Below are 129,975 nucleotides of genomic sequence, written 5' to 3' on the forward strand. Positions count from 1 at the left end.
GGTTATAAGACATCGAACGGTGACCATACGAGCTACAGGAGCAAAAGTTTCTTCATAGTCAATACCATATTCTTGACTATATCCTTTTGCAACCAAGCGAGCTTTGTACCTTTCAAGGGACCCATCACTTTTAGTTTTTACTTTAAAAACCCATCGGCACCCTATTGTTTTCTTGCCTTCAGGAAGTTTTTGAAATTCTCAGGTTTTGGCTCTTCTTAGGGCCTCAAGTTCATTGTCCATGGCATTAATCCATTCAGGGGACTTTCGTGCTTCTTCAAAATTTCTCGGTTCGGTATAAGAGTGGATGGCACTAAGGCAGGCTCTATATCTTGGTGAAAAAGAGTCATAGGAAATGAACCTAGAAGGAGGCCTTCTACTTCTCTCAGTTCTACGAGGGATCACTTCATTCTGAGAGGTACTGGAACTGGCATCATTATATCTGTCAAGAGCACTCCTAAAGTTGTTTTGATCTCTATGAGAGTAGGTGATAGGGTCTCTAGGTAATTCAATAGGTTGATGTGACGAAGGTGGTAAGGAGATGTTTTCCTCGGTTTCAAGTTCATTTGTGTTACTTTGATCTGACTCATTATCACTAGTGTCATCGTCCTTGTTTAGTAAATCAAATAAAAAAGAATAATCCATATTTTCATTATGGGGGTCACAACGTTCAAATCCACTAATATTTTCCAAGAAACTTACGTTTCTGGAAACATACAATTTATCACTTTTGATATCATAACAACGAAACCCTTTTTGGGTTTCAGAATAGCCAAGAAAGGCACAAGGAATGGCTTTAGGAGAAAGTTTGTCATTCTTATCAGTGAGAACAAAACATTTACACCCAAAAACCCTTAACCTGCTATAATCAGGTTCCTTATCATACAGTTTTTCAAAAGGGGAAATTTTGTTTAAATTTTTCGGTGGGAGTCGGTTTATGAGATAGACAGAAGTAAGGGCTGCCTCAGCCCAAAGATTTTTTGGAATGTTTTGAGAAATGAGCAAAGTCCTAGTTGTTTCAATGATGTGCCTGTGCTTTCGTTCGGCTAACCCATTTTGTTGAGGGGTTTTCGGACAAGATTTTTGGTGAAGAATACCAAAATTTTCAAGATAACTTTTAAATTCATTTGAGAGGTATTCTCCTCCAGAGTCAGACCTAAAGATTTTCAAACATCCATTGAATTGATTTGAAATCATCATGTGAAAATTTTTAAAGGTTGAAAAAACTTCATGTTTATGTTTAAGGAAATAGATCCAACAAAACCTAGTATAGTCATCCACAAAGATCACATAATATGAAAATCCTCCTTTTGACATTACCGGAGCCGGTCCCCATACATCGGAATGGACAATTTCAAATGGTTTTGTCGTAAACATGGATCTTTGAGGAAAAGGCAAACATTTCATTTTCCCAAGAATGCATTCGATTACACAAAAAATCACTTTTACAAAGATGTTTAACAAAAGGCAAATAGGAGATTTTAACTATATTGGGATGACCCAATCTCTTATGCCATACATGAATATCTTTGTTTTGAACGACGTTGCAAAATTGACTCTTGGGAACTTGAAGAAAATCAACGTAGTAGAGGTCTCCTCTTCTAGAGCCTTCCCCAATCAATCTCCCGGACTGGCGATCCTGTATCCAACACTTATTAGAAGAAAATTTTATATCACAACCATGGTCCGAGAGTTGGGAAACGGAAAGAAGATTTAGGTTAAGGTTTGGAATAAAACGAATTTTTGGAACAAAGAAGTCTTGTTTTTCAAAATTCCCTATTCCTTTAATCTCAAGAGATGTTCCGTCCGCGGTTGATACAAAGGATGGAAAAGAGTTTTTAGAAAAATTTGAAAGAGAGCAATAGCTAGGGGTCATGTGAAAGGATGCCCCGGAATCTAGAAGCCAAGATGTCTTACCAGGGGAAGGAGATGACATAGCGGCTCCGGAAGTGCCTCCCTTGAGAAGAGGTTGTAGAGCTTCTACGATTTGTTGAAGAGAAAAAGACTCACTTGATGAGGAAGGGCGTTCTTCAATTTGAGATGCCATAGCCGTTGCAATCAATTTCTTCCATTTAGGACACAAAGGTTTGATATGTTCGGGTTCTTTACAATGATAGCAAGTCACTTTGCTATAGTCCCTTTTACCATACCGATCATTTCCTCCTTGACCTTGATTCTTGAAATGAGGAGGTCTATAGGTCCTCATGTTATTTCCCGGTCTTGACACGACATTAGCCATTTCACCATCTTTTTGAGTAGAGGAAGTAACAAGAATGCTAGAATTATTTTTGCCAATCCCCATACGGGTTTCTTCACCACTTAGCTTGGTGATAACATCTTCAAGAGAGGGGGATGTGAAGGCGGAGAGAAGAGAGGACCGAACTTGTTCAAATTCGGGTCTAAGGCCATTCAAAAAATTAAAGAACCGATCTTCTTCAAGTTGTTTGTGCCTTAATTCGATTGCCTCACCACTCCATTTAGGTTCCAGGATGGCAAGCTCGTCCCAAATGGAGGATAATTCGGCAAAGTACTCCCGAATGGTCATGTCATTTTGTTGGAGAGTCAAAGCCCTCTTTTGGAGAAAGTACTTGTGGGATAGATCTCTTGAGGTGTACATTTTCTCAAGATATACCCAAGCTTCGGAGGCCCTTTTAAATTTGATGATATTGGCGTTTATCTTGGTCTCAACGGATGAAAATATCCAAGATAAGATCTTGAAGTTCTTCATTTCCCAATCATCATGTTTCTTAGAATACTCTTCAAGAGCCTTTTGTCTTTCATCCCCTTCAAGGATCTTAATATCCGCTCCTTCAATAATGGTAATTTTGGGTTCCGGTTCCGGTATGGATCCATGAACGTAACCCCAAAGCCCCTTTCCTTTAATATGAGCTTCCATATTACCGGCCCAAACATGATAGTTTGAGCCATTAAGCTTAAACCCAAGGGAGAAATGAGAGTCTTTTTCGCCCATTAGAGAGGAAAGAATGCAAGGGATAGTACGTACCTTAATTACTTTTCGCGTCTTTCTTGACAAGAGAGGAGTCTAAAATATTGCTCGAAGAAGGTGATCCCCTTTGATTTCAAAAAACTTGAAGGCACGCTTTTCGAGGAATGCAAGAGGAGGCGAATCGTAATTCTTCTTCTTCAACGAAGCTCTGATACCATGTGAAAGTATCTTCAACAAGATACTTTAGTCGATAACGCAACAACCTCAAGAATAAATGTGTGAACATACACACCCAAGAACACTTGTGCACAACAAGCACAACACACCGAATCACAAATGTGCACTTGCACCCATAAGTTTCATAAACACTAAAGAGGTTGGGCTATAATCCCAAATCCTTTGAGAAAATACAAGAGGAGCTGCCCATATATATAGGGCTTGGAGGAGGCCTTGGGAGGGGCTCCACATAGTCGTTGGAGCCCCTCCAACGGTCACAAATGTGACCGTTGGAGGGGTCCAACGACTAGTGGGTTGGGCCCCTCCCAATGCTAGTACAAGCATTAAATGCGAAAAATAAAAAAGAATAAAGAAAAAGAAAAAAAAATAATTACAAAAACATATTCTTGAAAAAGAATATGTGTAAAATTCCTAAACTACCCTTACTAGGAATATATATATATTTTATATATATAATTGGTAAATACATATACATATATTATATATATGTATATGTATTACCTTATATATATAAAATATATATGCGAAATTACAAGTTTGATTACATAATTTAACACTCCAGTCTGGGAAGCTGATTGGGCAAGGCCATAGAAGAGGAGATTTCTATGTAATTGACAGTTTTGAGTTACAATCTTTTTGTAATTTTGTGAAAAAGAAAGATATAGAAAATTGGCACAAAAGACTAGGACATCCTAGTGTGACCAAATTATATTTGTTTCCATTTCTTACTAGTTATAAAGAAAAGAAATTGGTTTGTGAAGATTGCATTCTTGGCAAAATGAAATCTTTGCCTTTTGAATAAAGACATTTTATACCAAAAAATCCTTTTGATTTAGTAAATTCGGATGTGTGGGGACCAACTCATGTTATATCCAAAGGTGGGGTATCATACTATGTTGTGTTTGTAGACTACTATAGTAGACATTCTTGGATCTTTTTTCTTAAGCAAAAATCAGAAGTATTTGAATGCTTTAAATTTTTTTATTTTTACGTAAAGACTCAATTCAAAACCAACATTCAATTTTTAGGTTTGAAATGGGGGGGGGTTGTATCAAAAGAATTCAAAAAATTTCTTGACCTACATGAGATTATTCATAAAAAATCTTGCCCATACACTCTTCAACAAAATTGTTTAGATGAAAGAAATCATATACATGTTATTGAAACCACTAGAACACTTCTTATAACAAGAAATGTTCCAAAAATGTTTTGGGCCGAAGCCGCTATTATGTCAGTTTATTTAATAAATAGAATGCCTTCAAAAACTATTGAAAATATATCTCTTATTGAAAAATTGTTTAAAATCTTCTCCGATTATAAAAGGTTGAGAGTCTTTGGATGTAAATGTTTTGTTCTTACCCATAGAAATGACAAACTTTCCTTAAAAACAATTCTTTGTGTCTTTCTAGGCTATGCTGAAAATCAAAAGGGATATAGATGCTATGACATGGAAAGAAACAAGTTATATGTTTCACGAAATGTTACATTTCTGGAAAATGAAGACAATTTTAGCAAAAAAAAATCCAAGAGAACTATGATTATTAATTTCTTTTTTATCTTATCAATGACCATGATCGGTGTGAAAACATTCATAATAAGCATGAGAGTGAAGATGATATTGACCCCCTTCATACTACTATACAAACATACACTCGGCGGACCGAAGATCACCCACCATGTGCTCTAGAAAGATAGTCACAAAATCAAGATACAGACTCTGCTAGTATTAAAAAATCAATAAGAATTTTCAAGGCCCCTAGTAGATTTGTATCATATAATTCCTTTGAACCAAGATACTGAGCATGTTTAATGGCTATACATTCATATACTGAACCATCATCCTATTATGAAGCCAAAAATCATCAGGAATGGATTAAAGCAATGAATAATGAATTAAAAGCTTTATAAAAGACAAAAACTTCAGAAATTCAAACATTACCCAAAGGACAAAAAACTATAGGATATAGATGGGTTTACAAAATTAAAACTAAATGGGATGGGACATTAGAAAGATATAAAGCTCGATTAGTAGCTAAGGGGTATAGTCAAGAATATGGAATTGAGTATGATGAGACCTTTGCCCCAGTTGCTCGAATGACGACTCTCAGAACCCTTATATCTATAGCATCAATTCAAAAATGGCCTATCTTTCAAATGGATGTAAAAAAATGCCTTTTTGAATGGTAATTTAGATGAAGAGGTTTACATGGATCCCCCACCAGGTTTGAATTTAGCATATAGAAAAACTCTTAGGTTACGAAAAGCCTTGTATGGATTAAAGCAAGCTCACAAAACTTGGTATGATATATTTAGTAATCTAATGGCTTAACTTCATTTTAAATCTTATTTTACTGACACTGCATTGTTTGTTAAGTCTTCCAATGCAAGGATGGTTATACTACTACTCTACGTGGATGATATGATAATCACAGGAGGTGATAAGCAGAGAGTGAATCATATCAAAGATGTGCTTAAAAGCAACTTTGATATGACAAATCTTGTTTTTTTAAGATATTTTCTTAGTATTGAAGTGACTTACTCACCTCGTGTTTATTTTTTGTCACAGACTAAGTATGCAACAAAGATTACTGAGAGATCAAGACTCTCATATGAGAAACGGGTTGACACTTCAGAGGTCATAAATGCAAAAATGAAGAAGGATGATGGAGAACCTCTGCAAGATCCAACCCATATAGACAAATGATTGAAGCTTTGTCTTACCTTTCTATTACTCGTCTTGATATTTCTCATGCTATTCATTCTGCTAGTTAATTTCAGCATGCTCCCACTACAGTACATATGAGTGCTGTAATGGGAAGGAGGCTCGTCTGAAGAAGAAGAAGACAACGAGGAAAGAGAGAGGCAAGAGGGAGCTCACCTGAAAGGGGGCCGGAGGTTGCATCGCTGGCACAGAAAGGACCGACGTCGGGTGGCCGGAAATCCAAGGTCCGCCGGACGTGGGGCTTGCCGGCATCAGGTGGTCGGAAAACGAATGGGAGAGAGGGAGCCTACGGCGGGGGGAGAAGGCGAGCGAGGAGAGAGAGTGAGCAGCATATGTTTTATCGGGTTTGGATTCGGGTTGGATTTGAATCCCTACCCTGCGTGCTTATTTAAAGCACACAATGTATGTTTTATCGAGTTTGGATTCGGGTCGGATTTGAATCCAACCCGGGTCCTTTTTTTTTAGCCGCACTTCCGCACCCATGTTTTTTTAAAGTGCCGCATCCCCGCACCTGCACCCGCACCCGCACCCATGTGTCATAGCTTATAGAACCTTTGACATGTTTATTAGATGCTATTTTAGGGTGCTAGAACTTACATTGTGAATTGTATGCACTTGTGCTTTGGATCATCAAAACCTTGTTTTCACGTGTTCCTTTTCCTAAAAGAGTGGAAAAAGGAACATGTGGGTAAGTTGGTGGCTTCCTAAGCGTGCTCTCCATGCCTATGCCTGAGCCTTGCCTATCAGATTTTATTATTTTTTCTATTGTGGGCTTAAAGTGAAGAAATCTCTTATTTCTTTTAAAAAACTCGGTGCTTTGCCAATAAAAAATAGAAAATTTTCTCTAACAAAAGAGATTTGAGATATCAAGGTGACTATTCTATGGAATAAACGTGTAAACTATATTGAGGTTGCTTTATTGTCAAACAGGATCCTCAAAATATCTTTTTGTAAAATGATTTAAACCAGAGCTATTTTGGAGGGGCTGACAGGGCCCTTGGGTGATGATTAATGTGTTATGTAATTGTAGAAGAGTTTGTTTTCTCAAGCACTTTTTTTTCCGATGTTATATGGTGTATTTTTCGCAGATATGTCAGATATAGAGAAGCTATTTACATCAACCGAGCATTCAAAAGGTGTCAATGTGCTTTTCAAGGCCATTCATGAAATGGAGATCTTTTGATGGAAGCACTTAGGGCTTGGGTTATAATGAATGATCAGTGAGAAATTAAGATCTTCGTCAGCCAAAACAATGTTCGTGATGTTCAAATTTATTGGCACGTTCTATCAGCTCTCTCCAGAGAAAGCGCGAAGCATTGTAGAGGGTCATGGTGAAAAGCTTTCTGGCTTACCATCAGCAAGCAGGACAGTGATTAGACCTTGTTACCCATCTGGTTTCAGGTAACAATAGCTTCAAAGTATTGGCCAAAATTTTCAAAATGAACTGGTTTTATTTTCTCATTCTTCATCGTCCACGCCTGCCTTGCACCCCTTGTCTACCTCCACACTGTTTATTTCTCTTTTTTTCTGAATCTATGTCAACGTGAGCTCGCTTTCTGTGCTTTTCCTTTACTGGCACGTATGTTCAGGTGGGGTGGTAATTTGGCCTTATGTATGTCGAACTTCCTCTGTTGTTCTTTGAGTGGTGTTGTAAAGAAACGGTTGAGGTTCATCTCTTTGTTGCTTTATACTGTTTATAGAGATGCAGTTCTTGTCATGTACAAGGCAAAATATGGAAGTAGGCTGTTGAGGTTCATCTCTTTTTACCTTTAAAGCATGTGTATGAGTCCAGAGCATATGCTGTCAAATCTATGTTGATTCTTTTGGAAGTAATCTTGTGATCTTTTAAACTTTTTTAAAAGATATTATTTTTAAGCTTGATAGGCCCGTCTTCCAGGGTTTTATTTCCCCATTTCTAAAATATCCACAGGTAAGGTGAGGAATTTTTTCTACTTTATGACTTCTGAGATTTTTTATGATCTACTGTCCATCTGAATTTGTGGTTGCTGAGACATGCCTGACTGTTTCGGTGGGGATAGAAATACAAAAACTTTCGACTTTTGTGAACTATATTAGTTCCTTGTTTATCTGGTCGTTAGACCACTGAGTTGGCTCCTGTATTATTCGCAAATGGCAGAGCATTTAATCTAAGGAGTTTAAAGTTGCATTGTGTCAATATCCCTGATATTTACAGGATTGAAAGGAAAAAGAAACGAATATGCCCTAACAGAATACTTGCCATTATCAGCAGCATGGATAGTTTGCTATATGTGTGGATTTGATAGTGGTTGGTCAGTTTTTTTTAAGTCTCGAGGTAAATTTTTGTTAGGGTGACAATAGAGCATGAAACAGAGGAAGCAGGTTGGTGGATTGCGGGTATTGTAGTAGTTTGCTCTGGTGGTGGTTTTGGTGCTATTGCCTTGGATTTTTCAGTGGAAAGCCTTTGTGCTTGCTTTCTCCTTGAATAAATAACATTGACCATGTGTTGTACATGAGTTCTAGTTTTGGACGATGCCTCATGTATGTTGGTCTGTAGATTCAGCCTTTTTGCTTTCAAAATATGCGGCCTTGCTTAGAGCGGGAACAGTTGGACTGGATCAAGCATCGCATTGTTTAGTCCCTGTTTGTATGCATGGTAAAGGCTGATTCCGCTTTTCTAGAGAGAATCAAGAATGCTCCTTGTTTCCATCTCTTGAAGCATGATTGGGGTCCTGGATCTAGGCCACTTATCAAACGAAATTGGTGGTGCTTGCAAGGTTTTGGTTGGTGACTAGTAGATATAGGTCTGCCCTTTCGGAGGTGACTCAAAGAGGCAAGGCGGTATCCAATAAAACAGGATGCATTTGAGTTCTCATGAGGTTGTCCGATTCATATCCAGCTCTTCTTATGGGTCATGGCGCCATCTGGTTTTCCATGAGTTGAGTGGAGATCTCATCGGTTTCAATCCGTCTTTTCTGATGTCAGGTATACAGTAACTTGTAGATTTGCCTTTGGTATTCAATGAATTGGAGGCTGCAGAACAAATGATGGATGCCCTTGGCCATAAAATTAAGTTTGGAAATATAGATTTTTTTTGAAAGTCCAGCTGGGGTTAGACTTACCCTTACCAGTTATACAACGTTACCATTGGGATTTGAACTTGCAACGTCCCAACACAAGGTAACGTGCACTAGCTGCTCTCTCCGACCAGACATGGGGAGCCCCCGGTGATGGAAATGTAGACTGTGATGTGTTTTAAGGTATATTTAAAAGATTATGAAAGTTTACCTGGAGACTCATTTGGTAATTGGTGCTTAGCTTCTTATGTGTTTCAGTCAGTGTGACAAATATAGGTGATATTTTGAAAATATCACAAAAATGTGATATATTATCTTGCCATTGTGAATTTTAAAATCTCATGATATTTTCAAAATATCTTAATATTTTTTACAAAACCTAAATATTGTGCTTTTATCACAATATTTATGTTTTTATTGTGAGATTAAAAAAAAAGATACCCTTGCCTTAAACTCAATTAAAATGCATTGAACAACATTATTTTCAAGTGAATAAATTATCATTAAACTATCTTTTAATATATATATATATCATTTAATAGTAATAAAACTTCCTCTCACCCACCAAAAACATAAAACTAGTTTCTCAACAAGGCAGCTTTGGAAGGTGTTGATAATAGAAAACGGTTTCCTAAAAGCTATCTTAAAAATGTTTTTAGAGGAAATCTATCTTGAAAATTAAAAGCTTTAAATGCTTTGAGAATATGAAAGGTCTCCTAAAGTCCGTGTAAATTAAGCCCATATTTTGAAGTTTTAAATTATTTTATTTAGAAGTTTCAATCTTGGACAAGACCTTAAACCCATATCATTTTATAAAATTTTTATTTTGCCTCATATTTATTAAATATTAATTAATTTATTTTTAGCCGATATTTTATCAATAAAACTTGAGATAAATAAAAAAAATTAAATCTCACAAGAAAAATTCTGTCGCGTTTTAAACTTTTGTCACTATGGTTTCAATTGCTTCTTTGTGGGTTCACAAAAGTATTTTTGGGATCTGTTTTGGAGTTAAATGTCGAAATGATGGGAGGGAGTGGAAGTTTTTTTTAGAATCAAGACAGTTTCAAAGTTGCTTTTGGTGGTTTCTCTAGAAAGAATTGGAGGAACCCAAAAAAGTTGTGGAATCCGTGCTTGCCTAAGCCCTTTTCTTTTATAATGAAAGGTTTTAAAAAACTTTCAGCCAGATATTTGTATGAGTTTTACTGTACCAGTTCATGCCTTGAAATGTAAGGTAAAAAATTCCTTTTCAAAACTTTGAAATTCTATAAACTGTTTTTAGCTATTTGATTTTATGTAATCTTATATGTTGTAACTGGGGTTTCTGCCTATCCACCAGCGGGCCTGCTTGAAGGTGCTGATCCCTTCGTCCCAAGTTTGATTCTCGTGCTGACCCCTTTGTCACAAGTTTGATTCTCACCGGGTGGATAGGTGTTTTTTAACTGGTGAGCTCTGTAATGATTTGGGTGTCGGTGTCCTCACCTGGAGTTTTCCTTGCAAGTCCATTAGCTGTCCCGGTTCTCGTCCAGGGTTTCTGATCATCAAAAGAATTGGTCGTCTGGCTGAAATCTGTAAAATGGTCATAACGGTTTGGTTGATACATGACTTCGGAGATTCATAGCCGGCAACTGCATGATTTGAGAAAAATGAACGCCTGACTTTTTTTTCCATTACTGGGGTGCGTATGGGTACCCATAGTTTCCATGAGATTTGGTATTACTAGCATCTCTGGGTGTGATGCCACATAGGTTTGCACTGCCTATCAACGGGGTCGCTTGTCTGGTAGGAGCAGCTAGTGCACCTTACCTTATGTTGGGATGTTGCAGGTTCAAAACCGAACGGTATGATTGTATAACTGGTAGGGTCTGCCTAACCCCAGCTTGCCTTTCAATATATATATGGGTCCGTGCTAAACCAATTTGGTGCTAAACTGCATGCTAAATGGTTTTTTCGGGTTTTTTTTTCATTTTATTTTTAAATTCCAAAGTTCGAAAAACCAACGGTCCAAAAGCTTTGTAAATTTTTGAGGCTCCAAACATCATTTTTTTCATTGAAAACACATGATCCAAGTTTGAATTCTTAGTAAATCGACCATGCCCAACACATTTATGGGGCTGGAACTACATAAAAAGCACCGGAGAAGCCCGAAAAAACCATTTAGCACGCTGTTTAGCACCAAATTGGCTTTGCATGGAACCATCTCTCTCTCTCTCTTTATATATATATATATATATATATATATATATATATATATATATATATATAGACACATTAACATTAGCATGAGGAACCTCTAACGAATAGTTTGAAAGGGAAAATTTTAGACCTTTTTACCCCCATTTTCTTCGAGTAAAACCAGAATTTTCCTAGATCCAAACTAGTTTTACCTAGCTTTAGAATCTGGCTTTGCTCACCCAGGCTAGGGATGATCATGACCTGGATTTGGTTGACCCTGAAAAGGTTTGTGCCGTGATCTGAATCTTCTGGCTGGCCTACTAGCTTTCGTAAATGCCAATTTTGGTTAGTTGGGTTCGTCATGTTGGAACTAGTAAGAGTGGTACAAGTTTCAGGAATCAAACACAAATACTTGAATACATACCCATCAACGGGAACAATCCTGAATACAATGAGACTGATCCATCACAAATATGAGACATGGATTTGCTTTTTTTTTCCTTTTTCTTTTTTGAAAACTAAGACCTGAAGACACGTACATACAGTGGGGTGTTTGTGCAAACTTTAGGTCATGTTTGGTAACCTTTCATGAGATTCTGACTCAATGCGAATGAGAGAAAATCTCTTGGCATGGCTAAACAACCATAAAAAACATTCTGCGAGAAAACAGCTCATTTGCCTTAGCAGATGAGGGTCGTTTTCTCTTTTATATGAGAATCAGAATCTCAAGGGCCCTCTTTCAATTCTGATTTATAACTTCAAATCAAATTTGATCCACGGATGGCCCAGCTAACCAAACTTACCATGTTTCTTACGATCTGCATCCACACACACACACACACACACACACACACACACACACACACACATATATATATATATATATATATATATATATATATATATATATATATATATATATATATATATATATATTGAAATCTGGCTATGCAGTGTGATCTACATGCATTGTTTTATAAAAACCAGCTCTTGGATTGCCCGATTATGAGATGTGAGCAAGTTTTTTTTAAGCTTCAAAAATTAATGCACTATAATTATCATAAAATTTAAGACTCAAAAATCATACTTATTCATTGAGAAAATGTGATCCAATTGACTATTCCTAGCAAATGGACCATGCAGAATTCATCCGTGATGTCAGATTTATCAAAAAAGTTCTGAAAATGGTAGTTTTCTGTGCAGGTTATACGAAACTTGGTTATGCTGGGAGAGGGAGGGATTTATCCTCCTAATGATCCTAATTGTTTCAGAAAAACATAATTTCAGGTATCCTCTTTTTGTTTAATTGAAACTTGATGATATTTTATAGCTTGTTTAGCAAAAACATACATTAGATTAGGAGTTTTTTGTGCTTAGATGGGTGTTTAGAAAGAAACAAAAAATCAATAGCAAATATTACACCAAAACTCTGTTAAAGAAAAAAATCTTTGTTGAATAAATTTCATCCAAGGCATTTTTTTTCTTTACTAAACATGCCATGATCAGTGCATCCCCAGTTTTTTTTTTTGGATAGTCAAACTGGGGTTAGGAGGACCCCTTCCAGTTCATTGAGTTTAATGTAAGATATACAGAATCACTCATTCATAAGTGGGTGTCAGTGGGATGATCTTTCCATGTCTTGTTAATTCCCCCCTAGCTAATCTAGCTAGATTAGTAACCAAAAGATCAGATTTACAACGTTTAAAGCTAATTGTAACTCATAATTATACAAAATATCCAACAGAGGGATGGGGATGACCAAGGTGGGACCCTTACATTTCAAAGTCTGGCGTAAGACGCCGGCCAGGTCAGCCCGACCCATCTCAATCATCACCTTTCCAGCTATATTAGATTCTTTCATTATTTTTTTTTCATGCCGCCCTTCCCTGCCTTCCAAGCTTCCTCTCTTGGTAAAGCACCCCGCCTCAATGATTCCTCCCTCATGATTCCCCATATCCAGGTTTAGATTAAGCAAAAAGTGCCTGCAACTACCAAGTTTTGAACCGGTTAGAAAGGTTAGTATGAAACCAAACTGTTTTGGCCCCTACCCTGCAGGCTGAATCTGGGAAACTTCACACCTTGTAGAGGGAAGCAGATCAGGTCATGCTGAACATGAGTGTTTTTGCTCATGCTGACATCGTGGCCGTCCGATTTGCATTTTAAAAAGCTCAAAAGTCAACAAAACCACGTGGCATTCATCCAAAATGCAAACAGACGGCCGCGATGCCGGCATGAGCAAAAACGCTCATGTTCAGCATGACCTGATCTGCTTCCCTTGTAGAGACGGATTGAGTAAAAAATATCTTACTGCAATGTTGAAAAATATTGAGCAAATGTTTTCTTAAAAATATTGCCATATATTTTCAACCATATATAACGTTCAAGATGTCACAAATTTATGAAAAAATTGTGATATTTTTTCCTTGTAAAATTTCATGATCACATTGCAATGTTTACATTTTTATCCGTCTTGTCTAGGTTTTTCTTAAATTTTTAATTCGTTTTAACCATATAAATTTATGAAAAATTGGTGATGCTTCTGTTTTCTTGATATCATGATTTATTGCCGTATTTGTAAGCCACACAGCAATCCCACGAGGAAAAAAAAAACAAATGGCAGTCATAAAAAGCACTTTATAAATTACAACACAAACAAATAAAAATTTTCTGAAATTAAGGTCTGGTGGGGGCGCGCCAGGCCCTTGCAGTTGTGCAACGCATGGGCGACGCTCGAGGGAACCCAGTAGCAAGCTACCGTGGTGGCCCCCTCTCCCACAAGAAATTAATTTAATATCGTGTGGTCGCATGGACCACGTATCAGATATTAAACTGATAAGAACAGATACTACACTTGATGAAAGGTATGATTTTAAAGTCGCCTCCCTTCTACTTTTATAGCCCTCTCATCCCCCCACCACTTCGCTCTTCTCTTCGATATGGGACTAAATATTTAAAAAGCCAATAGTTTATCTTACAAGTTACAACCCATCTGGCCTCTCCACCGTCTGAGGGTTATAAAATCTTGGACTCGGGTCGGGTATAGTGGGACTTAGATGAGTTGTCATCGGAGTTGGACTCCGTAATGGCTCAGATCCAGCACCATTGGTAGCTTGACGTTGCTAGTCCAGGCAATGAAATACAGACCAGATCATGGTTGATCTAATTCTTAATATGAATTGCTAACGATAGCCCCTAATTTAGATCAAGATCTATCAAGTTTGGATAAATTACAGTTGTATCTGGATCCGAGTTTTATATGGTGATATTGGATTTAGAAAAAAAAATAGACAAGCTTGGAAACAAGTTTTTACTTGTGAAAAGTTGGATCCGAGTTCATTTGTATCAGAACACGATGTAAACAGAATTTTTTTATCTGAATCTGAATCTTAAAAGGAAAAGGTCTGATTGGATGGATCTGAATCCTACCCTAACTAGACATTCGGATCTTATAAGATCCATACAAGAGAGCTGAGCAGTTGGATTCAGATCAAAGATCAGACTCGGTCCATTTGCACCCTTGTCAAGTAGATTCTTATTTGTCACTCAAATTCTCTTGCCAAACAAAAGAATGTGCATGCATGTGATTTAGCGCTATAGGTCAGCCAGGCAAACATGTGAAAATTGAGCCTGGAAAAAGTGAATCATATGAATCACTTTCTCATAGCACAAGATTCTGGTTTTTCAAACATGCCCCTCTCGTGGATATTTGAGTGTACCAAACAAAGATCCACGTCTATGTCCTGGCCTAGGTAGGACAGCATTGCCCAGGTCCATTTTAGATAGGTTTGACCGGCCATCCTATTAATGGGCCAGGCCTAAACTCAGTCCAAGGTCCGAAATACTGGCCTTCTATTGGCGTCACCCCACTGCCCGTCAATGGCTGGTAAGCCATCCGGGTCCAGACAATGTCAATGCCCAACTTTAGTCTCACACTATTTATGTTGCCCAATCCAATTTATATGAATCAAGCATGAGATGTTTTGGATCCGAACCGAAGCCATCTACTTGCACCATTTTGAAGATGTCACTTTATGGTTAATCGATTGTTAGCATCCATTGGTGCCATGCGGCAAGGATATTAGTTTTTGAGAGCTCATCAAAGGTCAGAGGCAGAGCTGCCTTCGATGACGTCCATCCATGTGGTGAACGGCAGCCAAAACACCATCACATTTGTTTTGTTTTAGCTGTTTGTTCCAAGTCAGACGAAAACAGTTAAAAAATCGAAACCAGATCCGACTAGCTTAAAATCCGATATTTACACTTAATCGGGTTTGGGTTTTAGTCAGATTCAGAATTTGGGTTGGTTTCAATACAAAACTCAATACCGAACCCGAATCTGATTCCGATATGGCTATTGAATCTGATTGATCGGATTCATATTCGGGTTGGATGTCGGGTTACATCCGACCCGACATCCCTACTGTAGATGTCGTTCATCTAACACTTGAATGGCCCTCAAAAAAATTGTACAATCATCTAAGAAACAACCTATCATCAACATAGTTACTTTCTACTAACAGCACAAACTTTAGGCCTTGTTTGTTTCATGTAACTTTCATGGGAAACTGCTGAGCTGGCAATATGTAATCCTTTGTCACCATAAATGAAGCAAACATCATATCATTGTGGTGGGAAAGTGCCATGCGCCTCAAAATTTTCAGTGTAAACCCTTTCATACATTCCCCTTATGAAAGCGTTATCGTGGGAAAGTTGAGCTGGCATGATTTTTTAAAATTTGTGCCCATTCCCATGAAAGTCTTTCCTTTTACATGGGAATGAAACAGACAAAACCTTAGGGATGTTTGCATGTCGCATAAACCTCAGGGTTTCCGCGGAAATGGATGGGAACCCACACATTTTCATGGGCTTCCTTTCCTCGCAAAAAGGGAGCGCTGTTTTCAATGGGGACTATCCCCTTTCCACATAACTCTTTCTCGTGTTTGTGGGGGTGGGGTGGGGGGTCCGAATCTGTTTCAGCCTAAGAGGTGCCCTTAGTATAGAAAAAATGGAGGTGTTTCTTTGGTAAGTACAATATAAAGTAACTTATTTTCTAGTCTCATACCAAGCAGGGAATCAAGATTTACAGTGGCAAATTGGGAGCTCACGTCATGGAAGGGAAATCCCTCGTTAGAGTGAACTTCGGATTTGACATGGGCCCCATGTTAGATCCAACCTTGAACCACACGTTTAGGGATGTCAGTGGACCGGGGCGGAGGCCCAGGACAAGGTCTCCACCCCTGTCTCGTCTCAAAATTCTGCCCTCCATCCCTGTCTTCATGTCCTCCATTCCCAGTCCAATGCCATCCCTAAATGTATTTTAGTTATTTTACTAACGGGGATTTGAGATGGGGCAGGGCTGAGGAAAGCGTAAGTCCATCCCCACCTCCATTCCCGCATGGGTTTTGATTTTAACATCCATCCCCGGTCCAAACAAGGCAGGGCGGGGGCCATTTCCCCCCGGTCCACTACCATCCCTACACATGTTCAAGGCATTCAAACATGCCTTTAGGGCACCAACAAGGGATCCACCTGTCTGCCAGGAGCAGTCAGTGCACGTCACCTTGTGTTGGGACGTTGTAAGTTCAAATCCCAATGGTATGGTTGTATAACTGGTAGGCATATGCCTAACCCCAACTTTCTCTATCGAAAAAAAATCAAGCCTTTAGGGCACTTTTGAAAAAAATTGCTAGGAAAATTGCAAGTAGAAAAGAGGAATTCACAGTTTTTTCATCCATACTAAATAATGGAAAAAAAATGAAAAGATTTTTTTTTTCTATTTTGTCATCATTTTGATAGGAAAATTTTTCCATGTCAAGAGACTAAAACAAGAGTTTTTAGTTTTTAGACATTCACCCTAATCAAAACTTTCTAACAATTTAAACTTAGTTTCTCATGTCACACAAACATGGAGAAAAATTTTACATAAGAAAAGCCCTCATATCAAAATTTATCATAGGAAAATTTTTATTTTCTTGGGGGATTTTTTCATGCTTCCAGACGTATGATTAACGAGAGAAAATATGGCATGTTTTTTCGAAAAAATATAAGTAAAATATTGGCATATATAAGGGTGGGGGCGTCGGCGGCGGCGGGGGTTGAATCCCCGTTTGCGGGACACTCTAAGCATGGGCCTCACGTGCGTTTACGCACCTACACAAACGCGGGATCGTGGATGCAATATTAGTGTGTCCTGTGGATGCTTATTTGGCATATGCCGCTGCTATGCGCCCCCCCCCCCTACGGAATAGTGGCGGACAGACAAGAAGGAAAAAAAAAATGTGCTTGGACAAAGTATGACAACACATTTTGTCTTGTCCTTAAACGCGATCGGGCAGGATGCGTTATTCTGTTCTTCATTGTCTGTGATTCAAATGTTCTCTAAGGATTGTTTGGTAGCCCATCTGCCGCGTGATTTGGGACTGTGCGACCACAAATCACGCGATCGCCACCAAACGTTGGACGTGGCAGACACACGTTGTTATGCCGAGAATAGGAATGGAGGGCCGGGAGCATATATATATATATATATATATATATATATATGATAAAAAAATACTTTTCGTGGATGAATAATCGTTTTCACAGAGGTGTATAAATAAAAGAAAAATATCGCATGTGGCGGCTCTGTAGCGATTGTCCGAACCTACTGTATTGACAAGGCTGATAATGCATAAGATGCCATAAGAATGAATAAAATGGTCCCTGAAAAGGGTACAAGGATTGTTATAAAAAATCACATAAAATGAGGATTACAGTGTTAAACTTTAACTTTGGCTGCAGATGTTAATTTACTTGAATTTGAATTGTTATGTTAATCTTTTGCAAGCATAAACAGTCACCTTCCCATTTCCTATGCTGATGCAACACTTGGATGCAGTGGTTCTTGTTTTAGGTGCTATCTTTAATAAGAGTTATACAGAGCTCAATTGATTTTGGCAACTGAACCCAATGATTTTGACAATTATTTCTGTAGGTTGCAGCTATGGGTTTGGACCCTACTAAGCACTTAGGCCAAGATCTTGCACACATGCAACATTGTCTGCATGCATTAAACAAGTATGCTGTAGTGGTCCTATTGCAAATTTCAGTCCTTTCATGACAGTTCATTCCCTGGTTTCACCTGACTGCTGGCATGATGTAACCGTCTGCAGGTTGTATGGAATAAATGTGTGTGGTGAAGGGGGAGAATATGAAACATTAACTCGACTGTCAGCTTTTTAAGGTGAGATCATAGTGGACCATAATATATTTCTTTACTTTAAACTTTTCCTCAGCCTTTGACTTCAGCTTTTTGTTGTCAAAATATTTGTTATATGAGGCAAGCTTCTTCAGCCGTGTATGATTTATGGATCAAGTTTCACTTAGTCTGCTAAGCATGAGTTGGTTCTTTTTGTATCCTAACTTTTCTTTTCAATACTCATTCCTTGTTAAGTGGTTGATGGTAGTGATACATAGAAGCTCAAAATCTCTCATATGCTTGAAAATATTGCACCTGGTTTAGGTGTCATATTTTACATAAGACGATTGAACATGCATTCTTCATTTCAAAGGTGAGTTTGATAAGCTTAGTTGGTGACCTTTGGAGTTAATCATCTCTCCTGTTAGAACTTCTTAGGGAAGAACTTGAATTCCTGATATATATATCCAGAAAAAAGCAAAAGGTGGCCTGTAATAAAGATGAAATATGTGCAACATCTTGATTCACTCCTGGTTTTTATAACAGAATAAGGTACACAAACCTTTCATCAATTGATTTAAGGAAAATGAGATGCTAAGCAGGTTCTGTTTGGTGCGGCTAGTATCATGTAACTTTTCAACATTTTCCAAACATAACTGCAAATTTATTTGTTTTTGGAATTTGAATAATACTTTTGTGAGTTTTTTGGTGTCTGAATTGCTTGGCTACTTGCTGGTTCCATGTATTTCGTAAAGTTGATGCTATGAATCCCCCCATAAATGTTGAGACGTTCCAGTTGATGACTTTATAATCCTCAAAGGCATATTTTGTTAACATGTTTCAAATTGCAAAATAGTAAAGGTCTAATGTGCCAAGAGGTATCCGTTAGGTCTGTCTCACCTTTTTGAGGTTCATGGCTTGGTGCATTTGAAACATGCTGAGTTTTTGGTGTTTCACCATGCCTGTCCTGCTGAACTCCCTATGCATCTTTAGGTGAAAAGGAAGAGGGTGTGACAAGGGACACCTGAAGATACATAATATTGCTATTGATATACAGGCTTGGGATTGTACGATGCAGATAGATATACCAGCATATTTGGGAAGCAACTTAAAACTTTCTTTCCTTAATGTTTTGCAAACTTAATAAACATCAGTCTTCATATGCATTGAATATCAACTCTATCAGACTAGTTTTACTGGCCCCATGGGCCAGAAAAGTGTAAAAAATAGTATCAAGTGTGGAGATGGTGGATCATTTTGGCTTGGTGGCTGACATGGTGTAAGATGAACAGTAGTATCTTTAGGGAAGAAAATATGGATGTTTTGGCTATATGCAGCAGCATTCATAGTTAGATCCTACTCTATGCGCAACGAAAATAGGCAGGTTCGGACATTAGTTGGATGGGCATCAGCAGAATTGAACCAAGAACATTACTCTTGATGTGTTTGGATTGGCTGATTGCTGGACTTTTTTACTGTTTAAAATCTGCATCAACATATCATTACTCTTGTATTAGGGTAATTACTAACTACTTGTCACCTTTTATTTATAATTCTATTGAAAGTTATTTCTTATCCTCAAAAAATAAAACAAAAAACTTGTGCTTTGATCATGTTAAGGGCTGGTGTACCTTAACCCCTTATATAATTTTGCTTCATCTCCATAATATCTTTGAATCTTTGGATTTTCAGAACTCAAGGATTGTCCTTGACAAATTCCAAGTTGTAATGCATTCCTCATATTCCATAGCTCCTGTAGGGATACTACATCCAACGGCTTTCCATTTGGAGCCAAAAACTGAATCACATTCTTTCAGCGACACAACTGAACTGAATGCTGCCTGTTTAAAGAAACTGGATTTTGTTCAAGAGGTGAACGGGAACCTCATAGATTGCACAAATCAAGTCAAGCCTCAGTGCATTGAACCAAATGCTCAGAGTGTTAATGGGGTGAGCCTAAACATTTCAAGAACCAGAGGAAGTGCATTTTCAATTGGATGTTGGATCCAAAAGTCATCTGGAACTTCAGAAGGTTGTTTATATTCTTTTCTTTCTTATTCTATATTTTCTTCTTTTTTCAATTGTGTAGTAGTTTCTATAAGCTTGCTGTTTTTAAATTTTCGTATTTGCAGATATGCAGGATGATCTGGTGGCTGTCCTAAAAGCAATTGAGTCACAACTTCATGAAGATGGTTTTAGCTGGATGGATGTTCTTTATATTCACCTCTATCTTGCCGACATGAAACAGTTTGCTGCTGCAAATAAAACGTACACCTCATTCATAACAGAAGAAGGTTGCCCTTTGGGTGTTCCATCTCGTAGCACAATTGAGCTCCCTTTGTTGCAGGTTGGTCTAGGTCATGTGTATGTTGAAGTATTAGTGAAAAGAGATCAGGGTAAGCGAGTTCTTCATGTTCAGAGTATATCCTGCTGGGCACCAAGTTGCATTGGACCATACAGCCAGGTGAGGTCTCAGTTCACTTTTCCTTTCTTGGTTTCTGATTAATCCACTGCATGCAGCAGACACTACTTATTTGACAGAAGTTGCAATCACGTGGTACAGCTTGAGCACCTTAGTTGGTCACTATCTTGATTCTCTTCTGCATTTTCTTTTCGTACCACGTAGAGGTCGTGGTCATTTGGCTCATTACTTGGACACTGTTAAGGACATTATTTGAAAATTTCAAGTAATTCTCCCCAGTTATAATGTGCCATCTTATTTAACTTTTTTGTCATATTCAGGCAACAGATTCTCTGCTCGTCTTTTTGCTTATTAATCATTCTGGTCATGGGCAAACTTACTCAGTTTATTTAGACTAGCCATTTTCTTGCATTCTGAACTATACGTACTATTTACTACAATCGTGCCTTTAACATTTGGTTTCTTTTATAGGCTACTTTGCATAAACACTTACTCCATATGGCTGGGCAGTTGGGACTGGATCCACCTACAATGATGCTTTGTCCCCGGGGTGCCAGCGTAGAGCTGAAACAAGCATTAAGAAACTGTGAAGCAGTGGCAGACAGCTTTAATTGTGACATAGTTTCATTTGGAATTCTTATTGTGATTTACTGTTCTGAATCTATGACATCCTCTGAGAAAATCAATATTCAGAAAGAAGAAGAAATATTATTTAAGAGAACAGAAAGTTCTAACCTGCGGAAGAAGGGGAATTATCAAGCTTCCAGCCCTATCTTTCTTTATGTCCTTGTGCCCGATCTTCCAAAAGGGTACCACAACTTCTCTGACTTCTGTAGGTTTTCTTTCTAGTTTACTTAGTTGAGTTCCATATCAATTGAGTAATGAGCTGCACAATTTAAGGTGCAGTTTAGCATCTCATCAACTTCTCTTCAGGACTCCATGACAGAATCTTGCATGATTATCTGCGGTGTGCTTATAATTAGGGGTTCTGGTCTTTCTGCCTGCTTATACAGAACATGTTTGACTGAATATCTAACATTGGGACTTCTATGAAGCAGCTTTTATATTTAGGGTGAAGTCTTTTTTTTTTGGATAATCTAGGATGAATTGTCTGAAAAAGGTGAAAAAGGATCCGACCCGGGATCCGACCCGAGTCGGCCCGATCCATGTAAAGATTGTGTACAGAGTATACGTTTACCTTTAATCAGGTCTGGATACACCAGACCCGGATCCATATCATGTAAAGTAAAGTTATAAATGCATTGTTTTAGGTCACGATTTCATACAGAAATCGTGACAGCCGCAGACCCCTTCTTGCTTTCGCCTCTTCGTCTCTCTCTCTCTCTCTTTTTCAATGCAGGTACGGGTGGATTTCTAACATTGTCTTAGTCAATGTTGCTGTTTGAATATGTTTGACTTTTGCTCTCTTTGAAACTTCCCACACACTGGACAACCACTACTGTTGGTCAAAATATCCCATGCTACTGAAATTGCTTCCTTTGGTTTCTCTCTATCTTTTATGCATGCAATGTTGTATAACCTTTTGTTGTAAGTTGTAACCTATTAATATTTTTCTTTTCTCTCTCTCTCTCTCCCTTTGTTGGGGTGTGGGGGGGGGGGGGGGCTCAATGGTTATTTTTACCTTACAAGTAATTGTGTGTCGGTTATATAACTGTAGGCCACTTGTGGAAGTAAAGCTTCTCCTTTATGTTCCAGAAGATGGAGAGATCTCATCACCAACTGATATTCTGAGACAATATGATGCAAGATTGTTGGACTTTTGGGGCTTTGGACATATGAAGTGGCATGATTCCTGCTGCCATAAGTACATTATTTGTGAAAGGATTTGTATGTGCGTTGTATCTGTTACTGATGAATATGTAGCAAAGTTATGTTCAGAAACAGATGGGAGTCTCTCCAATTCCCCTCATCATTTTAGATCAGAAAAGTGCTTGAAAAGAATAACAAGGTTCTGCCTTTATCTTCTCGATAAAATATTGCTTGAGTATGACTTCTCTTGGGAAGAAATGAAAGTAAGTTTGCCATCCTAATACCATTTCTTTTCATAATTTTTATGATGGCCAATTTCTTTGACGATTATAAGCTGCTTTTGATTTTCTTATGAAATGTATTTACAAAATTGTTGCAGCTGTCATCAGAAGGTGATGTGAATTTGAGCTGCTTTGACCAATTAAACTTACCCCACCAGTCACTCTGGGTTATGTATAGGGTTTCTGTTGCATGGCACCTGCTGTAGTCGGTCATGCCACTTTATTTCTGTTAACCTGAGGTTCAGGATAGGGTGTATTATGTTGTCACATATGATTGGTTGCAAGTCTTCAACCTTTGGGTTTTCAGTCAGTTCGATCAATTTGTTTTATGACTTAATCCCTCATGTCTCTGGCAGTGTTGTGAGAGGCGTACGCCTCAGTACTTGAAGTGTACGCCTCACAGGCGAGGCGCACGCTCAAGGTACTGAGGCGCACACTCAGTACTTGAAGCGCTGCCTCCTCAATGGGGATTTTGAGATTTTCTTTTTTTAACAGTCATGGTCAGGTAAAAAATGATGAAGATATCAAGCATTAAATTCAATCCATTAACATCCCTATAAAAATGCCACATATTTTTATGATATTTTAGATATACCACGGATACTTGAGAGTCTCACGAGGCGCACGCCTCAGAGGCGAAGCGCAGGCTCAACGCCTCGCTTCGCCTCATCGCATTTAACAACCTTGGTCTCTGGCACAGTTTTGGAGCTAGCATGCATCAAGTCATGTTGCTCAACTCAACAAATATGAGACCCAACTGATTCATGCCATGGTCCTGTCTTAAGATTTTGGCTAGCTCCTTTTCTTAAATTTTGGGGGACTTGGAGTTCCATGATTAAATACATTTCAATTGGATTGCTCATGATATTTCTTGAAATCACAAGCTCACTGATGCTTAACCAGCTAGTAACTTTGCTCGAGGTTTGCTGTTCTTTTGAACCCGTGACATCAAAGTTACTATTTTGTCTGGCACTAAACATGTTCAATAACCCATTTGATTCAGTCATTTAGTTCTCCTGTAAGAGATATTCTTTCTGAACTAAAAAGAAAGATCTTGTCCCATCAAGCAAGTCACAAGAATTGAAGAGCCCAAGACTGAATTTGAGAAACTGCCTTCGGATGAATTTCCAAGTAAAGCAATATTACAGGAGGCTCAAAGGCCATTTGTTGTTGATGACAAATCAATGGGAGAACCTGAGCAATCGTCAAACAGTAATTCTTCTAGTGAAGTAATACCCGGTTCTGATTTATGTGACCCAAATTTAAGCAGCCATGCTTCATTGGAGCATAATGTTTCTCAGCTAGAAATTTCTTCTAGCTCAAAGGATCAGAGATTATTTCCAAAGTCTGAAGACCATGAACTTTCATTGTTAGATAATATTCTAAGTGCAAAAACTGTTTCCCAAGCACAAGGAGTATTCAGCACCAATTCCAGTTTTAGATTTAGACAATCACTAAATCCAAACCACCAGGGAAGTAAAAGGATGGCACTACTTCAGCAAATCAAGGATTATATAGACCAGGGCAAAACTAACATAAATCCGAAAGTATAAGTCCAACAGAAAAAGTTGAACTTAACGATGTTGAGCTTCACAAAGGAGTGCAAGAAACGGCCATACCTGAGCAAGTCAAGGGTCTTGGGAACCGCATCAATTCTGATGGGCATAAATTTAAATATGTATATCCAATAGAAAAGAATGAAGCTATCAGTTCTAGTGAGCTTCCAAGTCCAGATGATGATGAAGATAGGACTGCTGATGCAGGGGCAGACAATCAGATCAAGGAAACACAATGGAAAGAGGAGCATGGAAAGCCTCAGGGTGCAAGTGTGTTCAACTTGATATTTGGCTGCTGAGAAAGATGGAAGGGCAAATTCATCCACTTCTGAAAAGCTTCTCTTCACCAACGAGAGAATATGAAAGTGGTGACGATTCTGATTATGCTGCTATTGATTATGTAGACTCTGACCATGGGGAACCTGTTCCTGTTCCCCAGAAAGAGTCGAGACAGGAAAAGTTATCCACAGAAGACACAAGAAAGCATCGAAATTTTATCTTGGTGACATTTTTGCCAAAAACGGCAACCGAACAGGACGTAATCACTGCATTTCATAAGTTTGGGCCAATCTTGAAAATTGACTTTGGTCCGTTAAGGAAAGAAAGCAAGTTCAATTTTGCATTTGTTCATTTCAAGGTAATTCTTTGTTCTTTTTTATCGCAATTGGCATTTCTTATCAACTGATAAGTTTGCAAATTTTCAACAGACAGCAGATTCAGCAGTAGCAGCACTACAGGGAAGCAATGCAGTCGCTGATGCACCTGTTGTGGTAGTTGGAGCTTCTTCCATGTTAAAGAAACGGAAAACTTCATTGACTTCTACAGAGAACGTAGATTATATACCTGTGCCGCTGAAACATCGGAACAGCCGAACAGGGCTATTGCAATCAAAGGTGTTCCCCACAACATGGGATTTGAGCATCTTAGGCATTTGTTTTCCTTTTGTGGATCGATCACCAACATTATTTTGGGTTGCTCAAGCGCCACTACTTGCATTATCTTTGAGGTCATGTTTCCACCCATCTTAAATCTGAATATGTTTCTGATTTCCGGTTTTGTGCCATCTGATTGTTTCATATTGCTTATACACTTGAGTTCCACCAAATTCTACAGACAGAAGCAGCCAAAGAAAGGGCTGTAGCTGCTAGAACAATTCCATTATCAGGATTCCAGATTGAGATATTGAGAGTAGATGTGCTACAAACTACGGTTGTGAGGATTTCCAACATTAATATAAAAACTGAAAATAGGACTGTCTTTACTATTTGTAAAGCTTGTGGCAAAGTGAGAAGATTAGCCCGTAGGGCCAGCAACATTATAGATGTGCATTTCGAAGCAAGCGAGTCGATGAATATGGTGAAAATCGATCCTCAACAGGTGATTAAGATTCAACTTTGTTCATTTTCAATTTTCACTTTCAGTTGGCTCTTGTTGCTTATTTCCACTCTCTTTGTTAGTTTACATAGCGGAGTGCTTTGTTAGTTTACATAGCGGAGTGGTCGATCGACATCAGTGGCAGGTGCAGCCGGCAACAATCATAGCACATGATATCCTTCAAACCCTTTGGACCACAGATGCAGGCAGGCATTACATACACACGCTATTCATGAAACTTTGCCGAATGATCAGTGAGAGCTCAATCGATGCAGCTAAAATAGCAGAGCTTGCAGACGAATATCATGGAACAGCTATGCATGGATCAACCGTTTTATGAGGCCATTGCATTTTATTATCAGTGTTCTGCCATCAGCTTAGGGACAAGGAGGCTGTTTGGAAAAAATGGTGCTTGTGGCATTTGTAAGGGAGAAAAGAAGACTCGTTGAATTCTCATTAGGTCTAATCTCTCTTAAACAGAGAGACAGTAACTGTTTCTCAACACTCCCTCTCAAGCTAGAGCATACATATCAATAATTCTCAACACTCCTTGTCACAATAATTTAAAAAATTTGAACTAGCTAAGGGTTGGTTCTCTGAAGGTATGTGCTTGATACAAATATACTCAATCTGGACCGGGTCACGTACATAGTGATAATCCATCTCAATATGTTTTGTACGTTCATGAAACACTGGGTTATTAGCAATGTAAGTAGTGACTCTATTATCATATATCATCTTCATAGGTAATGAGACTTTCACTTGGAGATCAGTCAACATAGATTTAATCTACATCATCTCTTCAGCAGTTTGAGCCATAACCCGATACTTTGACTCAGCGCTCGACTTGGCAACAACACTTTGTTTCTTACTTCTCCAAGTAACCATATTTCCTCTACCAAACACACAAAATTCAGTTGTCGACTTTCTATCAACAACCGATCCAACATAATCTGCATCTGAATATGCAGTAACATCCAAAGAAGGATTTTGTTTAAACCATAGTCCTTTTCCAGGAGACAACTTTAGATATTTGAGAATCATCATTGCAGCCTTCCAGTGGGCCTTTGTAAGTTTGTCCATAAACTGACTTATCTTGCTCACATCTAAAGATATGTCAGGTCTGGTCACAGTCACATGTAATAACTTGCCAACCAAGAAGCGATAACTGCTATTGTTCACATACTCTGATTTTTCATCAAACAGATGAGCCTTAGGATCCATAGGAATCCTTACAGGTTTAGCACCTAACATTCTTGTCTCCTTCAACAGGTCCAAGACATATTTTCGTTGTGATAGCACCAAACCTTCTTTACTCCTTGCAACTTCTATACCTAAGAAATATCTGAGTGGTCCCAAATTCTTAGTCACAAAGTATTTCTGAAGATGGGATTTTGTCTCAAAGATGTCTTTTTCACTACTGCCTGTGACTATAATGTCATTAACATAGACTATCATAACCATAATCCCTATGCAAGGTTTCTTAATAAAAAGAGAGTGGTAAGAGGCAGATCGAGCAAACCCAAACATTGACATGACCTCAACCAACTTGGAGAACCACGCACGAGAACTCTGTTTGAGACCGTAGATTGCTTTGTTCAACTTGCATACCTTCTGACACTCCCCCTGAACTTTGAACCCCAGAGGTTGCTGCATGTAAACTGTCTCCTCTAAGTCTCCATATAGAAAGACATTTTTCACATCAAGCTGACATAGAGACCAACCATGGTGTACTGTGACTGACAAAACCAGACGAATAGTCCTAAGATGAGCAACAAGAGAGAATGTTTCAGAGAAGTTCATACCATAAGTTTGAGTATAGCCTTTGGCTACCAGGCGAGCTTTGAATTTTTTAATCGATCCATCTGAGTTATACTTAATAGTATAAACCCATTTACAACCAACAATATCAGCCTCATGCGGAGGATCAACTAAGTCCCATGTTCTTCGAGAAAGCAGTGCATCCATTTCATCTTGCATGGCCTTTGCCCATTTGGGATCCAGAAGCGCTTGGTGATGATTGAGAGGAACTCATGCCGCAGATGATGCTAATACAAAATTTTTCATATTTATACCAAGTCTTGACTCAGAAACAAACTGAGAAATGGGATGAAGTGTACACTGCCTTCTTCCTTTTCGAAAAGCAATAGGTAAATCACCATCAACAATAGGTTCGTCAGTAGGGTCAGGAACACTCACATATGAAGAAGTTGATGGCAAAGGCATAGAGTTGGGTGGAGCTCGATGTGTGTACACCACAGGAGGATTTTTGTAACGAGACGGAGTCTGATTTGAAACAAGTGGCTCAAGACAGATAGACTCTAATGGAAAAGGAGGAACAGGAAGAGGAAATGAATCACCTTGACTAGCATGTAACCGTGGAGAAGTACTAAAAAAATATGGGATAGACTCAAAAAATAAAACATTCGCACTGACATACTCTATTTGGGATATGAGATCATAACAATGATATCCTTTTTGGTGCTTGGGATAATCAACAAAAACACATTTTATAGATTGGGGTGACAATTTATCTTGATTGGGACCAAGTTTATGAACAAAGCACACGCAACCAAACACCTTTGGAGAGATAGGGAAAAGAGGAGCTTCAGGACTAAGAATTTGAATAGGAATACGATCTCCCACAGAAGTTGAAGGCATATGGTTGATTAGGTATCCCGCAGTTAGAACCGCATCTCTCCAGTAAGACGCAGACATATTAGACCAGATCATGAGGCAATGAGCAACGTTTAGGATGTGTCTATGATTGCGCTTCGCGACTCCATTCTGTTGTGAGGTATGAAGACAAGAGGTCTGAGGTTGAATTCCCAGATTTTTATAAAATTGTAATAATTCAGAGAATTTGAATTCGAGAGCATTGTCAGTACGAACAACTTTGACGCAAGAATTAAACTAAGTTTTTATTTTAATAATCAAGGATTTAAGAATAATGGGGGCCTCAACCCTAGTTTTTAACAAGAATACCCAAGATAATCTTAAAAAAGCATCTACAATGACTAAATAATAACGACACTTAGAACGACTAGGAATTCTACTTAGACCCCAAATATCAACATGAAGAAGATCAAACAAATTTTGACTTAAAGGACTCTGACTAGACGAAAATAAACTTCTATGATGCTTCCCAAGCTGACATGATTCACACAACAGAGTAGTGGATGGCGAGAGATGAGGAATAACTCGACGCAATTTAAGCAATGAGAGATGACCAAGATGATGATGCCAAAGCAGTGGACTAGATGGGGATTCAACTGCCGAATGAATTGATCCAACTGGTTGATGTAGATAATAGATTCCACTTTCCTCATAACCTCCAATCAACTTCCTCGTCAGCAAGTCCTGAAAAGTGTAACAGGCAGGATCAAATATTACTCTACAATTCAATTCTTTTGCAACACGACTAACAGATAACAAATTTTGAGAGAATGAGGGGCATGAAAAATATTTGATAACTGAAGAGTAAGGGAGATGAAGATATTTTCCTAGCCAACAATTAGAGAGGAACTTTCATCGTCAAGAAATACCTTTTTATGGTTAGCAACGCTATTCAAAAAGAAAAAATCATATTTATTTCCACATAAATGTCTAGATGCCCCTGAATCAATAATCCATCTACTACCTTGGCAAGATAATCCATCACCTGCAAAACATGCAACATCAGCCACGGGGGAACTAGACGGATGATGTGCCAACAAATCATCATACTCAGCACGGGTAAGTGTAACAGAATCATTAGGAGGAACAGCGGGAGACTCGAGTTTGGCAACTTGAGCCGTAGGAACAACTTTAGTTGAAGGTGCGGGAGGTCGTCCATTCTTGTCAAAGCATATATCTTCTAAATGCCCAAATCTCCCGCAGTAGGTACACTGTAGCTTGCCTCGTCCTCCTGTGCCTTGACCACATTCACGACCTTGTGTATTAGGAAGAAAACCTCGGCCTCAACCATAGGAGACAGACAAAGTAGAGGTCTGTGATTCCGATTGGGATGAAGGAAGGGACATGAAAAGCCTACTTAGACAATTATATGCATCATCAGCAAGAGTGCGAACATCTGAGCCTGTCAACATCTGAACTTTCGCAACTGAGAATTCAGCTCACAAGCCAGTAAAGAACCGTGCAACCATTGTGTGCTCCTGGTGTAGTTTCTGTTTGTCACAACACCATGGTCTATGTGCATTTAGTCTCTCAAAAGTTGTCTTCACAGAGGTATAGTACTGGGCTAGAGTTTGCTCTCCTTGCTGCAATTGATAGATCTCTTGCTCTACTTGAAGAATACGACTTACATTAGTTTCTTGAGAGTTGGTATCTTGCAAATTATCCCACATTTGTTTTGCGGTGGTGTAATAAATAAGTTTGTCGGCTATGTGAGGTTGCACACTATTCATAATCCAAAACATGACAATGTCATTGTCCTCTTCCTATGTAGCATACTTTCCAATTTTGTCTTTAGGCTCATTTTCTAACAAAATATGTTTTCTATGATGCCTTGAGACAGACATCATGAACGTACGAGACCATCTAGCATAGTTAGTCTCATCCAGCTTTACCGAAGATCCATATGAAAAGGGTTTTGTTAAGGCTTTATAATCAGCCACTGTTTCGGTCTTCATGTCTGACTTCTACCTTTCAATCATGGGATAAGATAATGGGATTGATTCAACACGCAGGTACGACCACAGTCAAGTGTCACCTACTGAAAAACCCGAATCTGATGTGCACACCAACTACCAACTTATGAAATCGACTATACTAGATTTTAGTCACACAAAAAAAAGCTGATATACACGACCCACGACTCTTACACGATGTTTAGATCCAAAACTTGCATACCTAACTCGTATTGAACCTTACCTGACCATCCACAACAACCGCGACAAGCTGCATACCATGACCAATTTCATATCTGAATAATACAGATCAGATTTGATCTACTCCACGGTTGCTACCTTAGACGGTGCCAAGATCATGACGCAACTGGTTTATGACGCAACTTGTTTTGATCATTGCAAATTTTTTCCTCTTGATTCTCTCTTTTCCTTCTCTTCACCTTTCTAGCCTCTATTCCCTTTTTGAAGGGGAATAAAAGATAGAAAAGAAGAAGAGAAGAGAAAAGAAAAGAAAGAAGAGAGGAACTCTTTTGCAAAGGTCTCACTTAATCTTAATTTTGAAAATGTTTTGAAATTACTCGCCTCCGTTTTTGAAATATTATAGAAAAATGGAGAGACAGGATTCGCTCGTCGGTACGAGGTTCGATCGTTCCTGGCGCCTTTACCAAGGGTAATCGAACCAAGTATCGAACTTATACCTTTTGCTTTGCCTAAATATTGTCTAAGAATTTATTCTAAGTCTAAAAATGCACAAAGAATCATGCTTGTGCAATGCAAATGCAGAAATATATGCTTTTGAGAAAATAGTTTAGAAATTCTGGGATTTTTCAAGTGATTCTGAAATAAATTTGAAGATACTCGGAGAAATGATTCAAAGGGTTCGAAATAGGTTCAAAAAAGTTAGATTTTGAATCTAACTTAGAACTTTGGACAATGGATCTCGAAGAAGAGACATTGAAATTCTAAGTCTCGAAATAATCAGAATTTGGAAAATAAATCTTGGATGAAGAGAAAAAAGGATTTTGGAATTTGAGATAGAATTTTTGAAGAAAATGAAGTCTCAAAGTCAAAATGGACTTTGAATTTGAATGGATCGATTCTAAAAAAGAATTTCTTAATTTCAGAACCTGAAAGAGGAATTGAATTTTGATTTAGACTTAGGAAATAGATTTGAAAATGGTTTTGGAAATAGGAATTGAAAATGGAATTGGATTTGAAATCTGGAATCTTAGATGGAATTTGATCCAAAATCTGGAATCCAAGATGGAATTGAATCCAAAATCTGGAATCCTAAACGGAATAGGATCCAAAGTCTGGAATCCGAGATGGAATCGGTTTTTAAATCTGGAGTCCAAGATGGAATTGGTTTTTGAAAATCCAAATGGGACTTTGAAGATGGATCTGGATTTTGGAAATCCAGATTGAATTTAAAAGTGGGCTTAAATTTAAGGAAAATCAAATTCTGAGATTCAGAATCAATCTCAAAACCTTGATTTTGGATAAATGAATTGAATTGAGAATCAAGACTCAATCTTTAGATAAAACTTTAGAGATTTTGAAAAATAAAGAATAAACTTGATTTTAAACTTGAATTTTGATGTCAGGTGATGAATATGGGATTTCAAAGTTGAATTGAATTTTGAAATTCAATGTTGAATTGATTTTGAAATTGAATCCTAAAAATGAATTTGGAATTTCATAGTTGAATTGAACTTTGAAATTTGATTTGAATTGAAAATTGAATTTTGAATTTAGAAATGAATTCAGAATTTCAAAGTCAAATTGGACTTTGAAATTGAAGTTTGAATTTTGAAATGATATAGAATTGAGAATAGAAAGATGAATTTGAATATATAAATAAAAATTGAAGATTGATCTGGGAAATTAGAAGATGTTTGAAGAATCATCTCAAAAATCACTTGGATTTTTAAAGAAAATTTTGAAATAATTTGAAGAATATGATGTAATTTTATCCTAAATGATGAATGAATAAAAGAATTTTGAAAATTGGATATTGAAAAGCATATTTCATTCTTTAAGCGATTTAAAATAAGATTAATATTATAATACGTCCCTGACTATGGTCATGAAACGTATTATAAAATAATCTGTTTTTTAATTCAGATAAAGAATGGAATATATTTTGGTGCCTTTATAGAGTTTAAAATGAAATTAACTCTCAATATATCTTGACTATGGCCATTGATATATATATTTTCAGTTAATTTCAAGTTAAACCCTGATAAAGGAATAAAATATTTAAAAAATATGATGATTTTTGAAAAGAGATCCAGTGTGGATCCAATGTTATTCCATAAAAGATGAAAACCCTAAGTCTTGTTTGCATTTTGATTATGGCCATAAATGCAAATCGTCAACTTAGGATTTAATCACCTTTTATTAGAACGGTGTGCGTGCCATTCGTGTTCCCATTTGTGAATTTTTGAATTAAAAGAGAAAATTGATATGAAACAAGCATTTCTAGAAGATAGGCATGCTCATACATTCTAATCTAGTACTGAAAAGAAGATTTTCTCATTAATACCTAGCTATTACAACTTGAATTGTATTTGAAATTGCAATTTCTATGCTAAGAAGGATAAATAACATTTTCTACCTAATTCCTGCAAAATAGAGTTAGTCATAAAACAACATATCCAACATAACAAAAAATTGCTAAATTGGAAATAAAATGGGTATGCTGATGAAGGGGGGGTGGCTATGAGGGTACACGAATGATGTTCATGCTGAATATCAGCTAAAAATGCATTAAAATGAAAGATGGAAGACTTATGCGTATGTTGGGGAATGGTGGCAGCAACACTATTATGAAATGGAGATGGTATGTTGTGAATGGTTACAGCAGGGGTGTTGGTGAAAGTGGTGTTATGTGGCAGTTAGAGAGTGTATAGCAGTGTTTGTGCAATGAGGAGGGCAACAATAAGAGATGGAAACTAAGTGCAATGGTGTGTGTACAGAGGGTGTAAACAGTGAGAGTTGTAGGTGAACATACCATGTTGTAGGATGCACAGGTTTATAGTGAAGGTAATAGGTATAATGCTGCTGCAATGAGCAATGTTGTGAGGTGCATGTATGTTGCGAGTAACTGCATTAAGTTGGAGGATGTCCTGGACATAATTGACAGATTGCAGGTGGTTTTTTTTTTTTTTTTTTTGGGGGGGGGGGGGGGGCAGGTAACAAGGTGGATGCTTGAAGCCACAACAACTATAAGTTGTTGTATCATACGGATATGAAAGGCTATAACAGCCCTCAAAGCGGCTGTAAATTCCTATGGTTGTCATGGATTCCAAAAGGAGCCACAAATTTCATCATACTATTATTAGAGTCACTTGGGATAAGAGCATTAAGCCTCTTTCATGATCATCACCTGTAAATCAATAAACATGTTAAATAACAGGTTTTTAACAAAGATACACTTTCCCATAACTTCCCAAATAACTTGATGACAACACAGACTCGACTATGGACTACTTGCTCTAGATAACCCATTTCAACTGTATTATTTGCAGGAATGTCCCCAATATCTCTGCATCATAAGAGCTACTGGTTTTCATGTTTCACAACTGCGAATGGTGAGCCTGATTTCTTAGATGATATACCAAAATCATGCATGTTGTGAATGGTATGTAGATGCCCAGTGTGAAGGCAAGTGGGAACTTGCCGTGAACAGTGACATGGTGCAATATGGTGGAGGCTGTTGTGCTTGCAGTAAATGGGGGATACTAAATGAAGGAAAGCAGAGACTGTGCTGGAAAAATGATGTTGCCAGCACAGTGAGTGTGTGAATGTGTTGGGCAACAATCATAACAGGTGATATGTTGTAGGCATATGGGGTAATGGAGTTGTAGCTTTGGTGAGGTCGGGCTGTAATGTATAGCACGTAGGTGGGTGAGAGTGAAGATTGTGAAGTGTGCAATGGAAGATGTAAATGAGGTATGATGGATGCTGAAGGTAATTTAGGATATGCAAATGGCATGCCCACCGATAACCAACGCATTAGAATGATGAAAGGCAGGTGAGTTTAGCGATGAAAAGGATAGATGATGCAACAATATATGTAAATTGATGCATGTAATACCGTTGATGCATGTAAATTACTATATGTGATGTGGCTAATATGCAAAAAACTAACCTGTATGATGCATTTAACATGCAAAGCAAATATATGTAATATATCTATTATGTATAGACAAACAGACGCAATATACCCATAATGTATAAACTAGTATATATAGTGTAATGAATCAGGATGGGCGAATCAAGGTGATTTTACCACAGTAACCTCAACTGGTCCCTCAAAACTCTCCCAGTCGACGTAAGATACCAATCCAGTTGGCCATGTCAAAAAAAATAAATTTGATTCCGTAGCCTAAACTTTGAGGCAGATTTTGGATCCTTTACATCCTTTTTGACAGGGTTATTTCCCCTTTGATGTAAGACAATTTCAACCTCACCAACATGTCCTTGAAGAGCAGGAAGAACTGCCTTTTTTGCAACAATGTTGTAGGTATGCCTCTTGGTCCACCAGAGAAGGAAATCCTTCTTGCAATTGATTTTCTTCTATAGCTGCAGAACACCATAAAGCAGAGCCTCCGGGTTGGAAATGAGATAACGCTCCTTGTCCAGAAACCGACATTTCAAGATCTTTCACATTTGTTCAAACCATGGATAACATAGATATTAACCACAATTTTCATTCATGTCATACTTACCCCTTTTGCTTGACAGTTTATCCAGAAAAGGCCACAAGAATTTGGCAGGGAGATGGCGATCTCTGCTTCATAGCATTTACGAGGACATCGATCCCATTTTCTGATTGGTTGCTCTTAGAAGAAAGAAGAGAGTAGAAATAATTTCACACTATTTTCTTCGACAGGCTTTTAGCATCCAACTGCGATAGTAGGGAAGTTAACAATGTCTGGTGATCTATGGCCATCAGATTACCAAACCTATGAAGAACATTACATAATATATCGAGGCACTTGCATTTAATCTCTGTGTTCATTCTGAGACTTATAATTCATTTTATTAGTTGAGGAAACTGTGTCACAATAACACGTTAGATGACACCCCTATTGTTGGCTTCAACCACAATTATTTTCAGTACATTATTGGCAACATCACGATGCTGATCTTTCCTATGCAACCATCGGGTATATAATTTGTATATCATTTTCAGAACTCTCTCATTGCTTACCTTCTTCGTCAATGGTGCCAGGCATTTCACTACTAATCCAGAAAACATCGTCGGCAGCATCATCAAGCTGTTGAAGCATAGTATTGGACAACTTGATCTCCATGTCACTTTCAACTTTAAATCATTTGTTACTTGGCTCATTTAGCAGATCAGATGTCGCCAAATATCTATAATCCCAGATTTGGATCGAATGATAGAGCAAACGAGCGGAATTGACAGGCAATTAATAGAGAAAACAGGAAAAATAAAAGGGACCCTCAAAAGAAGGAATGAAATCGACAAGTAATCAAAGATCAAAAGGCGAATAGGTTATTCATGGTATAAACATGAGACCAGGATCATCGAAATTCATGCAAACATGGTGCCAAGATAATAGTTATTCACCAATGACGGGAACAAAACTTCAAAGATTTTGCAAAATGTAAGAAAAATGGAATAGAGATATTACTTTCAACAGGAACGCAGTAAAATGAAAACCATAAATTCGGCCTTATCAAAGTAAGAATCCAAATGCATATGAATAATCACGATTAATAAAAATAAAAAATAAAACATAGAATCGAGAATCAAGAATCGAGATCCTAGCCGATTCATTGCGACTGGATAAGGATTCCGATGTAAACAAGGAATTGATGTAATGAAAAGAAATTGGAAATGAAATCAACCATAAATGGGAGCATAACAAAAACGTGAAATGTAGAAGAAAATGAAAAGGAAGATGTTGAAATAGGCGATTCCATTGATGTCGCACAGGGGTGGACTGAAATTGCTATGAGCAATTTAGCACCACCGAGCGTGCTTTTAATAAGGTATGAAACAAACAAAATTCAGAAAATGAAGAAAACTTTCGATGGATGAGGGGAGGTATTTGCAGAGAATAAAAAATGGAAGAGGAATTCTTACCTGTTTTTTGCAGGGATTCTGAAATGAGAGAGGGAAGCAAGAGCAGAGTTACTCACCTCGGCGGAGCTTCTATTGCAGGATCAACCTCCCTCAGTTGATGGGGATAAAAGTCAAAAGAACGTATAGAGGAGAGAAGAATCAGCAGAGGAAGAGGAAAGGAGAAGCTTTAAGAGAGAAGTGTCGAGAAGAGCACATAGAGGGGTGATAACGGATGAAGGGAAGAGACCCCTGCGCCTCATGTTTTATAACAGGAAGTCGTTAGGCTCTCTTTCAATAAGGTCCTTCTCTTTTTTGAAAAATTTCAAAACAATGACTTTCTATGTTTTTGAAATTTTCAAAAGGGGCTCTTTTACAAGTTCTTTTCAAAAAAGGGTGGTTTAAAGCCATTTTTCGAGTTTTTCTTTTTCTATTTTTTTTCTTTTCTTTTGTAATTTCTATTTTATTTTTTATTTTTTGGTGTTTTTGACATAAAAACTTTGAAAACTAAAGGGTTTTAAACTAATTTTGCGAAATTTTAAAGATATTTACAAAAGAAGTGTTTTCTGAAAATTCGGGTTTCAATTTTGAAAATTTCTTCACAAAATGGGTTTGGGTCTGAATTTTGAGGAAATTTTTGAGTTTTGGACCTTGAATCAAGAAATATAGGATAGTGGATTCAAAAGGATACCGGATGGACTGTCTGAGTCTTTCAGAAATTATTTTTGGTATTTTTGCGAATTTAATTTGAAAATTAGACAATGAGGCTCATATTTGAATTTTTAAACTGGATCCGAAATTGAGTCAGATATATAAAATGAATTTGGATTCCAGTGAATCCGAGAAATAACTAGAATTTAGATTGAAAATGACTCAATTTACTCAGAAAATGGAGGCCAAGGGCAAAAAGAGAATATTTATAAAATTTTGAAATTTTTGGAGTGTTCACACTTGCAAACTTATTCGACATTCACACTACCACCATCGACACGATATGACGTCAGATCCAAAGAAGTTGGGTCACCATAAGAAAGATGTGATCCAGATTGCAGTTTGGGTCTGACATTAGATTTTAAAACAGGCGTCTTCCTGCTCCTACACGAAGGGCGATCTCAGCTGCAGACAATATCAACGATCTCTATAGACGCGCGTCGATCTCTGCTGTAGACGCTGTCAATAATCGTTGTAGACAGGAGGAAGATGGAACGATCAGATCAGACGCCCAGCTACATCCTTCATACCATGTTGACACCGGCTAGGGTTTTAAGAAAACCAGAAAAAAAGAAAAAAGAAAAAGATAGAGAAGGAGAAAAGAAGACTCGGTGAATTCTCATTAGGTCTAATCTCTCTTAAATAGAGAGATTAAACAGTAATAACTAATTTACAATAATGCACCCGACCTATTAAATGATTACCATACTACCCTTAAGTACATATGCCTATATACGGGGACTTGTTTCTCAACAGTGCCTATAATCATAGACGGTTGAGAAAGAAGGGCCAATTTTAAGGCAATTTTGGTATTATTCGTTCAGGGCAATTCAGTCTCCTGAAGTAGCAGCTGGGACAATGATATGCATCACTTTAAAATGTTGGTTGTGCAAATTATGTGTTTATCAATCATAGTTATCAGTCTGAAATTTAACAAAGCCATGGAGTCTGCAGAAGAGCCATGGCCTCTTTTGACCATCTCAGGATCTTCCTTCCTTGACAGGGTCGAAACAGCCAGAGGTTACACAATGTGACTTCGGACTACACTGTCAAGATCCAGAGATGAACAAAATAGGCCAATAGAAATAACTGTCCAGTCCTACTTTATGTTACTGCAATAGAAAAGCAGCGATTGTTGGTCATAAGGCCAGTGTTGTGATGATGGTAGTTGCACAAGGCAAGAACCATCTCGGCACAAGCTGAATGAAGTTGATATAACAGGGAAAACACAATTCTTAACCAACCTCAGGGCCACATCTAGACTCATGATATTCAGGTTAGGTGTAAAGTCACCTTGTTGCAGGCCAAGCCACTTTGATCTGCAACACATTATGACAGCCAGAATCTCAAATCTACCCGACACCCTCTTTTTTAAGCCAATTAAATTGTTGAATCCAACAGAAGCTTATCATAATAATGAAGATCATCTATCACCCATGATGCTGATGAGGCGCCGGGCTGACATGGTATTATACTAATTTGGGACACAAATCACAAGGACATCAATTTTGGTATGCCCAGATGAAATAAAGACAGTTTAATGGATGACACAATAATATCATCTATTAGTGATCATATGCATACAGTTTTTTTTTTGGATAGTCCAAGGAAATAAATAATAAGGAATGCTACAAAGACAGATGGAAGACAAGTTATGCAAGGTCGTATGTTGCAAATCATCCTGTGAAATTTCGTCTCGTATCAAACCGTCTCTGGTATATGTTGAGATTTAATTAATAAGGGAATTACTGGACATGGTCCCTTGTTACATTTCAACCATCCTGATGAAAAAACTGTGCATACCTGAAGAATGAATTGAATTAAAAGGTGCTGCAGATTTATAAATCACTGAAAGAGCATTTAACAATGAAAAAGTTTTCTAAAATTGAACAAAGGCATATTGAAATACAAAATGGTAGTCCTTCCCAGGGAAAAAAGAGGATAACCCCTTTTGTTTTAAATCCAAAACACAGCTAATAACAAAGTGATTACGAAGTTGAACTCTTCTTAACAGTTCCCTATGAACTAAGAAAGAGCCCATAAATCCAAAATTGAATTCAGCCCTTCTCACGCCCCACTCTCCTTTTGCAGCTTTGAGAGCTCCTGCCTGATCAAGCTAGCTCTCTGCACACAGGGGAACCAAACAAAGAGAAAAACTGATGATCAGAATAAGCAATGTGTATTGGTGGTGGCAATAGCTGAATGGTGATATCCAGAATGAGTTGGGTTCTAAGAAATGCAGCCACAAACCTTGATCTTTGCCAACATAACCTTGAACCTGTCAAAATCATTGAGTGCAGCTCTCTTTTTCTGCACAATCAGTTTCCTGCCCCAAGAGCTGCTTTCCCACTTGTTTTTCACATCTGCGATCAATAGGCAACATTTGATAGGTCAACTTAATATCATTAATCAGACAACACTCGCAGCTAGGGTGACAAGCACCACAGTGAATGCAAGATTCCCTGAAGCCACACTAATGCAAAGAAACCACATCGAGACAAGGGCATCTCAAGCCAAGGCCATAGTTTAGTAACGTGAACACAACATTTAACCTCATACCTGCAGCCTCCATTGCTGCAATCAAGGACTTCTTTTTAGGAATCCTCGGAATGTCGATCTTGATATCAGTTAGTGCAAGTCTCTTAAAATTCATCTGACTTCTCACCATATCAGGTGCATCAACAAGAGCCTGTTTGGCAATTGAAAACAAAAGGATGAACAACTTGTTGAAGGGAAAAGAAGCCAAGTTACACGAGATGAGATGCCCAAGATGACAATCAAATTTCCATTATTCCATGGATGCTAGAAGATTGCACTAATTTACTAGCAGTTCTTATTTATACCTGTCTATTTATGCCAAACTATGGTTGCTCTTGAATCTATCCTTTATCATTCCAATTTATTAGTTTCTCATTATTAATAATGATACACTTCATTTTTTGGAAAATCCTATCGATTGTGCCACCTATCATGGTTTCCATGCATTCTAATGCAAAAATTTAGACAAACTATGAATGTCAGGTTGATTTCAATCCTAAATAAACCAGCCGAAAGATTAAGATTTAGCCAAGTCATCCACCAATTGTGAAACTTCCAAAGACCATTATAAAGCAACAGATATCTATAGTACAAGGTATCCAAATAAAATTAATCTAATAATTACAAAGAATGCCGAGCCTGTCAAGTTTGCAAAACTTTGCCATGAATAGATAGAAAAAGGACAAAAAATATCCACTCCTCAAGATCCAAATGTGGCATGGACAAGCATGACACTGAAATAAAAAATATCAGTATCCATCTTTCATAGCTGACAACAAATTTGAAGATATAAAAATTTTCAAATAAAAGAGAAGAAAAAAAAAAGAAAGTGGAAGTTTGTAATCTTTATATCATACAGATATCATATGTTGTGCTTCCAGCATGAACAAAAAATCGCATTTGCTGTTTGATATGTTTATGAAGCGAGAAGTGTTCAACAGAGCATAAACATCAATAAAAGAACAGCTGGGAGATCACAGCAGCACGATGCCAGGCATCAGTCATGTCTCATAAAACAGTGATTTCGCAGGAAGGATAATCAAATCAAATACCAAAGATCATGCATTGCAACAACAGAGAAAAAGTAATATGTGCCACGATATCTCACATGCATCGGATCGATGAATCGGGATGCAAACATGGTCGTCATGCTGTTGCCAAAAGATAGTGTGGCGTCTGGGGTTGAAGTTGCCAAAAACATCCTCATCTAAATGGTCTTTAAATCTGGTGTTGGGGTTGTCAATTCTATCCGCATCACAGTGCTTTGGCAACAACATTGCTCCCAAACAAAAGAGGGTGTCGGGGAAATTTCAATGCACTTCTTCAAAACAGCAGGATGTGTTGGGAAACTGCAACACACCTTCAATTCAAGGCTCCCAAACATAGCCCTACTGTCTATCTTTTTGTTACTCTCATCTCAAAATCTGATAGGATGCCATCTCGAGCTCTCAAACAATCAATAAGGATTATGCATTCCACACCCTAAAACTAAAACATGATTACAATGAAAACTGCACGCAATCACCATGAAAACATTCACAGTATACAAACATAACTCATTGAGGGAGCACCCTTCTGACAGTAAAAGAGTTATATCTATACGTTTCTAAGTGTGATTCTTTCACCCGATAACCAATCAAACTTTTTCAATTTACGGGTTCTACAGATGTAACAAGATACGACCAAAGCAATCAACAATCAACGGAAGTAGACCTTAACTGCCGAAAGTTAACACAGTTTCGAAGTTTTATGGAACTACCGAGAAACGACGGAAGATCAAAAGGAAAAAATAACGAAAAGTCTCAACAAACACAGATTAATAACAAAAAATAAAGAGAAAAATGCTAGAAAAATAAGAAAAAGAGGACGCATCTAGCAGCAAGAAACTTACTCGGTTCTGGTCGATGACATCGACGATCACGACAAGCCTGCCGTATTCCTTCCCGTAGTTGATCATCGCCACCCTACCGATCTCTACATACCTTTTGAACGGCTAAAAAAATATAATAAAATAAAAATTAATACGAGAAAATTAGTATCCGCGGATCTACTCTTCAACAAGGAAACGCGAGAGGAACAGCCGAAAGAGTAAATCGAAAAAAGAAAAGAAAAATAAAACACTAGGGTTTTAAGATAGGACTCACCATGGTTGAGGGTTTGTTGTTCAACCAGAGAGAGATGCAACGAGGAGGAAGCGTGAAAATAAAGAGGGGGCAGCAAGGAGGTAAGATGTGAGAGCATTATGAGAAGGATGTAAAAATGATTTCAGCCGTCCGATCTAGGGTGAGCTGGTGGTTCAGATCTATGACATGAAATTACGAAAAGGGGCTTCTCTTGTTTCAACATGGCTAGAGTGTCCCTTGCTTCACTCTAGAAAATGAAATGGATCGAGACCAGGTTGCACCGGTATCGGGTTGGACTTGGCGGGACCCGATCGTAGTGGTACTCTCTGAAACTGAATCCATGTCTATGTTTGGTTGCATTCAAATGTGATTTGGAATCTTACACAAATGAGAGAATGAATCTCATTTGCACAGCTAACCAAACATGTGATTTGGAATAACGTCAAACATGTGATTTGGAGTCTCATGGAAACGAAAAGGGAATGCGAGTTTGAAATCATGTTTGAAGTGAATCTCATGTGATTCCAAATCACATGGTAAAATATGTGATTTAAAATCATGTGACTTGAAATCACATTTGGGGTACGTTTGTAAGCGTTTTTTTCAAAAGTGAAAGTAAAAAACACATGAGATTTGAAATCTCATGAGGTTCAAAATCATTTGATTTAGAATCTCATGCAATTCAAATCTCATGTTTGTTTAACGTAAGGAAAGGAATCTCATTTGCACGAGAATCCAATGTTTTTGTTTGGTTCAAGAAGCTGCTCATAACCCCTGACTGGAATGGTGATTCTCGGTTCATCATTGGAGATGCTCACGCCGGTGGCTATTATCCGATCTTGAACTACTGCTGGTTGCGACCCTACGATACTCGTCCAGGATTTAATTCCTGCCAATCGGGAGTCAGACGATGGATCAAGCTGAGTCGAGCCCAACGGTAAGCTGCTCGTTTCGATTTCTCATCCCTAATAAAAACCCCAGGTCCCATTGTTCACAAGGGAGTACACGCAGCTTTGGCCTCGTGTGACAAGGGATGCACACCATAAGTTTTGAACTCGTGATGTTCATTCAGTTTGGTGACGTTTAACAAGTTGCCCCTGCCAAATGGGTGGAGCCCTCATGGGCATCGCATCTTTAGATAAACTGCTGATTATGGTTTATATCAATATTATTCATCTCAAGCGTACTCGAAAATTGAGCTACATTCCACGTCATTCATCTCAAGATGGACGGCCGCTTAAGGGGGTGTCACCATAATGACAAATATCACGAGATTTATGAAAAATCTACCTGAAAGTTAAAAACGGCAATTTCTCACGATATTCTCAAAATATTGCAATTTTAAATGTGTTTTTTACGTTTTTAATGGCTATTTATCGTGAAAACCCATGTGGTTTTTATTTTAAAATATTTTATTGCTGATATTTTGCTGAAAAATACGTGAGATTTAAAAAAAAAAATCAAATTCTTGCGAGTTTTTGACTGCCAATATTTTGCGGTTTTTAACTTGTCACTATGGGTGTTACATACTTTGATGCTCCACAGAGAAATCTTTCTGCAGATGTCATTGTTGGAATATTTAGCAGTAATTAAAGTTGCAAATGGCATGTGAGATAACATTCCCTGCATAGTTTATAGGCTACTGAAAGGCCAAAGTGGATAGTCAAAAACTTGGATTCTGTGGACACAGGATAGGAATCATATATAAATATAGACCAGAAACAACAGCTTAAGGTAAGAAATTCGCTGAGATGACGAAGTGCATTCCCAGTAAAAGGTTGAACTGCAATATCATGAGGGCTTATTTAGATTTCACCAACTTAATCAGTTGCAGGATAAATATTGGTATATGTTCAGAGAAGTTGGTAGGTGTGCCCTCATATGCACCAGGGTCAATAACATTTCTCCCACTCAATCTACCCCTATATGTTAAGCATAGTTTGTTTGCTACAAATCATAACTTAGACCATACATTTTTTTAAATTATGATTTTTAAAGTAAAAAATTTGGCAGAATACAAGCCATTAATTTCTGACACCAATGAAAATCCTTCGTGAACATTGCAATGATATGATCCAAAACTTGCCTTTTACTAATCAATGTAAATCATAACTCTAAGGGGGTTGTTTGTTTCATTCTCTCTTACAAAAAGATGCTCTCTTTCACAAAAAATAGGGCCTCTTTCCTAAGAAAAAGTGAAACAAACATGTCCATCAAAAATATGTAGTGAGACCTATTCAATAAATGCAAAAAACCAACTTTTCTAACAAAATGGGTTCATACCTCTTCTCATGGAGAAACTTTTCCTCCAAATTGACCCTTTCAAAGAAAACAGGCCTTCCTTGAGGGGGAGTGTAACAAACACCCTAAAGAATTTTTGGGCCATTCGAGCATTTGATTGGATGGTCTAGCGTGCAAGTGCCGTAGAAGAACTTGGGGGCGCATCTACCAAATTTACTATAGCCCTGTTTGGAATCTTGGAGGTGGTAGCTGTCAAATCCATTTTTTAGTATAAATACAAAGGAGAAAGGGCCTCACTTTCCATCCCAAATACATAAACGCCCATCCCAACTGCCAGATTCCAAACGAGACCACCAAAGTACTTTGACCAAGATTTTACGTCCAGTACACCAAATGCATAAACTCCCATCCCAGCTACCTCTAATTTTCCTGCTTTTCCCAGCTACCTCTAATTTTCCTGCTTTTTATGTGTAAGCAAACACCCAAATCCCAATCCAATATCACCACTTGTCCTACTTTACTTTTCGTGATAATGGTTCATCCAAACACGCAAGTGGTATCAGTTTCATCACTACCAAACTCCATATAGGTTACGCTTTAAAGTAGGTAGGGAATCACCAAACTTACAAATTGTAATGTGTCACACTATGATACAACCGTTTCTTAAAATGAAAATAATGCATCAAATAGCACATGACACGTTCATATACATCCGAGTTGAACTCTGCATGGTTTAGTCATATGTCAAGGTTTCTATGGCTGTTCCATTACATGCCATGCTGATCATGTAAAGAGTTTTTTAAATGCAAAATAGTTCCTGCATTATGCAAATCAGCTTCTGTTCATTAACCCTTGTAAATCAGTTATTGAGGTTAACAGCTGTTAGCTTTCCTGGCAAGAGCAGTCAACGGATCTGGTCAGGATCGACTTGGACCTGCAAATAAAATTAATGATCAGGCTCGGGTTTCACCTGAAATCTTAAACCTGGAACAGCATAACTTCAAAAATTTATTTTTTACTGAAAATACATACAAAATACTCGGGTTGAATCGGCTCTCATAAAAAACCATAACCCAAACCCGACCTGCATTTGCTTGGCTCTACCAGAATATTATTCAGGACAGCACTTTTTATGCTTATACCCAAAAAATTGGGTTCGGGTTGGTCGGGTACCCAAACAGCCCTACCTGATAGTAACAGGTAAAGGTAGACAAATTGATGGTTCTGCCCCTACAGAAAGACCAATGTAAATAAGGTAGGGACTAATTTGCAAAAAGCTAATACACTAACAACTATTTAATGAAGGGCATTTTGGTGGCCAGTTAACCATGTAACAACTGCTGAATAAAGATTAAAGCACTAGTTTGTAATAAGGTAGAAAAGGCCAATACTGCTTTGCAAAATGGCATAAGGCAGTGGCGGAGCCAGGGGTGGGCGGTCGCCCACCCCATAATTAGAAACTGAGTCGGCCCGGGACTCGGCTGAGTCAACTCTACTCGGTGCCCATCGAGTCAGTAGTCGGGACCTTTCAAAAAATTAGGGATTGTTCACTGTTTCATTTGTGTTGCTGCTTCATCCATGCCAACCCCTGGCTCCACCACTGGTGCCGACGTGAAGCACTGCCGTCCGCCGTCATGCCGGAACGCCAGTTGAAGGCTTAAAACAGGTCGGTATCTCTCTCTCTTCCCCTTCTTCTTCTTTTTCTTTCTTCAGTTCTCTTTCATGTGTTATCTTGCTATTTCATATGAACATCTTGCAAACACCCAAATGTGGTAACGGGAGGGGAGGAGGAGGTCTTGGTGATGGAACCCTTGCAGTTTTTGCCAATACCCATATCCTAAAATCTTCCTGGGGTTTGAATGGGGGAATTGAATTTTTGGAGTGTGGGTGTACTTCTCTTCCTCGTGGGTGATTTCTTGGTGTTTTGGTTTTCTAGGGTTTTGATGGGTGGTGGTGAAACGGGAGAAACAGAGGAGGCCTATGGGTGGGTTCAGGTAAATTGGGGAGGAGGGGGACATAATGGATGGAATATTATAAAAACGATAAAGGAATGATTTTCCTTTTTTTAGAGAGAGAGAAAGAATTAAAACAGAGAGAGATAAAAGGTAGGTGTAGGTGTTTATAGAGGAGTTGAGATCAAAGGAGGGGTCAGACTCTCTCTTTCTCTCTTAAAGGATAAACCAACTTTAAACGGATTAGTGCTATAACTAAACCTAGATGAGCAAAGCTACATATTAACCAAACTGACTGCTTAATTGGTAGGATCTGGCTTTCAGCTTTATGGTTTCTGTCCTGATATTCCTCTACTTTGGAAGATGGTCCTTTGTCTTTCTGTTTTCTTTGTTGCTTGATTTTTTAGTTTCGCGCTTATATTCTTTAGTCTTTAGGGTAAGCATAAGAATTGGAGCATGTCTTTCTCTGAAAAAGGAGGATTTGGAGCATCTGCAGGTAATTCGTGGTAAGGGGATGGATATGAGAGAGAGAGAGAGTGGAGTCATAATAATGTGAAGAAAAATCGACTTTTTTATATCCGTGTGTGTGTTGTGTGTCTCAATTTAGTATGACATATCCACGATGGTTGATTGTTAGCTGACACCGTCTAGTCGGGACTCGGGAATTGAGGCATCATGATGATCCACCACAGTCAACAGTTTTGCGGATTTGTTGCCATTGAGTTCGATTTGGTCTCTATTAAGGTATTTCCAACCTCTAAAAAAGATGATCAGATTAGAAATATGACCTCTCTCTTTCTCTGCAGTGCTATTTTAATTGTAACAATAGTGTTTATAATGGCCATCTTAAATTAATGAGCTAAGCATGTAGGAATTATACGTGTGCTCTATGGTGTTCCCTAAATGTCATAATATTTTACCAAAAGTTTGAAATATCATGATATTTTCAAAATTTCATGATATTATCATTTTAGTAGCAATATAATGGTTTTGACCATAGTTGCCTCAACTCTATTGTATTTGAGTTGGGTTCCCACACATCTGACTACAAATCTGAGAGTTTGAGGTCTAAATTTTTTCACATTGAGATTTTAAAAACTTTGTTATTTTCAATCTAAGGTAATCAAACACCACCAGTTTCCAAATACCCTTTGATTTTTCTATTACTTTCAATGTCTTTCATGTTTGTTCTTTTCTGAAAACTAACAGATTTTACTTGGACATTATTTGAAAAAGGGGATATATTGAGTTTTCTATAAGGTATAGGATGAAATTTAATTGATTCAGTAATCAATTTCACCAAGATAATTCATCAGATGTATTTTTTTGTCATGCACATGCTTCTGGTGTGGTTTAAGAACTGCTAACATGATCTGGTTTGTAGGTCTGAGATGTATGATGTGCACTTTGTGTTGTCTTGGATATATGATGTGATTTATGGTAGGACCTAATTGAGCTCCTTGTTTGAACCACTTTTCTATAGGTTTAATCATCTTTTTAATTCATCTCAAGTTACACCTTTCTACCACTAATATCCAACAGTCAAGCAAAAAATTTACAAAGTTTTGGGCACGATTTAATTTTAGTTTGTCAAATAAATATCTATGCTTTTTTTCATTCAACACACAGGTCACTCATATCAGGTTTTCAAAATTACTAAATGAAAAATATCATATATAGTATTCACTTTAAGAATCTTGCTAAAAATTTGATTCTTGAGGCCTTCTGGGTCATATTTCCCATAAGCCTCCATAAAATTTGGAGATTATATATGGTTTTCAAGTTTAAAATCTGTAGCAGAGTTAGTAGAGATGATGGTAGCAACTCAAAAGCACATTGTATTTTCTCATGTGTATCTATTGATTAAGTTGGCATTAACTTTGATAGTTGCAACAAGTGTTGAAAGAGCATTTTCAGCTATGAACAATATCAAAAGTCGACTATGTAATAGAATGGGAGATGAATGGATCAATGATGCTTTGGTTACTTACATTGAAAAGAAGACATTTGATACCACCAGTGATGATGCAATTATGAATTGTTTTCAAAATATGAAAAATAGAAGATGTCAATTGTAAAATTTTCATGAATTTAGTTGTTTGTATTTCTTAGGTGAACAATCTTTATTTTAGTTTAAAAGTACAATTTAAGGTTTTATCTTGTTATGTTCATAAATTTAGTTGTTTGTGTTTATAACAATTGTTATTTTAATTCAAAGGCTTATTTAAGTTTTATCTCTCCACAAACATTGTTCCTCTACCAAAATTTTTTTTGGCTCTGCCACTGATCTTAATAAATGGATCGTCCTTCAAGACCATAACATTGTCCTCGAGACCCGAAGTCTACCCACCCAACGAAAAACTTCTGGCTCCGCCACTGGTATAAGGCATGGACTATTTTGTAAATCAGTTACAAGGTGGAACCAATTTGCAAAAACCCTAATGTAAATGCAAAGCCTTTTTCTTTTTCTTATGAAAGTGGCAGCATTTTCTATGGAAAAAAAATGAAAAAAGCAAAAGCGATGAACTTGAAAAGGAAAATCAATGTGAGACAATATGCAATAAGATATTTTTACTCGTTGAGTTGGTCATTTTCCACGGTATATGATATGGGACAATACACAATAAGATATTAGGATTTGGTGTATACTTTCATTTTCTTTTTTCTAGATAATCTTCCATGACAGTCATAGTAAAACACCTGTATAAAGTCATAAGGATTCCTTCTCACAAGACGCACAGAACGAGAATGGGAGGAGGAAAGGAGGTAAAAGAGGAGGCGAATAAAGAACTGGTGAATGTTGGTCTGAACGAGCTTCGAAGCAAGCTTGCAGAGTTTGCAAGAGCAAGAAACTGGGACCAATTTCACAACCAAGGAACCTACTTCTTGCTACCTCCCATGTATACTTCTATGAATTCTTTCGTATGAGAATTCAATGTGTTTGGATTCGTGGAATTGGATTTCGATTATATGGATTTCATATGAGGACCTTTGATGGTTTCTTCTTTCTCTTTTCGTTTTTTTGAGGGGACAGAACTTTGGTGGGCTTTTTATTTTCTTTCAATGATGAGAAAATCTTAACCGAGGACCAGGTTGTTTCATGGGCCCACCCTTCTGTGAGGTAAAAATCCAAATAAGGACATGACCACCCTGCCTTACGTGGCCCATCCACGACAAATGTGCAGACACAATCGTGTGCCAGCAGGGTTCGATCCGACATCTTCACGTCAATGCCTTCACACATTACCTATTGGGTGATAACTTTGATGGAATTGAACTCCAATTCCACCCTATTTTGATAAATCCAAACACGCCCTTAGAGTGCATGCCAACTCTACATGAAATCCTATTCTACACCAAGACCTGGTCACGCTGCTTCAACCTGCCATACCTACAGCTGTCATGCCAGCATCATAAAACTCAGAGGCTAGGACCCCTGCCCCCGGAGCCTATGCTAAGCATTGGCTTGCACACAGGGGCGACACACATGAGAATCAAACCTTGACTTCCCGTCAAGCAGCCAAGGCCCCACCCCACTAAGTCAACCCCCCTTGGGACCTCTAGCTATATATATACAGCCATAACAGTGGGCGGGCGAGACGCTCATGCATCCAGTGTTCATCTAATGGAATTAATTAGTGGTGGCCGTGAACCACCGCTAAAGGGTGTTTTGCCTTGAACCATCACCCACTGCTGATAGTGCACGCGATCAGCGGCCGATGTGTATCCAATAACAAATGTATCGTCCACTGTTATGAGTTTCTCTCTCTCTCTCTCTCTCTATATATATATATATATATATATATATATATATATATATATATATCAAGTAATGTGTAGCTTTCGTACCATTTATCTCACGAACCCTTTCGCACTTAAAAAAAAATATGCATATATATATATATATATATATATATATATATATATATATATATATATATATATATATATATATATATATCGTTTGGCCCGTTTCTTTGTGTTTGAGATGTTCAATGAATAGCACATCTCAAACACGATACAATTTCACATGGAAGCGTGAAATGTCGTGCTTTCAAAACGTGTTGTGAAGTGTATAAAAAAATTGGGAAGTGTGCTTCCCAATTTATGGGAAGCGAGGGAGACCTTTTTTTATTTTTATTTTTATTTTTTTTCCTCTTTTTTTGCTTCTGGTTTGCTTTCTAGGTCGCTTTCGGGACGATTCCTGGTTCGCTTCTAAGTCATCCCACGCTTCCCGCTTCCTAAAAATTTGAAAGTGCCTCACTTCCCGCTTCCACTTCCTGAATCGCTTTCCACTCCTGCTTCCTTGACTGACAACTCTAATTTAGACAACCAAATGTAGATTTATGCCTATATGCTACTGAAGCCAAATAGTATAAGTGGGACACATTTTAATAATGATGATGATGAGGAGGAATTAAGATTAATCACAATGAACAATGTAGTCTTCAAACATGTCTCTTCGCCCATAGATCGTATAAGTGCCTAAAAAACTATAGTAAATTGTCATACTTTGGCGAATATTTTGAATGCCAAAATAAATAATAAAGAAGGCTGATAGTCAAAGAAATCTTTAATTACTATTTATTAGAACGGCTCTTTTGATTTTAGAGCTAAACAATACCAAACAATATTTTGATACCATGCGTGTGGACGCCAACCCATGACACAAGGTGCTACGCCCAAACTTTTTGCGTAGTTTTGCCTTTTACTAAGCCTGCTGAAAGCGCTGCATGGCTCACACGGGTCTTTCGGCCTTGTAATGTTTGTATAACTTTACATACCTGTAATTTGCATTTCCCTTAATGAGATTGTGATGCACGACACTATTGCATTTACCCCGCGTTCAATGAATTGATTGTTATTGAACGTTCCTCTCTCCCCCTCTATTCTCTCTTTGTTGTGTGTGATTGTTGCCTCCTTGTAATTGTGTGTTTGCTTGCAATACTGACTAAGCACTTGTTGCTTCGAAAGATCGGCTGTGTTCGCTTTTGGAACTCGCTAAAAGGCTTGTTGGGTCAAGGTTCCTCAAAACCGCACGGGCATATGAAATTTAGCCTGTGACAAGTGATACCAGAGCTGACTTCACCCTAGGCAAGGTGAAGTTTGTCGAGTCTCACTCGACCAAGCGACAATCGTTGATCATAGCTTTTGGAGATTCTGGTGTAGTGATATCACCGAAGCCAAAGAGCAAGAAAAGAAAGGGGACAGGGATGTCTACCGCCGAAGAAGCTTGGGAAACATGAACGCAGCCAAAGGATACTGGTGGGGGTCTGCCTAACCCCAGCTTTCTCTGTCTAAAAATATGTAAATCCTGCATGAAATATATTAAAAGTGTAAATAGTATGGAAATGCAACAAACTTTTAATGCATTAATATCACATTAAAATGCTATATTTTAAAACAGGTGATTCTGTTTTGCATAGTATGGACTGTGGAAAATGTCACATTAAGATCGTGAACTTCTCGGTAATATCAGTGATATCTGTTAATAATCCCATTGAATTAATGATATATGTTTGTTGTCCATTTGGTGCATAGACCATAGTTAGCAATGCGTGACGTCAAAAAATTTGTTAAATACTGAATATGTTATTGTATTTGAAAAAATCTAAGTTGCCTGAAAAAATCAGGCACCATGCAAGTTGTCAACTGAAAAAATGATGGCGACAAACCGGTAAAACAGTTAAGAAAACAATAAACATGTTTGTTACATTAATTTTTTAGTTTGTTGTCAGTCTTAATATTTGTAAAAATAAAAAAATAGTGCCATTTAGGCCGGTCTGTAAAAACATAAACATATGTATGAGATTTTTCCTTGAAAAAAATAAGTTAGGGATATACACTGTGATTCATATACTCAATAATTATTGTGATTCAAACTCAATAATTGAGTTTTTATGAAACAACTAATTGTTACCCACCTGATTTGGTTGCGATCCAACTAGATCCTTACCAAGCTTTATATCCTGTCCACCTAAACCTGAATTCAATCCATGAACCAAATTACACACAACCCCAAAACCAGCCTACGAAACCCCAAACCTATCGACAACCACCCATGTATCTTACTTGTCCCTCACCTGGCCTACCAATTTCAACCCAAACCTTGTTATTGGACCTTATCGGAACCCAAGTCCACTTTAGCGTACAGAGCCATGATCTGCGTGGTATTGGGAGTACAATTTGGGCAACATGCACATATACCAAGAGCAACACAATGAGATCATAGGCCACCTAATGCGCCTCTTGCTCGTCTACTAAATAAGCCTCCACCCACACATGTAGTTTAAGGTGATCCAACATATCCAAAAGACCGATTTGCGAACAACATTGTTCTTATGGTCTAATGAAGTTTTCCCAACTCGGGAGTGAATTTGAACCAGTATGATGTGAAGACTTCTAATAAATGCTAAGCAAACGCTTGGACATGAAGATTTAGGGTCTGCATACAAGATTAGGGTCAACAAGAGAAAGAACAAAAACAAAAACAAAAGATGATGATATTGAGAACCAAGATCCAATTGAATATGCAGTTTGTATTTAGAATTTCGGTTTTATTTTCAGATTTGCTTTTATATTCCGATTTTATCCAATATCCAACGTACGGTTTGGGTTTTCTTTCATGCTATAAATATTTGTTATGAGGTTCTTAAGGGAAGTTAATTTGATTGAGACTTAGTTATTTTTGTTCTAATTTCATGCATTAGAAATTGCTTATTTTTTATTATTTTTGCTTTGATAGCGTAAATCCATAGGACTAGCATAACTTAGTTCTTTGGTAGGAAAAAATTTCTCCATCTTAGTGATGGCGACATTTTTCCTATAAAAAACCTACAGTTGTGAGCACATCCCTCGCCCTAATCAAAACACTCCTGACATTTTTCCAATTCTATTTTTCTCATGTCACACAAACAAGAAAAGTTTTCCTAACATTTTAATAGGAAAACTTCTCATAGCCAAATTTTTATTTTCGTACGAGGTTTCCCCCCTTCCAAGCGTGCCCTTAGCAAAACTAAAAAGTTGAAAAACAGAGAGCGTGCGTGCAGCAACTACACATGATATGAGCTAGCATAGACAAGTATGTCCGTGCGTGCGCGCGCGCACACACACACTCAGAATCCGTCACCACAAAGAGTTTCTGATTTGAAATTTGTGTCAGGTTGGATGATCCAAATAATAGTTGGGTCTGCAGCTGTTTTGAGGGGCTACATATTAGAACTGTTAATCCCAAACCATCTACACCCACAATATTTTCTCAAAAGTAAGGGTTAGTGTGTAAACGGTTAGGGTTCACGTCGCCAAATCCGAATCATTTCAGTCGGATTCAGTAGCCAAAATGAGATCCAATTAATAATCAGTTCCAGATTCAGTGTCATGTTTTGCATCCAAATCAGAGAAAAATCCAAATCCAAATGCATGTAACTTTCAGATTTTAATAAAATTGGATCTGGATTTAGTTTTAGTTGATCCCCATATGATTTTGGATCTGAATTTGGATCCAAGTATGAAATCTGATTAAGTTGGACTAGACAATGCTTAGATCTGGCCGTAGTCTGACCTGTCTACATGCCTAGTTAGTACTGATTAACCAGAGTATACTCACATGAAAGCCGGAGTGCAACGACTGGTCCGGATCCAAAACTAACTTATCCGCCCCAAGTTTGATACCGTTGACATTGAAAACGTGGCATCATGACGACAAGGGCTTGATTTTTCTAGTTTCACAGGTTTCGCCCAATACTAAAAAAAAAAGAAAAGGAAAATCAGATCACATGGTTGCGAGTTACAAGTTACAACCCAACCTGGAATTGTAATGTTTGTTCCGAGTCTATCCAGATTCGGAATGGACCCACCCTTTAAATTTCAAGGTCCATTAGTATTGAGTCAATATTGATCTGGCCAATATCCGAATCCTAGTTGGATTCAAAACTAAACTAACACATCTGTGTCTACTGGCATCTGGGTCAGAATCAGAAAAGAATGGTAAGAACCGAGTTGTCAACGTTGGAGTTATACTTCCTGTTCCGGATGTCAACGGTTCCTATTTGGGTTGGATACCCAATCAAATCCGAACCTGTTTAGTCTTATTCGGTATAGTCTGTAGGCCAAGGTGGATCCAATTAACAATTCTATGTGCAGAAGTATACCAAGGTATATTTTCTATGCTAGCCGAATCTGGATTCCTTATTGCAATTCTTCATCAAAATCTAACTCACCCGGATATAAGTAGATCCGATTCGTTAAAGCCTACATTCGAGCCAAATCCAATCCGTTCATAAACGGGTTGGAGACAGGTCAGATACAGTCAGGTCTAGGTTAGTCGAGCTCAGATTCGGATTCCGATTCTGATACAAAGGGCCTCAATTGAACTCGGGTCATGTAAACAGGCCAGACTTGGGTCGGATCTAGACATTACCGAATCCGACCTAACCAGGTTCGGATTTGGATTCAGAGTTGGATGGGAAAAGATAAGGCTGAATCCGAATCTTACTGGTTTAAACCTTGATATTTACATTTAATTGGTTTGGGCTTTTAGTCGGATTCGAGTTTCAGTCAGATTCGTGTTCGGGTTTAAATGCAGAACTCAATACCAAACCCAAAAAATCGGATTCAGATTTGGGTTACATCCCACCGTTGACATTTTCGTGAATTCCTAATTGAAAACATATTCACATAAATCTGGTCAGACTTTGTTGGATTTGCAATCGAACTCTGCTTCATGTTTGGATCTGGAGGCATAATTTTTCGGTAAAAAATCTGACCCCGAACCTGAACCGTTTCCATCCCTACTGCGAGATCCGAGTCGTATCCGGATCCGAAAAAAAACCTTCTCTCGAGATTATGAATTTAGGATCCAGTATCGGGCTAAGCTTGACCCGACCCGTTTGCTACGTAAGCGTAGTGAGTGCTTTCATTAGTCACCGAATTCGCCGCTCGTTTGGAAATAGAAGGGCCGCGGAAGCTCACGGAGACCGTTGAACCGTCCCCTCCCTCTCTCCCTCCGCTTCTCCTATTTCTCCCCTTTTTTTTCTCCTTCTTCCCGCCGTCCTCTCTCTCTCTCTCTCGGTCGATCGATCTTCGTGGAATGGAGAGGTGAAGGGTTGACGGCACTCCGTTGATCGCGATTCAGATGGGGAAGCCCAAGGAAGACGTCGATTTGTTCTATCCCGTCAGAGAAGAGTGTCGCGCCGACGCTCCGCCCACTCGATTCGTTCCGAAGGTTTTGTTTTTTTCTCTTCCCCTCTTCTCTTCTTCTTCTTGTTCCTCTTTCCCCTTTCTTGATCTATTCACATCGCGAATCTCTCAGAAGTTGTTGTGATCACGACGTGTTAAAGACATTGTCCGAGTCGCAGATTGGTTAATTAATCTGGTGAAATTATACGATACTTGCGTTTTTACAATAGAGTGCGTCGAATTATTACAATAGAATGCATCGTAATTCGTCTGTTCGATCTTTTGTGTATTGCTGATTTTATGTTAAGTTGTTCCTTGTTTTTTTTTGTGTGTGGTATGAAGTAGTTTTTTTCTTCTAGTCATTCGATCGGTGATTTCCTCTTATGTTGTTGTTGTTCGTTTTTTTGGTGGTATTGAATTAAGGGTTTTCTAGTATTCGTTGGATTATCTTCCGTGTAAGTATAATTAAGTGAAATTTCTGATTCCTTAGTTGGACTTTACATGTTTTGATTGTTCAGTTAGTAGAGATAAAGGTTCAAGCATTTGGAATCAGGGAAAATGATAAAGAAGAAGAAGGGCTATTAATTATGTAGATTTTTTTTTGGGATAAGAAGGGTATACTTTTGAATAAAAGCTGAAGATGCCAAATTAGATAAGGTTAAAGGATACAAAATATCAGTCAATCATATGCTAAGTTTTGGTTAAGAAATGAGTTGGTTGATCATGTTTTCTTACCTATATTGCATAGATTATTACTGTCAAATAAGGTAAAGATCATGATAGATTGCATTAAATGTTATTGGATAGGGTTAGTGTGAAGAAAATCTGCGATATTTTGAAAAAATACAATAGTTTTTTTAAGATTTTACCCAAGGGATGCAAGACGCCGCCCACCGCAAAAAAGAAAATGACAATATTTTCATGGGCAATAAGTTGGCCTTAAAACATAGGGATAGAGTTATGAACCTTATATTGGTCAATAGAATTTTCTACAAAATGTAACCCAGCCAGTCTTAAACTTCTACAAATATCACACAAGAGTAGGATGCTATTTTGCAAAAAGTTGACTATACCCATTTTATGCTTTTATATGTTGCGTACAATAGTGCATATGCTTCAATATCCACAATTCATCTTTTGTTTTTTCACCATTTAACATAATCTCTTGCTATGACAGAAATGTTTGTGTCATACCAAATTTGTTGTCCGTCTTTGCAGATTGTTTTTCTAGAATTCTTGTCAACGGGTGCCTTTTTTTTCTAAGCCTCTTTTCTTTTCTGTTCACAGCAAAGGAAAACTCTTAGTGAACGAAAGTGGCATGCTATATTTCGTCCGCAAGGTGAATTGGACTTCAAGGAAGCACTTAAGCGAATTCAACGTGGTGTAAGCACATATGTGTCTTTTTTGTTCCTATAGTTTGTAAGAATTTTTATATGTTAGCAGGTAGGTAACATGACTGAGAGAAGAATGGTGCTTTTCAACAGTGAAGATACATGACATTGTGTAGCTTAAGTTGTGTTTGATGTTGGACATTTTCCTTATTTTTGTACTGATGTTAAAGTATGTTGGTCTCAGTTCTTGAAGTATTCATGGTAATGGATTTTAATGAAATAAGAAGTATGTTATGTGAACAAATTTGATAAAAAGAAAAGCTGAGAACTTTACACATTTCTGGGAATTTTTGATGCCAACTTGCCTAGCTTCTCCTATAGAATAGTGACTGAAAACTAGAAAAGTTTAAAACAAAAAGGCATATTTATAATGTAAAAAAATTAAACAGATTATGGTATGTGAAGATATCATAAAAAAACAGGCTGCTGTCATATTAAGTATTGATAATCAATGTAGCGTGATTATAATCTCTATGATTTCAGTCATTCTATGAATTGCATCAGAGTATATACCATACTTTTACATGCAGAGATTAAACTTTCGTATATTAACATGAGAAGATCTATTTGAATTAATCCAGTTATAGATGAACTAAGTTGGCAAAATTACACTTATTAAGTGTATGCTGATCTATTTTGTTTGTTGTGAACTTGTCCACAAATATGCACAAGAAGATGCATTTCCATTTGCATAATTTTATTGGATCTCTAATATCTATACGTCACACACTGTTTGTTCTTCATTTGTGTCTTGTGATACCACTGGGATTGAGATGGAGGCTGTCACATGGACACTTCATTTTGGTCCATGTATTCTGTCCCCTCATATACTAGTCATATTGAAAACTTCATAAAAAATGTCTGCATCCCCGTATCCACCGCTGTATCTATGTGACATTGGATGGAGGTTAGATGATGAGAATTTGGGGAAAATTGAGGGAGAGATTAGTGTAGGAGTCGGCTAAGGTGGATTGGCTAGCTTGGAATGAGAGAGGTGGGTTAGGGAATGATAGATGAGTTAGATGAATGGAGAGGTAATTCTGAATTGCAAGCAATTGAGCCAAATCTCCAGCAAAATGCTAGAGCCAATATTCACTCTAAAACCAGAGACGCCAAAGAAACAATTCCAATTCCAAAAGATAGAGAAATTACGTCTAGGAAACTATTTATATTTCCCTCCCAATTCAAAGAGGCCAAAGGACTAAACTACTCTTTTGCAATATTCCTTAGCTCCATTACACCCTCATATGTGTCGTGGACCCTCATACAAGCAAAATAAGACCCAAAATACAACTCAAGCCCCACGTACGAATGGATCACTCAAAATAGACTCAAGTACATCACAATCTCAAGACCAGCCTTATGGGTATGGGAACATCTTGCATGCACGCTTGAGTTTGGCTATGTTTGTAGTTTGTGCTTCATTTTGCTTACATAATAGATTGCCAAGGTGGAACTTGTAGCCATAATAGGATTTATCTTTTTTTAAATTACTTTGATTCACAAGGCCAAGCTTTACCTAGACTAAGACTGTCAATGGGCCAGATATCCAACACATCAAGGTGCACTCTAAACCACCCAGCTAATGCATTTTTGGGTTTTTTCCAGGTTGGAGCTATCTCAGATCAAGAAAATGGAAGCCCAACCTAAACCCTTATAATTTTGAGTGTTTAAAGTTTAAACTATATTTTTACTGCAATAGGCATAAAATGCTCATGTCACGTCAGATCAGGTTGGATATAGGACAGAAATTATAGCTCACTCCTGGCTTATATATTATTTGATCCAGGTTCAGGTCAACCCAAACAATATTTGAGCCAGCTTTTTTTTGCCCATACCTAATAAATCAATTCCATGTTTGGCCGGATAACTGATACAGCTCCAACCTAGTGGCAACCCACATGTATTATGCAAGGACAAGACCCATTGCGTAGGCCATGCCTTGCATTTTTGATAAGCTTGGTAGCGACTTATTTTCTTGCTTTTCTTATTCAGTTATTCTTTATATATATATATATTTATTATTTAACATATATTCTACTTTTGGTGTTGATTGTTTCATTGTACTTTGCATTTTTTCTTATATACACACACATACATACATACATGTGTGTGTATCGCATGCATGCTTGCTCCCACACTCACCGGTCGCGTCCCCATATAAAAACATGACCAAAACTCTAATACAGAGATCTTAACAAAATTATAAGTTGTGGTAATCTGTGCTGAATCGAGAACTTTCTTCAAATCCTGCAGTTCTTTTAGGGGGTCTTTGTTACACACGCCCCCACTGGAAAGCTGGGTCATATGATATGCCCCCACCCATGGGAACATTGTTTCCTTGGGGTGGTGCAACCCCACTTTTATATGAAATGCAGGGTCTCATATGAATGTGGTGGGCCGAATGCCCCAATCCCACAGTGTGTTGTTTCAACGCCCATGAGAAAGAAGGCCTCTTTCCCATTTTTTGGGGTGAAACAAATGCTCCTTTATAGAAACTATTCAACTTATTAACTTTTTAAGTCAAGGATAACCTAATGGAAGCCCTATTCTGCAGCTGTCTAGACTCTAGCATCAATTGGTGCACCATGGAAAAAATTGAATTTCTGAACAATTCAGGGGAAAGGAAATCTTCAATAGCTGAATGAGAGTGTACATTGATGTAAGAAGAAATTTGAAACAATTGATCAGTCGTTGTTTACATTTTAAGATCTGATGACCTCTAGTTCAGAAAAGTTTAATTTCTTGGTATTCAGTTGGTATGGAAAGAAAAACAGTATTTTGAGAATAATACTAAATCATAAAGATGGCGAGTCCAAAATTTGTAGTCATTGACTGATTGAAACTAGTTGGCAATTTTAAGATTTGTGTGTCCTAATGACTCACTAAATATTTCATACAACATTTTAAATAGGCAATTATCCAGTTAAAAGAAAAGGCAAAGACCAACAAACTATGCAGTTTGTTGCTACTTTTATCCTTAACCTTTTCTCTGTGTTGAATTGTGAACAGTCTGGGTCCTCTTGTATGTTAGACAGTAAAAATCAGATGCTTTAAATAATTTTCTGAAGTTTCAAGTGAATTTTACTACCTATTTTGTTATATATATATATGTGTGTGTGTGTGTGTGTGTGTGTGTGTGTGTGTGTGTGTTCATTTTTGGGTGGTGATTTATCCATGTATTATTAACCACTATCAATATTTCTGCTTGATTTCCATAACATTGACTGCTGGTATGGTGCTTCTCATCTTTCAGACTGAATTGATTGCGTTATATTGTTTTCTTTAATGGTTGTATGCTTTGAGAGGTATATGTTGAACTTCTCTTTAAGCAGGGTATTCATCCTTCAATCAGAGGCGTGGTCTGGGAGTTTCTCTTAGGTTGTTATGATCCCAACACTACATTTGAGCAGCGGAGCACTTTGAGACAGCAAAGGAGGTAGCTATATGTTTTTCAATCATATATTATTCTCCATTCTATTGTTATGACATATCTATATTATTATCTTTGTCTGTCTATATTTGGAGTATTATTTTCCTTTCTGTGGGGGAAGTTAGTTTTCAAAGTGTAGCTATTGGCACACTATATAGTTCTTAGTTCCAACCATTATTTCTCTGGCATTAAATATATTTTTCTTTCCTGTCCTTTTACTTTTTATTTTTTTGACAATTTATGGTTAAGTTATTCTACTGCCTATGATAGAGAACAATATGCTATGTGGAAAGCAGAGTGCCAAAAGATGGAACCGACCATTGGTAGTGGAAAATTTATCACTGCACCGGTTATCTCTGAAGATGGCCAGCCCATCGTTGAAGAATCAGATGAAGTTGCAGAAGCAAGATCCAATGGAGATTCATCTTTGAATGCAGAAAATAACCACAACCCTTTTATAGATGATTTTTCACCCGCAAATATTTCTTATGATGGATCCTCAACAAAAGTTAATGGCCTTTCACATAAAGTTCATCTGGACAAGAAAGTCATTCAATGGTTACGAACGTTGCATCAAATAGGTGATGTTTTGTTTTCCCTTTGATGTTCCATCTTAACTATAAATTCATATTTTGTTTGTCAAGTTCATGTCTTCATGTTCAATCACAATATTGAGAGGGATCATGCAATTTTTATATGATCACACTTTCTTTGGTTTTTGGCCATTATAAAGGTTCCTTGATTTTCATTTGAGTGAGTTTAGCCTAGACTTTCTGTGTAATATCTATATACCAAATCTGTTCACTATGTAAACAGGTTTCTTGGTAGAACACATAGCACTTGTCGCTTGTTTCATTGCCTTGTTATTCCCTTTTGTCTTAATCATTGTTTGTCATTGATTCTCTGCTTGCTTTTTGGGCCATGAGTAATCATTGGAATGCTTAAAGTTGAGAATTCAGTTAGACATCTGTATTGATCAGGTTCACTGAAATGCAATTGGCTCTTTTTGTTTTTCCCAAAAGGTTCTCATTGTATCATGCCTGGAATCTGTGATCTAGGTTCTTCTGTCTTGGCATTTGACAGTGATTTTCAAAATTGATAGGCAGCCAGTTCTGCACTGTGACTGTGTGAGGGTTGTGGATGGTAAAAACTTCTACACTTTTTCTTTAGTTCAGAGCAGCCTAAATTAGGATATTGAAGTACTAATGTCTAGTCAGGTTATGACTTGATACGATCTCTAGCAAGAATGATCTGTGAAGAGTTTTCTTAAGAATCTAACACTTGCATTAAGGAAGAAATGACCACAATACTCTTTGTAGTATGTTATATGTGTACAGGCAAAATCCTTCTTTTGGGTAGACAAACTTGTATATTGGCTAGTTTTCTGGTCTTATATTAGTGAATGTTACCTTCATTATATAATACATCCACTTTGGTTGCATTTTAGGTGAGTGCCTATGTCACAGAGATTCGGCTAGCAGGGTGCCGCACCCGCGTCGACGCAGGTGTGGCACCAGGTGCGGTCAACCCGACCCTGGGTGCGTTGATCGCACCCAGGGTCATTTGTGTCCAACTTTTTTATTAATTTTTTTTTTGCTCTAGGGGGCGCTGCCCCCCCAGAGACCCCCCCCCCCCCCCCCCGCCAGGGGCGGCCCTCGGACCCCCCTTTCTGCAAGGGCAAAAACTCTGAATCAGGCTCCACAACTCATCAGCTTGACCCCTCCCATGCACAAATTATATATATATATATATATATTTTTTTTGTTTTTTTGCCCCTCCCCGCACCCGCACTTGCACCCATGTGACATAGGTGAGTGCCAATTTCAGTCTTCTATGTTCTATTGAATCTTCAAATTTTTACTCTTATCCCTTAGGTAATTTATGCCCTATAATTTGTCAGGAATTCTAGAAATTTTTCCTTTAAGATGAAGTGTTCAGTTACTTGACAAATTTTAATTTCATCGAAAATATTAAACTTTTGTTTACTTGATGTCAAGTTTTTTGCTTTCAGTGTTCCACTTTCTCTATTCCTTCTCATTTTGTCAGTAATTTCATATCAGCATTGCAATAGAAATAAGAATCTTTTATGAGCCGTTCCTACAAGTCAGGAATGATACACTTGTTATATGGAAATCAACCCCCATATCATACTCACATAACCTTTTAACCCTGGCCCCTGTGGCCTGCTTCAATTTATATGGTCAATTTGTGCTTATCTCTATCTCTAGTTTTGTGTGGGTCCTTATGAATGTCTTTCCATAAATTTAAGCTAATTTAACCATGTTCCATGTCCTATTTCTTGTGAGGACAATCTAATATTCTCTTCCATATCTGTGCTTCTTGTAAGCGACTTCTAAGTAGGGAGCTTCTGCGAAAATCATCCAGAGATCAGTTCCTGCACAATAAACAGATTAGAAAACAAAAAAAGCAAAAGAGAGAAGACCTGTGGATTAGAAATGAAGACGTCTCAATAGATCTGACGTCTTTTCTTATATTTATATGTGTGTAACGTGTTACATTATGGATCTGGATCGAGATCAGATCCATATACAAACAGTGAGTATTCTTAACATGCCCCCTCAAACTGAACATGGTGATGAACCATGAACAGTTTGGATTTCAAATACCAGTGTCGCTGCATAGTAAAAGCTTTGGTAAAAAGGTCGGCAACTTGATCTTCTCCTCGAATGAATACCGGCTGAATTTCATTTGCTTCCACCTTTTCTCTAACAAAGTGTTGATCGATTTCTAAATGTTTCGTCTTACCATGTTGAATTGGATTGGTAGAAATGGCCACTGCACTTCGATTATCACAATATAGTAGTGAGCTAGAGATGTGTTGCTGGAGACTAAAAAGAATATGCTTAATCCACACAACCTCTACAGTAACTGCTGCCATAACACAATATTCCGCCTCTGTGCTCGAACGGGCTACCGTTTTCTGCTTTCGACTGGCCCAAGACACTAAATGAGTTCTCAAAAAAACTCCATAACCAGTCACAGAACGCCGTGTAGAGGGATCATGGGCCCAATCGGCATCAGAGTAGGCAATAACTTTAACGGAGACTTGAGAACTCAAGGAAGCAGGTTTGACATAAATAAGGCCATCTAAAAGTGTACCTTTAATGTACCTGAGGATTCTTTTCACTACTTCTCAGCTGTAGTTTATGCATAAACTAAACTGGGATACCTGATTCACTGAAAAAGCCAAGTTTGGGCATGTAAAAGTTAAGTACTATAAGGCTCCTCAGGCTCAGGCAAATCAACTTTGTCTACAAGAGTATTACCCAATTGGGCCTAAATTGCCATAAGCGTATGGACTGGCTTACACTCTAGCATCCAACTATGGTGGAGTATGTCTCTAGCATACTTGTGTTGTGAAAGAATGAGTCGATCTGCTTGTTGATCCACCTGCACACCTAAGAAGAATCGAAGAGGGCCCAAATCCTTCATGTGAAACCGCCCATGGAGAATGGATTTCAACTGCTTAATCTTAGCACCATTGTTGCCAGTAATAATGCCATCCACGTAGACCAAGATAATAATAATATCGGATTTGTCACAGTGAACAAACAAAGAATAGTCACGGTGGCTACGCTCAAAACCTAAAGACCAGACCACAATACTAAAAGTGTCAAACCACGGCACGCGATGCTTGTTTCAGCCCATATATAGCCTTCTTCAATCTAAACACAGTAGACTGAGGATCACCCTCAGGATTGCTAGGTGGATGTTCCATGTATACTTCGAATAAATCTCCATGAAAGAAAGCATTTTTCACATCTAACTAAAATAGATCTCATCCATTCGATAGCGCTAGAGATAAAATAATACGAATCATCCCCATTCGAACTACTGGGCTAAATGTTTCATCAAAATCAAGCCCATGTTCCAGAGTGTAACCTTTGGCTAGTAACCTAGCTTTAAAACGTTCAATGTTGTCATCAACTTTTTGTTTGACCTTATACACCCAGCAACACCCAACAACATTCTTGTCTACTGGTCGAGAGACTATCTCCCATGTATTGCATTCATGAAGAGCTGCTCTCTTTATTCATAACATTTGTCCATCGAGGATGTTTGCTAGCTTCAAGGTAAGAACGAGGCTCTTGTATAGCATTGAGAGATGTGGCATACACCTGAAAATCCAATGAAATGGCTTCATAACTAACCCATTTATCAGGCGGGTGACGAACTCGAGTGGATGTGTGAGTCGAGACAACTGATGACTGGATAGCATTATTATTCAAGGAGGGAACATATGCTGAAATCGACGGACTACCAGCGGCCTGAGTTGGCTGAATTGTAGGTGTGCTAGTATCACACATGATGGGTGGTTGGGCAGCATTATGAACAACATCGTCATTGGGCTATGTAAACTTACTGGCTGATTATTCACATCTAATGAATCTTGATTTTTTCTGTTGTATATCTGCTTGAAGAACTCAAAACTGGGCTGCTGTATTGGCGGTGGTTCAATAGAAAAAAGAGTGGCTGCAACATCATTATTGAAGGCAGGTTGCGTATTTTGAGGAGATGACAGCCAAAAGGAGTGCAACGCGAAATTGCCGACAACGGATGATATTGCTCCACATACATGTAGTGAAATGGATTCAATCCAATAAACATGCAATAACACACTACTTGATTGAATAGTCGAACCATAGATCTATATTATTAAGACCCTTATTTACATTCTCATTTGCATCATGAGTGTCTTCATTTTCACTCTCATGCACATCATGAATGTTTTCACACATTTCATGTTCATTGACAAGGCAAAAAAGACAACTCTTTTGGTTTTTTTCTTTGCTAAAATCAATTTTATTTTCAAGAAAAATGACATTTCAAGAAACATATAATTTATTTCTTTTAATGTCATAACATCTATATCCCTTTTGGTTTTCGACATAGCCTAAGAAAACACAATGGATTGCTTTTGGAGAAAGTTTGTCATTCTTATTGATAAGAATAAAATATTTATATCAAAAAATTCTTAACCTTTTATAATCGGGAGATGTTTTAAATAAATTTTCAATAGGAGAGATACTTTCAATATTTTTTGAAGGTATTCTATTTATCAAATAGACTGATGTAAGGGCGGCTTCGGCCCAAAAAACTTTTGAAACATTCCTAGACACAAGAAGTGTTCTAGTAGTCTCAATAATGTGTTTATGGTTCCTCTCGGCTAGTCCATTTTGTGGAGGAGTATATGGACACGATTTTTGATGAACAATCCCATGTAGACCAAGATAAATTTTAAACTCTTTTGACACAAATTCTCTTCCAAAATCAATTCTAAAGATTTGATTATTGGTTTTAAATTGGTTCTTTATATAGCAATGAAATTTTTTAAAACAATCAAATACTTCTTATTTCTGTTTAAGAAAAAATATCCAAGAGGGTCTACTATAGTCATCTACGAACACAACATAATAGGATACACCTCCTTTGGATACAACTGGAGCCGGTCCCCATACATTTGAATGCACTAACTCAAATGGATTTTTAGATATAAAATGTCTTGGTCCAAAGTGCATAGACTTCATTTTACCAAGAATGCAATCTTCATAAGTAAAATTTCTTTCTTTATAATTTATAAGAAATGGAAACAAGTGTAATTTGGACACGCTAGGATGTCCTAGTCTTTTGTGCCAATTTTCTATATTTTTCTTTTCCACAAAATTACAAAAAGTTTGTTTTGATAACTCAAGATTGTCCATTACATAGAGATCTCCTCTTCTATGGCCTCGCCCATTCGGCTTCTCGGATTGGAGATCCTGTATTAAACAATCATTAGATGAAAAATATACTTTGCATGCATGATCCGTAATTTGAGAAACATATAAGAGATTTAAATTAAATTTTGGTACTACTCTAATATTTGGTACTTGAAAGTTTGGTTGTTTTTGAAAAATTTTAAAACTTTTGATTTTTAAAGATGTTCCATCAACAGTTGAAACATAAGAATTATTTGGGTTAGTATGACATTCAGATAATATGGATTCATTTGGAGTCATATGAAAAGACACCAAAATCAAGAATCCAAGAAGTCTTACCAGGGTCACCACTTGTGAATGCGGTTGCTCCCGAGAAGGAAGAAGTTTGAGCTTTGAACATTGGTTGTAGTGCCTCCATTAGTTGATCCAAAGACAGCGAGCCGATACTTTTGGAGTCATCTACATCATTCCTTTTAACTGAAGCGACTCTTGTCATCTCTATGATCATCTTTCTTTCTTTTGGGACAAAAGGGCTTGATGTGTCCCGGTTCATAGCAATGATAGCATATAATTTTGACACCTTTTTTGTATTCACGATCTCCTCTTTTGTCGCTTCTTTCATAGTTATTGGATTTTCTTTCATTCTCATTTTTTATGAAATGACGAGGTTTATAACTTCTAGTGTTATTGTCGGGCTTTGACATAGCATGTACGGATTCTTCATCCTTTGAAACAGATGATTTCTTCAATCTATTTTCTTCTATAGATAACTCATCAAGAGTTTCAACTATGGTTGGTATGCCTCCTCTATGAAGAAGAGCCAACTTAGTTTCTTCAAATTCGGGTCTAAGCCCATTAATAAATTGGTAGAAATGCTCTACTTTAATTTGATTTTCACAGAGTTTTATATCTTGAGGTTAATGTCATTTTTGGCTCAAGAAGAGCCAATTCATCCCGAAGGAGAGAGAGTGTATTGTAGTATTATCTAATGCTCATTTCTCCTTGAGTCATATTCCTCGCTTTGTTTTTGACATTGCATATATGAACAATATCTTTAAGACTATACATGTCTTTAAGATATTTTCATGCATCACTAGCGAAATCAAATTTGGCTAAAATAGAACACTTGTGGATATTCACACTATTTATGAGCCATCCAATAATCTTGGAATGTCTCATCCTCCATTATTTCCATTTCCTTTCATACTCGAAAATGATTTTGGACATTTCTTCTCCTTGGAGAGCAACTTTTTTCCCATTCTCAATTTTTGTAGGAATGAGTTTGAGTTCTTCGTAAAGCTCTTTATGGTTTGAAACAAGCTCCCAAAGCTTGGCACGATAGGTTTAATAATGTAATGACTGAAAATGGATTTTCTTATGTTATATTGACACTGCATTGTTTGTTAAGAAATCTGATGCAGAAATTGTTATATTACTACTATATGTTGATGACATGTTGATAACAAGAGATGATAATAAATGAATCAAAAGTATTAAATCTATCTTGACTTCAAAATTTGAGATGTCAGACTTAGGTTTTTTGACATATTTTTTGGGAATTGAGGTTGCTTATTCTCATAGAGGTTACTTTCTGTCTCAAACTAAACTTGCTTGTGAGATTCTTGACAGATCAGGAATCACAAATGACAAGGTCTGTGAAACTCCTAAAATAGTGGGGTCAAAGATGAAAATTGATGACGACATTCTTCTAAAAAATCCCACACCTACAGGCAATTGGTTGGATCCCTAACGTTGAAAAGAAGTGTATCTCTTGTTACGGGTCAAGGGTCAGGAGATCCAGACCCATGATCATTGCCATTTTATTAATGACACTGTGTAATTTATTCTCTTGTAATAAGGGTATTTTAGTACCCTAATCTTTGTATTAGTATGTTATTATAAAGGGATTAGAATAGCAGCCGACCCATACAATTTTGGGCATCAGTTTTCTCTGCAGTCTCTTTCTTTGTTTCTCAGCTTTCATGCGTGGAAGAATTCGAGCATTGCAAATCTTTCATGGTATCAGAGCCACGCTACAGCTAGACCTGGAATCGATCTTAAAGGTACGTCTGAAAGATCTGAACCCTATCAATTTTCTCTTCTAGGTCAAGATTTTTTTTTCTTCTGTCTGTTTCCTCAATCTCGTCTGAATATTCATTCCTCAATTTTCTTCTCAATCAGATCTGAAGTTAATCAGATCTGTCTCACCTTATTTTCTTTGCCTCTTGATCTCGATCAAATCTGACATTAATCAGATCTGATCAAACTTTCTTCTCTGATAAATCTGAGTTAACTCAGTCCAGGTAATCGATCTCAATCCCTTCTCTTATTCTTCAATCTGTCGTCAACATATATTGTTTATTGTTTTCGATCAGAGCGTGATCTAATCACGTAATCGGGTTCTTATTTGATCCAGCCACATCCCTGATCAGATATGACCAGACTCAGACCTGACGTTACCCTCATTTCTACCATTTTATCTCTTTTAGCTTGAAAGCACTGCGTCAACACCGAGTGTGAATTCCTATTCACATATTTTTTTGTGGTTTTGATATTCAGTATTATTCTCTTCTGAAAATAAAAAATCTGATAGATATTCAATATCTGTTTTAAATCAGACATTGATCTGTTACAGAAACTGTAGACAGATTGTGCTGGACACACTCTTAATACTGTGAAACATGGATTCACTTCCTACTCAGTCGGTCCTTTCTTCAAGCTTCCTCAGTCAAACTCATGTCTGAAAAATTAAACAATTCTAACTTCTTGACTTGGAAGAGGCAAATCATACCTTTCATTAGGAGTCAGGATCTTTCCGGACATCTGGATGGATCTGTTCCAGTTCCTACCGAGTTCATATCACGAGAAGAAAGGGACAGCAAAGGAGCATCTACTACGGTATATAATAGAAATCCTGAATTTGTAGCTTGGATGAAAAGAGACCAAGCGCTAGTTGCTTATATTACATCTACACTGTTACAAGAGGTGCTTGTAATAATTCCAGATGACTGCACTGCCATGCAACTTTGGGACAGACTTGTTTAGACATACTCACAGGTTTCTCAAGCCAGGATTATGTTTCTTAAAGGAGAATTTCAAAGGTTTCTCAAGCCAGGATTATGTTTCTTAAAAGAGAATTTCAAATGTTAAGAAAGGATTCCATGACCATCATGGAATACTTAAACAAAATGAAGGTTATCACAGATCAACTAGCAGTTGTTGGATGTGCAGTAACTGGTAAAGACTTGGTACAACAAACTCTCAGTGGATTGGGACCCGACTATCATATGATTGTTACTTCTTTGTTATGTTTACCTGAGCTGCCCAACTTTAAAGATCTGCGTGCAAAATTATTACAATATGAGATGAACCTAAAGGGATTTTCTGAAGAATCATCTATGCATACCGGGGCACAAGAAGTTCTTGCTTCAGAAATTACTTATGCACGAGGACGAGGAAGCCATGATATCAAGGGAAAAGGAGGACAAGGGAGAAGTGGTCAAGGAGGCCGTGGATTATTGCCTACAACTAACACATATATCAATCCACAAAGACAAAGGCCAATTCCTACTTGCTTTCTATGTAATAAAAAGGGGCATATCAAAGCTAATTGTCGGTTCAATCCCCAAAATAAAGGAAAATCGACACAAACTGAAGCAAAGAGAGGCACTGATAGTACAAGGACCAACGGAGAAGTAAAGAAGTTATTGTTGTCTGTTTTAGCAAGATTGAATCTGAAACAGAATGAGCAAGGTACTTGGTACGTGTACTCTGGCGCAACGACTCACGTTACTGGTGATGCCGGTAAGCTCCTAAACCTTATTCCTTACATTGGTAGAAGTAGTATAGTTACTGGGGATGGATCCCACCACTCTATCTCTCATATTGGAAACTCCATTATACCCTTGTCAGAATCTTCTATCAACCTTTCAAAAGTTCTTTATGCTCCTAACATCAAGAAAAACATTGTTTCAGTTTCTAAACTTGTTGATGATATCAAAGCCTCAGTTGAATTTACTCCCTCTTCTGTTCTTGTCAAGGACCTCTGCACGAAGGAGACGTTCGCTAGAGGAAAACGACAAGGCAATATGTATGTTTTTCAAGAAGATCCTTCAACACATATTTGCCCTGCAGACCCAAACTTGAAGCTCCACTCATCGTTGCCTTCTGAGAATTCTACATGTGTCTTTAGTGTCTCTGAAATCAATAAGCTAAATATTTGGCATGGTCGTCTAGGTCATTGCAGTAGTAGTTTCATTGAAAAGCTTGTTTCAAATAACCTCATTCCCAAGTCAAGTTTAGGAATAAATGTCAATGACAACAAATGTTCTAGTTGTCTCTTATGTAAGAGTCATGTCTTACATTTTCATTCTATAAATAAAAGAGCTTCAAGACCTTTTGAGATTATCTGTTCTGATGTTTGGGGGCCTGCCCCAATTGCTTCCATATCTGGAACTAGATATTATCTTATATTTGTTGACAGTTATTCTCGTTATTCTTGGATATTTTTCATGAAACACAAATATGAGACTTTCAAGTTGTTCCGAAACTTCTATTCCTTTGTCAAAAACCAATTTTCTGAAAACATCCTTAATTTTCAATGTGACGGAGGAGGTGAATTTTCTTCCATTGACTTTACTAACTTTCTTCAAAGTAATGGGATAAGGAGAAGGGTGTCTTGCCCACACACACCTCAGCAGAATGAGATTGCTGAAATGAAGCATCGCCATATTGTTGAGAGTGCGATAAGCATGATGCATGATAGTAATCTTCCGATTACTTTATGGACAGAGGCCTTTCATTCTGCAGTTCATGTGATAAATTGATTGCCCATGACTATTTTGGAAAACATGTCTCCTTACTTTTCTCTATTTGGTGCACATCCCAACTATCATGATTTGCGTGTGTTTGGTTGTTTATGCTATGTTCATGTTGATAGTTCAATGAGACATAAGTTTCAGGACAAGGCCCTGAAGTGCAGGTTTGTGGGTTATGCTGATGACTATAAAGGGTACAGGTGCTATGATCCGGTGAGCAAGTACATCAAAATATCAAGAAATGTCATCTTTGATGAATTGAATTTTGATTGTCGATGTACTAGCTCTTCAGAATCAAATTCTAAATTTGAGACTTATTATCCTTGGCTGAATTATGAACTTTTCTCCGGAGCTAGTGATGTTTGCCCCTTAAATTGTACTCAAAAGGATAAGGAATCTGTGTCTGCTGATGAGATGATTGCCCCATGAAAATATAGACCCAACTTTGGATCCAGAAAGGTATAAAGGTCTTGTTTACACTCGACGAGAAAGTGAGCCGCCCACCGTAGTTAATCTAGAAATGGACACATCCTCTACATCCAACATCGTTGATGCTAGAAGATCCACTCGTTCTCGTCATCCAATTGAAAGAGGGGTCAGTTATGAAAATTTCTCATTAAATTTTCAACTCTTTCTAACAGCCTTGAGCAAAGAAGATGAACCCACAACGTTCTCCCAAGCATCAAATTCTAGAAGATGGATTGAAGCAATGAATGAGGAAATGGAAGCTCTACATGAATGTGGTACGTGGGATGTTGTACCAAGACCACCTGACAGAAATGTTGTTGGTTCGGAATGGGTGTACAAAATAAAGTATAAACCAGATGGGACTATAGAGCGATACAAGGCGAGACTTGTAGCTAAAGGTTTTACACAGGAGCAAAGACAGGACTATGATGAAACCTTTAGTCCAGTGGTGAAAACGAGGACAATCAGAGCCGTACTTTCTTTAGCTATTGAACATCAATGGACTATTAGCCAACTTGATGTGAAGAATGCCTTTCTTCATGGAAATTTGAGAGAAGAAATATACATGGAACAACCCACTGGTTACGCAAAAGGCAATCCTACAAAATATGTATGCAGACTAAAAAAGGTATGCAGACTAAAAAGGGCGATATATGGATTGAAACAGGCATCTCGATCTTGGTTCGATAGTTTTTCTCTTGAAATACAAAAATATGGTTTTAAGAAATCTCTTCTTGACCACTCCTTATTTATATTTAAGAACCAAGACACAGTTACTCTGTTGTTGATATATGTAGATGATATTATCATCACTGGTAATTCCAATGAGCACATTGAAGAAGTCAAACATCTCTTGAATCAGAGGTTCAAAATGAAGGACCTTGGTAAACTACGATACTTTCTTATAATTGAAGTCGACAGTACCCCTGAAGAGATGACTCTCACTCAACATAAGTATACCATTAATGTTCTCAATAAAGCAGGTATGAAAGATTGCAAGCCCTTGGGAACTCCTAGCGTTCTTCACCAAAGGCTTAACTCTCAAGATGGAGATCCATATGAAAATCCCACACAGTATCGTAGCATAGTGGGTATGTTACAACACCTCACTTTTCCTTGCCCTGATATAGTTTACTCTGTGAATCAAGTATCTCAGTTTATGCATGCACCATGTGAAGGGCATATAGAAGCGGTTAAACAGATACTTCGATATCTGAAGGGAACTGTTGGGGGTGGCCTTTTATATAAGAGAAAGACCAATGGGCAAAATGCACATGAGATCACTATTTATTCTGATGCGGACTGGGCGGGAGATCCAGATGAACGCAGATCAGTATCCGGCTATTGTGTGTTTGTTGGGATGAATTTGGTTTCTTGGAGTAGTAAGAAACAAAAGGTTGTTGCCAGATCCAGTACAGAGGCTGAATACAGGTCAATGGCAGCCACCACTGTTGAAGCTACTTGGATTAGACATTTACTGACAGAAGTAGGAGAATCGATCTCTCAATCACTTCTTTTGTGTGACAACCAGAGTGCCATTAGTATGTCTTTTAATCCAATCCATCACAGTCGTGCCAAACATATTGAAATAGATCAGCATTTTGTGAGACAAAAAGTGGAAGAGAAAGAGATTATGCTCGAATTTGTACGAACTACAGATCAAGTGGCAAATATATTTACAAAAGGACTGACAAAAGACAGATTATGGATGTTAAAAGGCAAGTTGTTCATGGTTCAAGACCATGCACAACTTGAGGGAGGGTGAAAAGAAGTGTATCTCTTGTTACGGGTCACGGGTCAGGAGATCCAGACCCGTGATCATTGCCATTTCATTAATGGCACTGTATACTTTACTCTCTTGTAATAAGGGTATTTTAGTACCCTAATCTTTGTATTAGTATGTTATTATAAAGGGATTAGAATAGCAGCCGACCCATACAATTTTGGGCATCGGTTTTCTCTGCAGTCTCTCTTTCTCTCTCTGTTTCTCAGCTTTCACGCGTGGAAGAATTTGAGCATTGCAAATCTTTCAAACGTATCTCAGCATTACTAGGTCTGACATTTCTTATGCAGTACATGTTGCTAGTCAATTTCAACATACACCTACTTCAGTCCATATGAGCTCCATTCTTCGCATCATCAGATACATAAAGGGTACAGTAAACAAGGGAGTATTTCTATCTTCTTCTTTTGAATTAAGTTTAATTGCTTATACTGACTCTGATTAAGGAGGTGACCCAAATAACCGTCACTCCACCACTGGTTTTTGTATTTTTTTAGGTGAATCATTAATTTCTTGGAGATGCAAGAAGCAACAGAAAGTATCGATTTCCTCCACCGAAGCTGAGTATAGAGCCATGGCGTCTACCACCATGGAGATTGTTTGGATTCGCAACTCATTGGAAAATATGAATATTCAAGTTCAAGGGCCTACAAAATTGTGTTGTGATAATAAAAGTGCAATCTACTTTGCCAAAAATCACACATTTCACGAGCGCAAGAAGCATATCGAGATGGACTGCCGCTATGTTCGTGAAGAATATTTAAGAAGAATCATTGACCTTCCTTACGTTACATCAGAATATCAACTGACAGACTTCTTCACCAAGGCACTGTGCTCTCCAAGATTTAACTTCCTTCTTGGCAAACTATCGATTTTGTCACCCTAAGTTTGAAGGGGGGTGTTAAAATGTAGTGTCTCTTTTATATATATATACATATACATATACATACATATATATATGTATATGTATTTATCTAAGTATATATATATATATATAAATATATATCTCAAAACCTGATAAGGGTATTTATGTAAATTCACATATTTTACACATTCTCATTTGAGAATATGTTGTATTTTTGTTTTTCGATTCTTTTATTTTCTTGTATTTTGCTTTTTTGTTCTTTTCTTTTTTTAATTTTGATGTGACATGGGGGGAGCCCCAATACATAGGATGGAGCCCCCCCTCCAACGGTTAGATTTCTAACCGTTGGAGGGGCTCCAACCTATGTATTGGAGCCCCCCCCCATGCCTCCAAGGTCTTATAAATAAGGGTGAACCCCTTTAGGTTTCTCATGCTTTTGTAAAGTCCCTTTTGGGATTTCATATATTGAAGGTTATATTTTTTCATGCCTTTGTGCATGTGTATCCGTACTTTTGTGCACTTGTGAGTTCTCCTTTGTGCCTTCGTGCACCCTTTGTGTTTATACACAAAGTCTCTTTTTATAGAGATTTTCACACACATCACATAGTTTGTGTCGTTGAGTCGTACGAGAATGAAGATGATAACTTCCCTTTCATTCTCCATTTCTTTACAATAACGAGGATGGAAGGAAAGAGAGAGAAAAAGAGCAACAATACAAGATGTGAGAGATGGTGTGCTTCTGGATGCAACGATCCACGATTCGTTGTTTTGCCGAGCTCATGATCCTCGTCTTGATGCTATTATGACCTTTCTCTTGAAGCTTATCGAAATAGGACTTTAAGAGTACCAAAGCTCTGATACCATGTAATAAAATGGATTCAATCCAATAAACATGCAAGAACACACTTCAATCAAGTAGAATACTTGATTGAATAACCGAACCACCCACACAAGGTCAAATAATCTTTGTTATTGTATAAAAGCACTCTTGAAAGAGTGAGAAATACAAAGGCCACACAGGCCTATTTATAATACAAATGGGAGATAAAGGGGGCAGCTCCATATGACTGTTGGGCCGGGGTAGCTCCAACAACTATATGGAGTTGTCCCATCATTCTGAAAAAATGATAAAAATACAAAAAAATAAAAATGTAAAAAAGTAAAAAAATAAAAAGGTCAGCCCCCTAATGGGCTAACAGCCTGAGACCTATTACAGGAAAAGATTGAAATACGGTTTACACAAGTATATATATATATATATATATATATATACATATATATATATATATGTATACATATACATATATATATCTTAACAATACATTCTCATGAAAAACATGTCGTGAGATAACAATTTTATTTACAGCATGATCAAAACATCAATACCCATATACTCCTCGTCATAGCCATTGAATTGACACATAGTTGCCCGAGGAGATAACTTATGACGCAACAAATCATTAATGTGAACAAAACATCGACACCCATATGCACACAACAAAGAGTAATTATGATATGAACCATGCATCAAAGAATATGATGAATCACCACCAAGATTGGACAAAGGCATTGATTGTATGAAAGGCTTCCATCCACAAACCGGCTTTGAGATTAGCACCATACATGATAGTTAATGCTATTTCCACAATATGACGGTGTTTGCATTCAACCACACCATTTTATTGAGAAGTTCGTGGACAACTCAACTCATGTTGAATTCTATTATCGATTAAAATTGTGTGAATTGATTGGACATGTATTCACCACCACCATCACTTCGTAAGGCTAATTTTTTTTTGAAGAATTGAGTTTCAACATGAGCTTTGAATCTACAGGAAACAAAAAACACTTGATCCTTGGATTTCAAGAAATATATCAAAGTGAAACGAGTAAAGTCATTCACAAAAATAACATAATATTTTCATTTTGACAGAGACATAACTAAAGAAGGTCCCCAAACATCAGAATGAACAAGCTCAAAAGAAAAAGCTCTCTTATTAGATATTGAAAAGGGAAGTTCATGACTCTTACAAATACGACAACTAACGCAAAAAGAAGAATTTTTTCTTTTGACATTAATTAATCTTTTATTATATAGAAGATCAAGAAAACTCGAATTGCAATTACCTAATCTACGATGCCAAACATCAACTTGTGGATGAACTTCTGGACTTGATGACGACGAAAACAATGAATGACAGAATATGGGCTTTGGAGCTTCATTTAGGACATATAAGTTTCTATATCTTCTTCTTTTAGCGAGTGTCTAATTCGTGTGAATTTCATTCACAGAAATAGATGACGGAGAAAAAGAGACTCATGAATTAGTATCACGGCAAAATTGAGAAACAAAAATGAGATTTTTATGAATGTTAGGAACAAAGAAAGTGTTGGGCAAAGAAAGAGATCCTTTACTTGTGGGAACAATGGTTGTGCCTATGTGAGTAATATGGTAATGTTTTTCATCTCCTGTAATCACACTCCCATTATCACGATAAGGTTCAACATGAGAGAGTTTACCTGAATCACCTGTGACATGGTGTGTTGTCCTTGAGTCCATAAACCTGCTGTGTAAGGGGGTGCTAGGAGCGGATCCTGAAGGAACCTGAATACCAGCCCACGATTTTCAACATGATTATGATGTTGTTGGAAGTTAAATTGACCAAAGCTAGCAGTAAGAACCACTAAGTCATGTGAACCAACAATAGACGGAGGATATGAGCCAGTAGGAGTAGAAGCCTGAATAAAATTTGTTGGAGCATGCAGACCAGCACCTGTTAGAGGTTGGGCAACAACTGCAAGTGCTAAAAACGAGGAGGAATCAGTATTGTAGGTCGGCGATAAGTAGGAATGTAATGCCAATAACAGTTGGAACAATGGTCCTTCTTCCCACATATCTGACATACTAGGGTTGTTTGATTGGAAGAAGAATTCAGTGTGGGGAGAATACCTGCTCCACGTCTACCAAAATTACACCCGCGGCCACACCCTCTTCCTCTGTAGGGATTGAAATTTTGGGCTGCAGCCATAACCTCATGATGCACTTCTTCCTTCTGAAATCATGATGATATATTAAACATGGCCTCATGTTCCAAGTGCGTGGTTTTCAATTTATCAAAAGATAGGCGAGGCGTAGTGCTAGTGTAAACGGTAATGAACATGTTATATTCTTGGCCAAGCCCTATGATGGTTTTCGCGCATATATCTTTGTTTGACAATGGTGATCCGATGACAACAAGTTGATCCACTAGAACCTTAATCCTGTCCAGATACTCAGCTACAGGCGAATCCCCTCTATTAATATCTGCTTTCAGTTGATATATCTGTGGAGTAAAAATCTCTTCGTACCATTGATGTAGATTATCCCACGGAACTTTTGCCGGAGCTCCAGATGGGATGTGTAGAAGAATGTTACGAGAGAGTGGTTGTCATGAAGGCTACAGTCAACTGATCATTCTTTCGCCACGCGATAAAATCTGGATTTCTGACCATGGTCTTCGAGGATTTCTCTGCACTTTCATCCTGCACTGAAATTGTTTGGGAAACCAATTCTGGAGGCACAAGGATTATCCCATCAAGGTGACCCTTCAGATCATGGCTGGAAAGGTAAGGGATAATCTGCTTCTTTCAGGTTATAAAATTGGAAGAGTCAAGTTTTTCTACAACTAAATGACTAAGAAAATAGGCATTGATAGCAGCCATTTGACAAGACGACATAATTTTTTTTTTAAGAAAAGACCGATGGGCACAGGCACGGGCAAGGGCACGATAAATAAAAGAAGATTCAGAGATCAATGAAAGAATAACAAAGGAAGCACACAAAATCAGTCTAACAATAAATGGAAATATTTTTTGACCTTAAATAATATCTGCGTTATTTTTGCTTTGGTCAGACCAGAGTTCAGCAATGAGGATACATGTCAAAAGTGATACGATGTGTTTGGAAACAGAAAAAAATCGCATCAACTAATGGTGATGTTTTTTTTAATCAAGATCACGTCAGACTGATTGGATGTGATTAGTTTTTTTTTATTCAAAACCAGACAGAAGGAAACAATTTTGAAAAAGAAGTCTGATCGATTTTTTTTTGAAATCGACCCAGGAGAGGTCTTGCAAAGAGGAAGGAGGATCAAATTTTGTAAAGAGAAAGGAGAAGATCAAATTCGGCTAGGATCTTATCAGATCTGTTATTGATAATCAAATTTGATCATATTTGAACATGACACAAAAGAAATCACGTCAGATATGATTCGAAGAGAAAGAAAAAAGGAATTTAGGGTTGAAGAAAGAGAAGGATTTGAAGGCGAAGTGAAGAAAGAATAGCCAAGATCAATGAGGTTTACCTCTTTTCAGGGTGCTATACCGTGTGAAAATTCTCCGAAGATCTGTTCTTGCACAATAAACAGACAAGAAAGGAAGAAAACAAAGAAAGCAAAAGAGAGAAGACATGTGGATTAGAAAGGACAACGTCTTTTCTTATATTTATGTGTGTGACATGTTACATTATGGATCTGGATCCAGATCTAGATCCAGATCTAGATCCAGATCCATATACAAACAGTGAGTATTCTTAACAGCTTCCTCATGAATGATGGAGATAGATGCTACTTATATTGGAACTCTGGCGCATCTAAAATACATGATGTGGCAGTGCTTCAGAAATTGAATTTGGGGGAAGATGAGTCAGTGTTTCATTCTTTGGTGTATGATATGGCCTTCTTGCTAGATGGATACTTGATTCTACTTTTTGTGTTTTCCCTCTTAAATTGGAAACGAGATTCTATTCAAGGCACAATCAATATCCAAGATTTTGAATTTATTGATTGTTGTGTTGGTGACAGCACAGGTTTAGTTTTGGAGGCATCCATATCTTTTTTAATATCCCATTTTGGGAACTTTGGCAAGTTAGTGTCTTGCATGGTTAATATCAGTTGCATCATGCATGTTTAATGAATGTGTCTAGTGGGAATAGATGGCGGATGGCCTTTCAAGGGGGCCTGAAAGATGACTTGAAAATAACACCGTGATGCCTTTGGACCTTTGGTAGAAGGCTATTGTCTGGATTGAGAAAAAAGAATCAGTGTTTCACAATGAGGCCATGATATAAATTTCTAATTGAGTTCCCTTCCCATCTCCCGGAAAACCATATGTGCATGTGGAACTTCACTTAGAGCCATTCCCTTTGCTTGGTTGGTGGCTTTCTGTGGCCATCTTACTTGAAACAACCTTCAAGCAAGGTGGAACTTTGCGATATTAAGTTCATGCATTACTATATAATTTTTTTGATGTATTATCCTCGTTTGTGTTCAAGCCTGGTGTTCCTTCTTTTTTATCAAGTTCAAGAGCAAGTAAAACAAAAGTGAAGTTACATTATTCGGGACCAGAAGTTGCATTTTTTTTTGTGTTGAAGAGGACAGATAGATCTGGTTTGCTTTTCTGCAAGTTTCTTTGCTAGTGGACATGTATGTGTGTGCTCTTCAGTACTTCCTTTCATTTAAACATGAAAGTCTCACTGCATCTCCTAGATTTCAAATGCTACTGTCCTATTCTTTATGTGAATGAGGAATACTGATAAAATCTTTTTTTTATGGAGAATATTTATGGTGTGCTACATTTCTTAGAAATGAACTATTCAAGTTAATGTTCACGGAAACTTATCTGTTCACATCATGCTTACCTAGTTCAGCATGGACAGGTCTGGATGTTGTTCGCACAGACCGGATGCTTGTATTTTATGAGAGTCAAGAAAATCAAGCAAAGCTTTCAGACATTTTGGCAATCTATGCATGGGTAGATAAGGATGTTGGATATTGTCAAGGTGGGCAACCGGTAATATGTATTGTTGCTTTATAGGTTCAAACTTCAAAGTTGAAAAGAGGTCTAAAGTTGGGCATCAAAGCCATCTCATTTTGTATTGATGATTCACTATTATCTTGATACGCTAATTTGGTTAATGAAACATTATTGAGCAGGGATGAGTGATATTTGCTCTCCAATGGTGGTTCTTTTTGGGAATGAAGCAGATGCTTTTTGGTGCTTTGAGCGACTTATGCGTAGACTGGTATCTGTTTACTTTGTGTACCCTGATTAACATGTCTCTTGATTTTGATGCTTCGCCATTGTTCTTTTCTTTTTATTGTGTTATATAGCCTTGTCTTATGTGCATCTAATAGTGAAACACATTTTAGTTTATTGTGTCGATATTCTGTTTGATCTATAGTTTTGATTGTAGTGGTTATAGTCTGTTTTTGGGAAAAATTGTTTTGCATCCCCCACTTCCAAATGTTCCTTTGTTTTTCTTGATTTCAAGGTGGATTAATCAAATTCTCAAAGCTTTTACTCTGATAAATGTTAAAAAGTGACTACTTCCTGTATGTATTAATCCATCACCAAGTGTTCCTGTCAATACAAAGCTAGTGTTAATACTTCAATGCAAGAATTCTTGTATTTCACTAATCTATCAGTTGGATATTGAACCTGGCTTGAACTCCTTAGAGTGGTTCTGCTACAGGATTGTGTTCCTAAATCTCTTATTGCTTACCCAATGCACTTCCATTTTGTCATTCTGGTTCGGTCTTTCTCCATCACTCCTATCAATGATACTCTGCCCATTTTTTTATAGCCTCTATCGATGCCAATTTGTGGTTGCTTTTCAATTTTACCATGCTGGTCCTGTGGTTGGCATTCTACTTCTGTATTCTGTTCAGGGTTACTGGAAATTCTATTTACTTGTGGGAAACTCATTTCCTGGGAATCTGTTTCCAAAACCAGAAACTGAGTGTTTTCAAAACTTAAGGAAAACTTCTAAAAGCGCATGGGAAACTTGTTTCCCATTGATTAAGAATTTTTTTTCACATCACATGGAAAACCTAGTTACTTTATATAAGAAACTTGTTTCCCTTATTTGAGAAACATGTTTTTTGTATGTTTCTTGTGTGCTTTTCTTAAATAAGAAGTTTCCTTTTCATTAAAAACTTGAGATACACATGTTATTAAAAAATTTAATTACTTATTTAAAAACTAAATTATATATATTTTTAATATAATGAAGAATGCAATGTATTGTATGAAATTGAGAAATTTCAAAAATTAATGTAAATGCCTTATTTTTTCTTATTTCTTGATTCCATTTAAACCTATGTTGCAATTAAATATTTTATTTAAGATATTTAATATTTTGTTAAAAGCTGATTATGCACTCATTTATATAAAATATAACCAACTTTATAATGGGTTTATAGTTGTAGTCAATGTAACCATATTTTTTATAAAAAATAAATTTATTAATTCTTACTAGTTCTTATAATATTAGCAAAGGAGTATGTGTATACTTATAATATTCTTCATGCTTATTGTCAATATTTGCACTTTTGCGACACACACATACATATATAAATATAAATATAAATTTAAATATATATCACATTTCCCGTTTCACATGAACTGTAGAAGGTCCCATTTTCCATTTCCGTTTCCCAACATGTTTCACATTTCTGTTTTGGTTCCTGGCTACTTTATTTCTGTTTTTTGCGCTTTTCATGAACTTCATGTATCATCCTTTCTTCAGTAATGTTGTTAATCAGTTCAACATTTAACCATGGCTGATGTGGTTCAACATTAGTGGTGTTTGACTTCCTTTTCTGCATACATATATTTTTTAAAAGATTCCTTTTAAGAAACAACATTCTTTAACATTGCTTTCATCAGTTTGTTGGACTATAACATCGCTTTGTTGTAGGATCAAGGCCCTTTTTTTAAGATAATAATTGTGAGACAAATCCCTTGAAGTGTACATTTTTTCAAGATATTGTCATGCTTGAGAAGCTTTTTCGAATTTGATGATGTTAGTATTAATTCTTGTTTCTACGGAAGAGAAGATCCATGATAGGATTTTGAAATTTTTCATCTCCCATTCCTCATGTTTCTTACTATAGTCTTCAAGTGCCTTAATTCTTTCTTCTTCTTCAAGAATTTTTATTTCTCCTTTTTCCACTGACGTAATTTTTTGTTTCGGTTCTGGTATTGAACCTTGAACATATCCCCAAAACCCCTTACCCTTGACATGGGCTTCCATATTACCGGCCCATAATTTAAATCATTGAGTTTAAACCCAAGAGAGAAATGGGAGCCTTTTTCCCCCTATAAAAGAAAAAAAGATATATGAATCTCACAATATATATTAAAAGGAGTCTTTACGCTAAAATCCAAGAGATATGTATGTGCACGACTTTCGAGGCACACGATGGAATGAAGTTGCAACCGGTCTCCTTCAATAGTAACCTTGCTCTGATACCATGTAAAAGTGTCTTCAAGAGAGACACTATGATCAAGACACTAAGTTCTTGTTGAATGAAGTATGCACAAAGGCACAATAAGAACACTTGTGCACAAAGGCACTACCCACAATGGCTCACAAATTCACAATGGCCTTGAAGTGTAGATTTATGGGGTACGCTGATGATTATAAAGGGTACAAATGTTATGATCACGTGAGTAATCAAATCAAAATATCGAGGAATGTTGTATTTGATGAATTAAATTTTGACCACAATGCTAACACTTCTCCTGAAATTGAAGTTTATCACCCCTGGTTGAATTATGATCTCTTTTCTTGCGTTGATGATGTTTGTCCTTCAGAATTTTATCAAAGAGATGAGGGAAACATGTTTGATATTGCCCAAAAGACTCAGGACAATGTGATTTAAGAACCACTCTTGGCTCCCTAAAGGTATAAAGACATTATTTACTCTCGACGTGAGAAAGAGACCCTCCCCAACTCTGATAAGGAGATGAATTCTTCTTCTGTTGATTTCTCTGCTCCCAGAAGATCTACTCGCTCTCGACATCCTATTGATAGGTGGGTTAGTTATGAGAATTTTTTGATGGATTTCTAACTCTTCTTAACCTCTTTACGTAAGGAAGATCAACCCACAACATTTTATCAAGCAACAAATTCTAAGAGATGGATTGAAGCTATGAATGAAGAAATGAAGGCTCTTCATGAATGTGGCGCTTGGGATATTGTTCCCAGACCACACGATCGGAATGTGGTTGGGTCAAAGAAGGTGTATAAAATAAAGTATAAACTGAATGATACTATTGAGTGATATAAGGCTAGACTGGTTGCCGAGGGCTTCACACAGGAGCAATGACAAAACTACGATGAGACTTTTAGTCTGGTTGTGAAAATGGGCACTATCTGCATCATACTATCATTGGCTATTGAGCATCAATGAACTATCAGTCAACTGGATGTGAAAAATGCATTTCTTTATGGAACTCTGAAGGAAGAAGTGTACATGGAGCAGCCCACAGGGTACACAAAAGGAAACTCCAAAGAATATGTGTGCAGGTTAAAAAGAGCTATATATGATTTGAAGCAGGCATCTCGATCTTGGTTTGACAATTTTTCTCTTGAAGTAGAGAAATATGGCTTTAATCGGTCTCTTCTTTATCGCTCTCTTTTCATATTCAAATGCAAAGATAATGTTACCCTGTTATTGATATATGTAGATGACATTATCATTAGAGGTAACTCTAATGAACATATTGAGCAGGTCAAAGAACTCCTGAACGACAGGTTCAAGATGAAGGATCTTGGTAAATTGCGATATTCTCTTGGAGTAAAAGTTGACAGGACTACTGAAGGCATGCCACTCACCCAACATAATTATACCATTGATGTTCTCAGCAAGGCAGGTATGAAAGATTGCAAGCCTCTAAGCACACCTAGTGTACTTCATCACAAACTCAACTTCCAAGATAGAGATCTGTATGAGGACCCTACAGGGTATCGTAGGATAGTAGGGATGCTTCAATATCTCACATTCACTCACCCTGATATTGTCTATTCAGTCAATCAGGTATCTCAATTCATGCATGAACCACATATTGGGCATATGGAAGATGTTAAACGCATTCTTCGATATTTGAAGAGAACTATTGGGGATGGTCTTCTGTACAGAAAGAGTATGAATGGGCATCACATGCATGAACTTCTTGCTTACACAGATGCAGACTGGGCAGGAGATCCAGATGAGCGCAGGTCAGTCTCAAGATATTATGTTTTCATTGGCCTAAATCTTGTCTCTTGGAGCAGTAGGAAACAGAGAGTCATTGCCAAGTCCAGCACATAAGCTAAATATAGATCAATGGCAGCTGTTACAACCGAAGTAACCTGGATTAGACACCTGTTGACAGAAGTAGGGGAATCCATATCTAGATGTATTCTCTTATGTGACAATCAAAGTGCCATCAATATGTCGTTTAATCGTATCTACCACAGTCGTGCCAAGCATATTGAAATTGATCAACATTTTGTAAGACAGAAGGTCGAAGAGAAGGAAATTGAACCTGAATTCGTTCGAACTGCTGATCAAGTTGTTGACTTGTTTACAAAAGGGCTTATCAAGGACCGGTTTTGGATGTTAAAGGCAAGTTGTTCATGGTTCAAAACTATATACAACTTGAGGGAGGATGAAAATGAGTCGTCATTTACGACTGGGTTTGGATTTCGGATCCAGACCTAGCTTGAGTTTATTTAGTCACATGTTCATTAATGGCCTATTATAATTTAGCTTGTTGTGTAATGGGTATTTTTGTACCCTAATATTTGTACCAGCCTATATATAATGTTAAGTCAGATATCGCAGACCCTAATTGGAATTTTCTGCAGCCACCATGTTCTCTCTATTCTTTATTCATTCTTGTGATTGAATGACAGAACCCATGATTTTTAATAATAATAATATTATTATTATATATGTATATTTTACATTTTAACAAAAAGAGGTTGCCGAATCCAAAATCCAAGAAGACTTACCCGGAGGAGAAGAAGAGGAGATGGCGGCGCCGGATGTAGGAGTGGCTTTAAGAATTTGTAAGATGACCTTCGCTATTTGGGCAATTGTTAAATCATTGAAGTTTCTCCCTTTCTTTGATTCTTGAGGTTCTTCACTTACGACGACCACTTTATTGAGCTTGGGACAATCCGGTCTTATATGCCCTAGTTCTTTAGAATGATGACAAGTAATTTTACCCCAGTATCCTCCCCCATTATGTTCTTCTCTATTGAATTTTCTTTCAACGTGAGGTGGTTTATAAGTTTTTACAAATTTTTGTGGTTTTGATACGGCAAGAACTTCATCATTAGACTTGTGCATTCCAAGTCTAGTTTCTTCTTGATAAATTTGAGCAAGAGCTTCACTTATAGAAGGGGTCAAATTCCTATGAAGCAAGGAGGACCTAACTTGCTCAAATTCCGGTCGAAGACCATAAAGAAAAAATGAGAATGTTTTCTTTTTCAACTTGTAATTTTCTCATTTCAATAGCTGAACCCTTCTATTTTGGTTCTAACATAGCTAGTTCATCCCAAATAGGAGATAAAATACCATAAAAGTCTCTTACACTTTTATCTCCTTGTTTGGTATTACGTACCTGGTCTTAAAGATAATATAGCCTAGCCATATCTTTTTGAATGAAGGTACTCTTTAGGAAGATCCATGCATCACATATCCTTTTAAATTTGATGATGTTGGTGGCGATCTTGAACTCCATGGTATTCATGAATCATGAGAGAATTTGAGCAGTGCTAGCTTCCCAATTCTCCAACTTGTTTTGATATTCTTGCAAAACTTTTTCTTTTGCTTCTTCGGATAGGGCTTCGACTTTATCTCCTTTTTTTGTTAATTTAAGTTTAGGTTTATTAGTGGTTCCACTAACAAACCCCAAAGCTTTTTACCTTTGATGATATTTTTCATAGCGGTTGCCCACATCAAATAGTTGTTTTTGTTGAGCTTGTAGGAGATGACGAAGACAAAATCTTTCTCCCATAATGAAAAAGACTTATGTTTGAGGACTAAAGTTTGAAGATCACCACCACAAAGAGCGCAATCCCAAGATAGCTTTCACCACTTCAAGAGCCTAGCTTTGATACCATGTAATGAAATAAGAGTGCACAATCACAATGCCAACGAAGGGCTACACAAGTGCACAAATATACTATGGTCTCTAATGGACCGATGACAATCTCATAAAAGAGATATACAAAAGCACGAATTCCACAAGAACACAAAGGCACAAAATCCACAAGAGCACAATATACAACAACAACAACTACGCCTTCATACCAAAACAATTGGGGTCGGCGATATGAACCAAAAAAGAAAATCATTCTGGGTCTTCCACATGAATCCTTCTCCTCCAATCATTTTTATCCAATGCCATGTCCTCGGTGAGGTTCAAAGCATTCATATCCTTTCCTATCATCTCCATCCAAGTCTTCTTAGGCCTACCCTGACCTCTTTTAACTAATATATTTTCCCATTTCTCCATCCTTCTAACTGGAGCATCATTAGGCCTTCGCCGAATATGTCCAAACCACTGTAAATGATTCTCTCTCATCTTATTTTCAATGGATGCAACGCCTACCTTCTTACGTATCTCCTCGTTTCGAATCTTAATAATATAATTTTACATAGAGGGGTGAAGCTCTATTTGTAGAGCCTCACATGCTATGTCACATGGGTGCGGGTGCGGGTGCGAGGGTGCGGTACTTTCGAAAAACTTGGGTGCAGGGGTGCGGCAAAAATATAAAAAATTATATATATATATATATATATATATATATATATATATATATATAATTTTTAACTTTTAACAACAGTAACACTAATGAAATAAAAAAACAATTATCACAATATCATCAAATCAATTCAAAACACCCAAACCATCAATAGAACTCACTTGAATCTTAATATTAGGCACCCAAATCACATTCAAAGGCTTACTAACTCAAAAACGACCTGAATCCATCTGATTTGCATACCCAAAAGCTACCGATAAAACCAAATCTAAGTCACAGGCCCAAATCTCTTTAACACCACCCTTATAAATTGCGTCATCTTAAAATACAGATTTTGCATCATCTAAATGAGAGAGAATGCGTACCGGACAATGTCGCTCAAGGTCATTGTCGGAGTCGGGGTAGGGAGATTGGTCGTTGTCGGCGTCGGGGTCCGGTTGTATCCGGCGCCAGGGTCGGGTCATCGTACAGTCAAGGTCGGGAGGAGAGATCTGAAGGAGTCATCGGGAGGATTAGGGCAAAAAAAATTTACCCTAATCCTCCTGTCAGCCCTTTTTTATCGGGCTTCCTTTTTTTTTAAAGTCCAAACGTTGAACATTTTTGACCCTGGGCATGTTGACCGCACCCAGGGTCAGGTTGACCGCACCAGGTGCTGCACCCGCACCTGCATCGCGTCGCGTTGACGCGGGTGCAGACACCTGGTTGGCCAAATCCCTGTGACTTAGCTCACATGCCTTGAAGGGAGGCAGTCCAACAGTCGTTGGACTGTCTCCCCAACAGTCCTTTTGAATTTACATGATAAAAAAACAAAAATAAAGAAAACAAAAAAGACTTTACAGTCTCTATTGGACTGTACTAAATTACATATTATTAAATGACCAAAATACCCCTGATATATGTATATTGTATAAATATACGTATATCAGTTAGGTATAAATATATACACAATATTTTCACAACAGGTGACTATGATATGTATATAGGCAAGATGATGTACTAGTGATTTGGCATTCTTGCATAGCATTTCCCTCAAGAAGGGTTTCTTTGACCACATCCTCATGAAGACAAATAGTCTATAGACTATACCAACAGCCAAAGCAGCATGAGTATCTTTGGAACTCTTACAGAGGCATCTCATACTAAAGCAGTGTAGGGTTGAGAACCAAAAGGAAAGAATAAAAGTGTATTTGAAAACAGAAAAATGTGAAAGGGACAGATTGGACCTATCCAGGCATGATCCAATCTGGTTGCTCTCACACCATATAAATTTTGATTTTAAAAAAGCAAGAGGAAGAAAAAGATAATAGGAGATGTGAGGAATGAGTGTTGGGGACAACTGAATAGCACACACTTTAACATAGGATCATGCCTTTTGTATTCTTTTCTATATATCCAAAATGATAAAATTGCAAAAATGCCTCTGGTTAGTACAACAACAACAACAACAACTACTCCTTCATCCCAAAACAATTGGGGTCGGCGATATGAACCCAAAAAGAAAATCATTCTGGGTCTTCCACATGAATCCTTCTCCTCCAATCATTTCTATCCAATGCCATGTCCTCAGTGTGAGGTTCAAAGCATTCATATCCTCTGGTTAGTAATTAAAAATAAAATTACTGGCCCGTGCACCTAATATGTGTACAATAGGACATCAAAACAAGCATAATTTATAGTATGGCACTGGATTGCCCTTGCTAAGATACCTGGCCTAAGATTTTTTACTGTCATGATGCTGGACTGAGGTGGAAACTGGCAGCGTTGTAAAATCTAAAGTACAGGGATATCTATTTTAGGTTATCTCATTGTGTATGTGCGTTCATGCTTGTATCTATCTGTGATACATGCATATGTTGCGTACAAAGTGTTCTTAGTATCGATAATCTTTGGTGGGGAATAGACATGTCTTTTGACCCTCTTCAATTTTTGAATTCTATTTTGGTACCTCATATTAGTTAGCAAGAGGATATTTCAGTAAATTTTAGAAGTAGACCTAACCATTTTGAAAAGATTCTTTAGATTCGCAAAGTACTATTAACAAGTAGAATACCGTCAGTGCATCAAACAAAGACAAGCACATTCTTTCCACCACCAGTGGGTTTTTTTTGAACCTTTGATTCTTCAAACCAAAGGTGAGAGTGGCCTCTTACCTATATAGACACATACTTGTTCTCATCATCTTGTGAGGGGTGCACTGCTTTAACATCTGTTTTCTTTTCTTTGAATAGTATTGGTACTGTGAAATGATGTGGCTCTTTTTCATGTTGCTTCTGGTAGCTACTTAATAGCTATTTCACACGGAAATGGAGACAACTTGAGTACAGAATATGGATTTGAGAATTTTGAAAAAACTAGGACACGAGGACATGCACGTGTGTGTGTGTGTGTGTGTGTCTATATATGGATCCAGCATTTTGGAAACTAGGACATGAGAACATGTTTGTCTGTCTATGTATGTATGATGTTATATCACATGAAATGAAAGAACCACTCATCACCAGTAACACCAAAAGTGCTCCTTCGCATAAGAGCACCCCTGTTTGGCCACACACTACATCTTTGGATCAACTTTTTTAACCTTGGTAGATGAAAGGTGGAATTCAGGTAGCCGTTGCTAGTATATTCAAAGAGAAACCCCATACTGTATCTGGTCAAACAATCTCCAGTATAAGGAAAGCGATTTGTCTTATTAACTAAATGCAACAAAAAGTTCACTTCGATTCAACTTCACGATCAGTTCATAAGAAGGCAAAAGCTTATCAGAAGACTATCACATGCCAACTTCAAATTCAACATGTGGAACAGTAACCTTATAGCACAATGAAACCATTCAGTAAACAACAAATAGAAATCTGATTCAAAGGAAAAAGATATGCTTAATTCTACTAAACTCATCATGAAGACCACCAATCTTTCTGGCTAAATGGAAGCAAATAAGCGCATTGAGTAGCTATGAGTTGGAACCAAATTAATAAAATGTGTAAAAAATTGTGGATGAGTTTCTGATATTATGTTAAAGAAATGGGAAACTAAGTTGATGACTTTTGAGTTTGAAGAAGGGGAAGGAAGTGAGAAACTTACATTTGAACTTGAGTTCTGATGGTTGGATGTTGAAAATTTCCTGGAACTCTTGTTTGCTCGAGTCAGATGTGAAGTCATCACTTCATACTCTCTCTCTCTCTCTGAGCATGCCCTAACCCTTATCAGGTTGTAGAACACGGGGATCTCTCTCTCTCTCTCTCTCTCTCTCTCTCTCTCTCTCTCTCTCTCTCTCTCTCTCTCTCTCTCTCTCTCTCTCTCTCTCTCTCTCTCTTTCTGCCCCATGTGGGACATGCCTGGGTTTTGGCATGTCCCTGTGACATAGCTTAACACAGGTTATTAGTTGCTTACTCAGTCATTTAAATATGTTATTTTGAGTTCTTGGTTTTTTAGAAGTTTTCATTTATTCCTGCTTTTGGCAGCCATGGTGGCGCAGAACGGTTGTCTGTTGATAGTTTCATATTTGAACAAGAGCACATGATTATGTTGTGTTCTCATTGTTGCTACAGTTTCTATGGCTGGTGCTTTTAAACTATCCAAATTAATCTTGATTTAGATGAATGCTATATGAACTTGTCAATTTTGTTACTGATTGTTAATTGTCATTTACCTTAGTTGTTTCAATTTAGATATAGGAATTCTTATTGGCAAGCATGATGATATTTTGTGCATTTGATTTGTTCATATTTATTCTCTGTACTTACAATCAATGGTTTTCTATTTGGGAACAACAAAGCGAGGAAATTTTAGGAGCACCAGAACTTCTATAGGAGTTCAATCAGAACTTACTAGATTATCATCAATCATCAAATCAGTTGACATTAAACTCCATCAGCACCTAGGTATGACTCATTAATGCTTTTAGAAATGGTTCTTGACATTTCCTTCATGGTATTTGTTACAGCCAATTTTAAGTGTGTTTCCTGCATATTATACTGCAATAGTATGGGTTTTTAAAATATCCAGTCACTAAAGCACTAAAATGAAAATAATTTGCAACACATAGTTATATTGACCACTCAATGATCTTTTCTAAATTGTATACGCTGTTTCATGAATGTATATACCGTATTGCATCATAAGTTAGACATTTGCATTTGTTTTTGTCCTATTGTTTACAAGGTTCTTTTCTTTAGTGCACACTATTCATTATGTTATTCCCCAGGGGAATACCTTTCCTTTAAAAACACTTGCTCGACTTGGCTGTGGGTATGGGTTTGGGTAGAGGTACGAAGGGTACAACATGCCAATTTTGAAAAATACAGGTACGGTGGTACGTGTGTGCGCGCGCGCGCACACACACACACACACACACACACACACACACACACACCACACACACACACACACACACACATATATATATATATAGAGAGAGAGAGAGAGAGTAGGGTGTATCATCATAAACCTAAAAAATCCGATGATTTTTTTGCATTTTTGGTCTTTAGTGACGGTCTTGACCGCTGCTAAAGACCTGGGCGGAACTTTGGTCTTTAGCGGTGGTCAGGAACCTCTGCTAAAGCCCAAAACCCAATTTTTTTTGGATGCACAGCACGAAACCGCACGTCTGACTTTCGTCTGACGAAAGGGGGTCCAATGATACCCCCTTTCAATATATATGCATATGTATCTACTATTATATATATATATATATTTCTTTATGTGGCCCCAGGGGCATTTCTATCATTTTCTATTTTACGCATATTCATACTTATGAATGTGCATGTAACTTTTCTTCCTTTTCCTTTTTCTTTTTCTCCTTTTCTTCTTTTCTCTTTTCCCTTTTCTTTTCTTTTCTTTCTTCCTTTTTCCTTCTCTTTTTCCTTTTTACCTTTTTGACTAAAAGTCAAAGGAGGGGGAGACGTTGGACCCCCCTCCAACGGTTATATTTCTAACCGTTGGAGGGGCTCCAACATCTAGTAGGTGCCCCCTCCTTTTGGTCTCCTCTTGTATTATAAATAGGGGTGTATCCCCTCTATTGTATTCATTCTTGTGGGAGCCTTTGTGCTCACCTTTGCTCAATAGATTCAATCTTTTGCATTTCAAGTGTTCTCTTTGTACCTTTGTGTACTTTTTGTTCTAGTGTTCTTGGTGCGTCTTTGTACACGTATCTCTTTGTGGAGTTATGTGCTTGTAGTGCACAACTATGAAGATATTTTTACAATATATATATATATATATATATATATATATATATATATATATATATAGAGAGAGAGAGAGAGAGAGAGAGAGAATGTTGTGGGTTTGGATTGAATCAAGATCCATATCCAATAAATTTAATATAAATTATAATAAATTTGTTTTTTAATAAAAGAAAATGAAGGGTGCTACCCTTTCCCCTTTGTCTCTAACCATCCCCCCTTCCTCTCTTGCCAACCTGTAAAAGAAAAAGAGGAAAACTGGAAAGGGAGAGTTGGTCCAAATCTGGCGAGTCCTAAATCAAGTGGAAGCATATGAGCCACAATATCTTAGTAGTCATTTGTACAAGGACCAGTGTTTGCCTCGTTAATTGGCTGTGTCAACAGATCCACATATTGCTTTTCCAAGGAAACTGGAATTCCTCGTGAAAAAATGGAAAACACAAAATCCCGTCATAGATTTTGTATTTTCATAGGTCTACCAGAATTGGGAATGAATAATGGAGAAAATGATAAGAAATAGCAGAAAGCCCATAGCCTCCCAGTGCAATTGCTCTCAGGTCAACTAGATTGATCATTTGAATCACTACAGTAGAATATCTGCTTTGACAACCAAGTAGATTAATCTTCTAGCTGTCTCTATACAATTGTTGCTTATGTAACCAAACTTGTAGCAAATTTCTGCTGAGGCAAAGGATATCATTTCTAACATGCAAATGAATCAAAAGTATTGTCCTTTCAAAATTCCCAAGTTGTTCCTTTCATACATCTCTAAAATCTTTGTTTTATTGATGTATGCTTTCTAGAGTTCTTTCAATTAACAATTATATCATCTACCTGAGCCTATGTGCATGTGCCAGGCCTATTCAGATAAATTTGCATCCAAATCCTTAACACAGCCGGAATATATGTGTAGTCAGGGTTAAGCTGCAGTCAACTTTCTCAGGCCCTAAAACGGCCTTATCCTTGTGAAGCCAATGCTTCATACTTGAAGCAAACTGACTACCCATAACAACATCTGTCCCTAGGTGGGAATCTATAATCATTTAGCAAATGGATCATAAAGATAGGGAATAAACTGGTGGCTAGGATATGTCTGCTATGCATTTCTGCAGTAAGGCTCTACCATAATTTTACTACAAATTTATCTAGCATTATATTTGTTATTTTTTCTTTCTACCCAGCAACCACGTTTATTCAGGAGCTCCCTTAAAGAACTACAAAATATCTTTTCCTTTATCTGTATTTCAAGCATCCACAGCCTCTTTGCCTATTCTCTTCATGGAGCAAATTACAGACTTGTCTAGGCCCTCAGATTTTATCACATGCAGATGTCCTTCAAATGATTGGGCTAGAAGGTCAGAAACAAAAGGAGAGAGATACTGCACTACTGATAGCTTAAGTACTTTTTATGATATTTGCATGTGTAGTTTTTGTTCCTGAAACGTGCACATGATAATATGTTCCCTTCCTTGACTTTCTTAATCCATTTCTGCTTTATCCTAGACACTTCATTAGCTTTAGTGATTCATGCTTTTCCTCTTAGAGTTCTCGATCTTCTTGTCTTCATTGCTAATGCTGCTACTCGAATTCCTTTTCTCATATTGACAAACTGAGACTTTCTGTATCATTTCCAAGATTGCTAAATCTAACTTTGGAATTTAGTCTTGTAATAATTAATAGCTAGTCATGCATATTTATGTGTACATGCAGATAAATTAGCACAAACACTATACATGTAGTGTCCAGAAGAAACCATTAGTATCCCATTTCTTGTCACTTTGAGTTTTTCACTGCCTACGGCAGGAGTGCTTCTAGGTTGCAACTTCTACTGGTTAGTGTTGGGCAAGTTCTGCACTTGTTCGTTTTGTGTATCACACGAGAGTTTAGTACAGAGCCCTTGTTCTGTTTCTACCATTTAGAGAACTGTCAGAATGTCAATGATGTAATTTACTGTTTGCTGATTTGGGTTTCTTCAAAAGAAACCATTGATTGCCAGAATTCATGACAAAGAATGATCGAATGACAGAGATGCTAGATGGAGGAGAATATCTATTTGCCTTCCGCATGTTGATGGTGTTGTTTCGTAGAGAGTTTTCATTCGGAGATACTTTGTTCCTTTGGGAGGTAATCACTCATCATAAGAATCTGCAGTCAAAACTAAGATGAATTGGTGTTATGTTGATAATGTTCTTCGGTATAGATTTCATCCTAGGCACTCTTTGTTCCTTTTGTTGTGAGTGCATTTTTGAAATTGGTTTTGAATGTAAAACTATAGCTTATTGTCTTTGATTCCAATGTAGTTTAAAGTTTAAACCATGTCGCCTGACAGAAATAAAGAACATAGATGCAAGTCTACAACAATTTTACGAGTAGTAGTGCAAGGGTACATATTTATATATTTAGGGCCTGTTTGGAATCTAGGAACTGGGATAGTAGTTAATGCATTTTGGCAAAATAGTTGGTCAAACTTCCACCTGCTGGCTGTTTGGAAACTGGTAGCTGGGATGGGATTTAATGCATTTGGGATGGAAAGTGGCATTGTATTTACACTAAAGCATGGAATTGACAGCTACCACCTCTAGCTGCCAAATCCAGGATTTGGCAGCTTCCACTTCCTGAAATGCCACTTCCCATACCAGCTACTAGTTTCCAAACAGGGCCTTAGATATCTCAATTATTACATAATGTCATCCCATAAACCATGATATTTACTAAGACATCTGAAAGTCATGACAGAACGTCATAATGAAGCATAAAGAAAGTTTGTCACAATGATCAATTATAAAATGGAGACATTAATGAACAATAATACAAAGAAATGTGATGGTTAGAAAAGTAAATGTTCTATATTATTCATGTCCTACCTGTTTGGCTGTGTCCAAGAAGTATAACGTTTGGTTCATATCAGGCCTGGGCTTCTTCTGTTCCCTTAAAAAAATTTGAGATTCTTGACTGTGTTTCTCTTGAAGCAAAAGGGCCATTTGTTGGGGTCAGGTCCTACATTTAGGGATACACTTAATTTGGAGGGATCAGGTCAGCCCAAAAACGTCTCTAGCTCTCTGAACAAGAGAAGTCAACAACCATCATTAATTGCATGTCAATTGCCACGTGTATGATTCTTCTTCTTTTTTTCGTATTGGCAAGCTGGGGTTAACAAACAAGATTTACAATACTTGTCCAGGTCATGCCAATGGTTTTTCAAGTTAGTTTTTTCATTTTCTGTTTTTTCTTGTAAACATCGGAATTACCGTTAGCAGGTTCAGAATTGTTAAGATCAGCTGGTGTTCGAGTTGTTTTGAATAAATTGTTCAATTGTACTGTGCTTTATTGGTCAAAATACAGGATACTATGTGGATGTGCTTGGGACAACACTTCAATTTTCAGAAATTAATGGAGGGGACACAATTGTACGCACATAGATGTGTGTGTGTGTGTGTAATTCTCAGCCTAAAGCAGTAAAACTTAATTAATTACACAATGTGGACTATGTTCGATATTGGTTTGATTGTGTCCATGAAGTGCCTAGCATGTCCGATGTGTTAGGTTGACATGGGTTACATGTGCTAAGTGAAGCATCCATGTGACAGATGAAAGCATGCGTTTTTTTCATATGAAGGCTTATTTTTGTGAACCATACGGATTATCTAGTTGCATTTTACTGGATCAGTCTTCCCGTATTTATCTATGCATATTTCTGGGGTAAAAAAAAGTATCTCCTATGATGAATTTGATTTGAGAAGCTGAAAATTGGTGCAGCTCATGTGGGCTATGGAATACAATCCGAACTTATTCTCTTTGTACGAGGAATCGTCTTCAGCTGCTGCCCAGGGTGTGGAGAACAATAAGCATCTGAAACAGTGTGGGAAATTTGAAAGAGAAAATTTGAAGCATAAAGCAAACATGCAACATAATGTTCCTATATCAGTTTTTCTTGTTGCTAGCATTATGAAGGCCAAGAGTAAGCAGATGATGAAAGAGGCAAATGGTCTGGATGATGTTGTCAAGGTGTGTGTGTGTGTGTGTGTGTGTGTGTGTGTGTGTGTGTGTGTGTGTGTGTGTGTGTGTGTGTGTGTGTGTGTGTGTGCAACCGCAGTCTTATGATTGGATTTTGGTGTCCAGATCTTGAATGAAATAACTGGAAAGCTGGAAGCGAAAAAAGCTTGTAAAGAGGCACTAAAGATTCAGCATAAATATCTGACTACTAAGGTATGTCATTAGATTCATCTGTGGATTTAAATAAAGAATATGAAAAATCTATTGACCTACAGTCCACCTTGGTCCCTTGATTTGTTACGTGTGGCCTGAGGTAGTCTGTGCTGTGGGTCAGACAAACTGGAGCAGGGCTCTTTGTCCATATTTGTTATAGGAAGTGTTCTACTTCTAACCTTTGTGCTTCTGTTCCAGGCAAAAAAAACATTGATTTGAGATTGGAACAGTGACAAAAATGGTTTGCATAGACATTACCATTCTTCCAGTTTCATAATATTAGATGATGCACATTACAACTATTCAGAAAAGAAAAGATGATGCACATTACGTGAATGAGGCTTTTCCTCTCCATTTGTATAGCGATCTTTTGGTATATCTTGTTGTATCTGTGATTGATGTGATTGAGTGTCTGTTGTACTTGTAGCTTATACTCATCAATGTATTTGTTGCCTCTGTTAAGAGATCCATCGATTTGCATTGCATCTGTAATAGAGAGATTGGTATCCTGCTTTTCAAGAGATTTATATATGTTACTTCTGTAGACCTTGTTCCACGTAACATAATCACAGACATGTTTTTTTCTTTTCCTGACATTTAACAAGCGGAAGCCCAGGTTCAGGTGGTGGTGTCAAAGAGAGATTGATGCTCTGGCGTATGGCCCACCTTCAAGAGGTTAAAACCCCTTGGCTGCAGCTTGCACCCTTGCCATGTTGGGCAAAATCTGCCCCCATTAGTTTGCGAAATGAGACGAGTCGGTCCTGTTTTCACTGGAGCTTGCAGAATAGGTTCAGCCAGTGGGCCATGAGCTCCATCGGCATGACCACCATAGGTATAGCAGGCTAAGCCAGCACAACCAGGTCTTCATGTTGGGTGCGGTTTCTTTGGTTTATAAAAACAGTGGACCATGAGCTGCTCGTGCCCGTTACTGAGCTGAGTACGGCAAGTGTGATTCATTTTGGCTTGTGTAAGCACGTTAAGAAATGCATACATGCCTGCTTACACACACCAACACTTCTTAATGAAGTCTGTTGGATCCGTTTTAGTATAACAGTATGATCATTTAGAAAAAAAAAATTGTTGCATTTATGTTGGCATTGTAAAAACATTTAATGTGTTAACAATGGGTTAAAATCACATAAAAAATGAGATATTTCAATATGAGCAATTTTCCAAAATAACGTTATTTTTTGTATGCTATTGACCATTAAAAATATTACATGAAAATCACGGTTTTTGGATTACAGACAGTATTTGTGACAATACTGTTTAAGGTGCAAATGGGCCGGGTAGAATCAGTCCTGGTTTATGTCCATTCTTGTTTTTCTTGGGTGCGAACAGGATTGGTATGAGGTATCTATCAGGTTGGGATCAAAGGGTTGGTCTTGATTAGAAAACTTAAATTTGAAAGATTTTAATTATTAACTTAATAAAATTAGGACTGTTGTGTTCATTTTAAGTTTAAATTGTTCCGGCATAAATTTTCAGCTTTTAAATCTGTTTGGATCTGTTGGTTCGGGTTGTCGCATGGGTACAAGCTGGTTCAGGCTTCAAAAATCTACAGCCTATAACGTGATACTTTTCTGGGCCATAAAATCATGTTTTTTTTAGTTTAAAAAACATCATCCAAAAGCCAGTTTCTAATATTTTGAACATGCTGAATCCATCCATGAGGTCAGATTGGATCAATTGCATGGAGATTCAGAGGCATTCTTATGTAATGACACCATTATCAAATGTTACCCCAAGCAAATTCATTCATGTCCTGTGTCCAAACTTCGGATGTAATACGATCCCTGAGTCCAACAGGCCTCACGAGTCACGAGGCCTAACCGGTTTGGCTCTTCCGGTTGGGTCTCATCAGGTGGGTCTAACCAGTTCCATTATTTAGTTTGGATAGGGTTTACCCCACCTTACCTACTATGCTTCTAAGTTTCATACCATGTATGAATGGTGCTGGACCAAGTTTAGATGCTCAGTAAGGACTTGGGTATCGGTGACCACACTAGTTCATTAAGGGCTTATTTGGTGGCTTGTTCAAGATTGGACAAAACAGACAGAACACATGTTCTGTCTGCTCTATAACAACTATACTCCATTCAACATTTGGTGGCTTAATTATGGAAGCTATGTTTTTTATGTCCTTGTTTGATTTACATCGTGCAGACAACTTGGACGCACATGGTTAATGAGTTGGATAACTTCGTTTTGGATCACACGATTCGATCCGCCCCACCATTATCTATGTTTTGACATGTTTATTGTGGATTGTAACTCCGGATATGGTTCTCGATTTGGATCCAGATATGAAAAAATATGAAACTTATGTAAAACAAATACGCAAACCATATTTTCGATATGCATTTGTTGTAATTGGTATCATATTGGGTCAAATTATGAACGTATGTCAAATATATGGATCTCAAATTAGATCCAAATACCAAAACTATATAAAACTTGCCAAAAAAATAGGTCATTCACCTGTTCATACAATCAATTCTCGATGAGGGTTCCTCAAAACAAAGTCCTTGTCCACAATCCCAACACACCATTTTACATGGACACAGTCAAAACGACTCAAGATATGATATTTTTGTGTAACTTTTTGTTGTTAAGAGTAGCATATAAGCAACACAGATGAAACCCGGTGTATCAGGCATATTAACCACATGACTAGATGTTCATCAATCGGGTGGGGCCTACTCTTTTTTTTATCTGATGCTGCCCATGTTCTGAAAGGGTATGATACCAAAGGGTTTAATATTGATGGCTCCCAATTAGGGCTGCTGGTATACAAGTCTGAGGAACTGAATGGAGGGTGTTAAGTTCGACTCATTCTTGTGGAAAGTTGAGCCAAGCTTGAACTCCTGACCAGTCCGAGTTAAATGAGTCAAGCTTCAGTTGGCTCAATAACAATAAATAAATAAATAAATAAATAAATAAATATATATATATATATATATATATATATATATATATATATATATATATATATATATATATATATATATATATATATATATATATATGGGAATGAAAACCTTCATAATGGATAATGGAAAGGTCCCAGACTTATCAAATGAAATTTTTTTGGTATTTTTTTAAAATTCTGACCATACAGATGTTGCATGGGTCGGGTTTAGGTGGACCCAAAAAATGTTCAGGTCAAAATTTGTCATCAGCATACCCGGATATTTGGGTTCCGGTCATGTCAGATATTGGGTATCCGACACAAGCGGGACACGTCGACGGCCCTAGCAGTGAGTGGGTTAACGAAATGGAGTCGTTTCAAGTCTTTTGACTTGATGCTCCTACGCGTAGGATATAGTGCGAACTAAAATCGTATGAAATTGCACTCTCTCGGGTGTAAAGTTCGACTCATTCTTGTGGAAAGTTGAGCCAAGCTTGAGCTCCTGACCAGCCCTAGTTAAATGAGTCAAGCTTCAGTCGGCATATATATATATATATATGGGAATGAAAACCTTCATAATGGAAACGGTCCCAAACTTAACCAATGAAATTTTTTTGGTATTTTACAGATGTGTTCAGCTTGATTGACTAGAAATCAACCCTTGAATCATGAATTTTAAATAGAAAAATGGCATTTGGAGCCTCAAAAAAAATTGAAACTTATAAAAACCTATTCATGCATCGGAATCAAATGCTCAAGAACTGATTCATATAAAACATGCATATAGATATTGTTGGAATTTTGAAAAAAATATCAAAAATCCAATAAAATGTCCATTTGAGAGGTTTGGGAGGGTTTTTCATTGGGGAGGCTTTCATATATATATATATATATATATATATATATATATATGTGAGTGAGTGGTAGCTGTTCAACGCGTAAGTGCGCAGCTACCTACGGGACTATGCTGGCCGTCCATCACAGCCTTGATGGACAGCAAAAAATGTGTTTTATACTCTTTAACAACGGTCAAAACCATTGCTAAAGGGTCTAACACGTAAAAAATAAAAGCAAGTTTAATTTAGCATTTTTTTTTGTCGTCCATCAAGGCCGCGATGGACACCCACTGTGATTCCATTGGTAGTTGTGCACCTAAGGATTGCCTAGCTACCATCTCTCTCTCTCTCTCTCTCTCTCTCTCTCTCTCTATATATATATATATATATATATATATATATATATATATAAGACCTGAACTGAACATTCGTTATCTTTGTTCAATTTTCTAAGCCTATTTCACGAGTATTATGAGCCTAACACGACCTTAGACATGAGCGGCTCATCTAGTTTCCTAGACTTATAAAGTTCACTATCATCGTCAAGCCTTATCACAACTACATGAGGTTGGCTTTATCATAAAGTGTCGCTCCTAAAGATGAAAGGGCACCCCTAGCCTGACCGAGCCAGGATTGCCTCTGCACCTGGCTGCCCTCCATAAGGTGCAGAGTGTGCCAAATGATGACACCTGATCCTGGCCCGGCCCGACCTGCATTCAATGTACAAAATGACAAGCGAATAAATCGGAGAATCCTTGTGAAAAATAGCTAGCAGCAAGGCCGTATGGCAACTCACCACATTGAGGCTCAAGCCTACTTTTGACTTTTAAAACCATAAAAAGTTGTGCTTGTAAAAGACTCTTTTTTTGTCTTCTTTTATGTGGGAGTGTAATAAGTATAGGGTGAGAGTAATAGTTAAAGTAGGATAGTCTTTTGTGTGTGAGATATAAAAAAGGGGCTTTAAGTGGAATGTGTAGTAGCTTTTTAGAGAGAGTTTCCTTGGGGGTTATTGGCATTGAAGGTTTGCATGTATCTTTTCTTTTGTTCGTCATAGTGAAACTTAAATTCTTTTTGCCCGTGGACGTAAGTTATATATCAAACCACGTATATCCTTTGTTCTTCTTTGTTATCCTTCTTACTATTGTGGTTTGGTTTTATTTTTCGAGTGATTTTCTAACAACTTTTTAGGGTTTGAAGTTGATAAATTCTCGAGTGACTTGTTTTTAAATAAAAAAACAATATGCCTATGAATTACTAGATTGTGGATAGAACTAATATTAAATCAATGCCTAACCTCAATAGTTACTAATGTTCATGTGCAAAAAGGAGGAGGTGAACTTCGTGATCCAACTTTTTATCAGGGCCTAGTTGGAGGGTTGTAGTACCACACATTAGACATCTCCTATAGTCTAATCTATGTATCTTGATTTATGTAAAATCTCACTATCTTTCATTTTCAATTGTAAAGCGGTGTTGGCAACCAAATTTTTTTAGTGCTGAAACCAACTTCAATAGTTGGTCTCCGACACAGTCATGTCATGACTCATCGAAAAATGAGATTTGTTCGTTCACATTCCTCAAGTTTAAGAGTGCGAACTCTTTTATACTTCATTATTCATTTAGAATACGAAGTATCTTTAAGACAAAAATAATTTTTAAAGTCTCTCAAACATAACGCGGCACACTCACATCTTTTAAAAGGGTATTTTTAAGTTTCATTTGATAAAAATGCTTTTAAAAGAATATTTTCAAAGGTTTTTGGTGTTTTGAGTCTTTTTAAAGAAAAATCTATTTTTACCAACTTTTAACTCATAAAATAACTTCAACAACTTTAAACCAAAAGTAAAGGTTTTTAGCTTTTTATTGAGCCAAAAATCACTTTAATATGTTAGATTGAAGAGTTATAGCCAAAACAAGGTTTTGGGTCTTCAAAAATAATTGGTTGGAAAGTAAGGCCCACTTTGAGAGTATTTTTGACCTTTCAAATAGTTGAATTTGGTTTTGAGCTTAGATGATATTTTGTATATGAGGATGTTAGCTTTTAAACACAATAAATCTTTATTAAATGAATTTATAAATCCTAAGTTATAAGTTTTTCCCAAGGAGTGTTGGGTTTTTTATCCAAATTCACGTCAGTGCCAAGCACCAGCATTGATCTAGCTGGGTCTGGACATAGTTTGAATGTAGTTGACCCGATCCAGATTCAAATCCACTGGATCCACGCCAGTGCTACCAGTGCATCTAGTAGGGTTTGAACCCAATTTGGATTTAGTTTACCCAATCCATAATCTAGATCCATGCCTTAGAACTAGCATGGATCTGGTTGAGTGTAGACCCAGTTCATATTCCGATGTGAACAGACTTAGATACAGATCCACTGGATACATAATCGAATCTGACCTAAAGTCTGACCCAATGTGTCTGGATCCACGCCAATGCTATGGTATGGTGTGGATCTTGACAGCTTTGGTCAGGAAACTACAAATACCCCTTGGGTGGATCATTCACAAATATAGAGTTCTTGATTGAGTTTCTACTTGAGTGTGGGTGTGCTTTGACGGAGAATCGGGAGTGCCTACCTTCTTCCTTCTTATCCTTTATTTCGGAAAGTGACCCCACCTAGGTAATTCTCTTGCCTTCCATTTAGGAATATATAGTTTTTCTAGTTAGATAGTTTCTAAGTAGTTCTTTGTAGACTAGATTTTCTACTTGGTAGCTTCCAAGCTAGGAAAATGGTAAGGTGCCTAGTACTCTACTATCTAAGATAGTTTGCTTTCCGCTTATTTTAGAATTTTTCTAGATTGCTCGTGGGAAAATTCTAAATACTACTCTAACTTAGCTTTTACTGTTCAAGCTAGTAGAGTAATTTTTTTTATGGGGAATGCCCTTCCCACATAGGAATTCTTGCTAGAGAGGGAAGACTCTGTCAGATCTGCGGCTCGCAGTCGAGTAAGGAGACTTTGTCAGTTTGTTGAGTAAGGGCTAGGTCTTCATGAAGCCTGAGTAAGTATTCTTATATTTTCTTCTATTTAATTTTCTATGAATTTGTTTTCCTACTTGCGTGCATTAACTTGCACACATTGTTCTTGTTTTATTTGAGTCTTGAGTGAGTCTACTGCTCTAGGCTTTCTGCAAGGGTGCTCAAAAGAGGCTTTAGAAGGTCAACTTTCCCAGAGAACTCACCGCCTTAATCGGATTATCCCTTGCCACTTGGGAGAAACGGTTTGACCTTGTACCAGTAAGGACCCCACTTCTTTTGAAAAGAGGTTGGTTTTAAAATAAATATTTTTCTAAGGGTTTGGTCCAGGTCGGGGTAAACCCGACCCATTGACACCCCTAGCTGTATTGGTTCCCCTTCAAGTCTAGAAGGATCTCATATGAATTATTTTGGAGGAAAAAATAAAAAGATCTTGTCATGATTTGCATGGAAGCTCTAATGTAGGTAGTCTTGCTAAAAAGGCTATAAAAAAAAACCTTCTAAGACTTCAAATCCTCCCTATCATTTAAGAGAAATGTTCCTAGGCTTAAAGAGACTCTAGCTGCTAATGGTGACACAAGATCTCCTCTGGATTATAACGATATATAAGTTTATTTATAGTGAAAATCTCCTCCTATTGGTTATTGGATCATTACTGTGGGTGTAAGTTGATTAACCGAACCACGTTAAACATCTTTGTGTGACTTTTTCTTCTTGCCTTCTTTGCATTTAACAATGACCCATCAGTTCATTTCCTGCTGATACACATTTCGATTTGGTTAATGTTGCTCAATTAAGGTATCAGCTTAACCCCACAAGTTATCAAAGTCCAATTAAAAACTAAACAACCAATGACCCTGACAATTAGTAACAGTTGTGACTAGTCAATCGTACTTAGTCCAGTTGCCATGGGTGAGCCAAGGCTGACTGAAAGCCATCCATGTGGGCTCAGTGTTGACTCATGCAATATGCATGAAGATGGAGCATAGGGCATCAGCTAGTCATGTCAATTCATCACATGATCTTCTTCTTTTCCCCTTCAACTACATACCTTCGGACTTGGTAAGAAGGAACCGCCCTCCAACTCCAACTAGGGCTGAGAAACAAGCCGAGCCGCTCATAGCTCAGCTCATGTTCAGTTTGCAAAGAGCTGGTTCAAACTTGTAAAACAGGCTCGGCAAGTTGAATATGAACAATAGGTACTTGGCTTCGTTCAACTGGTTTGAACTCGTTAAGTAGTAAAAAATACATTTTACATCATATAGTTCATACAGAGCATATGACTTTAATGCACTATATTTCGTTAAGTAGTAAAAAAATATCTTTGGATAGAAATTTTAATGCACTATATTTCTTTTGTAGAATAGAATATCATCTTTATTCCTTATGCCTGTATGCCAGTTATCTTCATTCATTGAGATGGACCTTACACTAAACCTGCTTGTGAAAGAAAAATTATAAGCACCTTGAGAAATTTTTCCTAATCAACACAGAAGGAAGCAAGAATTTGGAATATCTTATATCTGAACATGAATCCAAATCTATGCCAGACCATTGCTCATCTTGGTTACAAGTACAGCAGGTCCACCTTTATAAGCAGTTAATAAAGCTACAGGCCTTTGTTTGGCAGTTTAGAAAACTTTGGCTCGTATCAGTAAATTCAAACACCTAAAAGCCCATTTTAGAATTAAAGGCAACAGATTAGCCACTAAATGGAATTTTTCCTTGGTGACCTGCGTGGGTCATCTCACATACATCAGGAGATCTACGGATGTATTAAGGATGTGTGGTCCGTCCAGTGTTCGGCCGGGGGTGCAGTCCTGGGGTAACTACGATGCAGCACTAGGGATGTCAACGGGTAGGGTTTACCCAGGCCCCAACCTGGCCAAATCCTATAGGGTTCGGGTATGGTGATAAATAAGAAGACCCGATTAAGACTTGGATTCAGACCCAAAGGTCTGATTGATACATGGATGGGGTTATAACTTGTGAAATTTTATACCAAACCCAGTTCCAACCCAAGTTCCAATTAAGACCCACAAATTTTCAATATAAAAATGATAAAAAATATTATTTTACCGGGTATGGCCTGGTTCTGGTTCATGTAGTTTTTATTGGCTTCGGGTATGGTTGCTCTTATGGTGAATCTGATTAGACTTGGGTCTAGACTCGATACCATATCCTAAAATCATGGCTAGGTCTGGTTTCATCTGGGTCTGAACTAAACCCGGCCCGATGACACCCCTAAGCAGCACCCCATCATTGGGCAGAATATCACTGGCTCTGTTTGGTCTCTTGGGTGATCCTTTATGTGCCATCAGTCAATCATCAGACAGCATTTCATGGCCCCACAGCAGCATAATACAAATGTGATCCTGTGATTGGGCCGTGGCATTAAATCGAATCTCAAAGCCTACCATATAACTTAAGGAGCTTTTAAAATCTATATTTACACTAAAAATACATATAAAATACTTTTTATATATCAAACCCAGCTTGGATGTTGCATGGGTCGGGTTTAGGTGGACCCAAAAAATGTTCGGGTCAAAATTTGTCATCAGCGTACCGGGATATTTGGGTTCAGGTCATGTCAGATATCGGGTATCTTACACAAGCGGGACACGTCGACGGCCCTAGCAGTGAGTGGGTTAACGAAATGGAGTCGTTTCAAGTCTTTTGACTTGATGCTCCTACGCGTAGGATAAAGTGCGAACTAAAACCGTATGAAATTGCACTCTCTCGGGTTGAAGACCCATGGCCACTTTACCTCTGTTTGTTTTTTTGAAAGGCAAGTTGGGGTTAGGCAGACCCCACCCTACCAGATTCTATTAAGAAAAGACCAATTACAGTAAATCATATTGAAGACGCAGGTGCATCTTCGGAGGTCCAAATGAGCACCATGTATATAAGCACGTGGGGCTCGTATCCCCGTGTGTGTCGGCATCACTTAGCATTGGAGTTCGGTGCAGTTTCAAAGACTTAAGTACCCTTTCCCGCTATAAAATGGCAATTCAAGAAAATGACAAAAATATCTTTCATCCAAAAAAGAAAAATGACTGTTTGAGAAAAAAACAAAAATGTTCTCCATCCAGAAAATAAAGAATGATGTTAACTCTTCAAAGTCCAAACGTTCCGTTTTCGCCTTAAGCAGTAAACGTTTGCACCATCTATTGTAACAAGAGCTTTCTTTGATGACGCACCATTTGTCATTGTATATTGTCGTCGAAGCACCCTTTATCGGCGTCTGTTGTCGCTAGAGCAACCTTTGTCATCGTCTGCACAGTGGGAGCATTGTTGCCACCATCGGCTGCATCTACCTTCTGGGTGTTTCTCCTCCACTGTCGGATTAACAAAACTCATGTTCTTTCGGTGAGTTTCGTCAAAGGTTTCGTTATGTAAAACAAATTGATTTGTAAATCTGAATGCTAAAACTTATAATTGGTTGTACTATTCATGATAAATAAAACCTATTTTCATACTGAAACAAATCGATTTGTACCTATCCACCTTATGGGCCTAAAAAAACAGTTAGTACAATTTGTTCTTATGAAGGTCAAACATTACAACAATATGTACTTATGAAGGCTACATTTTTATAATAATTTGTACGCTAAATGCAACAATGATTTATATATTGAATGCAGTAGTAATTTGTACATTCAATGCAGCAATGATTTATATGTTTGAAGCAGTAGTGATGTGTATTTATGATTTATTAAGTTACCACGATTTGTACTTAAGTTTGTTAAATCGTACAACAATGTTTACTTATGAAGCATAAACATTACAACGATATGTACTTATAAAGAGTGTGATTTCTGCAATAATTTGTAAGTTTAAAGCATAAACGATTTATACATTTAAATCAGTAACAATTTGTATGTTTGAAGCAACAACGATTTATGCAATAGTCATAATAAGTGTCTATTCAACTCATAATTAGCAATTACGGAAACAATGATGTTGTAGAATATTGTTGAATTTCAAATTATTTCATACCCTTGCTTGAGGAAATAGATGTGTTTTGAATGTTAAGGCTGTTCATTTATTTAATCATTATACTACACTAATTATATGGTTTTCTCGACAATAGAGACACGAATTGTAAGGAACATGAAATGCAGATTGGGTACCCAACCGATGTAAAACACGTGGCACATATAGGCTGGGATGGTGCTTCAGTAAACATTCCAAGCTGCGTATGCATTCTTAATCTTATCTTCAGCAACCATTGATATGCTTTTGCTTATTAATTAAAAATTTAAAATTAGAGTTCTTTTCATAATGGTCCTTACCTTATGAATGATACCAAAAAAGCATCCCCTCATGCGAACCATAGTGACAAAACTCGGGAGAAATTGAAAATATGCGAAAATATGATAATTTCTCATGAGTTTTTCGTCAAAACATAAATATCATGTTTTAAACGTGATATTTATGTTTTTATCCTCTGTTTTCATGAAAAAACGTGTGGTTTTTTAGTTTTGAATATTTTTTTATTTATATTTCCTTGTAAAAAATTATTTTTAAATAATTTAAATTTATTTTTGATTGCGGAGATTTTGATGAAAAAATATGATATTTTCAAAAAAAAACATTTTTTTGCGAGTATTGGCTGCTGATATTTTGCTGTTTTTAACTTTTGTCACTATAATGGGAACCCTACCTTTTCTGCGATTGGCTCAAAAGGGTCCTTCTGTCAAGAGGATGTAAGGTTAACCATGATGAGATGTTGACCATAGTTAGGTTGTCATATAAACTGACCATTATACCCTTGTTGTTTTCACACTTCTTGCCTTGCTAAGTTTTAGCTTAAGAATGTAAATGGTTTGGATTTGGGTTGGATGTATCCAATACCAGATTTGACTAATCTGATGTTGGCTAAACATATGTGGATTCAAAACTCAGATGGTGAAAAGCCCATCTTATATCTGTAATTGCATTTGGATATTCATTGGATTCAATAGCAAAAAATCAAAACCATATCTGCATCTCCGACATGGTTTGGGCTTACCAAATCCGACTAGAAAGAGTCAGCTTTAGTCAGATGCCGGATAAAAACCGATCCATTGACATCCTTACGAGTTTTTCTCAAAAAGATCTTTAAGTTGGGTTAGAATTGACAATTTTTACACTTTTTTTCAAATTTTGCCCCTCCCTTATTAATTTTTACAAAGGACTTTACATAAGATTATAAATGTCATTTTCCTACCCTGAATCGTTTCCATCAAGTGGTCAGACCAATGTTATCAGTATCGGTATGGCCGATACCGATACTCAACTGAATCGTTCTGTATTGACCCAAAAATAATAATAAATTATTATGTATCAATCATAATGTGGTGTGTTAAAACCATTAAAACAATTAAAAACAATATTTTTTGGTGTTTTTTCCATTTATAAAAACTTAGCCGACTGCAGCATATCAAAATTCTGCCGATACGCGATACGCACCGATACCGGCCCATTGATACCTCTAACCATGGAAATCCAGATCACATTCGGATTTGGAACCCACTACAGAACCAGAATTGAATCTGGATTCAAAACTGGACCTGACAGACTTTTTAAAATAATGGATATAGTGTCTTGTCCAGCCTGACCCAACTCATACCGAGCAAGTAACAGCCGTCAGTGTGTAGGATTTGTGCTTGGTATCCATTCTGGCTCGAATCCGAACTTTCAGGAATGGCAAAAAACACTGGACTGAATATTGTTTGAGTGAGTCCAACCCCAACCCAACAACATTTCGGTTGGGTCCACGAACCTAAACACGAGTACACAACATGTTTATTTGGGTGGATTCTTCTGCACCTTGATGGGTCAGATATCCGACCCGACAGCTCTACCTGCCACTGATTCAGTTGCCACCGGAACATGGGCCGGATATAGGTTAAAGGGCTCCGGGAGTGGATCAAGTATCTGAAAGTCAAATCTTGGTCCAATTGCAGCCTTCCTATTTTATATGTAAAAATACTGTTCTTTTAACTGGATGCTGATCCATCCAACTGATGGGAAACCAAGTGGATCCATATCCATATTCTTAGGCCTGGCTAGGTATGATGCCAGAGGACTAGGACCAGTTGACATAAAAAAGTTAGATCCATATCCCAATCTACAGGAACACACTAGTTATAGATCCCCAATATTGCGAAGTCATGGAGGCCCAGAGCTGTCAGCAAACCATACATCTGGACTTTATCCGATATCCAACCGAATTCAATTTTGTTTATTTGCATTTGGTAACATAAACCATATCCGATTATAATTGGATACAGATATGCTTTTGATTTTTTATTACTGAATCCGAAAAATATCTAAATTTGACGGATATCTGAATCTATTTACATGTAAAAAAAATCGGATATGATATGAGCTTTTCACCATCCAAATTCAAAATCGAATTTGAATCCGTTTAGCCAACATCCGATTAGAAGAATATGGTATTGACCACATCCGGTTTGAATCCAAACCGTTTACATCCCAACCCATCCAGAAAGCCACCCATGACCCAAGGTTATGATGGGTCGAGAAAACGAAAGCCCAAGATCTGATCCGTATAATTTAAAGAAGGTTTAAAATATTATTTTTAAACTTAATCCGCACTTGTGGAGGGGTGACAACCAATTTTCCGATAACGGTTGGGTTACATCAAGGATCTGCTTTAAGCCATTTCCTATTTGCGATAGTGATGGATGAGCTTACGAGATCAATTCAAGAAAATGTACCGTGGTGTATGTTGTTTGCTGATGATATTGTTTTGATTGATGAGTCTAGAGCTGGGGTTAATGCTAAGTTAGAATTATGGAGACAGACATTAGAAGCTAGAGGTTTTAAGTTAAGTAAGAGTAAGACTGAATATATGGAATGTCGGTTTAGTAAGCAACGAAGTAGTGATGGGAGTGTAGTGAAGCTTGGTGAGCAAGAAATATCGGTGAATGATTATTTCAAATATTTGGGATCCATCATTCAAAAGTATGGAGAAATTGATGGAGATGTAAATCATAGGATAAAGGTTGGGTGAATGAAATGGAAAAGTGCAACTGGAGTGCTGTGCGATCGTAGAATGCCATTGCGGTTGAAGGGAAAGTTTTATAGGACGACTATTAGACTCGCTTTACTATATGGTACGGAATGTTGGGCTGCCAAGAGACATCATATTCAAAAAATGAGTGTAGCCGAGATGCGGATGCTTAGATGGATGTGTGGAAATACAATAAAAGGTAAGATTCGGAACGAGGTGATACGTAAGAAGGTAGGTGTTGCACCCATTGAAAATAAGATGCGAGAGAATCGTTAAAGGTGGTTTGGACATATTCGGCGAAGGCCTAATGATGCTCCAGTTAGAAGGTTGGAGAAATGGGAAAATATATTAGTTAAAAGAGGTCGGGGTAGGCCTAGGAAGACTTGGATGGAGATGATAGGAAAGGATATGAATGCTTTGAACCTCACCGAGGACATGGCATTGGATAGAAATGATTGGAGGAAAAGGATTCATGTGGAAGACCCAAAATGAATTTCTTTTTTGGTTCATACCCCAATTGTTTTGGGATGAAGGCCAAGTTGTTGTTGTTTGTAAACTTAAAAAATACATACAAAATGCAAAAGTCAGATGTGTTATCCAACACAGCATCTTTGGTTCGGGATTTGTCGGATACCCATAGAGGTCCGACCCATTGATGGCCCTCTAGTCTAGCTTTTAGTCCACTGGTTGACTATGGATATCAAGCATAAATTAAGTTCCGTTCTCTCTTTGGTGCCAGCTGCCAGAATGTACTCACATGGAATTTTTGGCCCCAAGATATTGGCTGACTTGTTATTTCGATTCAATAACGTGTCAAGAAGCTATTCTCCTTTGGTCAACACCTTTACTCAGATTGTCTGGCATCAGATCTCGAGAGAAATCAGTCGAAAGTCAAAAACGGTAATTTCTCGCGAGGTTTTCGTCAAGAAACCGTTTGTTTTTATTTATTCGTCAAGAAATCGTTTGTTTAAGATCAGTCAAGAAACCGTTTTAAACGCAAAATTTATATTTTTATCAAATATTTATAGTAAAAAACCGAACTTTTTTTATTTTTTAATAATTTTTATTTTGTATTTCCTTGTAAAAAAATATTTTTTTATATTTTTAATTTATTTTTTATTACCGATATTTTCCTAAAAAAACGCAAGATTAAAAGATTAAATTATCGCGAGTTTTTTCCTCCGATATTTTTGCGTTTTTAACTTTTGTCAATAATCTTCTGGAACCCACTTGTTTCTCCACGGCGGCAGAACTACTATAAAATCGAGACGTGAAAGAGAAGGGAAAGGAAGAAAGGAAAAGAGAGAAGAGAAGGATGGCGATGGCGGGTCTGTACAGGCGCGTCCTCCCTTCTCCGCCAGCCATCGAGTTTGCCTCTTCCGAAGGGAAGGTACGCTCCCGAGATCTCCTTCTTCTCTCCTCGATCTTTCTTTTTGGATCTTCTCTATAGAATCGTGTTTTTTCTTTACGTGTACTCAATCGTCGACAACCAGACACGCTCATTCTATTTCATTGGGCATTGCTCGCTATAGTGGAATTCGAAACCCTAGTTCAGTTCGTCATCGCCGTTATCATCGTCTTCATTATATTTTTCTTCTTTTGTTTCGATCTGTGGTTAATACTATGCGAATTCTGGCTTCGAATCTCTCCAGCAACTCTTCTCTGAAGCCCTAGTGAATGGAACAATGGAAGGGTTTTTCAAGCTGATATCTTACTTTCAGACGCAGTCCGAGCCCGCCTACTGCGGTCTCGCGAGCCTTGCTGTGGTCCTCAATGCCCTCGGGATCGATCCCGGCAGAAAATGGAAAGGTGAGCCTCAGAATTTTTGTCTCTCTTGAGATTGTTTCTCAGCTCTTTTTCGCGTTTCTGAGGGATTTGCATCTTTATCGGCGGATGTGAGTGCTGCAACGGTAGTGCTTTTGGTGAGGATTCAGGGCCTTGGAGGTGGTTCGACGAGTCCATGTTGGATTGCTGCGAGCCTCTGGAGAAGGTTAAGGCCGAAGGAATATCGTTCGGGAAAGTTACGTGTTTGGCTCGGTGCGCGGGAGCCAAAGTCGAGGCGTTCCGCACGAACCAGACCTCGATCAGTGATTTTCGGAAGCACCTTATCGATTGTGCTTCCTCGGAGGAGTGCCACCTGATATCTTCATATCACCGGGGTGCTTTTCAGCAGGTTGCTTCCTTTATCTGTTCCCTTTACCATTTAACTACAATGAGTTCGTATTTTTGTGATTCTTAACAGTTTAGTACTTGTGCTATATTGTAGCAGTAGAAGCCACGGGGATGAATATTTGGGAATTTGTATGCTTTTTTAAGTCATCAAGGATAAATTTGTTTTTTTTTTTTCAAAAGTTATTTCATTTTATTAAAAATTATATATTTTCTAAAACAATCAGGTACACATGGGTTTTGAACTAATTGGATCTAAATTGATCCGATTTTTTGATCCGTTGTTGTATGGGGCATCATGTAAGTACTTTGTATTTTAAGTCTATTAGTTGATCAAAACCTATGATCTTAGAATCAATGGCTATGATCTGTTCGTCTGCAAGGTATCCAAAGATTCTGAAGCCTTTTTGGGCACCAAAAGTTTGCAAAGTCATCTAAAAGATCGATAGCGATGCATCTCTCCACGAGGTCGAGATTATGAGAGAGGAAAGTTTGTCTAACTAGCAATGGACAAGAACTGATTTCTATCCTTTGGAACTTGTTGTTGGAACTCACTCATGTTTCTTGGCATGGATTGATGGTGTGCAGTTTATCATGTGGCCTCTTATGACTGGCTTCTTTGTAATTTTATGTTTTCTGAAATGCAGTCAGGAACATCTTGCTAAGAGACTTGTTTCTCAGAGCATCTAGTGATGCAATCCCAAACAGATTTAGCAGCTGTTTCTAACTGCTTGTTTCCAGTAAACCTTTACTCAACCATATATTTATAAATTTAATCTGATGCGTATCATGTAGAAATTTTCTGTATTGGTTTTGGTAGTTCGTGTGATTTGAGCGTGCTGGATAACAAATGGAATATGTTGGCTATGGAGTATGGACTGTTAGGTTTAGCAGAAATTGACTTTTTTTTTGCTGAAGATGGTATACTGCATTACATAACATGCTCTTGCACTTTGTCTGTAGCTAGTGTAGATGTATTTTGCATTTAATTAATGGTTACTGGCTTTTCACTGCTTCAAATTTTTCCTAAAATTACTATGAATTTTGTGATTTGGGAGACTCAAGCATGTCAAGATTGTTATTAATTGGTTTGCAGACAGGAACTGGCCATTTTTCACCTATAGGTGGATATCACTCTGGAAAAGATATGGCACTCATTCTGGATGTTGCTCGCTTTAAGTACCCTCCACATTGGGTTCCACTTCCGCTTCTTTGGGAGGCCATGGACACTATTGATGAAGCAACTGGATATCGTAGGGGGTATGCATTTGATCATGTTACCCTCTGTCCAGATATATGGAATAATGAAAATAAGTTGGATTTTGAACAACATTCGAAAGCCACTTTTGATTAAAGTTTTGAGCTTTTGCAAGAAAGCTAGTAATGTTTAAGCTATGTTGGCTTACAAGTATTTGTAACTTTTCAGGTTCATGTTAGTTTCCAAGCTTCAGAATGCGCCATCTTTGCTGTATACGCTGGTAATGATTCCAGAAGCATTTATATTCATTAGGCTTATATAGGACTTGTGTGTGGTTAATAATCTAATATATATGCATGTATTTTCAATCTAAGTTCACTGCTTTGATTAAAATGAATGGCTCTTCCAAGACATTATTCACCAGGTCACTTCTGATCAAATTTCACTCTCTGGAACTCATTGGACTGTGACTTGAACAGTCTCCTGTGAGTGGTACCTGTCTCATAACCATTTTATCTTTGCTGCTTTGTACCAAATTACTTGACATGTTCAAGGCATGCATGTCAGTGCCTTATTAAGACAGGCTTAATACTACAGTAATTTTCAAGTCCCGAGAGGATTTTTTTCTGTTTTGTGCTATGATGCACAACTTGGAAATATAGATTGTGCATAAGTGGATAGTCTTTCAAATCCTTTGTATAAAGATAACAACTATATATGCAGAATTATTGGAAAAGTAGATGACTCTTAGTTAGTCACCATATCATATGCAACTTATACTCGACTGTGGAATATTCTCCTGATGTAGCAGAAACAATAGTGTATTAGTGATCGAAGTAAATTCCTAATAAAAAGACTTCCATTTCATTCATTCATTCATTCACATACACAAGCAAAATGATAGGAATCTTTTCTAGATCACACACCCTTGTTGTAGCAAATGTTGGTAGGATATTCAAAGCATGACATCTGTTTTAGGTATTAAATGAATCATGTTGCACTGTACTATGGTTCCATGTTGCAGCATACTATGGTTCCATCTGTTTTGAACTGGAATACTAAACTGATTGTAAAAAAGTTGATGCCACTATGTGCATTTTCCCAGTGGTGGACAATACTTTAAAAACATGGGTTATGTCTATTTGGCAAGTTTATGAATATGATGTTGATTCGACTTGAAATTAGTTTGCTCCGAAGCTCTCGTGTATCATCATGGATAGAATGGCATGCAAAATTAGTCAGACTACTGTATTAGCCACACATGGAAGCTTCCACCTTGCCAGGGAACTTCAGGAGTCATCAGCATGCAGGAGTCTGGCAAGCCCAAAATATTGGGGTTCAAAATTTGCCTGGATTAGAGCCTGCAAGCAAAAGGTTCTTTGTATTAATGTAATGTTCCTTCACTACACAAGATCTCACTAGTACAAGAATTGTGCATGTGTCTGTGTGTCTGTATCTACGTGTGCATGCAAGTGTACTGCATGTTTGTGTGTGAAAGTTTGGAAAAAGGCTATAGTGGACCTTAAGGAAGATTTAGCAGTGTGTACAAAACAGTCTAAAAGACCACAGGTTCCAAAGCTCTAGTACAAAATGTGCATGAACGTTACTTCCTTGGATTGATAATGATCATCTACACGAAAAAGGAAAAGCATAAATGCCATTATCTTCACACCTGATCAATGTTGTGAAAAGCGTTGAGGCGTAGCGAGGCGTTCCACCAAAAACTGAGGCGAGAAGTAAGCCTCGAGGCGCAAAGCGTAAGCCTCAAAAATTTTTTTGGAAACTTAAAAAAATTATAAAAAAATATTTAAAAATACAAATAAATAAAAAAAGGATTTATTGATAAAGCAACAACCAATAAGAAATAGAAAGTCTCAAATAAATTCTAAAAAATATGAGATTAATATGTAAAAGTAATTAAGAAACTGATTATATAACTGAGAAACTGATTATATAACTGAGAAAATAATTATATAACTTAGAAACAAATTATATAGCTGTGAAAAAAACTATACAGCATAACAGGATTAAAAAAAACTATAAAAAAGTAACTAAAAAACTAATTATGTAACCGAGAAACTAATTATATAATTGAGAAACTAATTATATAACTTAGAAACAAATTATATAGCTTTGAAAAAAAGTACATAGCATAACAGGATTAACAACAAAATATAATGTCCTAACATGTATGGATATCTATTTCCACTCTGTTTTCCACACAAATACACACAAATTTATATAATTAATTAAATAAATAACATTTATAATTGAGATTAAATATTGTTGAAATGTAAAATTGTAAATATATATATATATATATATAATAATATTATAATATTATTATATATAGAAATATATTTTTCTTTTTCTGTAACTTTTTTGTTTTTTTGTTTTTCTGTCATCTAGTTCAGTTTGAACTAGACTGACAATTGCTAGTCAAGTCCTGTCCAGACTTGACTAGCAATAGAGTCGTTGGACTCTAGTCTAACGGCTCTATTTAGAGCCGTTGGACTGTGTCCAACGACTCTATTGAGTCCTCTCCTCCCTCCTTCTCTCCTGCTGTGTATATATAGGGCTGCAATCCCTCTTGTAAAAATAGTTCAATGCTTCTTAAGCATTGCCTTTCTATTGTTCGATAAAAGGAATATTTTATTTCTTTTTGTTTGTTTCCTTTTATACCCTTCTCAAGGGTTATGCCTAAATGTCTTGTTAAGACATCATCTATTGCGAATCTCAGTTCGTGTTTGGAAGATCGTCATCTCATTTCATGGTATCAAAGCTGCGAAAGTATTAGATCTTGAAGGATAGCTGCCTTGGTTTTCGTGCTTGTTTGCAAAAGTGTTCGCCACTTGAAGAGAAGTGTTTCTTCACTTCATTGGGGAAGATTTCACATCTTGTTGTATTGTATCTCTTTCTTTTTTCTCACTTCTCTTCTATCCCTATTTTTTTTCTCTCCTTGTAATCGATGGATGACAATGATAAAGTCACCATCATGCCTATGAAATTAAGCGATACGAACTATGTAACATGGGCTTCAATCATGAAGCACCATATATGGGGAAAAGGCCTATGGGGGATTGTGGATGGTTTTGATTCGGAACCTAAGCTATCTCTTACTAAAAATGAGGGAGATAAAGAGATAAAGAGGTTCCTCTATCGGAAGAAGAGAAAATCAAGGCTCTTGCCTCTTACGAGAAGAAATGGAAAGAATGGAGAATATCTCATGCGAAGATAATGTAAAACCCGCGTTTAAAAAAAAACGGACCCGGGTCGGGTCTGGACCCGACCTGGGCTCGGTTCTTGTTAGGGTTTTAAAACCCGACGCAGGGTGAGGGTTTTAAAACAAAACCCTCTCCTCTGTGCGCCGCACCCCGCCCGTGCCACTCCACCCTCTCGACCGGATAAGGGAAACCCTTGAGGGTTTCCCCAAAGATCCCCCCCCTCCCCGAGCTCTTTAAGAGCATCGCAAGAGGGGAGGGTGGACACGCCTCTCTTCTCTCCTCCCCTCCCTCTCGAGTTGCCTCTCTTCCGCTCTCGTACCCTGCGCGCGACAGCCCGACGACGCCGGTCGCTGCCGATCCTCTCCCAGGTACGCCCTTTCCCCCTTATTCTCTTCTCCTTCTTCCTCTGTTGCTGGAAGGCCGACAGGAGGTCGTCGGCCCCCCTGTCGTGCCTCTCCCCCCTGCTGTTTTCCCTTCCCCTTGTGTTCATTGGAGGGCCGGCAGCCTCTGTCGAGCCCTCCCCTCCTTTTTTCGTTGTTGGTCGGAGGGCTGGCGGGTGGCCGTCGGCCTCTACCGTACCCTCCCTGTGTGCGTCGAAAGGCCGACAGGGAACCGATGGACCCTGTCGCACCCTTCCCTCCTCCCAGGAGTCTGCCAGAAGGCCGACGAGAGCCCGATAGCTCCTGTCGTGCCTTCCCTCTTTCTCTTTATTGTCAGAGGGTCGGCGACCCCCCTTCGATGCCCTCTCTCCCTCTCTATATTTGTCGGAGGACCAGTAGAGGTTCAGTAACCTCTGTCGGGCCTTCCCCCTCTCCTCCGTGCTTGCCGGAGGACCGACAGAGGTTCGACAGCCTCTGCCTGGCCTTCCCCTTTTCCTCTGTGCTTGCCAGAGGACCAACAGAGGTCCGGTAGCCTCTGCCTGGCCCTCCTCTTTTCCCCTGTGCTTGTCGAAGGATCGACAGAGGTCTGACAACCTCTGCTCGACCCTCTCCTTTTCCCCTGTGCTTGTCGGAGGACCGACAGAGGTCCGGCAGCCTCTGCTTGACCCTCCCCTTTTCCCTGTGCTTGTCGGAGGACCGACAGAGGTCCGACAACCTCTGCTCGGCTCTCCCCTTGTCCTTGTGCATGTCAGAGGACCGACAGAGGTTCGACAACCTCTGTCGGGCCCTCCCCCTTTCCCCTGTCTTGGAACCTTCGATAGAGGGTCGACAGGGAATCAGAAAACCCTTGTCACTCCCTCTCCTTCCTATTATCCTCGTCGTAGGGCCGACAAGAAGTCGGAAACCCCCTGTTGCACCCTCCCCTTTCCTTTCATCCCTTGCCTTGCCTTTCGTTTGAGTTTGGGTAGGGGTTTGCCCCTTTCGAGGTTGCAATTTGGTAGGGGGGTCCCCTGCCGCCTAAACCTGCGCATGTGGATCAGCGGGGGTCGAGCCCCTACCATCCTCGGTTCTTTTGGCAGGCCAGCAGGGGCGATACCTCTGCTGCCTAGGCTCACTCGTTAGGTAGGGATCCTACCCATGCCCCCGTCACGCTATTTAACATAATTGAATATTTTCACTCTTGGCAGATTCTGCAACGGGTCTCGTTCGTGCTCTACGGCCCGACCCCCGTATCATCTACACTCGTAGGCGCACGCAACTACACAACATCTCGAGGTAGGGGAAAGTCACACGAGGATTTTGGATGAATGAAATAAAATATAAGAATTCTGAGATATAATAATTTATTTTGTATACCTGTAGAACAATATAACTTGTGATTACCTGTTTGTGTTTTCTTGTTCCTACTCTTCAAAAATTACATGATTGATGTATACTGTATGGGGGGTAGGCTCATTTCTACATAAATTCCTATTATTGTGTTTCTGTACTTGCTCACCATTGTGATTGTATTGTAGATTTTAGGATGTTGAGTTGGAGGTTAAAGAGGTAATTGCTTGTCGTGAGCAAACTATTATTGAGATTTGCAAATATCATTTCTCTTGTTATGATTTGTTGTATGTGGGATTTATAAAATCTCTTCATGTATTTTCTAATCTTTTTCGCTAATCGTTTGTCCTTGTATAGAAAACGGTTATTCCTTGAAAAATTTACATGCATTCTCACATTAATAACATTATGTGTGCTCTCTTGGCCCTTGGTATTTTTTTGTGCTTAAACCCATATTTAGGTTGTGTGTGAAGTGACGGTTGCGCCTCTTGTGCATGAACCCTATTGGGTTGTGAGAACATCTTTGTTTTATTACATGGTATTACATGCATTATAAGTATACTTTAATTACATGTTGGATATATATATTGAGGATATTTGGATTTGTTCCATGTTGGTTATCTTGCATTTTTGTATGAATTTAATTTATTTTCCTTTTATTATGAGCTCCTTTGGGTTCTTACATTTAATATACATGTTGTTGGGTGTTTGATGAGTTGTATCTTTATTTGAAATGTTTACCTAAGCCTTTGGGACATTATTGTAAAATTGTTTATTTTATGTCTAATATGTGCTTGTCTTTTGGACTTTAGGGATTAAAATTCTACTATGTTCTAAATTTATGTTTCATTGAAAAATATGTTGCTTTTATATGATTGTCTAAACAAGAAATTCTTAAAAATTGATTTTGAAGTATATTCCTTGTGTTTATCTTAATGGCTATTGTACCTTGCTTAAATTGTTGCTAATGTTTCTAAAATTTTAAAAATTATTGCTTAAGTTGCATATCTAACTCGCTTTTAAAAATTGTTTAGTTTATAGTACCTCTATGTTTTGATCCTCTCTTTATATATATATATATATATATATATATATATATATAAGTTATTCTTGTTCAAAATATATATTTGTTTTGAAACTATATACATATATCCTATAACTATTTTTTAACTATTGGGTTAAAATAATTTTTTTAATAACTATTTGTTTAGAATATTTTTCTTTATGCAGTTGGAACCTTTGTTTTGTTCTGTCAGCAGGTTCTTAAAGATGGTATGGATTGAAAAAAAAAATCTGTTTTTGATGCATTATGAGGATGGAGATAGCCAATCAAGGCATTTGATGAAGATTATCAATGAAGACTTGAATCCTTCCCTTTGTTTTTATATTTTCAAACTTTCGGTAATCATCGTAAGTTTGTGCATGAGTGTTAAAATGTATTGTTATATATATATAGAGAGAGAGATATAGATATAGATATAGATATATATAGATATGAGTGTATATATTCGTATATGAGTGTATATGTATATGTTATATAATTTTAAACTGCTTTTTTAGTGTAATAGGTTTTTGCCCTTATAGGGGCAATTTAGTCTTTTTACACCTATGTAGTAAGTACTAAGTACTGCCCATTAATGGCAATAATTCTTTGTACAGTTTTTTTTTTGTATCTTTTGTCTTTTCCCTCTAATATAAGGGTATATTGGACAAAGTCCAATATAGTTGTTGGGATCTCCCAAACGGCTATATTTATAGCCTTTTAGGGCATCCCAATGACTATATTGGTTCTTGTAACCCTTATATAAAAGGGTTAAAACCCCCTTTTGTTTATCAATGCTTTTTCCAAGCATTCTACATCAATAAAAGATTATTCTTTTTATGTTTTTGTGTTCTTTTTTATGTGTTTGTTATTGGATTGTGTGTTGCCTCTTTGAGGACTTGTGCTTGTTCACATTTAGGTTCTTTGTAGCCATTGTATGCACTTTGTGATTGTGTAGTGACTCAGTGCCTTGGTGCCTTTATATTATCCCTTTATATGTGTGCTTGTGCACATTATACTTTCGCATTTCACTTGTTTCATTACAGTTCCAGTCCACCAGCAACTTGATCAGCTTTATTGCAGACTGTCATTGTGTCATTTAACTTGCTCGAAGCATGATACTTCCCCACTCCTTGCATGAAATCCTAGAGCTTGTTGTAGAAGCTTTGTTTCTTTCTTTGTTGGGGCTGATGATTCGGTTGCCTTTGGCTTACCCAGGTCATTCAAACAACTTGATAGACACCAGAGTATCTGGTCGTTTCTGGTCATGTTGTGGATATTGCTGAGGCTTACCTGGGCAACTGACTTGTGTTATGTTTAACTGGTGATTCAGTTTCATTTTTGCAATTCATTTTTGTGTGAGCAATTTCATGAAAGATATTAGGACTGTTATGTCTTTCCATAGCTCATTGCATGATTTTGTTTCATGTTTTTGTGTAGAGCTGTAAGCATGATGGCTGGGTTGGCATTGCGAGGTACTTGCTTGATGAAGTCCCACGCCTTCTGAAGTCTGAGGGTATAAATACAGTGCATAAGGCCCTCTCTGTCATTTTTACATTCCTACCCTCCAATGTAGAAGAGTTCATCAAGTGGGTTGCAGAGGTTCGAAGGCAAGAAGAAGGGGCAACAGGATTAAGCAAGGAGGAGAAAGGAAGACTTGCTCTTAAGGTCTTTGTAACATGGTCCTGCTTTTAATTTTGGCAAACGTTTTGCAAATATTGCAGAGTATGGGATAGTTGGGGATGGACAAAGCTCTGATTTCAACTAAATTTAGTCAGCTCTGATTTCAACTAAATTTAGTCAATTCATGTGCATGAGAAGGAAATGATAATGATCGGTGTTTAAGAATTATTGATATCATACAATTTGTTGTCCCCATAACATTCCCCAGGGCTCAAGTTTGTGTTTTTTATTTGTTTGGAAATATGATAATATCAGTGTCCATGAATCGTGGACTTTGCAAAATTTGTAATGTTCTCTACAACTTAAGGTTGTGTTTTTACCTTTGTTTCAGGAAATGGTATTGCAACGGATGCATGAGACAGAGCTATTTAAATGTGTCTCTGAGTGGCTATCAACTGAGAACCCATGCTGCAGAAAAGCTTTATCCATTCTGGGCAGTGATGAGAACCTGCCACAAGTTGCTGCTAGTGTTTGTTGCCAAGGATCAGAGATATTGACAGGATGGGTGGGATCTGCAAATGCATTCTGCTGCAAAGTATCATGTGTTAAATCCCTCGGGCTTAATGGCGAAGATCCAAGCACAGTTGTCACAGTTGTTGCAGGCAACTCCGAGCAAGGTGTAGAAGTGCTGGTTCCCACAGCTCAGGTGAAAAACCAGACTTCTTGTGGTTCGAAGCAAAGTGACTGTGTTAGAACTTATCCGGCCAGTGGTGATGTATTGACTGCCTTGCTGCTGGCATTGCCACCTCAGACATGGAATGCTCTCTTGGAAGGCGAGTTGCATAAGAAAATTTCTGATATGGTTTCCTCGGAAAATCTTCCGCCTGTTCTTCAAGAGGAGGTGCTCTCTCTCTCTCTCTCATTTGAAGTTTGAACAGTAAGTAGTGAAATATGACTTTTTGAGGCAAGTTCAATGTGATCTGCAGGTTTTACACCTGAGACGGCAGCTCCGTCTTCTTAAGAGGTATAAAGACAACAAGCTGGACGATGATCTTGGTGAGCCATCATGCTCGTTCTAGGTACGCCCTTTCTTGTAAATCACCATGTTTGATTAGTGCAATAGCAAGTGCCAGGTGGATAGTTTAGGTGTTTAAGTCGCAGACTGCTACACGCACCTCGTACTCTTCTTTATCACACAGGAGCAAGGATGAAGATGAGCTCACCTCTTGTAACTGATGTATGTATTAATTTATGCTTCTTTTATTATATTTAATGAGAATTTTGATCTCAAAGCACCTCATATGGGGAGAGTTATCAGGATCAAAGATTCAAGGGAGGTAAGATCTCTCTCTCTCTCTCTCTCTCTCTCTCTCTCTCTCTCTCTCTCTCTCTCTGTGTGTGTGTGTGTGTGTGTGTAAAGCTCAGGTTCGATCCATTCTGAAACAAAGATAGAGAATGATCATTAGATGGACCTTTGTTACTAATCACGTGTATAGTGTTAGACGATGAACCAGAAAATAAATCTAGACTATTTCTTCTAACTTGAATCATATACACTGGAAGGACAATGAACTGTAGGGTTCAGAAGCATCAGAAGTTCTTCTCTCAAGATCATGAATCCAAGCCGAGGATAGTAAGGGAATATGGGGAATTAGGCTCCGGTTGGAAACTGGCAGGCGGAGGGAATATTTGCATCTGGAAAAGTGGTAATCGTTAAATCTTGGATTTAATACACAGAAAAACGAGGGGGTCTCACTTCCTTTTCCAAATGCATAAACTCCAATCCCAGCTATCACTTTCCAAACATCCACAAATCAATTCTCAGCAACCAATTCCCAAACAGGTCCAAGTTCTCCAAAACATGGTTTACAACGAGCTCCAACTCCAAGCTCAAGGTTGGTACCTCATGGGCATCGCACCCTCTGGCAAGTCCCAGCTAGTTTTAAATGTTTGACTTGAATGTCTTGGTGTGCAAATATGAATTTCAATCTTTTTATTTTTTCGGTGGAATTTAAAAAGGAACATCTTGGAATACATGAAAACTTCAAAAAGAAAAAAAAACATTTTTTGCGTAAGAATTAGATTCAAAGCAAGTTTCTTACCAAACAAACAAGGCGGAACATATCTTAGTATCTGGTTGATTGCCCAGACTTGTCAATAACCACTTAACTCTTTTCGCCAAAAATGACAGTTCTTATTCCTGTCCGCTAAATGAATGGATCGTCAGCATGAATATGCTTAAAGTTTGTAAAGGTCAAGAGAATGTTACAGAAATTGCAAGTGGTCGGCCATTCAATCGAATCCATCCCTGTATCATATCCACTGATTAAGAATATGAAATCGTTTATCAACGCTATTTGCGATTATGGTATAAAGCACAAACCTTAATACTAATTGGGTCAATCCAAAGCCCGATGAAACATATTTGGTTTAGGTTTGAACTATTATATTTGGTCAGATATTCGACTCAACCCGACTTTACCAAGTATTTTGAAATGAAAATCCATAATTTAGACATTTACTTAAACCATAAAAGTTGGATATGATCTTTCATTTTCTTGACCCATATAATTTAAACCTGAACCCAAAATTTGTGGATTGTTGTTCACCTACCTGCCTTATTGGGATGCATTTGCGTCGTTACTTTTGATGAACAGACCTTTATTCTTTTTTATGAAAATGGTCCCTTTTTAACGGTGAAATAACGTGTCAATTTCTTGAGAAAACAATCAAAGAGTTTTTTTTTCTTTAAAGTTTAAACACAAATGTGACATGAAAGTGGGCTCGCACTTCCCTCCCTTGGAAAAGGGTGGTTTGTTTAATAAATGCCAGAGATACTTTTTGCACGACTTTCGGTCTCACTATCAACGATTACTCATTATTAAATGCAAGGATTAGCTTTTGTTTGTTTGTGGGTTACTCTAACTTCCTCCCTCTTCACCAGACTAACGTATGAAAGCTATGGCAATGGACAGGGGCGGGGGACAGGGTCTCCACCCCCGCCCCGTCTCAAGATTAGAACCTCCATCCCCTCACCGGGATGGATTTTAACCTCCACCCCCGCCTTCATCCCCGTTTCATGTCCTCCATCCCTGGTTCAAACGGGGATGAGGCGGGACAGGGCCCATTTCACCGTAGTCTATTGACATCCTTTAGAATGACTGGGATGGGGTGGGGCGGGGAAAAGTGTAAGTCCATCCCTGCCTCCATCCCCGAACGGGGATGAATTTTAACCTTCGTCCCCACCTCCATCCCCGTTTCATACCCTTCATCCTCAGTCCAAACGCGGCGAGGCGGGGCGGGCCCCCCGCTTTCCCCCGGTCCACTGCCATCCCTAGCTGGCACATGATTTTACCATCATGTAAAACAAAATTCAGGTGAAATATGTGCTTTTGTTTGTCAATGCTACTGAACTGAACACGCTTCCTTGCTATTTCCAACATGGGTTCACTAGGGCTGGGAAATGAGATGAGCCCCTTGTGGCTCGGCTCATGTTGGGCTGGTAAAGATCTCGTTCGAACTCGTGAATTAGGCTCGACAAGCTCGAGCATGAACAACCAATGTTTTGTCTGGACTTGGCTCTTAGAAGCTCATTTATAAATAATAAATATATTTTATATCATAGAAAGAAGATGTTTGAAGTGTTTAGCCTGCAAAAAAATAAGTTCATAATTCAAATCCCACTCCTTACGAGTTTAAAACAATTATTTATTTTGTAAATAAACTAGTTTGAGCTTGGTTTAATAGTTTCAGGGCTCAAAATATATCGTCTTCAACTTTTAGATATTTTTTATTATTTTTTTTGTAAATGAGCTCGCTTTGCTCAGCTCTTTTAGCTCAATCTTTTCATGAGCTCAAACTCGGCTCTACACAAGAAATAGAACCAAGCTTGAGCACTCTCTTTTGGGTTCGTACGAATGGGCGGCACTAAACAGTACTCTGGTCACTATTTTTGTTTCCATACCCGGAAATCCAGGTTGGGGACTTGTCCGATACCCATAGAGATCTGATCCATTGACAGCCTGTCGTCAAGCTTTTAGTCGATCGGTTGACCCAAATAGTAATCCAAAAATGAACTTTGGTCTTGTCTTGCTGCAGGGTAGTTTTGGCATGAACAAAGAATATGGGAATGAAGTTTTAGAAAGAATGCGTCAAACATAAACCTGACGCCAAATTATTCTCAAAATATGCTTTCCAATGCTTTAGATTTAAATGATTTTTTTTTTATATTTACACCAAAAAAAAAACACCTTCAAGATCAGAAACCTAGTTGCATTTGCTTACCTGTCATACTCACAGTCACTATCCTGACACCATAAAACTCCTTATGCTTACCCCTTGCTCTCAAGGATTCATATTATTCTCCCTAACTAATAATGATTTGACATTTGTTTCACAATGAAAAGATAAAGGATGTCAGTTCAGCATTTTCTTGTGAAAATTGCATGAAATAAATGGCTTGCTCAAGCTCCAGGTGCACTCTCTTGCACAAGCAAGGCCGAATATAGACCATGCAATCAAGGGTTTCAGCTTAGGTTCAAAACCCTTGGGTATGGTTGTATAACTAGTAGGAGTCTGCCTAACCCTAGCTTACCTTTAAAAAAAATGAAAAAAAAAAAGTCTTAGCTTGAGAGTTTTACACCTCTCTATAATGATCCTAGCTCATACATCTTAAAAATACAGATTTTTTTTTTAAATCAAATGTGAAATTAATCTCAAAGACTCGGGGTCCTTATAGTTTTACTCACAATTGGATAACCAAACAAACCATCAAAAAACTTATATTTATCATCCACACCATAACAAACCAAATTTTATTAAATAAGCAAGAATAGTCTCGAGACAATTGCATAATATGAATCGAAGTGCATGAACAATTTAAATGTAAAACAAAAAAAATGAAAGTAAAGTCACGTTGTTCATCTGTGAAGTTGTCTAGCAAACGTGTAGCACTCGTAGTTCTCCCAAAAGCGAGTCACGTCACTGATCTCCTAAGACTGCGAAAATCACAAAACTAAGGGTGTCAGAAATCTGAGGAATTTTGTATATGAATCTCCTTAATGAAATAAATAAGTAAAAAAAAAGATAAATAAGATCAATGCAATATTTTAAAGAGATGCAATTATAACAAATTCATAACTCAATTTACTATTCATACCATAGGGAACAATTATTAAGCATGATGAAACAATTAATAAATATCAGGGATCATAATTTAAGCAATAAATACATATAATATATATTAAAAAACAAATATCATGCATTCACCAATATATCACAATTAAGAAAATAAGTAAATATACATGATCTAATGCATAATGTTTTTGCACATGCATGAATACTTTATTATCTTGCATTAAGTTCTCTTATTATATGCATACCCATATTAGAATGCACACAATTTAAGTTTATCTTTTTATTACTTTTACCTGCGAATACATAACACGGGTAAAAATTTTTGAGGTCAAATGGGATTCTCAGGGTAACTTAGCACATAAGTTGCATTTTATTACTAGGTTTCAAACTTAGCCCTTGACCGAATCACCTTCAGAACATTAGACATTCACATTTAATGTTGGACACTAAGGACTTCTACATCAATAGTGACATATTTTTTGTATACCAAAACAACAGTTGTGCCTACGCACCACCCTTGGGTAAATTGATTGATTCTCCATAAAATTATGGCTAGAAAAAATAACCTCAATATCGGGTCCAAGGGTAATCAATAATGCATACGGAGTTTTTGTATCATTGTAGTCCCCCAAAACCAAAACTCTAAGGTTCTGATTATAACGACAAGAGAACTCAGAACGTATATTATATTATTATTTTATCTTTATTTATTTATTAATAATCAATTCTTTAATTTGTAATTCAACATGCAGACAAAGGCACCAACTCTATTCTTCTGTGAGGACCATCACGGGACCACCGCCCACGAAAAGACATAGAATAGTGCAATACAGTGCAACAACATTAATATGATTTTGGGTGATGTATTTATAATAAATAAATGAGCAAACCAAAGCTCGAGGCCCACAATGATTCACTTCGATCATCGATGCATTCATATGCAAAAATTTATGAATATCATACCCCCAATGCATTACTTTTGAATGCTTCACAATGCACATTTATATATGTCATTTAAGGATGTGCATAAAACAATAGTATGCATGTGCATATGTTCACAACTTCATATACATTACATGCATTTATTTGATTCACATATTCATGTCAAATGCATGAATTTATTTAATACATGTATTCATGTCAAATGCATGTTTTAGTTCACATGTTTATGTCAAATGCTTTTATTTGATTCACATATTCATGTTAAATGCATGATTTTATTTAATACATGTATTCATGTCAAATGCATTCTTTAGTTCACATGTTCATGTCACATGCAAGCTTTCATTTATGAATCCCTTCACTTAAAACATGAGGGTCCTTAGGCAAATATACATATACAACATAATCTAAACATCAAGATTTGTAGATGCTCACAAGATACACATGTAAATAACATTGCATTTAAATATTAATCACGCAAAATTAATCAATCATAAGCATGCGAAATCACTTTCTAGCATGCGCATAGCCGAAGCATTAACAACGGGTGAAATCTGGAAATTTAAAAATGCACAACATCTTTTTTTTTAACAAAAATCTAGCACCCACATTTTTTTTAATATACATGACCTAGATGACCCAATCGGCTGGGTTAGTTTCCCAACGCAATCGACCCAATCGACTGGGGCTGACTGCCCACAACTCAACCGACTGTAGGTCGGTTGGGGCTCAATAGTTTAAAAACTATTTTTTTTAAAACATATAGTTGTGCCCAACCAAGCCACTCGACTGGGCTGTCGAGTGCCTACCCCAAACCAGGTCTGGTCTGACGAGACCCCAACCTAACCTAGTGGAGCCTCGCAATACATGCCAGCCGAACATGGTTTGGTTGGTCAAACATCCAGTTCACCAAACACATTTGAAAAGGGTATATTATTTTTTTTTGTTAAAATCAGCACTGAGTCGACTGACAATCCACTGGGGCTCCTCTTCAGTGCAACCAAACCAGTCGGCTGAGGCCCTAATCAAAACTACAATTATTACTCTTGTTTTTTTTATGTTGCATCAGCATTGTATCAAGGCATTGACATGAGTGAAAACTTTTATGTGAAGAAAATAAATGCCAACATGTATACATAGTAGATTTATGTGGCCAATAATCATGCAATTAGGGCTTCAAGCTCAACCATGCACAATAAATGCCAAAACCCCAATCAATAGCAGCAGACCCACCATCAAGAACATGATTATTTAGATTTTGCATTCAAGATTCCAAATGATCACAAGGAGTAACTTGAACGTGAATCTAAATGCAATATTCTTATAAGTCCAAAAACATGATTTTCAATTTAATCATGGGGTTAAACTTGATCATAAACCATTTTAAAGTGCTAATGCATTAGATCAACAGTTCATCACACACACACACACACATATATATATATACCCGATTTAAATTATGAAAAGGCCGAAAATACATATATCTTAGCCATGGATCTTAGAGTAAATATTTATATTTAATATATCCATATGGATTTCCACTAAAACATTGCATGAAATACAAATCCATACCATTTCCTTCATTCAAAACAATAGAGAAACCCATACCTTTATTGTAGATCTAAAAAGAAGTAAGATCAATGGTAGAAAATGATGGATGATCGAAGAAGGTGACATTCTTCTTCTTCCTCTCTTTTTTTTTCTCATTTTTCCTCTATTTTTTTTTCTTTCTCTATTTTTTCCTTCTTTTTCTCCTTCTTTCATTTTTTTTTGATCTATTTATAGAGCTCTAGATGGGCTGGAGAAGAGAGTGTAACCTCAGTTGAAACTCTCTTCTTTCTTAGGGTTTCAAAAATTTTGAAACTCTGAGTGTTGACTTTTTAAATTTGAATATTTAAAAAAAAATTGTTAAAGCTTCCAAGGCATCAACAAGGACCATATAAAGAGTCCTAAACTCTCAAAAAATAAATCATAGAGTTAATTAAAATTATTTATTTATTTATTAATAAATAAATACCTAAAAGCTTCAAAAAATTATATTATTGAACTAGAACACTTCTAAAATGATTTTATATGGGTTTAAGGGATCTACTTAGAGTCATAAACAATTGTCAAATTAATTTTTTAGAATTACAATAATCAATTAATTAATATTAAATAATAAATAAATTTCTAGAAGCTTTCAAAATTTATCAAATTAACTTGGGAGTTTTTTTAACATTAATAAACCTCAAATTTAAAGGTTTTTTATGAATTTAAAGTTGGAAAAATCGTTGGGCAAGGATTTGGATCTAGATCAAGATCCAAATATATCCAAAAAAATCAAATGGGTCTTGAGTTGGATCAAATTCAGATTAATATGGGTCTTGAATAGAGTCCAAATTCATATTAATTTTGATCAAATCCCTCAAATATATTTCAATTCAAATCCGAATTCAGAACAACAAACTACTAAATTCTTGAAAAAATATGATTTTCGGCCCAACCAAAACTCGAATTCAGAAAAGTAAAATGTCGTTACGCTCAGAATTATGAGACACATACAATGCCATATAACACGAATATCAAATTCTGAATTTGACCTGAAAATAACTCGAATTTAAAGTAAAAAATAAATTTTTTTATCATGTTCCGATTAATTCGTTTAGGCATTTAAAACGAGACCTGGGTTAAGCATAGACTCAAAATCATCAACTTAAAATTGAGAATGAAACGATTTTCCTCCCAAACTTAACCAAATTTTACTGAGTGTAAAAATACACGATACGAGACAAGGCCCATAGGTACAACAGGCGTAGCAAATCCAATTTATTTGAGTTATAAGTAAAATAAATAAAAGGGCTTGTGTAAAGTTTCAACCAATGCTATCAAATGAATCATTTTCTTAAAATTCCTTGAATTCGTTAACTTTTTACTACATGTGTTAGTAAACAATAACAAATATTATTTTTTTAACATTGTAAAATTATTAAAAAACAGTTGAAAATACTGGTGGTGAATAAGCTCGGTTAAACTCGTGAGGCTGCAACTTGTGAATGTAGATGTCACAAATCACAAGCTAAAAGCCTATAAGTGGCATTCTTTGCCCCAAGGTCAAAGCTGAACCTAATCATAGGTGGCGGAGGGACAAGGAATAATAGGAGGCCAGTCAACTTTTAGGGGTGTCAACATGTCAGGTTTGGTTTGGACTTAGGTAGAAACAGACTTGGACCGGATTTTAGGATATGGTATGGGGTTAAACCCAGGTTTAATCAGGTCTACTATAAGAGAAACTATACTAAGATCCGATATGAACTACATAAATCAGTCTCTGATTATACCTGATAAAATAATATTTTTTATCATTTTTATATTAAAAATTATGGATCTTAATCGAAAGTCAGGTCAAGTGAGGCTCTGGTATAAAATTTAACAAACTATACCCAAGCCCATGTATTAATGGACCTACAGTTATGAACTTGAAGCGTAATCGGGTTTTCTTACTTGTCACCATACCTGGATTCTATAGAGTTTGGTTTGGGTTGGGCCCGGGTAAATCAGATCCATTGACACCC

The 129,975-nt window shown here is 37.5% G+C and overlaps 4 protein-coding genes, 1 long non-coding RNA gene and 1 pseudogene across 8 annotated transcripts in view; 4 read left to right on the forward strand and 2 right to left on the reverse strand.

Annotated features, from left to right (window-relative positions):
• The window catches only part of LOC149813973 (serine/threonine protein phosphatase 2A regulatory subunit B''beta-like), a 22,766-nt gene extending 15,030 nt beyond the window's left edge, over positions 1-7,736 (forward strand). The window contains exon 13 of the mRNA XM_089991260.1: positions 6,992-7,736. The gene's annotated coding sequence lies outside the window, so the exon portion shown is untranslated. The remainder of the gene's footprint in view (positions 1-6,991) is intronic.
• Positions 7,737-13,818: 6,082 nt separating this feature from the next.
• Positions 13,819-13,999, reverse strand: LOC149813974 (U2 spliceosomal RNA; annotated as a pseudogene).
• Positions 14,000-38,965: 24,966 nt separating this feature from the next.
• Positions 38,966-41,900, reverse strand: LOC149813975 (large ribosomal subunit protein eL14-like). The gene is made up of 5 exons (XM_089991396.1): positions 41,833-41,900; positions 41,580-41,681; positions 39,710-39,839; positions 39,401-39,513; positions 38,966-39,274 (listed from the first exon to the last, which is right to left on the reverse strand). The coding sequence occupies exons 1-5, from the start codon at positions 41,833-41,835 to the stop codon at positions 39,218-39,220; spliced, it is 405 nt and encodes a 134-aa protein (XP_089847522.1). The 5' UTR covers positions 41,836-41,900; the 3' UTR covers positions 38,966-39,217.
• A 3,721-nt stretch (positions 41,901-45,621) lies between these two features.
• On the forward strand, positions 45,622-51,432 carry LOC149813976 (uncharacterized). 3 transcript variants are annotated; one of them, XR_016428328.1, is made up of 4 exons: positions 45,622-45,718; positions 46,440-46,510; positions 46,642-46,748; positions 50,979-51,432. It is a non-coding gene; the product is annotated as an uncharacterized LOC149813976 (long non-coding RNA). The 3 variants fall into 3 exon arrangements; XR_016428330.1 differs by lacking the exon at positions 50,979-51,432 and adding an exon at positions 48,738-49,072; XR_016428329.1 differs by lacking the exon at positions 50,979-51,432 and adding an exon at positions 47,892-48,084.
• Positions 51,433-55,035: 3,603 nt separating this feature from the next.
• On the forward strand, positions 55,036-96,172 carry LOC149813977 (rab GTPase-activating protein 22-like). The gene is made up of 11 exons (XM_089991253.1): positions 55,036-55,227; positions 56,469-56,564; positions 59,908-60,011; positions 60,276-60,586; positions 79,354-79,476; positions 79,631-79,719; positions 90,017-90,122; positions 93,451-93,548; positions 95,181-95,429; positions 95,544-95,630; positions 95,829-96,172. The coding sequence occupies exons 1-11, from the start codon at positions 55,138-55,140 to the stop codon at positions 95,847-95,849; spliced, it is 1,374 nt and encodes a 457-aa protein (XP_089847379.1). The 5' UTR covers positions 55,036-55,137; the 3' UTR covers positions 95,850-96,172.
• Positions 96,173-110,649: 14,477 nt separating this feature from the next.
• LOC149813978 (glutathione gamma-glutamylcysteinyltransferase 1-like) lies at positions 110,650-121,660 on the forward strand. 2 transcript variants are annotated; one of them, XM_089991270.1, is made up of 8 exons: positions 110,650-110,768; positions 111,031-111,187; positions 111,313-111,551; positions 112,644-112,807; positions 112,974-113,025; positions 120,161-120,388; positions 120,735-121,244; positions 121,330-121,660. In XM_089991270.1, the coding sequence occupies exons 1-8, from the start codon at positions 110,694-110,696 to the stop codon at positions 121,420-121,422; spliced, it is 1,518 nt and encodes a 505-aa protein (XP_089847396.1). In that variant the 5' UTR covers positions 110,650-110,693; the 3' UTR covers positions 121,423-121,660. The 2 variants fall into 2 exon arrangements, with proteins under 2 accessions (XP_089847396.1, XP_089847397.1); XM_089991271.1 differs by lacking the exons at positions 112,644-112,807; positions 112,974-113,025 and having other exon boundaries at positions 110,671-110,768.
• Positions 121,661-129,975: the final 8,315 nt, after the last annotated feature.

This window comes from Nuphar pumila, chromosome 16 (genome assembly GCF_984573655.1).
Source record: "Nuphar pumila chromosome 16, dmNupPumi1.hap1.1, whole genome shotgun sequence".
NCBI lineage: Eukaryota > Viridiplantae > Streptophyta > Magnoliopsida > Nymphaeales > Nymphaeaceae > Nuphar > Nuphar pumila.

What these genes read in the sequence shown, in the direction of transcription:
- LOC149813975 (XM_089991396.1), bottom strand. An exon ending in ATGTCATCGACCAGAACCGA is followed by an intron (nt 39,840 to 41,579) that starts GTAAGTTTCTTG and finishes ATTGCCAAACAG; the next exon opens with GCTCTTGTTGATGCACCTGA. An exon ending in TTATGTTGGCAAAGATCAAG is followed by an intron (nt 39,275 to 39,400) that starts GTTTGTGGCTGC and finishes CCCTGTGTGCAG; the next exon opens with AGAGCTAGCTTGATCAGGCA.
- LOC149813978 (XM_089991270.1), top strand. Translation starts at nt 110,694, where the DNA reads ATGGCGATGGCGGGTCTGTACAGGCGCGTCCTCCCTTCTCCGCCAGCC. An exon ending in TTGCCTCTTCCGAAGGGAAG is followed by an intron (nt 110,769 to 111,030) that starts GTACGCTCCCGA and finishes GAATCTCTCCAG; the next exon opens with CAACTCTTCTCTGAAGCCCT. An exon ending in ACCGGGGTGCTTTTCAGCAG is followed by an intron (nt 111,552 to 112,643) that starts GTTGCTTCCTTT and finishes ATTGGTTTGCAG; the next exon opens with ACAGGAACTGGCCATTTTTC.
- LOC149813977 (XM_089991253.1), top strand. Translation starts at nt 55,138, where the DNA reads ATGGGGAAGCCCAAGGAAGACGTCGATTTGTTCTATCCCGTCAGAGAA. An exon ending in CCACTCGATTCGTTCCGAAG is followed by an intron (nt 55,228 to 56,468) that starts GTTTTGTTTTTT and finishes TTCTGTTCACAG; the next exon opens with CAAAGGAAAACTCTTAGTGA. An exon ending in TTAAGCGAATTCAACGTGGT is followed by an intron (nt 56,565 to 59,907) that starts GTAAGCACATAT and finishes CTCTTTAAGCAG; the next exon opens with GGTATTCATCCTTCAATCAG.